The sequence below is a fragment of the Scaptodrosophila lebanonensis genome, unplaced genomic scaffold (genome assembly GCF_003285725.1).
Source record: "Scaptodrosophila lebanonensis strain 11010-0011.00,11010-0021.00 unplaced genomic scaffold, SlebRS2 tig00001415-arrow-pilon, whole genome shotgun sequence".
In the NCBI taxonomy this organism is placed as follows: domain Eukaryota; kingdom Metazoa; phylum Arthropoda; class Insecta; order Diptera; family Drosophilidae; genus Scaptodrosophila; species Scaptodrosophila lebanonensis.
Window position 1 is genome coordinate 12855723 of NW_022060742.1, and position 144179 is coordinate 12999901.

A 144179-nucleotide genomic window follows, 5' to 3' on the forward strand; every position below is an offset into this window, starting at 1 on the left:
ACAATTTAAGTCCATTAAAAATTGTTTTTCCATAATTTTTTATAAAGTTTGTTCAACAAAAAAGGAAAAAAAATAACGAAAAATTTAAATGGTAAAAAATTTTATATCAAATCGAATGCTTCGTCGCTGCAGCAACGCTTCACGATGGTCGCTCGTTAAAAATCAATCCCCCAGCGACCTATGTAGATATGTGGGGGTTACAGCACGAATTGTGCAATGGAAGGGTTAACTTTTTTGTGTTGGCCAGGGGAGGATGCTGTTGCCTGGCCTAGCCTGGCCTGGCCATGGAGCTCAGCGTGTTGTTGCGAAGGTGTCGCGGACTATGCTGCCGCGGTCAATATGTGAGGCTATAAGTCTATATAAGCGCCGTCGGAGCCGCAACAGCCACGATGGCCATATCTTTCGCATCGATATATCTGTGTATGCTATATGTTTATGTGTGTGTGTGTGTGCTCGAACGTTGTTGTGAATATATGGGAATTTGTTTTGTCATATCGTTTGCCCAGCCGAGACTTTTCTGTCTTTTTTCTTCAAGGTGTGCGCTACATTTTCGAGGCATGTGGCTTAAATGCAAGACTTGTGACAATGTTTATGAATAAAAAAAGATACTTAAATGTTAATTTTTTTATTTAATTTAATTGTTATTTAAGAATGTTGACACTTGCAGCTTTTTTTCGTAATGACAATTCTATGACAATTCTGCATTTTATTGTTGTTGTATTTAAATATTTGTACAGCTAGGACTTTTTATTTAGCGACTTCTGCTTTTGGTTTTCAATAAATATTGACTCAGACCTTAATCAGTTGAAAAGTATTTTGGTTAATTTGGTTATTATTGCGTTTATTCATATTTTTCCTGATTGATTAATCAATTTCAGAATAAAACAACAGCCAAGTACCTCTCGATTCAGAAGGCCTACAATTTCGATCCGCAAATTTGGCGATATGTGTTTTCAATCGTGTTTTCAAAAAGAAAGCTCCAAATTTTCCTTTGTATATTAAAGCTTATTAGCAGGGCTATAATTAAAAGTATTAGAGCAGGAAATATAAGCGTTGAAGAGATTTTATGAAATAGTTTTTTTTTATGGATATTCGTATGTACAAATTATTGCATTGGTATTAATACTATAGACTTTAGAACATTAACTATTGAATCACCTAGGTAAATTTTTGTTGCTTAAATAATATTTTTTTGATGGATATTCGTACGTACTAATTATTGCATTGGTATTAATAGACTTTAGAACATTAATTATTGAATCACCTACGTTAATTTTTTGTTGCTCAAATAATATTTTTTTGATGGATATTCGTACTTGGAACATTAATTATTACTTAGGTTAATTTTTTGTTGCATAAATAATTTTCTTCACGAAGAGGCTTATATACAACTTATTCTGCTTTTACGCGGTAGATTGGTTCCTAAAATATATGTGTAAAAAAAAACCGTGTAAAAAAAAAGACATTGATCGTAAGCAAAATAAATCGTGCTAAATGGAATAAAGTCGTCTAACCATATATACAATTTTTCATTTTCAAATCGTGTTAAATCAAAACCGTACTAAAAAGGACCGAGTAAAAACAGAATTAGGTGTAATTAATATGAGTGGTAAAATGTAAGTTTATTTTGACTTAGGATTGAAAATATGTGCAAGCAGCTGCTTTCTCAGTACGGACAGCCTATAGGCACTGAATTGCAGAGTTCAGCCATTTGGCTTTTCTTTTCTCTTTTGGGCGGGATACCACAAACTGAAGCGCACTGAAGCGCAACATCAACGCGTACCAAACGACATATCCAATCTACGCTGTAACTATGCATATGTGTGTATGTTTGTGTCTGTGTATATATCCAAAAAGTGTCCAATGTAACGCCACAACAAAGAACGTTAATTGACGCCAAAATGCTGCAAAAAAAGGAAACAACGAAAAAAAAGGAATAAGAAAAAAGCTGACCGTTGCGCGTGGAAAAAGAATTTGTCCATTTCGGACACATAAACGAGTGACTATATGTGTATGTGTAGGATGTGTCTGCGTGTGGGTATATGTGGCAGCGATACGCCGCGATATATTGGCGTGCGATATCTTGGTTGAAAAATTTAAATGCGGCCCGACCCTGCACTCAAGTGTCTCTATTAACCCAACAAGCGCTATGAGAGGTCACTTGAAACGCCCTGTGTGTGTGTGGTTTCATATACATGTGTGTGTGTATATGTGTGTGTGTGTGTGTGGGTGGGCGTTTGGGCTTTTGCATGTTGCACTGAATCAGCACACGTGATTAATGGCCTTTAATTATGTCAAAGCGCGACGGCAATGCGGCCGACCAAGACTTGGGCGTCACAGCGCCTAGACGTATGCAACGGCATGCCAGTTAACCGTTTGACATTAAAAAATTGACACCGTTTTGGGGTGAAAATGTCGACGTTCCTAGCTGACAACTGTCTGGGTCCCGGCTGGGCACGTAAGCGAGTTGAAGTTGTCGTTGTCTTTCGGGTCGCTGCCTCCACAAACACACAGCTCCCCGCCTCACACACACAAATAAAATTTAAGCACACATATGTATAAAGCGAGTCGTGCTGTTTGTCTAGGCTCTGGCCAGGATGTGTACTAGTACGTATGTATGTATGTATGTATGTATGTGTGTATGTATATGTGTGTATTGTGGGTGGTCGTACATTTGTTACAAGCTCTGATTGTGTGTGGGCGTTTGTCTCGCTTGTCGCTTTTAATGAAAGCGTCATAAATTATGTTGCAGTTGACGAAAGCAACAGCAGCAACTCGACTTCAGGTCTGTGGGAGGTCAGTATATGTCATGATGTTTGTATGGTCATTGCATATGGGTAACATATGCCTCGTTCAATTGTTAAAAGGTTGGTATGACGCGAAAAGGATTCAACAAAAACAAAATATTAGCAAGATTCGAAATAAATTTCGGGCGCATGTAATAAATAAGAGCAGCGATTTTAAAGGCAGGTTCTGCAATACTAAAAGTTTTGATATATTTTTAGCTTTAACCGTATACGAAATCCACCTTCGAATTGAAATTATAAATTGCACTGATTTTTAAGTAATTCTATGCTAGTATTTCATTTCAATTGCAATTGAAAAGCTCTTTCGAACATGTTTAGAGTTGTTCTGCACCTCAAAGATATGTCAACGCTTCTACAATTGACGGAGCTGATAACTTTTTTGAGCCAATCCGACTACAAGTGACTGTTTACTTACAGTTCTTTATATCGTTGATAAAAAGTTGTAATCTTTAAGAACTTTCATTTCATTTTAATAGAGATATAAAGAAATACTGATTAAACAACAAAATAAATACTTGATTTATTATAATAACTCTCCCATTACTACAAGCTTATAGAAAAGTTTTTAAGTTATTTCTTAATAGTGGTTTTTAATTTAAATTAAAAGTTTAATTTTTAGTTAATTTTACACGCGCTAATTTCTCTGTCGAATAAAGATAATATATTTTAAATGAATTAAAAATTATTTAAATTAAATGCAAAGACTAAAAAGCAAAAGTTTCATCAGCTGATTGCAAAATTTAATTTTGTTTTTATAAATCATATTTTTCTTATTTGTTAAAGGACTTAACTTATCATTGAGATAATGTGCTCTTAATTTCAACAGAGGTGGATGGACGACTGGTATGGGGAAAAGTTTTCTTCGACCTCACACCCTCATACATACTTTGGAAAACACTGATGCAACATTTTTAATGTGGAAACACAAAAATTCAAATAAACAGACGGACATATTCTGGATTAAGCACGCGGCTGAAATATTTGATCAGCTGTTATGAATGGTTTCGATATAAATAGATTTATGAAGAAGAGAAGAGAGCTGAACTTTATGGTTGCAATCTAAACGCTTTTAATAAATGTTATAAAAATGTAGAAATATTAATTTTATTAGAATTTGTTTCGCTTCAGTTTAAGAATTAAACCCCATTTAATTAATAGACTTATTGTAAGGAAAATTGCATTTGTTTAAGCCTTTAGAGAGTCCAAAAGGAGGGAATAAATTATTTTGTTTTATTTATAGCGCTATTATAGAGTTATGTTTTACTATCATCGCTTAGTTTTCACATGGAATTCTACATACTACTCGTATATTGTTCTTAAATTTGAGGGTTAAAGGCCCTGGTGATTTTTATCATGCTTTTTGTGCTTTGATGCTAATTTGTGTGTATTTAACGGACGTGCTTAAATTGTTTACATTTTACGTAGCTTATGTTTTTGAAAAGATCGCAATTTAAAGATTTCGTGTTGATGTTGTTTCCAGCTCATTAAAGGTAGAAATACACATTTGTATTGTGCTACTTTAAATTTATTTTCAAAAGAACAGCACTCTATTTATTGAGATTTAAAACAATATATAAATCAAATAGCATATATAAACTGTAAAGAATAAAATCAAAACTGTGTCTCTGCCATTAGCACTCAACATTTGCAACCAATTGTAGTGATTATCATAGCTTTTTAATATAGTTCCATTAATTTCCATCGCCGCGTTCCAAAGGTTGTGCGATTTTTTTTTATGGTTTTTTTTTAAATAATGCGTAACAATTTTTCTTGCTAATACTTGTTATCGTTAGCTGCGCACATCACTGAAATTAAACTGCGTGGCAACATAATTTTTAATAAAATGTATTCACATGGATTTTTTTATTATCTGTGTGTGACATTTAAACGTCTTATCTGTTGCTTAGATGAAAACTAACTGCTGTCTTTTCTGGCCCTGCCACACGAATCTAAATGCAGCATTTCTCTGTTTGTTCTTCATACACATTTCCATCTGAACACACTCTTTTTTGTGTGTTTCAATTGTTGATAAGCTACAGAACCAGTTGATATTTTTTCCCATTAGAGTTAGCTGAGTTTAGCTGAGTCGTGTGCCACAAAGCTTCTTTGTTATGCTTGTTTGTTTGGGTCACAGGTGTATTTTTCTTTCACTAATTGTCCAACTACAGTACAGAAGCTAGTTTCTTTACCTGAAATGCTTTCGCTTGAGGTTTTGATATGATTTCCACATTTTAACATTCACAAGTTTTGTTTTTAATATTTATTAATTTTTAAACTTTAAAGACAGTTATGTCAAATTACATTACACTTTGTTTTAAACGTTGTAAACTAATAATATATTATGTTAACTTATTATAATTTGTGTATTTTATTTTATAATACTCATAGACGTTCTACTTTCTGTCTGATTCTTATTCTTTTGGTATTAAGCATTTCCGTTATTTTGTGATTTTAACCACCTTACCACTCGTTATGCTTCGTCTATCAGCAAATTTGGCAATCTTGCTAAAATAATGTTTATAAAGTAATCTTCTCATTTAACAAACTAATTTGTTAAATATTTCTCCACCATGTCCTGTGGTTTACAACAAAACTTTAATCCTCTATGGACATGGGCCGTAAAAAAATCTTTCATTATAAACAATTAAACAATTTTGTCATCTATGGGCTACATTTTCGACTCACACATTATAAAGCTGCTGGAGAAGAAACTTAAGCAGACAGAGAGAAGCATTGGAAGTCGACTTGGATTTGTTGTTACTTACACTTTTCAGTGTAAATAAAAAATAAAATAAAATAAAAATAAAATACAATGAAGCAAGATATGATAAAAGTTTAAAGTAAGCCTCAGATTCACAAACAAACATCAACAAAGTTTTTTTTTTTAATTAATTTGGTAAACACCTAACAATAGCTTTCATATCCAAAAATAGTGTTTATTTAAGCAAAATTAGTTGCTTAATATTTTTTAAAATACAAGCATGTCCATATTTTTCTAGCTTGTTCTTAAATAATTCTTAAAAAGTAATAATAAGTGTTATTAAATATTCTCGGATGGCAATGAGGAAGCCCGCGGGCAGTTTTTATACTCTGTACATGAAATGTACAAGAGTATATTAGGTTTGCGGGAGCTGAAAAATGTAACAGGCAGAAGGAGGCGTGGCAGACCCCACAAAGTATATATATTCTTGATCAGCATGACGAGACGAGTCGATCTAGCCCTGTCTGTCTGTCTGTCCGTCTGTCCGTCCGTATGAACACCTGGATCTCAGAGACTATAAGAGATAGAGACACCAAATTTTGCACGAAGATGCGTTATGTGTGTATTCTATACGAGTTTGTTTTATTTTTTTGATTTTCCCCCCCACTTCCCCCCTATGGGGGTTTTCCCGATTTTCCATTCGTATAATCGCCTATATCTCGGAGACTATAAGACCTAGGAACACCAAATTTTAGTCCCAGATGCCTTATGTGAATACGCAGAAAATGTATATTTTGGAATTCCCCTCCCTCCCCCCTCTACCCCGCAAATCGTAACTCCCGTAATTCTTGGAATTTCGAACTAAAATTTTGGAAATACCCCCAGTTAGTTATTATGTATCCGTATGCCAAATTTCATTATGATAGACCGATTTACCAAGAAGTTATAGCCATAAATATATTTGCTGATGCAGCGCTGCTGCAGCGCTGCTCTAGCGCTGCCCGCGGCTGTTGTTGATGTTGCTGTTTGGTTGACTGCGAAAATGCTTACACAGACACGAATTGATGCGCATAGGCATACATACACTCACACAGACGCAATTGCTATGTAAATGTGCAATTATACACTCTTTACGTGAGTTCGAATACCGAGAGATGTAAAATCGATCAAATTTTTTTTTTTATTTTCTTAATTTTTTTTATTTTCTATAATTATTGTAAACATATGTACAGAGTATTTCAAAGTCGGGACACCCGACTTTAGCTTTTTTACTTGTTTTGGATAGAGATCGACACACTTCCACTAACTAGCGCAAACGTATTGAAGAGTTTCGGTATCAAATTTTTAAAGGTGTTTTGTTTCTTATGAGGAAAAAAAATGTACCGACTACAAAATTGGCATCAATGCATGCGGGTTTATACATAAATCATAATAACTACCATCTGTGCTCTGTTAATTGGCTGTTTCTTAAGGAGAAGAGAATAAAATGATAATAAAGTTGAGATAATGTCACATCCAAAGGGTGGTGCCTAATCTACATATTTAGTTGAGCCGGCGTTATCCTGCCCATCTATCTGTGAGACCTCATCTGCCCAAAAAAATAAAGACAAAAAAAGACAAAATAACATGACTGACTTGCTTTGAAATTACTTTCAGTAACTCGTAGCTTTTCAAACCTATATCGACCTATATCGCACAAAATTAATGAACAAATTACTCTTCAATTTACGTTTTCTTAAAATCGTGGGAAAACCAAACCATTGAGCGAACTAAATTCTTTTGATTTGAAGCAAAAAGTGTGGCAAGGCCATCATCAAACGTGATTAACAAAAGGTTCGAACTGCTCCGAACTACTATAAAAATGTCTCATTTGGGCCAGAACGGCGGTTGCGTGTTAGCCATGTGCGGCAAGGACTGCGTATCTATAGCCACAGATCATCGCTTTGGCATTCGGGCGGAAACCATTTCGACAGACTTTAAGAAGGTGTTCCAAATGAATCCGCAGGTGCTGCTAGGGATGACCGGCTTACAGGCGAATATAATAACGGTACGTGATCACATGATTTTCCGCAAGAATATGTACGAATTGGGCGAGAGTCGCGACATAGCCCCCAAACCATTTACGGCTATTCTATCGAACTTCCTCTACGAGCATCGCTTTGGGCCGTACTACGTGGAGCCGATTGTGGCCGGGCTGGACCCCATTACGTCGGAGCCGTACGTTTGCCGCTTGGACCATTACGGTTGTTGCAACAAATGCGATGACTTTGCCGTATCCGGCACTTGTTTCGAACAGCTGTACGGAATATGCGAAAGCCTTTGGAGTCCGAATATGGACCAAAACGAATTGTTTAATGTCACTGCTCACGCCATTGTAAGCGCCTGTAATCGGGATGCCATGAGCGGTTTTGGTGCCACAATCTACGTCATGGATAAGGACAAGCTTGTCGAGCGTACGCTGAAGATGCGTATGGACTAAGTGAACACTAGAAAGCCCATTTAGTTAGCTTATTTGTTACGTTAATAACAATATATTTTTGATTTCATGAAATCACAAAACAATAAATACACTAATGGCCCTCGAGTGAGTAAGTTGGCGAACCTCTCGCATCTGTTGATTTGAGTAAACTAAAGTCCTCTATGGACCTGGCCTAAGATCGTTGAGGAAGGTGGTAAATCAATTCATCTATGTTTTATGTTTGATATAATGGTAAAAAGAAAATCGTTTCTGCAAATTATAACGTTTATTTAAAAAAACTACTAAAATATATTTGCTGTTGCAGGTATTCATTTCTCTAGTGACATTCTAGTTTTAATTAAAATAAATTTGACAAGACTTCCAGCTAGCCTTGCTTCATAGTGGCAATTGGTAAGCCAAGAGATATTTTCCACTAAAAAAAGAAAATTAAGGCGTATCTAAAACATTGTACATATTTATGGAGTTTTTCAATTGATAGCTCGTTTAATAGCTATTATATCCTGCTGCACTCGTGTTTCTTCGTTTGCCTTAAATGTAACATTTCAATAAAAAAGTTACAAATTTGTTGAAGTTTCAGGCTAAGAAAGGAACATGCACACATCAAGTGAAGAAAGAGGGACTGCAACAACAAATCAAATAATTATAAAAGTTAGGCAACAAACCAAAGGATACAAGAGGCAGGCACGACAAACTTTCCTCAAAGGTGCAGTGCAGGATAAGTTTTGCGCCAGCTAAGAAAAATTCATTTAGGCACATTTAGCGATGGAAACATCAAACTAGAAAACATTCATACGCTTACGAGTATGACTAAAAAAAGAGAAAATAAAATGCTAGTCAAAATATTTTCAGCGCACTGACTGGAGAGTTTAAAGCCATAACGATACTCCAGTGCCTAGGAATTATGCCGCCTTGGCATATTTATGCTGCGATTTAAGCGCACAAATCAGTTTTAGGCAAAATGTTATGCAGCCCCAGTCCCAGCACCAGTCCCAGTCCCAGCCTTAGAGGCGACGGCGGCGGTGGCGGCGTCAAAACTTTTTTGCCAACGCTGCAGGCCAAAACTTTCGCCTCCGCCAACGCCTCCGTCGCCGGCATCTCGGTCGGGGCAGGCTCTGGCTTCCTGTCTGCCTTTGTGCCAATTCAAGTTACAGAACTCCAGCGAGGCGTGCAAAATACGTTGCAGCTTGTGCCGTCGCCCGTTTTCGGTGTAGGCCTTGAAGCGCTTTGATGGATTTGCAGCAAAGTGCTCGAAATGAAAACGCAGCGAGCCGCGGCCACAATTCACAACCCGTTGCCACAATTCACAACCCGTTGCCTTCTTGTCCGGGGCGTAAAAGTTTGCGCCCTTAAAGCTGTTGCGCCTTTTGTAGCCCTCGGTCTATGCGAGTGGTAAAGGGGCTTTCTATGTCTGTTCAACGCATTTTGTAATGCTTGTGTATTACATTATAATGAATTTTTCTTTACAGAATTGAAATGCTAAATGAAATCAAAGAAATATCGATTATTTTAATGAACCGTTTTTAATTCAGGAGTTTATTACTATATTATATAAGAAAAATGCTTTAAATTATTCCCTAAAATAAATAAATTTAAGCTTTGGTTTACAATTAAGCAGTACAAATTTTCTTAGGCTGATTAACTGCTTAAATATAAAAATAATATTAAACTTAATCCATGAAAACAATTGTTTAATGATTCTTTAGGCAAACGTTAGTTGGTTTGTACACCTCGAATGTTTACTTTTTTATTTATTTATTTATTTATTTATTTATGTCAACATACATTGACTGTCGACACAGGAGGAAAATATATATAAATTAAAAAAAGCTAGAAAAGCCTAATAAGCCTAAATCTAATCAAATTACAATAATATCTAATTAATATCTATGTTGAAATGATTTTTTTTTCAAAGAGATTTAAGGAAATAAATGTTTTAAATGTATTAACTAAGTGCATTGTTGTTGAAGAGCTACGGCAAACAAACAGGTTTAAAAACTTGAATTAAACTACTTGTTGTTCCTCTTTTCAATTTTTATTGCAAATATGAAACCAATCTCTTAAAGCTTAATTTGGGTATTAAAATGTAGTCCACTAATATTGTTTTGTGAGCTGTTCAATTTTTAGTTCAGTTAGGTCGCAATACGTGTTATTCGTTTAGTTATCCAAAGGGTTTCTGTTTTTGCAGTCAGTTAGAAGAAGAGTCGCTGAATGGGCAATTATTTTGTTCATAATATGTTTAACTATTTTTAAAAAGAATCAATAAATAGTTCTTTTTGCTTATTTTTTAACTGAATAATTAAATAAGAACTAATAAGAAATAAAAAAAGTTTTTCCATGTCATTGCAGATAATCTGGAACATAATCTTGACGCTTCTATATTTGTAAAGCTTTGTTCTTTTAATTTCTAAGTAGTGATCTAAGTATTTTTACTTGCTTCCTATATGATTGTGCTACAGATCTTATTAATCTTATTACAGATATTATTAAATCTGACTCAGGCAATAAAAAAAAAACTTCTCTTAAACTTATGGTTATTTATTGTAGTCACAAAGTAATTTGTATAGAAACCTATCGTGTTAATTTAGAAAAGGAAGACAAATTAATGTTGACAGGACCAATGCGACCTTCAGTATTTTAATTCAAGAAACGGTAATATTAAATTAACTTATGCTGGTGATTTGAAATAAAGTAAAGTGCATAAGTATTGAAAAGTATTTAAAATGTTAGCTTGTATCCAATCGATTTATACTTGCAGCACTTTATCAAGCATTATACACCGATTTACATCAATATATTCAATTACTCAAGAAAGTGTTCGCACACACACACACACACACACACAAAATTTCAGTTTCTTTATGAAAATCCAAATGCAAAACTCGATGATTGCCTCGCCGTGGAGCGACGTGAGTGTCTCCAAGGACTTTATTATGCCAAGGATTGCGCTTTCTAGCGCTTAAAAATGCTTTCCTTGTATGCCAAGCCAACAGGAATCAAATCAAATAAAATATTCATTTTGATCTTTGAACTGTGCATAAATATGTGCTCTACCCCAATCCAAGCCCAATACCACAGATATCTACATATACATAAGTATGTATATAAAGATGTGGTTTGGCAAGCTCGCATCGTTGCCGGCACTTCATCATCATTGTCGACAACGTCGTTGTACTCGTCCTCGTCCTCATCGCCAATATCCTTGTAAGCAAGTGCAACAACAATAGCAAAATTCTGTCGAGAGATAGAAAAATGGTTTCCCGTCCATTTCTTTATTCTTTTTTTTGATCGAAGTGAATTGAAAAATTGATATGAATAGCTGCGGGTTTTGGTTCATGATTGCAGCTCAGATTAAGTTGACTTTGGTGTGAGGATTGAGTTTTGATATTATATTCTATATGTATGTAGTTAATTACATAGATATATAGTACTGTACTCTATATTTATGATGAGTGATCGAAGTGATAATATTTTTAGAATTTTTATTATATTTTTGCAAGTTTTATTATTTATTTATCTGTTTAGTATCATTTGATTCCCATACATATATATAGTTTGTATAAATGTATTTATATAGGTATATATATAAAGTATTCTAATTATACCCTGTACCCAAAGGGTCAAAGGGTATACTAGTTTAGTGCGAATGTATGTAACACACAGAAGGAGGCGTAGCAGACCCGAAAAAGTATATATATTATTGATGACAAGACGAGTCGTCTGTCCGGCCGTCTGTCTGTATGAGCGCATTTTTTATTTATATTAATTTTATTTTTCAGAAATTTCGCAATTTAATTCTCGATTTGCCTTCACTTACGTATTTGGAATGAGAATCGCAGAGAAGGGCCGCCACAATATTTGTATTTAATTTAATTTATCAGAAATTTCACAATTTAAATCTTGATTTGTCTTCGTTTAGGTACTTAATATGAGAATCGCAGAGGGCGGCCAAAAATTTTTTAATTAAATGTTATTTATCAAAAATTCGATAATGTAAATCTGTGAAAAAACAAGGATTTATGTTTATTTTAAATCATATATATAATAATTTCTAGCTGTTTGTCAGCTGTGTGTGTTTTTATTTATTTATTTTGTGTTATGTTGAATCGTGCTAAATGGAATAAAGCCTTTTAACCATATATACAATTTGTAATTTTCAAACCATGTAAAATCAAAACCGTGTAAAAAAGACCGTGTAAAACCAGAATCAGGTGTATATTTGTACTTTACGTTCAGTTTGTATATTCTATTCAATATACGTCAACCGTTCTGTTAAGGCCAATGTTGTAGGCCCATTTGATTTGTAGGATTTAAAATCCCAAAAGGAATGTATAAGTAAGTATATTTGTTGTAGTATTATATTCAAAGTTTTATGTTAAAATTAACTTTTATTAAATTTGTGTCTTTAAGCTTTTAGTTGCTGTTTTAAAATTGTTCTTTATGTCGATTCTTTTATTCCTATTATTTTTGAATGGTTAAAGATGCTCTCTTTTGAACTTTTTGTTGCTGTGCATAAAACTTAATTTTAAGCCTAATGCAATCCACTCACAATTGCTTTACCAGATTACTTCACAGAAAAAAAAGGAGAGAAGAAAATTTCAACATCTGAGCAACCACAAGCAAGAAAGAGGAAAATGCCGTCAGCCATTTGAAAAAATTACAGCTTATTGCCGACATTTACTTGCTCCGTATTGGCCAGGTCGACGACAGTCGGTCGACAATCTGCCATCCATGTTAGCTATAAATATCAAAAAAGGATAATGCATTTTTTTCTCCCTCTGCTTTGGCTGCTATGACATTGGATTTGTCTTTGTTATCAGCTTAAATGTGCTGCATATGCTTTCGAGTTCTTGTAGCCGAGGGCGCAGCTTTTTTATGCCAGATCGAAGAAGTAAGTAAATTGTTTCCCACTGCATTATATTTGGAGTAACGATGCTACAAATTAGCAGCAAACTTCTGCCTTCTTAGACAACATTTTGAGGAAGAAATACAAAAAAAAAAAAACACATGGCAAGGGATTCTCTAATTTAGTGCAAACACGTGTGTCTCCTGACAGTTTTCTAATGCGCCGCTCTACAAACATAAGCAGGTTTAAGCCTTAATTGAAAATAAACATAAAACATATGCGAAAATGTAAAGAAAACAGTTTTGCCATCATGTTGTAGTTGAGAGGTAAACAGGTACATACTATAACTGAGGCTGTTTCTATTAGTGGGGCTCAAGTTTTTGATGTCAGCAAGTGAGGGAGCGGTTGAGGCATTGGGGTGGCACACTCACTCAGCTTACGTTTTTAAAATTTCAATCCCATCTAAATGTTTTATAAGTCGCTTAATTTTTGATCATTATTCACAATTAAACTGAATATTTGTAAACTGACTCGGCATTGTTTTACAATCAGCTTAATGTTTGTTCATTGCAGATTAAGCGAAGGCTGGACGCTGGAATTATAAGCCATATAGTTTTCTTCTTAAATTAAATTATAAAAAAAATAATATAAGTGATTTAGTATTTCAGTTTTAAATTAAAATGTGGTTTTGAGCAAATCTAAAACATTTTTGAAACAGATTAATCTGGTTATTCAACGTCAATTGGGATTTATTAGACTATAGAAGGGTTAACAAAGTACAAAATAATAAAAAAAAAAATATGTAAATTCATGTTTTTAAAGAATTTCTCAACACTGAGCATGACCATTTTTATATTCCTATGATTTTCATGAATTTAGCAGTTATTGTTGTTGCTAAAAAAAACTCTGTTTTGTTTTAAGTCTTTCAAGTCGAAGTCTTTCATTGCTCTTTCAATAATGTTTTAACTATTTGTAGTGAGTCACCCTAACTAACAACTAATTTGCCCATGGAAGTGAGCATTTTAATTGGCAGCTTTAGAGAAAATCACAGCAATACCACAACACAAAATTGGGCTTGTAACAAACTAAAATGAGATCTAAAATTGTTTTAAAATACGAATGGGAAAACAAGAAGATTTATTGCCATCACAAAAACTAAATAGGAAAGCTGCAGCTAAAACCTCCAACCGGGCCAACATAATCAACTAATTCAATAAGCCAGCAACAATTTGGTTTGGTCAACAGGAGGGGAAACTTGTTTATAGCCAAATGCCGCAAAGTAACATGAAACACTGTGATTTATGCCTAGCGAGTGTGAAATACAACACAACATTTCCTGTACATTGTCGCAATGCTGGTGGGGACTGTGAGGATTGTGTATGTGCGTGTATGTATGTGTCTATACTCTGTATACTATGTATATCCTTGTAGCAACAACTTAATGCGCAAAAACAAACAAGAGTAAGTAATACAACAATGAGACGATGGACAGTAGAAAAATTGTTTGACCAAATGCAATGCTTAAACAAACAGCTCAAGATATTTTTTGTTTTCTGTATTTTTGTTGTTACTGGCGCTGGAAGCAAAAATTGTTTAGCATGTCGTTTGCTATTCAAACAATTTGCATATCCTTTTAGTGCAACGAGCGTGCTTAAGAAAGCAAGAGCAACAACAACAACAACAACAACAACAGCAACTATAGCATAGGCAGCGGGCATACCAACACGACACTCAACCGAAATCCAATGTCAGCTTAAGAATTTGCGGCAGCCAACAGGAAGGGAAACTAAATAAAAAAAAGAAGGAAATAGAATTTTATTTAACACGTGCACGTTGGATAGGAAGCAGCTTTAAGTAATGCAAAGGACGAGGACAAAGCCAAAGTGTCGAACGTATTGAAGTGAAAAGTGAATAGAGTCGTGCGAAGGCCAGTTGGCCTCTGGGCTCAATCCAACGAAGTCCATCCACTGGCTGGTTAGCTGGCTGGGTGGCTTGGCAGCCATAATATTTATGCGCAGACGTTGCTCAATAAGCTGCTCAAGGATTTATTAGCCAAATGGACAGATTTGACTGGCTGTGTGTGTGTGTGTGTGTGTGCGAGGTCTAAGAGTATATACGAGTACATACATATGGGCTGTGGCATATGTGAAGGCTGCTTTTTTCTTCAATTTAAGCGGCATGTGCAATGTGTCGCACCAGAAAGGCACTGAAAAAAAGGCAATCGCAGCTTATTTTCCAGTTCCATGTCTTTGAGGAAATTGAAAAAGTTATAAAATACAATAAGAAGGCACTTAACTTAATCAAGTGAGTTCGAATGACGTCATGAAACAGATTATTTTCATGCGTTGAAAATAAATGTTTAATAAATAAATGTAGTATACTAATTCATATTTGTTTTTGCCAAGCTCTATATTTACCAATGTGGTCTTAAATTTATAGTTTATTCGTTTATTTGTTTTAAGCATTGCTTATTTCATATCTTAAGTCAAATGACTTTTTACTTGATAAGTTTTTTGCTAGCGAATGTTTTCCACCATAATATATAAAAGTAATTATTTAAAATTAAATTTACTTTATTTTAATTGCATAGTCTTGTCAATTCTCACAAGTCATACATACTTGTAGTGAGATTTCATTTGAAGGCAAAACTCTTGGTTAGTCGATTGAATAATGGAAAAGGAAGTGAATTAATGCCTTTTGGAGCAATCAGTCCATAGAAAAAGTAATTATACAAGTTGGGACATCTAACTAGTCATGGGAGTATAAGAAAGGAATGTATTCAATGCAAGAACGGTGCAAGTATTTGTAAAACCTGGTGTGAAAATAATTATCTATAAATGCATACAGATATTTGGAAAATGCTAAGACGATATTTTTAAAAGCTTTGACAGTCCGAGTCCGGTTTCTACTTTTCAAAATTTTCTATAGCCAAATTTAACTCTCTTCAATTAAATTCTATGTGTTACACAATTTTTCTATAACGTTACAAATTTAAATTCACATAGGATTCTAAGCAGTTTAATAACTTAGTAAATTCTAAGCGCAATTCCTCGACATTGCCACCTGTTTTGGATTGAAAGACTAAGTGCTAAAACGGATTCTGCAATTGCTAAATTATTCTAAATTTTTTTCAGTCCATTGCAACAATCATTCCTCAAAAATTCCGATATATTTTACTAACCAATAAAAGATTAAGATTTATGTGAAAATTATTATCTTTTTCGTTTACTTACAGAGCGAGGAAAGAAAATGTGCCGATGTGGTTTTTGTTGTTAAAATTAAAACTGATCTTAAATCGAACTGCTAGATTGAGAATAGAAGGATGTGAATGGTGATGGTAAGTAGCACTTTCAAATTTAAAGATAGGCTACGATTATTATTTTATACGCGAGTACTAAAGTTGGCATATTTAATTTATTTTAACAATTAGGGCAAACTAATTGAATAATAATTTTTAACTTTTTTTATGTTTAATTAATTAATTCATTTATTATTAGTTCCTAGTGCGACAAGAAAGATTCTTATAAATGAATGCACTAGTCACAAAAATTATTATTTAAGCCTGCGATTTTGTAGAGCCGTGCGTGTTCATCATCCATTGGCCACAGCACTATTGAGTAATAATTCATCGACATCGTTTTCAACATCAGGTGATTGTATTAGATGTAAAGTATTGCAGTGTTGAACACTGCAGATTGATTTAAGCATGTGTGTAAAAATTAAATGTATTTTTATTGTTTCCCGGTAATATTTTTTACGTGTTTTTTTTATACTATTTCTATTAACTATAACTTGTTGAATGAACAAAAAACACGTTTGAAGCATAATAATACTTGATTGTTATAAAAAATAATTGAATAACATTTCCGAATCAGTAGAGCTTCCAACCATGTACTCGTATATATAAAAAATTTATAGAATATATAGAAAATGTAAATTTTGTTCAGTGCAATCGTTTTAACGCCACATTAGACATTTCATTGTTTGAAACGCAACCAATAACACATATTGAATGGTGCAGTACAGCTCATGGCCATATAAAGCCCGCCATGGCATCTGCATTGCCAGCGTATTGATGAATGTTTTGAAAATGTTTGCATTGAATGGCAATTTTTCAAGATTTACAACTTAAATCGCCATAGGAGCGTAAGCTGAGCAGTTAACCAGCAGCCAACAATGGCTAAGCACAATGACTTGAATAGACCAGGCTTTAAAGGGTTAAGGCAGCAGCTGCACAAGTTCAACAATGAATGGCCACATGCCGCTGGTCCTGTATGTTTGTCTAATGGAGCTTAAATGGCCGTTGCTCTGACCCCTGAACTTTTTCTTCTGCCCTTCTTTTTTTTTTTGCCATGCGCTGAAACAACTTTTCTAAGTTCAACAAAGTGAAAACAAATGCATTGTGTGCCAGGATTCAGGGTCTGCCAATTTGTGTTTTGGGGCTTAGCACAATAAAAAACTCTCTTTTTGCACCTTTTTGTCGATTTGGGGGCTAGCTCGTGAGTGAATTTGTGACTGTAATTGATAAAAGTTTGATGGGCTTAAGGCTATTCCAGCGATTCGTTTATCGATAACCAGACCTATTGTAGGCTGTAATTGAAATTGTGATTGATATTGAAAATGCCATTTATTTACACAAAGACTCGTTCTGTCAATCAGCAGCAAAATGTCAACAATTTAAAAATCTATAAATACCCAAACGAAAAAAATTCAAAATTTGTTATTGACATTTTATAGCTTCCTCAATATGCCAAAAATGTGCGCCAATATGCCACATCAATAGTCAAGCTCAAAAGTCACACTCATTGACTGGCGCATAAATCAAACAAATGCTGTCAAAATTATAGCGTTTGGAAAAAAATTGCGACTGCAACAAAAAAAAAACAACTGGAATCGTATTTAAAATTCGCAAACTGTCACACAACGTAACAATAAACAGGACAGAAGTCACAAACATTTCAATTGCCAATATATTGAATATTAATTCGTATTTTGTATCTATTTGACGGCATTTTAATTCAATTTTTGCAATTTGTGCAAAAATATGCAAATAGCGCACGAGAAATATGAAAAATTTAATGCGAACTGACATTGATGGATTTGCAATGCCATGTCTGGCTACGGCTGGTTGTGTTCCGAGTATGTACGACCTGCTCGATAGACACTCGGATCGCAATATAAATTTTAAAATTTTTGGTTTATGAGGTGGAATTTGTTGTATGTGTTTTTTTATTGCAGACCTCAAGTGACTTTTTCAGATTGAAATCGTATATAGTATATATTTTTACAGTTTTGTGGGGTCGTGCAATGAATATCAATATATTTTCAAGTCGAATTATTTTCAAACAGGTGGAGTGTACTCAAATAAATTCCACATCTTATTAATAACCATTCAGATTTCAGTTTTTCTCCATCTGCTGGTCATTAGAAGGGCATCTTTCTCAGAAACTAAGATCTGAAGCAGAAGAAGTGCATTTCTTGCTACTTGACTGTAAAAACATATCATTTGATGTAGAACTTATCTTTTTTAAATTCAAAAATGCTTTCACTTGTGTATGCATTTTTTAATATTAATTATAATATCGTATTTTTTTAAATATTATCTGCTAAAATAATATACGGTTTTACCATCTTAAAAATCCAGATGTGGTTTATGTTTTTTCCTGATCGGTCCTGCATTTTTTGATGGCGAAATCTTTGAAAACTTCTTGCAGTTATTAAATTATTGAGTGAATATTTTGCATTTATTAAAAATATACTTTGCATATATCATATAAAATAGTTTTCGAAATTGCTCGAAAATTTGTGAATAGCTTATAAACTTGCCAGTAGTATGAGTACTGAAAATATTCAATATCAGGGAGCTCTGATTTCGAACGTTATAGGCAAGTGTGTGTTTATTAGAAAATTGGTTTGAAAACTCAACAGACATCAAAATTGAAAATGTTTTTTCTGTTTCTAAATTTTATTTGAAGGCTTTAATATTAGGAAACGAGCTAATCGCAAAAATCCAAGCAAATTTATATGTCAACATAACTTTTGAACATTTGAGAATTTTCAATCATGCAGCTATCGAATTCTGATAAGGTATTTAGTATGTAGCCTAATATTCCTTCATTTTTATGTCATTATTAAATACTTTACATATATAGGGTTATATATAATAAATAGTCTGCGTACTGTTTGTCAGTCCTATGACTAAACTCGAAAAGTTTTGCATTTTTTGCGCATAAGAAAAATAGCCTAAATAAGTTTCGGGTGCATTTGAGGTTTGAGGATCCACGATTAGCAGTAGTTGACTCATTTCGTTCTGGTGAGCCGATCAAGTGTAGGAAGAACAGCAGATCTGCATCAGCATTATAATCGTCTTGGTATAATCCAGCTGTACTCACTATGAGACTCTAAAATTCAAGAAATTAAAGTGGTGTTCTGCGCCGGCAGATATAGGCGCTATGCTATGGTTACATTTTGATCAAATCTGTTAAGTCTATAATGAAATAAATACCAAAAACTTCAGGTCGAAATCTTTAGCAAATATAAATACTCCAATTATTGTTGCACTCTTTTTTGAGCAACTTTATTGCATATTCGGCCTGCTGCTACATTAATAACATGAGATATAAATTTGAATAGATTTAAATAATACCATTGAAACATTGAAAGTGCTATTAAATGTGGACAGAGGTAAGTTTGTTTGTTTGGTCTCTCGGCCAACTGCTATTTAGCCAACTTTGGGCAACATGGCGAAAATACCTGGCTTTAGATTATTGACATCCTGGACCGTGAATTCGCCAGTAATATGATCGTTAATGATCAAATTGCGCTTCTTGCTGGCATCGAGGTGATAGGCGGCGAAATTTACTTCGAAGTCTATCTCCGGCAACATGGCTGTGGTTGGATCCTCGGGATACCAGAATTTGGTGATGGCATACGATCCCTGAAATTTACGCAAATGTATTCGGCGGAATTTGTATTTACCCTAAAACGGGGGTCAAGTAGAAGTGGATTGCTAAGACGGACACGGACAGAGACAATTCATTAGCAGCACTTACCTTGGGAATTGGACAGGACTCGATAATGTTGCCATATTCCTTGATGAAGGTGTACACGAAGCGACCCACCGGCGATTTTGTGCTATAATTCAGGATCCGACACAGATTCAGTGTTATATTAAATGTGCTCGTATAGAACGGATCCAGTTTGTTGATAATACGCGTATCAAAGTGCAGATCTACATCAGACACGTCCTGGTGAACATCTAGAGTAAAATTCAGGTGGGGATCTGCGTGATCGTAGGTTAGTTTGTGAGATAGAAATTTCTCATCGCTCCATAGTTTCATATCTTTAATCTTAGGACGCATCATTTTCTAAAAAGATAAAATTTCGTTGAATTGAGGTGTCGATTAAACAGATATCATAAATTATTACCTCTGCCAGAGCGCCATGACTGTATAATATTGCCAAAAGTATTTGCGCCAAGTACAATAGTGTGTAGACCGACATCTTGTTCACTCAGACTCTGTAATGTTCAGTTTATCGGGATGGCTATTTATAGTGTACGGAAAATTCAGTGAAATTGCCTAAATAATTTTGTGTGATTTTTATCAAAAAACTATATTTGCAATAATGTGCTCGAAGTTGTAAACATGACAGTTATGTGACTTAATTTACCATGCAGCCTAAGATGCTTTCCGATATTTTCAGTTTAAAATTCCATTTTGCCGATTCCACGATTTTGCGCTCCAATGATGCCCGACGAAATAATGTGGACTGGCCTAAGCGCTTTTTAATGCCGAAACATTTGGCTTAGTCATGCTGACTCGGAGCTATCGCACATTATAACTAGTTTATTGTTTTTAGCAAATCACGCAGTTCATAATTGTGCGAAGATGCGTAAAGTGCTAGCTAAAATTTGTAACGCCTTAATATTGGGCTTGTTAGTGGGTCTTCCCTCATCATTGGCCTGGGTGAGTAGACTTCATAAATAATATTTCAATTAAAATAGTTGGAAAATTTGTACAAAAAATTGTCTGTAATCCTATTATTATACCCCTTAACCAAAGAGTACTAGAAAGTCTAAACAAATAGGTGTGATGCTAAATAATAAAATATTATATTCTACAAACTTGGTATACTATATAGAAGTAAAGTTTTATCAAAATCGGTGCATTTGTTATTACCATATATGTATCTGATGAATGTAAATGATTCGAAAGAAAAGTTTTAGTGAAAGAACTTTTTGGGAGAGAGGGAAAGGTATAGAAAGAGGGCTGGCGCGACTTCATTGGTATAAGTATGTACATATCTATTTATTGATTGATTTTGTTATTTAAGTTATCTGGACTAGTTTTTGAATTTATAAGGAAACAGTAACGAAATATTTAATTTCTAAAGTAAAATTAATTAATAAATCGAAATATTAAAAAATTATTAAAAACTACAAAGTTCGATATTAAATCAAATTTATATATGGGTGAGAGCCGATATTGTTATTTAAAAAAAATGTATATGCTATGTATACGAGTAATATATTTTTTTGCATTTCCATTTTTTATTTAAAGCACACTACAGTTTCGTGAAATCAAAGCTTTTAAATATAAACAAGCCAAATAAATATCGTAGTCCATTTCCACGAAATACCATAATTACCGATTAATTCAACTATATATTATTTTATATTATTATATTCCTCTCTTTCAATACGAAATGGAAAAATTGAGTGGTTTTATAGTTGTTTGATTAATTTCCTTTCATTATAGCGCTCTTTCAAAATCATATTTACACGCTTCGACTATGAAGCCAATGCGAATTATTTGGATGTCAAAATTCAAATACAAAACGACAGCGAGACTTCATTGAACATTGTGGCCAATACTTATGAAAATGTGGACGATGTATATTTAACTGCGGCTGTGGCGATTGAAAACGATGAAGGGAACTTGTCGGAATTGCTGAATCGTACCGTTAACCTATGTAAAATGCTTAAACAACGAAATGCGGAGCCGCTAATACGTATCATATACGAGGATTTGCTGAATCATGGAAATATATTCAAAGAGTGTCCCATACAAAAGGGTTCCTATTCGGTGCACGAATATCGTCTTGATGAGGAGTTGCTGCCCAGTTATTTGCCAGAAACCGATTTCGTCGTCTCCATACGTTTAAAAACATCGAAGAATGTGATGCTATTTAGTGGCAAGCTCTATGGCCGTATTGATAAGTCGAAGGGGTTTAACAATCTGAAAATGTTTAGTCTGGGCTAGTATGATATCTGGTATAAAGCACTGTTGAATGTTTTGTCCCGTACGAGTGTTAAATATTCAATAAAGTTCATCACACCACACTTGTCTCCGATGCGGCACGAGTCGCAAATTATAGTCATCGTGCAATATGCGGGCAATGACGGGCATGTGTGTACCCTTGTCTGATTTTGGTATGCAAAGTGTCTTTTGTCGCCTCGCTGGCTCGCTGGCTCACCTCCTCGCCTCCTCGCCTCCTCGTATTACCCCATCACATCATCAGCATCAGCGTCAGCATCGCCACCACCATCATTATCATTATCACTATCGTCATCATCATGATTATCATCGTTAGAGTGTTGGCATTGCCAACGTCACGTGTTTGCCTGCTCGACTGCGAAATTCGCATGTTTACCGATGGTGACAAGCTGTCTGCAGACATCGAATTGATGGCGCTGATAATGCCCCAGCCTGGCAACGAAGACGTTGATGCACGGACGAAACAGGCGACAATGATTTAGAGAGATTTTAGTGCGCTTGTCTGCCTTAGGCTTGCGCAAATCATAGAGCTGCACTATAATTCAACTCTTAAGTTAGGTCTAAAGCGTAAAGAACACAAAAAAAAAAAAAAAAAAAAAATTAAAGACACAGGACCCATACAAACAATGTTATATGATTTTGCCAGTATATTATCGCATGTCAGCAGTACAGAATTTAGCTATGGTCACAAATGCAAATAATTAGCACCCAAAACTAAAAACTAAAAAGGCTTTGAATAGGTAATCGCAAAGTACTTTGTTGTAGCAGAAACTTTTAATTGAGAGTAAATTTCTTATTAGTTTTAATTGAATTAACAACATATTCAAACATTCTTGGATTTGGAACATACAGATTTGCGGGCAAATTACTTGCCCATCTGAACATAGTAATTGAAATCGAATTCGTGTAACTTACGTGTATGCCTTGTAAAATACTTGTATATTTTCAAGGTATGCCACTTTCTACAAATTTGTATATAAACGAAAAAATGCATCTACAACATAAACGTGCATTCTAGTGGGTTAAGGAGAATATTATAAATCATGACGACCAACAATAGATGTAAATAACTGGAATGTATATTTTTGAAAAAGGTGCATTTCTACATTAATCACGCTTTAAGTTCTTCTATATTTTGATACTTAATATCCATCAATTTATTGATTAATACCTTCACGATATAACATTTTTTGAAGTTCAATTCTTCAAAGAGTTTAAACCCTTACTAGGTCATAACGGATCTACATTTATTTTTATGTAATAGCGTTTTGCAGAAGCGTTAAGCATAACAGTGAATATTTAATCAAAAATATTCCAACGCATTTTAAATAAAAATGTTCAAAAGAAAAAAATTCGTACTTTTTATCTGGAATTTGATTGCAGCTTCTATTTTGAATTAGCAATCACAGAGTATTATTTTCAAATATATTGTATTGGATTTTTAAAGATTTCGAAGAACTCGTACCAATTAACAATCACGATTAAGTTATGTGCACTTTCAATTCCTTATCTTTTGGGGAAAAACTTTGATATTTTGAGTCATTTTTGATGACTTGCAGAATTGTGAACTCAATTGTTAATCAAGCCACGCGACACAGTCTGCGATGCAAAAACTTTATGAACTCACTAAAGACAATAAAAATGTTATTTACTCTTTCCTTTTTTCTTTCTCTTCTCCTCCATTAAAAAACAAACAACAGTAAAGATTTTGATAGCGACTTGCACTAGGCACACTTGAAGAAGGCCCTCTAAAACCATTTTACTGCTCCTACTACAAGTGCTTTGTGTGTTTGTATAATTAAGGATGCACTGCACATCGTTCAGCAGAAAGTCGTTGACAGCGAAGTCATTGTGTGAGTCAGAGGCTTAGTGACAGTCGAAAAACAAGTGGAATAAGGTGTCTATGGCACAGCGAAGGTTCAAATACACTGTTTACAGGACTTGGACAAGAAAACTGTTAGTTAATGATGACAACAACAATTAATAAAGGTAAGTACACCTTATTTGCTAGAGTGGCGATTCAAGATGTAAACCACCAAAAAATTATTATTAATTGAGAAAAATAAACAGAAAATTCATTAATTTAATGGAAATTTGTTTAATGGACATTTTGGAAATGGTTGATTTAAATTTGGTGACTGACAACATAGAAGAGAAAGCGTTCTGAATAAAATATCTATCTAATATGAGATAATACTACTGTCAAAAAGAGATTGAATTTAGGCGCAATCTGAGTGAGTTCGTTTCTGAGTAGACGCTTGAATCATGATTTAAGAGAAGGTCAAAGTTTTCATAAAATTTAATAATTGTCCCACATAGTACAGCTCTTAAATAAAGATTCAGGATTTACAAAAAAGTATATGATATCGAATTAGTTAGTGATTAGATTAGATTAATACTTTCACATTGAGTTAAAAAAAATAATAGTAAGCGTTTTAAGTGAATTTGGGCGGCAGAGTTTGTTGTAAGATTAATTTTAAATTAAATTAATAGTTATTATAAGACTGGATTGTCTGGTAGTGGGGTTTGCTGTATAAATGACCCATTTAGTAATGATTTGGAAACTATTCTCATCGGGCTAATCAAAATATGATTAAATAAAATAGTAGAAAGAACAGAAAGGTAGGAAGTTGCAGGGAGCGGAACTCAAGGCGATTAATTAGAATGCAATCATGGATTCATCGCATATTATCTGAAATAAAAAAACTGAAAGTAAGAAGCGTAACTTTCTAACTAAGTATTATTTATTTTTGCGAAATTCCTATTCAATTTGCAAGTCCCTTAACACACAGAGTGTTTTAATCCATATAAGTAGTACCAAACAGAATTTGTGGCATATAAAAAGCGCTGAGGACGGCTATAAATCTTTCGGGCCCCCACATAGAAAAGTGCAATAACTTAAGAGTTGTCTTCGAAAAGTGCGATGTTGGCGGCGGCATCTTTGAATTTTATAACCCCACTACACAATATAGAAGCATACATATATCTATGTATGTATATATATATATATATATATATATATATATGTACTACTTATAATAATGTCAGCTCTCTGGTGTTAATTGTTGCAAATTCACGTCAGTGTCAATCCGTTTGCTTGTTTGACTTGAATAATGGGCGGGCGGCATTGGAGCGGTCGCGTTTGTTCTTCCACGGCTAAATATCTACCTCTATTTGTCTTTTGTTATTGAATCTGCCACTGGGGGCTGCTTAAATGTGTGTTCGCGTGTATGTGTGTGTGTGTACCTTTTTAAAGGCCTATAAAAAGCGCTTCACGTTTTTTCGCACGATTCACGTTCACCTGTTCAGCGTTGAACGTTTCAGTGTCCTTCCGTCACAACGGCTGGCAACGAAATTTATGCAATTTTCGTTTCGCTTGAATTGTCCAAATGAAATTTGTTATATAAAAATGTTAATTTTTCTCTTTTTTCATTGTTGGTTGTTGGTTGCTCGCTGTCATTCGTTCTTTGCATCGAAGTTTATCTGTTTGTGTTGTCTCTTTATTCTCTTTTTTTTGTTTTGTGCACATATCGCACGCATTTCAATTATCGACATTTCAGTGACTTTTATTGAATTTATTTGGCTGGCCCAGCAACGACACGTTTACTTGTTTCGCATACGTTTGGTTTTTATTTCAATTTTTTTTTTTGTATATAAAAAGCAACACCTTCAACTTGTTGAAGAAGAAAAAAAACAACACTTAACGACATATGTCGCGATTGCTGTTAATTTAATGTAATTGATTTTGTTTTAAAAGGGCATCAATTATTATTGTCACAGAGCTTGTGGGTCTTTGGTGCGTGAGTCTCAGCGAAAAATAAACAGTAAATAGTTGTTAGTATGGGTTAGAGGGCTGTATGAAAGCATTCAGAAGCGAAAATTAACGAAATTTGTTTGAGTTTGAATGCAAGAATGTCTACCTGGCGGTTGAATTATCAATTTATTGATAAATTATTCACTATTTGTTTAGTGCAAATCATTCGCTGGGCTTTTTGCCTTGGAAATGCATGCAGCCACGCAGGCCTCTAGTACGAACATAATTTACACATGAGTCGTTGTTTTAAGGCAGCCTTGGAGCCTTCAGTGGCATTGGCTGAATATCTGAATCTAGCTTTATATTTATATAAAATAGTTACGTAAATATGTACGCAATAAAGCTCTGCATGTGTAGATATTAAATAATATGAATCAATACATATTTAACCCATGAAATTTAATTTGCTTTAATGTTCATTATATTCATTCCCTTTATCAGATTTCAAGCCCCAAGTTTATTAAACAATGCTCTATTATCGAAACGAATGAGCACAGTTCGGGCTTAATGAATGAGTAAAAAAGAAAACAGTAGATGGTATCAATACAAAATATATATTAGAGTTCTGCATGACTAAATCTGTAAATAATGTAAATAGCAATGAACATAGATTCAACTAAAGTTACGTATTGCGCAGTATTTATTCAAATTGAAGATTTAAAAGTATTTTACAATGAATATGTAAATATGCATTTGTGTATATCACCATAAGTCAATAAAAAGGATTGCGTTCACCGTTCATTTGGACTAGCTGGAAGTTCTGCAGAGAGTCGTGGCGAGTCGGAATTATATAAACATAGGCATATTATAAATACAGGTTCACATTTCACATTCATACAGGTTCACATTCATTTTAAGAACCTTAATAAAGGCAAGACAATGTACAGGAGGTTAGTTAAAATTCTTAAGAAGTGTTAAATTAAACTCTTTCAAATAATGTTCCTATTTGGTTCGTAATCCATTGTTAAAAGCTGACTTTAAGTTGTAATTTCCATTTGTCTGTGTCTAACGGGGGTTTTTTTTTATTCAAATAGTTGTAAGCAACTATGAATTCCTTTCCAAGCTGGTGTCAATTCTGAGTTGGCGTAAGCTGCAGCCTTTTTGTATATATATATATTTTTTTTTAAATTATCCAATGTTTATTTTGGGGACCTCAGTAATCGTTACAATGTATTCAGCACCAGTCGCGGCCCAGTCGTTTTTGTTGGGATTCATTTTGTTGAGTACCTTGATCTGTTGGTCGTTAACAATTAGGAAACCATCTTTAGTGGATACGGTACCCAGGATATTTTCTTGGTCGAAATCGGACTGCAATATGTAAGCCATATAGTTCACATCAATGAAAGGATCGTTGACAGCGACCACAGAGTCGCCTCTTTCAATGGCAGCACGCAAAACTAGGCGACCGATGCGACCAAATCCGTTAATACCGATTTTAGTTCCGGAAGCTGTTGGCTCTTGTTGTAGTTGTGTTGCCCTTTTTTTTCTGTTCAATTCGTTCGCAGGCAACGGACTATTTTCCTGAGCTGCTGAAAAGAAAATATTTCTAATTGTTAAAAGTTATTATTATTTTGAAATATGAAAATAAATGATTTTACCCTTCTTAATAAGTGATCGATGATCCTTTTTGATTAGTATTATTAATCAGCTGATTATTGTTCAAAAGTTATGGAACGAATTAGTTAACCTTTCAACCTTGTTCTCTTTGATTTGAAGTATATGATTTTTTAATAAATAGCTTAGTAGAAAGAGGTTGCGAAGAAAAGAAAAAGTTATTCGTTTTCCATTATTTGCACTTCAAAGAGTTTTAGTTTCCTACTTAAACCGATTACATATCAGGCAGCCAACGTGTTAAGCAGTTACTCAATCGATAAGCCCAAACTGCTTGCAATTTTTTAATGTTACGTATGATAAATACAATTATGAAATATTCAAAGTATATAGTACCTCAAGACTCAAAGAAAAATTGTCAGTAATGGTTGTTTCTATTCAAAACCATTTCAAATATCCATGACTTCGCTCCACATGCAGAGCACTAACTTGTAGGAATAAAGCATTTATTAATGTAAAAACTACATTAAAAACTTTACGAAAAACAGATTACAATATTTGCCGAGCACTCAATGTCCTTTGGTGCCAAGTCAATACGCGTAATATATAAGTAAGTACATATGTACAAAATATCTTTTGAAATGTACACAGCCAGATGGCACTCCATGTCACTTCCTCCCCAGTATGCTCCACAACTGGCGGAATTAGCTCTCAGTTGGCAACGCCTACGAGTGCAAATATTGAGGAAAGTCAAGCAGGCAGGCAGGCAGGCAGACAAAACTTATGCCTGACTGTCTAAGACTCAGAGACTCTCGCCTTCAGCCCCAAGAACGAAGTTGTGAAGGAAGGGAAAGCCTTTTGATTGTGAAGCGACCCGCTCCAAAACACTTGGCAGACAACATTTCATCAAAATTTCTACTTGCTCAAATTTTTCTCACAACCCACTCTGACTCTTGACTCTTGTTATTTTTGGCAATTTGTTTGTTTGCCAATTGTCTGCCGTTATGCTTATCCTTTTTGTGCCTGGACCCGATTTAATAAGATTTCATTTCTCCGGCTTTCTCTCTTCAAGTAAAATTAACATAATTTTCATAAGTAGATTTTTATAGTTGAATGCACCTCGCTCGAAGCACTTCAGAAACTTTAAATACAATTGGGTGAAAACTTTTTGATGCCATTGAACCCGAACGGACACTAAACGTGCAATCGAAACGCGTGCACAATGATAAGGCATCTAAAATTGTATCTATAAAAGACTCTCGGAACACACGAGTATTACAGCCCTGCCCATAGCAAATGCCAATTCTTTTTGGTGTTTTGCCGACGGTCATTTGCAATTTCGTTTGCCTCTCAATTGTGTGACAAAAATTATTATGCCAGTTTCATGCTTCGATTGCAGATGGGAAGAAAATAATACAAAAAAACCAAAAAAAAAAAAAAAAAAAAAAAAAAAAAAAAAAAAAATGAAGGGAAGCGAAGAATATGCAAATAAGAAATGCTTCGCTAACCCACAGAACCAGCAAACAGCTCAGTGCTATTTTCGAGGTTAAGGTCTTCAAATGCGATTCATTCCAATCAAAATGTATGTAGCGTCGCTGAGGTAACGCTACAGAATAATTCAGTTACATACTCGAATTAGAAATTCTACTTGTAGATTGACCGTAAGAGAATTATGATATAATCATAAAAAGTGCTTATAAATTCTTATATACACTTTGCTTCACACAGTTCAATGAACTAAAATGGGAATATTTTGTAATTAGAATTTGATTTATTTTCCAATATAACTATGCCCTGGTAGCTATCATAAATCCAATTTGAAGGTATTTCAAAATGTTATTTCTTATTTTTCCATATCTTTTTCATTTACGTGTCGTATTTATTTTTAAGCCCACTCCCTCATTTCCTATGCTATCCCAGTAGCCAACACTTCATTCGTTTTCTTAATTTCTTTCGATTCTTTACCGTTGCCCCAATCTACAGGGTACACAATTAGCATATCTAACCCACTTTTTAAATATACATATACTTGTATGTGTATTTTCTTTTTCATATTATTTGTCTAAATTCAAAATTATTGCAAATTGTTTAGCATTGATCCGGGTATTTGGGTTTTTTGTTTGTCGTTGGTTCGTTTCGGTTCCTATTTTTTCGATCTACTTTGTTTATTTTTGGGTATTCCACAAAGAACTTTATTTATTTGCCATTTATATACGGATTTTTGGTAAAGTTTTTTTTAGATTGTAATTCTTTATTTTTGCTTCGACACGGTTCTGAGTCATCAAAATGTATGTACATTATGTGGATCACAATGCAAATGATTGCGTTGCTTTGTCAAAAGAATAAAGTAGAAGGAAAATATTTAATTATAGCAGACTGGAGGAACTACAAAAACCTATCCTTACATCAGAATTACTGTTGAAGCAGAGATCGATAATTTATGATAGGAATAAACGGTAGTAAAAAAGTACTTAAATTTAACAATTATTTCAGTGTTATATAAGAAAATAGATTTTAAATCTACACCAAAACTTTATATTTAATTTCCTTCAGATCTAATATAACAAATATCATTTATTTGAATTTTATAAGTAAAATAGATTCTAAATGTACACAAAAGTTAAAAATTAAGTTCCTTTAGATCTAATATAACAAATATCAAAGAATACTAATCGAGTACAGACTACCTCCACTTTTAGGCAGCTCTTACAAACTTCTAACTATCTCTAGTAGTGGACAGCTTGCAACCGAATCAACGGACAGTATGAACTGGTCTAGTCTTAATGTTTTACAAATGAAAACAAATCGTTTATCTCAATGTACTGCTATCATAAAAATAATCATCTCCAATCATTTTCAGAGAACTTAGCCGAGTGTAAAAAAATACATCATCTGCGTTGCAAAGTATATACGATTTTAAAAAATCTTTCTGTTGAAATGCAATAAATCATTGATTTGTTTATTTTTGTTTGTATTTCCATTAATCGCAACGGAGGTTTTGGATAAATTTAGGTACTATTTCGACCGCAACTTCCGCAATTACGAACATTACTCATCACTTTAAAATGATCCTTAATTGAAATTTAAATTTAATGAGAGTTTAATGAATGCTACATTTTTATTCTTTCTGGTGATTGCTTTGAAAATAAATACTTAAATATTTCAAAAATAACATACATAACAGAAATATTCGCAATAGCATTTTTAATAACAAGGCTTTTCTTTTCAATTTCTTTACTTACTGCATGCGAATTTAAATGATAGCAGAGTATTTATGGCCCATCCTTTTTCATTTATGTTTAAAGTTGATTTACTCACATGAGTAATTTTAAAGCCAATTCCACAATTTAAACGGCCAGTAGCCACAAGCCATTTCGCACCATTGCATACCATAAAATGTGCATAAAAATCGCTCGTTTCTCAAAATTTATTTGTTCCTGCACGCAAATTGCCAGCTTCCATGCCATACAAGTCTGCCAGAGACCGACACCGGCACAGAACCTATTGCAATTGCTACACATTTTTACATAAATTTACGCTATGCCAACAGTCTAAACTCAAACTAAAACCCAGGCCCGATCCCAATCCCAATCCCAGTCCCAATTCCAAGTCCCTCCGGCCCACTGTGCATCAGCACCTTAATAATATGCAGGCCGTTAGCATTTTTTGTGCGCCTTCGCCGTCGTTTTATGAGTTTTAATGCCAAAGCGACGCTCAGCTCCTTTGGGTCGCCTCCGTTGTCCTTCATCTGCATGTTGCCTTGTCTACCTTTTGAGCAATTTTTTAAGCCGGAAATCCACTTTCAATTGTTTGTGCTTAAGGATGAGTTGGGGGCCCGATGCGTCGCAGCAGTCGCTGCCTGGAGGTTTACATATTGCTCATTTCGATGGGAGGAGCTCCCTCGCCTTATTGCCGCTGTCTGTTGAAGTGTAAACATTTTCACAGTAGGTGTAAATAAAACCTTGTTGAATGCCGCCGGCCAACGTTCTCAGCATTTGACGGAAGTCAGCGAAAATGTCTCCTATGGGGGTTTCGTTTGCGTTTATTTTGATTGTTTTGCTGATTGTTTGTCTTTTGTATGAGCGAAGCGCGCTTCTTTGGTTTTGCATTTTTGTCAACAAATTACATTTTATTAATATAAATAATTGGGAAAATGTGCACAGAATTGTTAAAAAGGAAATAGAAAATAACTTTTTTCGTTCAATGCTCAAGGGGAAAAACGATGGCTATGAGAATTAAATGAAGTTCATAGCTAAAAGCATTGTCAACACTTCAAAAAATACTCAAATAAGTTAATTCAGTCTTAACTACAGATGCTCAGTATTAAACATAGTGATCAGACACTATTTTTATTAAAGATGGGCAGACTAGGTTAAAAAGATGATATACGTGTTAGGAATATTGATTTCCTATTTTCTTCTTTGGAATTCCGAATAATTTCGATTAATCGCAGAAGTGATTTTTTTTTTAGATTCTTGATATCTTTGACAAAAAACCATTTTGTTGTATTGTTAAGGATGCTTGGAGACCTCAAAAAGTTGTTTATTTATTTACTTTACTAAGGTTACAAAATAAGCTCTTATAAGAACAACAAAAATCCACCCAAATTTCCAATTATATCTAATGATCCCTCTGACATGTTGGCGGAATTTTAGTTGCTATCCGGTTATGCCCATACTATATTTATACCCATACTATACCTATAAAGAAATCCAACACAGAAAACCAACAGAAATCTGGTAGAGCTTACAGATGAGGTTCTGGGAATCATTTCGATTTGAAATACTGATTCAAAACTATAATAATAGGGAAAACAATCCACCCTTGTCGCTTTTACAGTTCTTTAAATTAAATTAACTTTGTTGTACCAATTATTTTTATGGCAGCTATATTACATAGTTTTTCGACTTTGATTAAATTTTAGATAATTGTAAGACACTATACAAAACTCATTCAATTAGTTCACTATATTACTATAAGCAAGAAATTTTTAGTAAGGTTGATACTTGCACCGATCGGCAGCTATATAAAATAATGTGGATATACTTGTATATATATATGGATTAGACAATTCTACATACAAAGTTGAATGTCTCTAGCTGTTTGGGTTGAAAATTTCCCGTTGCTCATACTTTCTATAAGTTGGGGTCTGCCACGCCTCCTTCTGCCTTCTCCTGCTACACACATTTGGTATTTAGAGTTTAACTTTTTAACACTTCGGGTGCAGGTTATAAAAAACCTGATGTTATCTATTTAAGTCAGGATGCTTTTGTCTTGTGGAAGCATGAAATATTATTTTTTGTATGACTGTATGGCTTCAACTATATTAAGCGATTATTTGTAAGCACATTGTTTATGCTTTTGCTCTAAGAACTCAACGAACTTTGCTTAAAACCAATCACCCAAAATTTTCAACACACATAATGGCCAGTACATACGAGTATAGATAATTGCCCATAATGAGCGACAGCTTAGCCTCGCACACAACAATTTAGTTTAATCACATTACAATAACAATAACAACAACAGCAACAACAAAAGCAAAGACAATGACAGCAATTTGTTTAAAGTATTGCGATTAAAACGAAAATGTTGTTGTTTATTTTTAAGAGATATTTGCACGCCACACATTGTTGGTCGGTTGAAGAGCTCATTAAGTTTGATAAATAAAAGTGGTCGCTCGGTTGGGCAACGGATGTCGGTTGTCCCTATATTCATGCATATATTTGGTTCACACTCGTATATATGTAAATATGAGAGCACGCTGTTGGTGTGCAAGTGTTTATACATTAATGGAAACAACTCAATAACTTCAAATAAATGAATAAAAACTTGCAATGGAAAATGGTTGGAAATCGATCAAATCCGTTAACACTGTGATTATAATTTTTGCAAATGGTGCTTTAGTTTCTGCATTTCTTTAGCTTTCATTTCATATGTTTGTACCATAGGAACATTTAATAAATAAATAAAAATAAATGTTTGTAAATTCAATAAATATTGCTTATGAATTTATGTATAACTTTTATAAATTTTTAGATCGGTGTGATAGTCCTTTCTTATTCCTTTTTTTGGGGTTCGTTCAATTTGATTTTATAGAATTTCTTGGCTCTGCTATTACTATGTATTTTAGATACTAGATGCCAATTTTTTTCTGCTGCAATATTTATTTATATCTTAAAATGTTATTCACATAGGTTGTGATTTTTTTTAACAACTAAAAACATGATTATTTCCCATTGTGCGGTACTTGCTTTTAAGCACACTGCATTTAACGTGTGTTGGCAGCAGGAAAGGAGTTAACTGGCATGGCCGGGAGGAAAGCATCCCCATGTGTGGTGTCTATTTAATTACAATTGTCGCCGCAATCGGAATCTGTGTCCGTGTTGCGTTCAGCACACACCCTGCCACTCATTTGGTCATCTCATTTGGGGGCCGGACACCAGAAATGCGGCAATTAACACGCAGCTGTGGGCTTTGCACGCAGGACATGGCTGTTGTGTCCGTAGCGGGCCAGGCTCTGGCTCAGGTCCATGTCCAGGCCCAGGGCTTTATCAATGTGGCCGCACATTTTGCGCGATTATTTTTATGCTCAATTATTGTTAAATATTTTACAAAATGTATGGGATATTTACGCAACGTTCGGCGCTTGCAAAATCGCAATGTCCTCGCCATCGATGTCATGAGCTACGTGCATGTCCCTAATGAGATTGCAATTATTTGGTCATAAATTTTTATTATATACTCGTATATCGACTTTAAAGTTCATGCACTTTTATGGCACATTTTTAATGCTAAACTTTTGTAATCCTCGAAAATGTATACACAATTGCTCATTGATGGCATTTAATTTGAAATTATTTTTTAATGAATTGTCCGGCAAGTGAATTGCTAATTTATCGTGGACGAAATGTATCCAATCTAATTAATGTTGATATTTAATGAATTTTTAGTGCTTAAAAACATCGAAGCGTTTATCAAATTGTGTGTTTTAATTGGAAATGTTAAATTACATGTACATTTTTCATGAACAATTTTGCTGCTTACAGTGCATTTAATGGCTACAACAAACTGTTTTCTACTTACTTTTTATAAATGTTTGTTTGTTTTAAAACTCAATGAAGTACAGAAAAGTCAACATTAAGGAGTAAATCTTCTGCCAATGCGAGGATATGAGACAATTTATGGAAAAAATGAGTGAAAAATTAATAAAAGGGGCAAATCAACCATCCGATTTCCCACCTCACCGTAACAATTATTGAAATTTTTAATTAAAATATAGCAATTTGAAGTTTTCCTTTGTATTATCTTATAATCTTGTTGGCTTAAATAAAATACTATTGTTTTTAAAAAATTAAATTTTAACTAAAATGTATTTAAAATACAGGAATTTAAAGTCTTCCTACTGTTAGGACTCTTTATGAATGCCTAAGTAAACAAACAATGAACATTTTAAGTCTTGACATTTTAATATCTTATGATGATCATTAATTTTTTGGCAAATTTTGTATTTTGTATTTATTGTTTAATTAGTTATTTTTGAAGTCTTGGGTACTACTTAACTCAGTGAATAAATTGCACTTTTTGTACGTCTTGGCTTTTTAAATACTCAAACATTTTTATTTTCAAAGAATTATTGAGATTCAGATCTGTGCTTTTTTTCCTGGGGGCGTCAAGCAATCGAAGGGATAGAGAATTAGATTGTGGCATGTTTGCAACATGATCAAGATCTTTCAGACATACATATATAATGAAAGGCTTACTGCACTAACAGAATTGAAATGAAATGAACAATTTGAAATAAATATAAAACAAAATACGAAAAAAAGAATCCTTGGGCCAACAAAATCTAGCTCATGTCTAACAATGAGACGCTGTTGGGATATTTAAAATAAACCACACTAAGCTTTGAGCTAACAACTGTCAAAAACAAAACCTTTCACAATAATGCTAGTGAGAAGTTCGCTGTAATTAAAATCTTGCTTATAACTTTAAATAAATATGAAAACAATAGCAGTGTGACCGCACCAGCATGGAAACTTTACATTTTTCGACTGACACCAAACCGCAAGAGGAAGCTGAAAAGTTGGGTTTTTTGCAGCAAGTGACCTCAGTTTATAGTAGCATGAAGACCTCAATAGTTCGGCAACAAGCACTCACAATGAGTTCCAGAAGTCAAGCAAAAGAAAAGGGAACACAATTTAAAAACCAAAACAAGAGGCTAACGCAAAACTACAATAGAAAGTGTGCGCTGCTGACAATGTGGCCAAGAACAAACAGCATAGTGAAGCGAAGTATGACATGACTGCACAGCATACAAAGGACATGGCAGGAACATCCGCAAGTCGGAAGTGCAGCACGATGTTCGGGCTGAGGCTGAGGCTAAGGCTGAGGCAATCAAATGGAAGCAAAAAGTTGTGCTTTAAGAATTTGCACTTCAAATGCAATTGTTTTTTAAATCACGCAGCATACTTTTAGGCCGTAGTGTGAAATAACAAAAATACTTTGAAGCGAGAAGCGAGGCATCAAGCAACGAGCACGTTGCCTACTGGCAGGCGTAGCAGCATTGCGCAAATATTGAACAACATTGGCTGCGAATATTGAAATACTTGCAACCGGCATTGTCTGTGCCTCCGACACATGCTTCCCCAACACCCCTCCCGACCAGGGCTTGGCCACATTATTTGTCTTTGGTTTGGTGCCAACACACACACACACACACACACATGGACGCACACTATTTTTATAGCCTGTACCCAAAGGGTGAAAGGCTATACTAGTTTTGTGCGCATGTATGTAACACACAGAAGGAGGCGTGGCAGACCCCACAAAGTATATATATTCTTGATCAGGATGAGAAGCCGAGTCGATATAGCCTTGTCCGTCCGTCCGTCTGTCCGTCTGTCCGTCTGTCCGTCTGTCCGTCTGTCCGTATGAACGCAAGGATCTCAGAAAGTATAAGAGCTAGAATAACCAAACTTGGTTTCCATATTCTCCTAAGACCGAGAAAGTACGAGTTTGAGTTTTTTTTCGATGCACCCCCCCACTCCCCCGCAATTCATGTTTTTTCTTATAACTTCCGTAATTCTCGGAATTTTGAAATCAATTTTGGTAGGTACATCCAGTTAGTACTAATGTGTCCGTGTGCCAAATTTCATCATGATAGGTCAATTCTGAAGAAAGTTATAGCCATAAGTAAAATCGCTGCTCATGCGCTGCCTGCAGCTCTGTCGGCAGCGCTGCCCGCAGCTGTTGTTGTTGTTGCTGCTTTGGTTCAACTTTGTGCTGCATACATACACGCATATAAACACGCATAGGTACGTGATGTAAATGTATGCTGTTAAAACTAAACATAAACATATATTCTAATTTAATTTAATTAATTAATTCATTAATTTTTTTTAATAATTTAATTTTTTTTTTAATTTTTTTTTTTTTTAATTTTTCTTTTTTTGTGGAGAGTACAGGCTATTTTACTGTCGGGCTTGCTCGACTGTAGCGTTCTATCTTGTTATTGTCTGTGCCCCTTTCTTGCGCACTGCACAGTGGTTGCAATTATCAATAGCTTGAACATAAGAAATTTATGCAGAAAATTGAGAATTGTTCTGGAATTACGAAATGTAAAAAATCCGAAAATTTGTTACCCTAACAATCATTTCAATTAATAATTAATAATTACTGATGATTACAATTATTACAATAGTGATATCGTTTTTTTTTATTTGTGAATTTTAGTTAAATAATTACCTGTGATTTTTTTGTTTTGTTAAAAAATAGTTAAATGGCTGTAATCATAAACATTCTCCCGAGACTAATCATTAATATTCAATCTTAAGTCACAAATGTTAATTACATGCGGAATGCGCCCATTGCATTGCATTGTGAAAAATGAAACAAGTAAAAAAGCTAAAGTCGGGTGTCCCGACATTGAAATACTCTGTACATATGTTTACTAATTTAAAAAATTTACTAGAAAAAAAAAGAAAATTTTAAAAAATTTAATCGATTTTACCATTCTCGGTATTCGAACTCACGTAAAGGGTGTATAATTGCACATTTACATAGCAATTGCGTCTGTGTGAGTGTATGTATGTTCATGCGCGTCTATTTGTGTCTGTGTAAGCATTTTCGCAGTCAACCAAACAGCAACATCAACAACAGCCGCGGGCAGCGCTTGAGCAGCGCTTGAGCAGCGCTGCAGCAGCGCTGCATCAGCAAATATATTTATGGCTATAACTTCTTGTTAAATCGGTCTATCATAATGAAATTTGGCATACGGACACATAATAACCAACTGGGGGTATTTCCAAAATTAGTTAGTTCGAAATTCCAAGAATTACGGGAGTTAGAGAAAATCGCATTTGCGGGGGAGAGGGGGGAGGGAGGGAAATTCCAAAATATACATTTTCTGCGTATTCACACAAGGCACCTTCGACTAAAATTTGGTGTTCCTAGGTCTTATGGTCTCTGAGATATAGGCGATTATACGAATGGAAAATCGGAAAAACCCCCATAGAGGGGAAGTGGGGGGGAAAATCAAAAAAATAAAACAAACTCGTATAGAATACACACATAACGCATCTTTGTGCAAAATTTTGTGTCTCTATCTCTTATAGTCTCTGAGATCCAGGTGTTCATACGGACGGAGAGACGGACAGACAGACAGACAGGGCTAGATCGACTCGTCTTGTCACGCTGATCAAGAATATATATACTTTGTGGGGTCTGCCACGCCTCCTTCTGCCTGTTACATTTTTCAGCTCCCGCAAACCTAATATACTCTTGTACATTTCATGTACAGAGTATAAAAATAAATCGTTTAAAATATTGTAAAAATAAAAAATATTGTTAAATAAACTTCAATAAGGTATACAACAATATAGAATCCCACTTTTCATTGCAAAATTTATATTTGATTTATGATGCAACTGATCACCTCTCAAAAAAAAACAATTTTTGTTTCACTTTTGAAATGAAAGAAGGAGGTGTTGCTACAATCGAGCAAGATCGATAATGTTGTACCCTGTAACCCAAAAAATGTAAACTGATAAATGCGCATAAGAAGAGAACAAAGATAAAGAAGAAGATTGATCTGCTAATTCAGTTGGTGGGTGTAGTTCTCGAGTAAAATTGTTTTTCCGAGACGATTAACAAATTTCTATGAAATTTCAAATCAAGTATGATAATGGTTTAAAAATTAGTATATAATATAGCTTTTGAAAATTTTGACAGTATTGAAAAATTGTGGACCTGAATAGGCATGGAACATCATTAATCCATATAATCCATAATAAAATAATACATACATATAAAGTAAACTCATGTTGGCTAGGAATTTTGAGGGTCTAAGTGCCTACGAACTTTGGAAAATGTCAATTCAGCCGGATTCTACATTTATGCGTTCATTTATGTCTACATTGAATTGTCTTGTCATGCTAATAAATAATATATCTATGGGTTCGCACTAACCCTATTCTAAATACAGGGTATACAAATGACTACCTCGGAATCCAATTGTAGTAACTTAAATATTTTTTTAGAAAATTAGGTATGTTAAAAAAATCTTGTTGGTGAAATGGTTTAAAATGTTTTCGCCGCTGAGAAACTATTTTGGCCCACTGTTCTTCATTGGCTTTGGTTTGTTTGTGCAAACGCTGGCAGCATTTTGTTTGCAACTGCATTTTAAGCATCGCCAAAGTCAAAAAATTTATTGCAATCACGCACAGGATTTGTCGCTTTGGCTTTTGCGGTGGGCGCAGCAAAACAAAAAACAAAGTGCAGAAAAAGTAAAGGGGGGAAAAAAAGAAACATTGGCCACAATTTTTGCCAAAAACCGCAAAATGTTGCAGCAGGCAAATCCAAACTTTACGTCCATTAAATTTCCAGCTGATTGTTGAGCATTTATTAATGGTAGTGGCTGTGTCGGCCGCTCCATCAAAGTAAAATGTTTTAATTGCGGCACGCTGGCAAATTAAAAGCAATAACAACAAGAACAGTGCCAGCGACAACAACATTATCTACACAGCAAAATATTATAGACTGTTAATTAAAATATTATAATACTATATAAGGATGAAAGGATTCCAAAAAGATTTGGAAAATAATTTTTTTTTGTCCTAAAAATATACAATTTAGCTAGAATCAAATTTTGAAAACTAAACGATAGGCTCATAGGAATAAATTAAAATTAAATCGATTGCAATTTGTTGATTGTTTGGTTTTTTTCTCAGTGTACTGCTTTTGCCGCCGCAGTTGTTGGTCATTACAAATTATTGGCAGGCTTGAAAAGGCAATGCGCCAAAAGCAAAAACTGAAAATTAATTTTGAATTCTGGGGCTGTTTGTGGCAATTAATTTAACACTCGGTTTTGCCGTATTTGCGGTTAACCCACAGTAGCCCTGCGCCATGTTCTTTCTTCTGTTTCATGTTTATGACTCCAATTGTACGTTGCATTGCCAGTTGCGCGATTCTGGTCGGGCAATACCGATTTTAATAAATGGCATTTGGCGTAGTAGTTGAGGTTGCCGCACAAAAAATTAAATTAATGAAAATGTTCACTGTGAGTAATTCGTAGGCATTAATTGTTTGTTAAATATGATGTATTCTTATATATAAATTGTAGAAATGAATAGTCCATAAGTGTACAAAAATTTAAAGAATAAATAGGTGGCTTTAAAAGTAATGATTTCTTTAAGTTTTATTGAGATTAATCGCAAAAAAGATGTGACCAGAGCTTTTTAAACATTGCATGGCCTCTGGATATTTATGTAAACAAACTTTCCCATTATTATAATGAAGAAATTTTTAAGCATGTAGGATGCTACAGTAGTCAAATGAATGTTTGTTAATTAACTAAAAGTGTTTTTATGATAACTTCAAAAACAAAGTATTTATTGAAAGGTCGGTGGGCAACTGCTATGACAGCAAAGATTTAGTCGGCTGATCCGGTTGGTATTGAATAATAATATCCGTGCAGGGATAATAGCAGATATTCTGCCTCTAACTTGAAATAATTGCCTAATGGAATGTTATGACCCCGCTCATATCAGAAGTGCAAATAATAAGATGTACTGGGTAATCAAAAAATAACAAATACATCAATAATTCGTAGTCAATAAATCGAAAACTATTAATAAAATCCGAAGGATCTCCCCAGAAGATCCCTTGTGTAAAATATCGAATTTCATAAAATACATTTCATTTGTCATATTTAATTCATATATAGTATTATAAAATATATATATTATATAGTATTGACAAATAGTTTAAAGCAGATCTACAAGAGATTTTTTTTTAATTCCCACTTTATTCAATCGGCCATAGGTAAGGAAAAAAGGAATAACAAATAATTATAAACTGTAACAATGGCATGAAACTTCAATTCCTCAGATTGAAAAAATCTTGATTTCAGGATCTTCCTAAGCAACTGAAAATAATAGTTAAACTAAAATGCGAATTTAAAAATCTAGTAAATATATTTTGGACTTACCACCATTAAGCAATGCACACTCTTCGTCACTCACAATAGTCAGTGCTAGAGGAAACCAAAGAAATAAGTTAGAAATTTTCAAATGTTAAAACTAAAACCGACTTACGTTGACTAAAAAGCGCCTCTTGGATGCAAGATAGAAAAACAAAGGTGTTATAGGAATTGAGCACTTGGCATTTGGTGCCGTCCGAGGAATTAATTATGGTGCCAACAGGACTACATGCAGCTTCCAGTCCTCTATCGATACATTGTACAAAGGCGCCCAACAAGCCCGAGACAGGACTCGGTGGTGCCATTATGGCTTCAGCGCCCGGCATAATGGAATGCCCGAAAACACAGAACAGACCAACAAAGAATGCCAATTTGTACATTTTGATTAAATAATAACTTGCGAATGATATCTGCTGCCTAGATGCTCTGGTCTTTTATATGAAAAATGTTTTTTTTTTTTTTTGGATCAAACATTTTTAAGTAAAACAATATTTTGTTTGTAGACAAGTGTTTGCTTCAGGTTTTTTCTTTTACACAAATTAAAATGTAAATTTAAATAACAGATGCAACGCTATTGTTATAATCAATTGAGACATTTCTATCTTTTACCTTTTTTATGAACCATGTATTTATTTATGCATTATTTGAGCAAGTGGATGCAAATGTCATTGGCATTTGACAATGTCACAATTTTTGGAAACGTTATAAAATTTTGAGCTGATTATCTTGTCATATAAAATTGATTTAACAATTTCGATCATATTGGTTTTTCCTAAAAGACGAAAAGGCGATTGCTTTAATTAAATGCACTTTTAGCACTTTATTTGCCTTCCTGGTGTGTTAATACATAAATTAAAATAAATATCTGAAATACATTCCCACAAATGTGCATGTATTATTATTTATATAATAGGCAATGCTATAGCCTGTACCCAAAGGATAAATGAGTCTACTAGGGGAGAGGCGTGAAGGATATCATAAAATATATATTCTTGATCAGTATAGTAGCAAGGATCTCAAGAAGTATTAAAACTACAAACTGCCTCTGTTTCACTGCCACAGCTCTCGTAATTGTTTACTTTGGTGGATTAATCGTATACGTCCTCTTCTCAAAACTCATTGTGAGTAATCAACTGTTGTGTCTGCATTAATGGTTGATGTTGTATAATCAACAGATAAGTTTTGATCAAAAATAATGAAAAGTTAACAATAAATTATGAACTCTAGCTTAATTAAACTACGTTGCTGCACAAAATGAGAGATAATCATGCATTTTGTAAATAAACCCTTTTTTCTTACTGCAATACACTCTCGCAAATTATTTAATTTACGTAATTGCCGAAATATATCTACTTAACTTTATAATAATTGAAAAATCCGCTTAACGATGGGGCTCAAAAAAAAAAAAAAAACAACCGAACAACAACAAAAACGAAAAGAAACAAGAAATTTATAAACTCGACGTAAACGCCAAAAGCAAAAAGAAGACGCATAAGAAATCGCGGAGGAGGGAACATAAATCCATTGAAAGCGACACAACAGACGGCGATGAGCGTCGCGATAGGACGCCAAAGTTTTCTTTAACAACATTTGTAGCCAACGTCTGTCTGCCGGAGGCCAGGCAGTGAGCTGCGGGCCAAAAGGCGCAGAAGGAAAAAAATTACTCACACACTCGAGCAGGGACTTGAGAGTGGAGAGTAGCGTTGGACAACAGTTGCTCGGCCATTGGTTGCTATCTTATCGTGATTTTTCACGTCCAACGCAGCGAACGGCTTTCCCTTCTTCATTTTCTCCACCTTCTCCATCTGCTCCTGCAAGTTTTTCTTGGCGGCAGTTTCTTTTGCTAATGAAAACGCAGGCAAAGCGCACAAGGAAATGAAGTGGAAAGGCAGTGCGCTTGATTAGGCGACGTCTGCTATATTGGACGTGGGCGTGCCACGCCCACTCAGAAGAGTTCAGCTCAGTTTAGTTCAGGCCAACCACAACGTCGTCTGACATCTAGTCTGATATATGGCTGGACATGCATGAAAATCGGTTTTTGTGTTGCACATTGCACAATGTCCTGACAAAGTTGCCCCATTTCTCGTCCCTTTCGCATGCCTTGCGGTCAGTTTTCTTGCAGACTAAGATGCCAGTTGAGGGACACTAATGCGCCTAACGGTCATTCGAGCATGCCGGCCCCGGCGGGCATGCACGCCGACGTGTTGACTTCGGGCAGCGGCGTCTGCAAAAGTTGCAGCTTGTGGGTGGAACCCTACAGAAGCCCTCTTATCTGTGACGTCGCACGCCACCCTGTGATTATGAAAGTGGCTTTTCATTGTTTCTTTTCTTTTCTTTTTTTTTCCTGAAATGGAGCTTTACAGCTTAAGGGCCTTCGAAATTTAAAAAAGGTGATTTTTTAAAGAAAACATCCGAGAGCAATTAGTCTGCAAGATTTCTTGGCTAAGTGATGCGAAGAAAAACTGCAAGCGGATAAGGCTGAATAAAAGACATTTTTCAAATAGGTACACAAATTGTTCAGTCTTGGTTATATAAATTTTTTAATATTTTCCTAAGATGTCCTCTGATACTATAGCGTTATTATTATTATTATTGAGTTGAGAAATTTTAGAAATTCTTAAATCAACCGGAAGTTTTGACTATAAGCAGATAATAAACTAGTGATATAGCTCCAAAATTAAAATCGGTTTTGAATAATGGAAACCAAGTTCAAGGAGGCTATACCTAATGCCTCGATGTTTCTGAAAAGTTTTGACAATAAGTAAATAATAAACTAGTGAAATGAAAATCGGTTTTGAATAACTGAAATCAAATTCAAGGAAGGTATTTTTAATGCCGCGTTTCTGAAAATTTAAAATTAATGCATAGATTTGTTAACAAATTTATGGTAAAAGTTCTATACTGCAATAAATATAATAATTAATAATTTATATTATAATAAAAAGGCTCATTTTTTATAAATTAATATTTTAAAGAAAGAACAAAGCGAAGCAGTATAGCATGTGCTTATTTTTGAATTAAAATCCAAGGATTTTATAAATAGTTGTATTAAGTATATAACAAATACAATAATTTGTTTTTTATGAAAACAAAGGCTGTAAAAGAATAATTTTTAGTTCAAGTAATTTTAAATATACATGAATTTCGTTACTCATTGATTAAAAATGAAATAAAGAAAATAATTTCGTCGCGAAATTTGAAAACCATTTATGACTAATGAAGACTCGGTGCGTTCCACTATTGCTATATGGATTGAAAGCTGAGCACTTTTGTAAATTTAATATAATTTTATTTCAGAAGTATGGCGAAGTATATAGAAAGAAATGCAATAATAAAAAATAAACACGGAAATATGTATAATTTTTTAACCCACCGCCAAGTAACCAATCAAGTTCAAGCTACATAAAATGACAGTTTTATGAAACTAGTCAAGCTTTAGTAAAAAAAGCCACAAATAAAACAAACTAGCGTATCGAAGCAACTGTTTGGCTCAACCAGTTGTCAATTTCCAAAACCGATACCAGAATTAAATACTTGGCAACAGTGTTGCAACTTTGCCACCAAGTAAGTATTAATCGGCTATAGCTTTAGCAACAACAACAACAACACCGGCAGGCAAGACAACAACAAAATTTGCACATTTGATTGCCAGAAACCGAATTTTATTTCCTCACCAAAAAGCGGCAAGAAACTAAAACATGAAAACTGAACTGCGCAAGTGCGGCGGTGTTTGGTGTGTTTTGGCCAACGTCGAAGCCGATGACGAAATGGAAGCGGTGCCACAAACAGTTCTCTGGCTTATACTCGTAGTTGGCCCACTGCGTGGCAAGTTGGCTTGAAAATTGCGAAACGTAAACGAAATCAAGTTTTCCGCACGCTGCCGCAACGAAAGCGAGAAATATGAAAATTGTAAAATGTTTTTCACGCGTTTTGCCGTTCAGCGTTTGCCGCCACGAGTTTTCATTCACAGTTTGTTAGCGCTTGTCGTGCGCAAAAGTTTAAATAATACTGCTGAACGGATCATTAAGAAAATATTCAAACACCTTTAGTTTTGCGTACAATGCGGGCATTCGAATTGTGGATTGTGTGTTTAGTTTCCATGTTGCATGTGGCAAAAAGTGATTTACAATTTTTGACAGAGCCGCGTAAGTGCTACAGACACACATATACGTACGGATATAATAAAGATAATACTATACCTATTCCCCATAAATCGTACAATCAGCAAAAAGTTGAATGAATTTCTTATATACATATGTGGGACATCAGTTAAAAGTATTCATAATGGTTTGAAATAATCTTAAAATTCAATAATGTACTATTTAGATTGTACTAATAATTCATGTTTAGTTAACAATCGTTTTTAACAAATTTTAAAGAAAATAAAACAATAGATCTGTGTAAATTGAACAACAATGGGTACTTCTCTGTCCCGATTTCAAGCAAAATGACGTCAATTAAAAGGAGTATTGATATTAACTTTATTTACAGTGTATAAATGTAATCTGAAATTGCATCTTAGTGGCTAATATTTGTGTATAAATAATAGAATAGCGCCTAATAATGTTAAGTGAATAGAACTTAAATTCGGATTTCAATCGATTCTTATTGCAAATCAGTTTGGAGAACAATTAATAAGTTCGTCAGCATCCAGCTGAGAGCATTTAGCCACCTTTTGCTTTAGTGAGGCAAACCAGTGAGGTACTCTAATCTATTTCTGGTTAGTGGTTCGTTGCATTTCCCGCATCTGTTGTTTGTTGTGCTCCCCAGCTTTTAGAAATGCAGGGCTACCAAACAAAACCCCCTGAGTAGACCTGTTGAGTCCTCTTTTCTTTGGTATGTCCAGAGAGAGAATGGGAGAGTTTATTGTCTCCATTCTTTTATATGGTGCGGATGATCTCACCGCTGAACAGCCTTCGTGCTCCCAGACGCTATAGAGAGCTCTTTGGAAGGTTAGTGTGTTCTCAGCGTTAGCTTATCTTCTAGCAGGACATGCCATGAGCAGATGATGGATGTCTGTAATGATTTTAAAGCTGCCAAGCTGTTCACAAACATGTTGATGCGTAGTTTCGCAATTAGTTTCCGCATGGAGTATTAATATATGGGGCAAATATACAATGTGATAACGACTTTGATAGATGGATCTGTTACCCATATGTATTTAATATATCCACAAATATATATCAAAAACTTGTTAAATGAATAGCAAAAAAATCACAAATGTTGAGCTGTCAGTCTGTTTATTATATTAAAAGTAATCCATTGAGCTGCACAGATATCAATTTCCGCCTAATTATTTGAAACTTTTATAAAACATTTTATAACTAATTGATATTGGTAATCGAAAAAGATTTCAGCTTTGTATAAAATCCTTTGTATATTGAATTGTACTCAAAACTTTCCATATTCATAATTTGTTAACAACTTTTACCACAAGGAGAGTAGAAAATATTTCATTTTTGTACAACATCTATGGAAGTATAAGCCAATATATTATCATGAAATTGCACTTTTAGTCAATTAAATTTGTTTGCTTAAAAATCGTTATTGGGAATCATTTTGGTTGTGGCTCTTGGCACTTTGTAACTAACTCACTTTAGTTTGTTTTTTGTCAATTCTTGCACCACTAAACCGGATTTGTTTCTCTGCATTTTTTTCGTATGTGTTTGACATTTTTCTGAACTCAGCTCAACTTAAAACCAAAATTCTACTCAACCGCAGCAGATTACATCAAAGAATGTAAAATAGCCGATAAGAATTTTGTCAACTGTTCCACGCAAAGCATACAACAGTTATTCGACAAGTTGAACGATGGTGAGTGGTAATGGCGGCATTGTTCAGTTATGGGACATAAAATCTCATGAAAATCGAATGTTACCTGCAGGCATACCCGGCTTGACGACTATTAAGAGCTTTGATCCATTTTATTTGAATCGCATTAGGATAACGCAAGGCAACAGCAATGCAATCAACCTGAAAGTTGAACTGGCCAATGTGAAAATAATTGGATTTGGCCACACGAACGTCATCGAAAGTCAGTAAGTATTGGAATTATGAAAAGGAATTTGACTGGTAACTACTTGTGTTTTGTATTCTCTCGCATTCCATTCATTTGTCAGAGTTTTCAAAAAGGATTATAGTTGGAAAACCACATTTATGTTGCCTGTGATGAAGCTGCAAGGCGATTACAGTTTATTTGGGCGCATATTGCTCATACCGCTTAATGGGCGTGGCCAAGTATTTCTAGATGCAGGTATGTAACCTTTGAACTCTAAATATGTGGGTAACCCAATTAATCTATTGCACAGAAAATATGACTGTGACGATGCATACAAAGACGCGCCTATATTCCAAGGGTGGTTATACCTTTTATAATGTCACCAATTGTCGCGTAGATTTTAAAATTGATGGCCTAAAATCGTATTTCTCCAATCTTTTCAACGGAAATAAGCAGCTTGGTAAGTATAGTACTTTGCTCACAAATTGGTTATTACTCATACTAAGTAATGTCATTCGTTTCTTTTAGAGGATAGTACCAATAAGTTCTTCAATGATAACTGGCGCATGTTGGCCGATGCCCTCTACACTGTCATCACACAAACCATTGAGGATATTTTATTGGATGTACTGAAGAAGATTTTCCATTTCATTCCGGCGAACTTTTTCGTTAGCGACATACCAACGCCTGAACAGCTTTATGGCAAATCAAAACCGAAGTGAAATTCAAAAAAATTGCAGAAATTGTAGTTAGCACGAAAATTTCAAGCATTTGGGAAATAAAATGAGCATACAATTTGTCAATATAATTGAATATTTGAGAGAGTATTGAGTATTGTCAAAGGTCTAGATGAAATATTTTTGAATTATGTATTACAATTAAATGTAAAATTAAAAAAATGTTTCTAGAAATTATGCCAACACTCATAATATTTTTAATAGTGTACAAGGAATTAAATATTTGTTGTGAAGTTTGTGGCGTTGGCAATTGAAGTTTGTTGGCTGTCCATATTTTATAGTTGGGCAGATCGATATCTAGGTTATTAATGGTACCCAGCATATATGGAGTATAAAATACTGACTGCATTGAAATCAAACATTAAATATGAATAACATGTGATGCTCTTAAGCTAACTAACCTTTTTAAACATTTAATACCTGTAAATACTTCAAGACGCTGTCAAACAGCTTCGGCATCGACAGGCTGGTTATTAAGGAGATCTTCAAATACAATGGAGTTCGCGGACATACCGTTTAACAGCCAATATTTAGGCGAAGGTAGAAGGAACACTTTGTCTGACAAAGTCCAGGCTCATCCGTAATCGGCACTCCTAGCTCGGTGGACAATGTGGTGGATCAAATGATTAGCAGCAAAGAAGCAGGAATATCCATTTATACAAAAACCTTGTTGAAAAGCTGAAAAATATTATGGAAATATTAATTTGAAATTTTATTTTAATTCAATAAAAATTTGTAGACACAAATTACGTAATGGTAAATGAGTTGAGCATGAATATCCATTTATACAAAAACCTTATTGAAAAGCTGAAAAATATTATGGAAATATTATCTTGAAATTTTATTTAAATTCAGCCAAATTTTGTAGATGCAAATTACGTAATAGTAAATAAAAAGAAAGTTCATTTTAATTACGCGCATAAACTAATTTATTATATTATTAAAACCAAATAATTAAAATCATTATTTATCTGAAAAAATATGACTACCATTGAGTCATTAGAACTTGAAGGCTATTAACTGCCTTTTTTAAAAGAGAGAACAAATCTAGCTTGTCCATATTTTCAATTACTTCTTACTTCATATATTATCCAAGAATAGAAATGATAACACTCTCCAAAATAAATTTATTTAATCTACTCGGTTTGAATCGAATGCTCCTTTTTTCCTTTTTAAAACCATTTATAATTAAATTTTTAAACCTTTCGCTATTGGTTATAGTCAAGTCCAGTATTTTTCTAAAAGTGTATAAATTTGATAACTTTTTGAAACTATAACATGTTTAGTGTTTTATTGATAATCTTTCGAGTTAAAAGTTAAACACTTTGTTTGATACAACATATAATTGTAATAATAATAAAAAGATTGCTCGTTACAACTTAAAAAATTGTTTTAAAGAATATAAATTAATTTCGATTCGAAAGCAATTTCTAAACGGTTCATTCAATTGACTAACAAAAGATATCAAATCCTTTCAAATTCACAAAAGCGTAATTTAAGTTGTTAACTAACCAAAAAATTAAAACACTGCTAGTGCTCTAAACATGTAATTTGACACTTTCCTTCAAGGTTTGTCCCTTATGTTTGCACCTTTTTTGGAAAATCAAAAACTTTTCAACCTTATCTGCCCATCTAGGCAATGCGGTAGACAGAAGCGGTCCCAAAATATTATAAAGTTCTAAAACAATGAACACAACATTAAAAATAATTATCTTTGGCTAGCCATCAACGGCAAGACCAAACCCCTGGAATTGGCACCTTGCCCACACGCCCCTCAAAATCTACGCATAACGTGGCAAAATCTCTGGCATAGATCTTTCCAATTTCTTGGCTGGCACATAAAAATATGCGCATGTTAATTTAAATCGAGTGCGAGAGCAAATAAGAGGTATGTGGGGAGGAGAAAGGACGAAGCAACGTTGCAAATAAAAGCGCAACCGGTTTTTGGTCAGCACCAGAGCAAATATTAATCCACAAAAAGGAATTGTCACAAATTGTGTGATGTTGCCCAAGGGGGGATATGGAAGGGGTTTGGGTTTGGGGTTGGATTGGGTTGGGTTGGGTCTTACCTAGGGTTGGCTAGATTATCAACAGAGGTGGTTGGTTGGGCAAACAACAGCTGCAACGGCAGAGGCAGCAACAAAAGGACTCTGGCATTGTCCTTTTCGGCATTGTCCTTTTTGTTGCTGTTGTTGGTCAAACGCTGATTGTTTCAAATCGCAGCAGCCAACGAGCGAAAGTTTACCTTTTTGGGAATTAATTTGCCAAATAAATGCTGACAAAATGCAGGCAACGGCAACCGAACGGCAACCGAGCGAGCGGGTAAGAAAAAGGGGCCGTCTGACTAACTGGGCACAGCTCTATGAATGTGGCTGTCTGACTGGCTGTTCCTAACATGGCACGGCATTGAAGTTGTATGCCAACTAATAGGATTTTGATGATAGTTGCTTGTGCCGGCGTTTTTTGTTTCTTTTTTTTTTTTTGTTTTTGTTTTTCAAGCTGACCCTCTGGCAACCAACGCCGCATGCCATAATCAATTTTTTGGCTTTTTGGACGCAGCAGCAGCAGCAACAACAACAACAATGGCAAGAACCGCAATGCCGCCTTCAGTTGCAGATGAGTGTACTTTTTGACCCATGAAATGAGTTTTGGCATGTGTGTTGCGGATGGTGAGACGGTGGAAGAGTAAAGAGATAACTGCGCCAAATTAAATTACCAACACACTCAATGGGAAAACCCTGAGCTGCGGCAAAGCCAAAGCTGCAAACGCATTTGATATTCATGGCTTTTTCAATTCAACATCGCCACTCTCTCCTCCATATATTGGTGTGTGTGTGTCTGTGTGCGGCTTGAATTTGTGGCGGCATTATAATTAATTTCCCTGGCCCAAATATGTAAATTTTATTGCAGCCAAAAACAAAACAAGACAAAAACTGCTTACCGCTTTATTTCTTCGTCTAAATGTTACGTATACGCACTGTATGCTCACAAATTACACAACCATCTAAGCCGCTTATAGTGATATGAAAAAGTAGTCAAAAATAATGTCTACTATGCCACAACTTGACAGTTTTCCAGCTTAGAACTTAATATTCATAAGTCACTCAGTTAGTAGTGCAGTGTATGCATTTTTGTTATACCCTGCAATCATGGTTCATACGAGTATATTGAAAGTTAGAGGCTAAATCAAAATATGCGTATTATATTGGAGTGCCATAGATCGTCACTGCAATTTAAATTGACATTTAAGTAATGTATGAATTCACTGGAACATTGACTCTGAACCATGCGCGCATAATCTATTCTATTCTATTAAGCTTAAGCTGATAACATAGTTATGTTAAGACTGTAATTCTACGCTAGCTAAAGTTTAATAGAAATTAATAAAGTCAGTGCCACTGTAAACCCCAACAAGATCAGAACTATTTATTGTCTCATCAATATATTGCTTGTACTAATTTTTAGCTTAAAATTGTTGGAAATTATTAATATTACAGATCAATTAGTCCTTTCTTGTGGCAAAAACCTTTATTTTATTTCACTTCGTAAAAAATATTAAATTAAAAAAATATTTTATTTTGGTTTCAATTCGAAATTTTTAGATAATTTCGGTAAATAATATGCTTTTATAGTGCTTGCAAGAAAATAACAAAGTGTGTAGCTAATGAGGCCAATATATCCTGTTGTTCTCAGCTTACAGTAAAAATCGGGTTTTAAAATATAGTTCAAATTTGAAAACTATATTAATACCTAATGTGTTAATGGTTTAAACTATGTTAACTGGGAAAAAATTGGAAGCATGTTAGCAATTTAGTAGAAATGAATAATAATAACAATAAGTTATGTGCTGCGGACTTTTTTGTCAGGAAACAAGGAACAAATTGATATACAGACAATTTGTTATTAAATACATTAAAAACATTACTCCGATTATTTAAAGATAGCAGTAACATCGCCCTGAAGGCTTCATAATGTGAAGTTTTCAGTTTTTTAGCATTCAGGTTCGATATTTGTTATATCATTCAGTTCATTTTTTTCTCCATTACACATTCACGAACATTTCTAAAATATAGGATACTCGCGTTGTCGACTATAAAGTGCTATCCTCTTTTGTTTACATACATAATAATTTCCACATGTGACGCAGTTCATCAGCAACTTTTTCGCCTTCGTTATGCTGACTAACTTTTGATTTGCTCAGTTTTTTGCTGTGCCATTTTATTTTGTCCTTTTCGCATTGTTTGTTGTTTCTGCAGTTACGCGACTTTTCACTTCTACTCGAAATGAATTTCATATCTCGTTGTGCATTTTTTCTCACACGCAGTTAGTTGGATTTTGGTGAGGAACTTTCCATAGATTAGCCGAAATTTTTGTTGTTTCATTTTTGGTGAGTAATTAAATGCTGCCTAGCCGCAAAAAGTTGGTTGTGGCGCATTGCATACTTTTGGGCTTATTTAATTAGCGTCAGCAAGAGGCTCAGCAAAAAATTAATAAAAAACTGCAAGCTTTTAAGCTGCTAATTAATGGTCAGCGGTTTTGCGTAGGTATTTAATTAAATGTTGCAGCAATACAGCGATAAATATTGCACTTCTTAAATACTTACAATACTTGAGGCATACTAAGTCATAACTTATAGGATTGAAAAATGGCAACGGTTGAATCACAGATTCTATATACGATTCTTAGTGAAGAAACTGCATAAAAAAGTATATTAAATACTATTACTTTGCTTGTGAAGATAATGTCAAGACTAGTTAGCAATGTGTTTCAAGATTTGCAACCATTTAAAATTCAAATATTCATTCAAAGATATCAAGTTAATGCGTTTTATAATGTTAGATATAGCTATTTCACTGGTATAATTGGGCTATAATTTATACAATACATGACTTATCATGCTGCAAATATAGCACAATTTATTGATGGTTGTGCATAATTACCGATAACATTAATAGTGCTTTATTATTAGTGATTGATTAAATAAACCACATATAAGCCACACCTTTTACATTACTTGAAAATCAATAGCAGTTGGTCAGGACGATCTCCAAGTCCAGTGTTCTATAGCTTTTGTTTGTCAATTTAATTTTCTCATATCACGGTCCATTTCAGAAATATTAGGAGAACTTTAATAAAATTTTGCTGAATGTATACACATATTTAGAAATTCCAATCTCTAACCGCAAAATTTATGTTATCACGAAAGTTTCAAGCAACGTCTCAAAAGTTTGCCTTAAATCATGTATTCTTGCAAAAATGGCTTCTAAGTGAAACTATTTAAGAAAAGGGTATACCTGATGGAAGCGCAACCCGAGAAGTGATGGTATGTTTGCGAATTGTACAGGAACAACAGCAAATGCAAGCACTGACTAAGAAAACCTATTAGGTGGGTGTTACATAAAACCGTCAAGCCAAAGCAACTAAAACTATAAATTTCAATGGAGAGAAACCAAAGTTTAGAATAAACACACAAACAGTTTAAGTTTCCGCAAGTGCACGCACACATGCACACATGCATACACACATACATATATAAATGAAGCAGACAAAATGTGTTGCATATTTACAGGCAAACAAGCCAAGTCATCAACGCCAGTCTTCACCTAGACACATGTATGCATGCATGACTGTGAGTATCATCATTTTGAAACCTTGGCAAATAATTTGAAAAATCAACACTGACATTCAAACCTTGCCTCAAGACGACAATTTGCGCCCAAAAGTAGACTGTAAATTGCGCCAAAGTTTATGTTGCGCTTACGACGAAACTACCTCGCTGCTGCGCATCATCTTGTTGCTGTTGTTGCTGTTGTTAGCCTTGAAATTGACGCAAAAGTCAGATTTTGAAAACACACTTTTGCCATTTTCGAAAATCACACTTACGGCTTGTTGTCCTTGTTGTTGCCATTGCCATTGCCATTTTGTATTTTGTTGCTACTTGAGCACTGAAGTAGATGAAAGGCTTTGCCTGTGTAACAAACAGTCTGAGGTCTGAGCATTGAGTGTTGTTTATTTTTGCAGCGTGTGCAGCTTTTCATTTCTGTTCTCCTCCTTTTTTATATATTTATTTTTGTTGTTGCTCAAGTATATTTGCCAATTGAAATGCTAGACAAAGTATCTATAGAATTGTGTGGGTGTTGTTGACTGTGTATGCTCAGATAGTCGCCACATACTTGTAGTAGTGTAGACGAGGTGGTTAAATTTTGACTGGGTTTATCGGTTTATATTGTGGCTTTAAAGTGTGACTATTTTCATAGTTTAATTTTTAAAGCGTACTTGAAACTATTTTTTACATTTGTCCATAGGATATATGTATGGGATTGCATTTTAATCGATGTAACTATACAAAAAATAAATTATTTACATTATTTTCAAATTACTATAGAATATAGTTGAAACTCAAAAATATGAGTTGCAGTTCCAGGATATTGCTGAAAGTATTCTTTAATTGGACGCCCTTAGCATTCAATTTAGGAACTAGTCTATTCCAATGTAAATTCCCAGGCCCGTCTTGCTTAAATACAAGTATATACGTATATTGGAATAAAATTAAGCCAGACCAATTTTTCCAACTTGATCAAACTTATGCTCTTTCCTTTCCAACAAAAATTTTATATTTTTTTTTAGTTTTTTATTTTATATTATTATTATTATGTTTCTGAATCGGCCTGCAGATTTGGCCAAAACATGACAGTTTAGCATTTTTATATCTTGACTCACTCTTGACGAATTTTTTAAAACTGCAAGTAATTATATACTCTGGAACAAACACACATTGTGACCCGATCTTTATCCTGACAGTTTGAAAACCGATAGTGGAATTGAAATCATTAAGATATATATATTAAGAATAATGTAGCTTTAAAATAATTTCGCTTACTTTCAATATTTCAATTGAAAAAATGAAAATTTCAATAGCATTTAAAAATTATTTAATATCCATTAGGGGTTGGTGAAAAATTCCATGAATTTTATTACATTTTCATTGCCTGCCTCGATGGCTGGCTGTCCAAAAACTTTTGTTCGATTGAAGGTGAAGTTTTTTTTTTTTTTGTTTGTCTCGCCGATTGCAAAGCTTTGGATTTGGATGGGAAAACTGCTTAACGGCATCCCTCCCTATTATTTTTGGGGGGCGGAGCTGCTCTATGAATTCACATTGATTGCGTTCAATTAAAATTCAGTTATGCACCGGCGGCGTTCGGCAGAATATTTTAATTAATTTTCACGCGCTCAGCAGAAATTTTGTCGATGCCAAAAGTAAATTTTGTGCGTGTCGTATTGCTGACGATGTTGTAGTTGTTTCTGTCGTTGTTGGTGTTGTTATTACAGGACTTTTCGTTTGGGACTTATGCGCATTTGGATTGAGTGGGCAGTTTCCAGTGCACTGCTGTCTGTTAACATTTTGCTGCGAAGCACTCTTTTGTCATCGACTTTAAATACTTGTATGTATGAGAATTTATTGGGAAGTCAGCAATTTATTTTAATTATTTCATTTCAAACTACTTTTCTGTTGAAATGCAGTTTTAATTATGGATTACATAGAGTGATATTTTTTGCTATTTTATTGGGGGGCAATGTTTTTAATGTGCATCGTTTGCCGACAAGCCGATTAAATACTATGTTTGGCAAATCATGAAAATAGTCCAAGCATATACTTAGGTGCGCAAATGGTGGACATTTTAATACAAATAGAAATATTCACAGAGAAACATAAATCCGCCATGAAAGCGAAAATAATCTGCAAAATTATTTTTATTATGTTTCTTTGTGTTTCTTATCGTTATATTTTAGGCACTGAAATGAATTAGGAGAATTTTTGAAAAATATAAAAAATAAAAATGGAAAGAATAAGCTAGGATAAGGATTGTTGCATGCAATTAGGCAAAAATTGTGAGTTTTTACAATTATAATGAACGTTACTCGATTTTCTTTAGCTTTTTATTACTACTTTTAATTGTGGAGTTCAGAAATGTGTCTTCTTTTCTTTTCTTCAGGAAATCTTTATAAGAATGTTTATGTTCATTGCTTCTCGGAGCTATTTTAAATAAATATTGTGCGAAATAATTCAAAATGTTGTAATTTGGATATTCTTAAGCTTTCATTGTAACGTTGCAAAAGCTATCGTTATTGACCATTTTTATTGCATTCAAATGTCCTGTCATCCTTGAATTGCTATGCAAATGCAATTAAATGTATTTGCCATTGCTCGGAGTAAGAAAGACAAAGGCATATTTATTTAGTCTTTACAGCACTTCCATATCTGACACTGGGTGCATAAAAATAAATTTAGAAATCCCAACAATAAAGTCGAAATGCAATAAATCGGCAAAATCAGTGTGACAGGATGAAACAATTTAAGCGTGTTGCCTGCAACATGGAAGGGCAGGATAAGCCAGTGGCGTGCTCGTTTTGAGGTGCCAGCGATGCGAGTCTTGTAACAATGCAGTAATGCACACGAACACATACACACACACACACACACACAAGCACACACACTCATACACGGTCACATGGCTGAGCTCAGGCTACTGTGGGGGTCACAGGTGGCGGATAGTGAACGGCCTGTGCAAACAGGCCAGCTGCAAATAACCAATAAGCAGTCCCCGACCAAGAGCAGCAAGGATGGAAAGTGCGTCTAAACGTGGGAGTAGCAGTGGCAAGACTGCAGACCCTAAAGAAGAACCGGCATACCAAGCCGAAATACCCACGAGCACACCAAATGGAGAAGCGGAAAAGCGGGTCCGAGGACCCATCAGGATCGACCCCAGTAAGATCCTGATTATGGTATACTGGGCAAACATGCAACACCTTGAACAGACGATATTAGGCTGGTGGGTGAGGTATTCTGTTACCAATATGGGCTGGAGTGGAATCTGGTCCAGACGGCTTTCAGGCTAATGCGTCACCTGCCCCCGTCCCGTTAAAACCTGGCAAGCCTCGTAGAACGCTCTTGTAATCGTCCCGTTAAGTTGGGGTGTAGGGTCAGTTAAGGTTATCCTTCTGTCTAGCTCCCGGTCTGGCTCTGAACACATGCACTCATAAGGTCTTGTGTCAACCCTCGCATGGCCTCCCTGCATTGCAAAGATAACCATGGGACCAAATAAGGGTAACTACACAACGAATACAAGATAACGGCTACGAGTTGGGACCCAACAGCTCAAAAATGGAAAAAACAACAACAACAACACTGGCGGAAGTACAGATAGGCTCTAGCCCTCAGGCCGGCGCAAAGAGCGCAAAAGAGGCACTAACGGGAAGCCCGGGGCAAAACCCGTTCCAAAAAGCATCGAGGCTACCACGCTCCCCAGTACAAACCCTGCAGGTGCGGAGTATGGAAAGATCACGGTCATCTCCTCCTGAACTAGAGAGCGAACCAATGCTAGTCCAGGTTCCGAAACAAGGGAGAGACCCTCTCACGAAGTTGGGGGAGAAAATCGGCGAGCTCAACGAAATGTTTGGTGGTGGGAGAAGGTCTATCCACCAACCAATGCGCGACCTGGTGGCGGTGATAACATCACTATACCAACAAATAGCTAGGGCCAAGGAGCCGCAGGCAGAGAAATCCGTGCGTACAAATGATAGGGGCACGCAGACTGCCCGACAGCAAGAGGTACGCGGCACACCAAAAAGGCTAAGAGAAGAGGTAGAGAGACCTAGAAGAACACCTCCAAAAAAGACGAAAACTAACAGACAGGAGAACCAGGATAACACAGATGCAAGCATGCCGAAAAGAACACCGAAGCCAAAAACCGACAAAGCAAGCGGACCGAGTCAAGAGATGGAAAAGGCACCAACACAAGGAGGAAGCAGCCAGGCAACCAGCAAGTGGATACAAGTATCAAAAAAGCGAAGGAGACCGCCTAGGCCTGATGTCATGATTAACAAGCCGACGGAGAAACTGTCATTCGCAGATATTCTCAGGAAGGTAAAAAACGCCCCTGAATTGAAAACAGTCGGAGAAGAGGTCCATGCCGTACGGAAGACGCAAAAAGGAGAGCTGCTGCTCGAATTTAAGAGAGCAACCGATGTGACCACCGGACAACAACAGGAGCACATCAAAAGCATACTGCCCACTGAGGTCGAGGTCAGAATGCTTACACAAGAAGCCACGTTCGAGCTAAGGTACCTCGATGAAGTGACTACGGAGGACGAAATACTCACCGCATGGAGGAACCAGATAGGTGACATACATGGCGAGGCCATCAAAGTAATCAGGGATGCTCCTGGTGGCACTAGGACGGCCATAATCGTCATACCGGAGAAACAGGCAAAAGAGGCAGAAGAGTTAGGCAAACTGCGAGTTGGATGGACAGTCTGCAGACTACTCAAAAGGTCTACACCGACAAGATGCTACAAATGCCTTGACTTCGGGCATATGGCAAGAAACTGTAGAAGTCTCAAAGACTGGTCGAAGCACTGCTTCAAGTGCGGGGGACTTGACCACCTAGCCAAAGCGTGCCAAGGAGACCCACACTGCCTACTATGCAGAAACGACCCAAATGCCGACGCCAGGCATGTCACAGGAGGGCCTAAATGCCCCCACTATATATCAGCCCGCAGGAAGGTCCTGAATAAACACAAATGAGGGTCCTTCAATTGAACTTAAACCACTGCGAGGCTGCCCAGGAGCTTCTAAAACAGATAGTGCGCGAGCAAAAAATCGACCTAGCAATCCTCAGCGAACACTACAGAGCGGATGACTCACAACGATGGACCACTAGCGGATGCAATAAAGCATCAATATGGACATGCGGCAAGTATCCACTTGAGAAGACGCACAGCGGCGAGGAAGGATACGTAAAAAGCACAGTGAACGGAATAACATACTACAGCTGTTACTACCCCCCCAGCATGCCGCTAGAGACGTACAGACATGCACTTGATAAGCTCGTCAAAGACGCGGAAGAAGTAAAGCCCATAGTTATCGCAGGCGACTTCAATGCATGGGCAGTCGAGTGGGGCTCAAATCGCACGAACCTCAGGGGAGAATACCTTCTTGAAGCGTTTGCAACCCTGGATGTAGCACTGCTCAACTGCGGTGAAAAGGACACTTTCTCCAGAGGGGGGAGAAGCTCAAAGATCGACATAACTTTCATCAGTTCTGCCCTACTACCCTCAGCGGAATGGCACGTATCGGATGAATACACGCACAGTGACCACCAGGCAATAATATTTGAGATCCACAGACGACCCACGAGACGGAACCCAACAAATGGCATCCGACCCAATCCAGGATGGAGAGACACCACCTTCGACAAAGAGGCATTCAAACTGTCGATGGGTGAGTGTCACCTAATGGGTAGTGCGAGCAACAAAGCGACCATCCTGATGCGTTGCATTGCTGATGCCTGTAACGCGTCTATGGCCAAGAAAGGCCAACAGGCTAGAAGACAACCCGTCTACTGGTGGAACAGACAGATTGCCGACCTCCGCAAGAAATGCATACGCGCACGTCGAATATGCCAGAGAGCTAGAGGTCGCGAAAACTTTGTCGAACTTCAAGAAGAGTATAAGGCTGCGAGAGCCACCTTAAAAAAAGCTATCACCCAAAGCAAAAGGAACTGCTACAGAGAGATGTGCGATGACGTTGAGAATAACCCATGGGGCACAGGGTACAAGCTGGTAATGAAAAAGCTAAGCAGCTTCCGTCCACCAGTCACAACATGCGCTACGAAGCTCAAGGCAATTGTGGAGGGACTCTTCCCCCAGAGGGCAGAAATTACATACTCAGTGGCAAGCTGTGAGGCCACAGAAAACATCCCAGGTGTCACTCTTGAAGAATTAGAGGCGGCGAGCAGAGGACTAAAACTAAAGAAAGCACCTGGAGTGGATGGAGTCCCAAACATTGCCCTCAGGACGGCTATCGAACACGAAGCTGAACTATTCAGAGAGACCTTCGACGCATGCATTAAGGAGAGGAAATTCCCCCGGATCTGGAAGAAGCAAAGACTGGTGCTAATCCCAAAAGGAAATAGCGCCCAGGACGCTTCAGGCTACCGGCCGCTCTGCATGATTGACACTGCCGGCAAACTACTGGAAAAAATAATTAGCAGAAGACTGGACGAAGCACTGGAAGGAGATGGCCTCTCAGACCGACAATATGGCTTCCGCAAAGCCCGCTCCACAGTAGATGCGATAGCAGCAGTTATACACACAGCGAAAGACGCCATTAAAGGAGTGCGGTGGCTCGAGGGAGAAAAAGAGTACTGCGCCATTATCACGCTGGACGTGAAAAATGCCTTTAACTCAGCAGACTGGGATGTCATTCTTGCAGCACTTGATGGGAAAAATGTACCAAAGTACCTAGTAGAGATCATTAGGGACTACCTTAACGACAGAGTGCTCCTGTACGACACAGACGAAGGCAGAAAGCATTATGCCGTGACAGCGGGTGTACCACAGGGATCAGTGTTAGGCCCAATACTATGGAACATAATGTATGATGGCATACTTAGGCTGGAACTGCCCAAGAGGGCAGAAATCACTGGGTTCGCGGACGATATAGCAATAGTAGTGACGGGAAAACACCTTGACATACTGACAAGAATGTGTAACAAAACTGTAGCAATAGCTAGGAGCTGGATAGCAAGCATAGGACTCAAACTAGCTGACCACAAGACAGAGGTGCTACTTGTAAGCAGCAGGAAAAAAGTAGAGTTCATAACAATAGAAGTAGGGAATGAACAGATCACCTCAAAAGCAGCAATCAAGTACCTGGGAGTCATGATAGACAACAGACTCAACTACAAGGAGCACCTCAAATATGTTGGAGGACGGTGTGCTGGAGTAAGCAATGCCCTAGCACGAATAATGCCCAACCTTGGTGGACCGAGGCAAGACAGAAGGTTACTATTGATGAATGTAGTCACATCAGTAGCCCTATACGCAGCGCCCATCTGGTCTGAAGCAATGGCTAAAACTTCATATAAGAAGCACCTGCTCTCAGCCTACCGAAGGTGTGCCCTTAGGGTATCTTTCTCGTTCCGTACTGTATCAACGGAAGCAGCAATAGTAATCGCAGGAATGCCACCGCTAGAGCTGCTGGCAGAGGCAGAAAAGCAGAGGTACCTTGGCAGAAGAACCGGCGTAACATACTCCCGGAGGCTAAGTGATGAGGCGATGGCAACATGGCAACACCGCTGGGACACATCCACCAAAGGAAGATGGACACACAAGCTGTTAGGAAACATAAAGGAGTGGATCGAAAGGAGACATGGGCAGGTCAACTACTATTTGGCCCAGCTGCTAACAGGACATGGCTGTTTTCGCGCATACCTGCACAAATACAAGCATGACAACAACAACACTTGCCCGGAATGTGCAAGTTGCATAGAAGATGTAGAACACGTGTTCTTCCACTGTTCGCGATACGACCGCCAGCGGAACCACCTAGAAAGGGTAGTAGGGGCGCAGGTTACACATAGTACGGTAGTAAACCTGATGCTGGCATCCATCGAAAACTGGACCCATGTGTGCGACTTCGCCAGAGAAGTCATAAAGCTACAAAGGATGGCAGAAAAAGAAAGAGCTGCAACCCTAGAGATCAGCACTCGCTGAATCACCACCCCCTGAAGTCATGCTTGACGGCGGTACCGGGGGGAACACATGGTCTGGAGGATACGGATAAGGATGGGGGTTTAGTACGTAGGCGCGAGCAAGCCAAAGAGTAAGTCTTGTCTCACATGCGAATCGTGCATATTGGTAGCTCGGGCTACCAATATCTTTCGAAGATTACCCAGCCTTTAGCTCGTATAGCTATAAAAAAAAAAAAAAAAAAAAAAAAAAAAAAAAAAAAAAAAAAAACACTCATACACGGACGCAGAGACACGTGAGCACACAGCTGCCGTTTACACAGTTTGCAGGCGACATGGTCGTAGATTTTGCAAAAAGGATTTAAGCAAACGAACCGAAAACTGTACATGAGACGACGATGAACGACGACAATGGCGACATTTTCTATTGCCATAGCTATATGTATGTGTATGTGTGTGTGTGCATGTGCGTGTGTATATTTGTGTGAGTCTGTAGGTAAGTATGTGTGTCTTGCTGCCATTACTTTGGTGTTTGCATGTCTGTGTAATTGATTTTATCGGTCATGTTAATTTTGATTAAATATGCAAATCGACGATACAAATTCTCATTTGCCATGCATTCGCTCACTCGCCCACAACACACATGTACACACACACACACCCACACACACACATGCACTCAAATCCACACACAAGTTTACATTGAGACTGCAGTGATACTCAAACACTCAGACACGTGCAATGTGCGCCCTAATACACTGATCAAAATCTACAAACGTCATTTATAAATAAATAAACTAAACTAAATAAAGTTAGCTTAGTTTCATCACTTTAACTTTATATTTTAAGCCTTTTATTCATGAGAATCGGCCTCAGTGCAGAGAATTTCAACTCCTGAAATGCAAAATCTGTTCCTATTTTCAAATATAATAAATTTATTTTATCCAGCTTGAGGTATCTCTAAATCGGGACCTCTGTATGTAGGAACGTATCTGTTGGGCATGCAAGGATACTCCGTTTCCACCCTGGACTTTCGACTCACCCAGATTATCGTATACCAAGATTAGCCTTCGAAAAATGTTAGAAAGAGCTAGAAATTATATTCTACAACACATCTACGACTTTCTAGACAACATTAGATTGAGAATTATTTTAAGCCATACGCATATTTAAAAACAAATAAACTTCAGCATGTGACAAATATAAATACTTAAACATTTACCATCATTTATCTTTGCTTAAGAAAAAATAAACATATCTACCTTTGTCATCATTTATATTTACTAAAGAAACACATGTTTTATTTTTAGTTTTGAAGCTCAACTTTCTCAGTAAATATTTAAAATATACCAATATTTGTCTAAAAAACCAATATTTGTCTAAAACGCTATTCCTTTGTTAAATGAAAAAATTTAAAAAAAGGAAGCAATCCTTAATTTTTTTAAATTGAATTTTTTGATGTGTTTATTTTTTGAGTGTAGGGCCCCGGCCCAGAAAGTAGATTACCTGTGCTGAATTATGCGCCCGTGGGATGCCTCGCTCGTATTGACAGTTATTATGTAACGGTATTATCTCGTTATTTATGCAGCAGATGACAAATGCAATTTGTTGTTTGCACGCACGCAGCCAGGCAGGAAGGCAGGCAGGCAGCGAGGCAGGGAGCTCAGCAACCAGAAAGTGGCAGCCAGTAGTAGTAGTACTATGCAGGACACTGAATGCCTGATTTGACTGCCAGAGCAAAAATGAATGCAAGGACATGATAATTTCCAATCATTTGAATAATCTGCCGGTCTCGCTGCTCTTGCCGCACACTGTGGAAATATTAGCTTAAGAAAATGTCTAACGAGCGCTACGTGCTGCGGCATTCGAAAATGTGGATGTGGCTGCGTGGGGGTGGGCGTGGGCGTGGGCATGGGTAGTTTGGGTTGGGCATTGGCCCTGGTTGTGGCTTAGGGATTGGGTATGCGGTCTATTAACTGCAGAATGCGGCAATAGGCTGCGGTTGACCATTTGACTTTCGTGCGGTATGGGAAAGCGCATTGTAGGCTCAAAACTGCAAGATTTTATGCAAATGCTTATAAAGGGTGTTTTCTTCGTTGTATTGGCAACAATATGTAAGACTCGAGGCATAACTGCATAATAAAATTTTTCCAATCAGCAGAGCCAGCACAGTCATATGGTATTTAATGAAGTCGTATAATAGGTCGATTTTAATCCATCCGATTGATCTAAAATCCCCGACTAATAGAAGACTGCTGCGCACTTTTTATACTCCGACCGTATAAACACCTGGATCTCAGAGACTATAAGAGCTAGAGACACCAAAATTTGCCCTAAGATGTCTTATGTGTGTACGCTGTGCAGGATTGTTTTTTTTTGCGTTTCCCCCACTCCCCCGTTAATGGGGTTTTCCGTATTACCGTTCGTATAATTACTTAAATCTCAACTATAGGACCTAGGAACGACCTAGGAACACAACATTTTAGTCCAAGACTATTCGCCCAATTATTGGCTCTACAAAGTCTAAAGTATATCGTTGTGAAGTCGAACGGATATAATAAACTGATATTTTAATTCATACTATACTTTTTTACAGTTGTTTGAATATAATGGTGATAAATTAATTAAAGAAGCTGTTTTAGCTCATTTTGATTCGATTGTAAGTAAAAATGTTGTGGTTGTACACATTTCTTAACGAAAATATGTCCAAATTCGAGTATGTGCCATATTTAATTGATGTTTTGAAATACTTTCTGGTGATAATTTGTATTTATAGTGCCGTGGCTATTCACCCAGAAGTGCTTTAAGTAGGAGGAGAACTCATAAGTTCAATTGTTTATGCATTTGTAGCTGAAATTGCTAGATGGTGGTCAACGATACTAAGTATTGTTGAATTTTTTTATTTCAGTATACAAGTATGTTACCTTTATCTAATCTCCTTTCCTAATCACTTGTTTAAAGTGGAGCACACTGCTGTTTCTTTACTTATAAAGGTATGTGCTCATACATACACGTATACCTATATGCATTGAATCAAACAACCAATTTTCTAAAGCAAATCGAATTTTGAGAGTGAAGGCTTTGACGAAATCAAATCTAAACGAAAATAATATATTTGGCATACGGTTTTTTTTTTTACTTACTGGCTCGAGAATATTGTATTTCACGCAATACGCAAGGAACTTACAACGGAGTAAGTATGTACATAAAATATTAAAATCGATTATATATTGTCTCACAAGAATGACACAGAAGATATTTCTTCTTCTTATTTCTTGAACTGATTACTAGATTAAAATTTTCCTCAATTTATTGAGTGTTTTCTAAAGTAATAAATTGAAACGGAGTACACTAACATAGCGTGAACACTTAATTGCAAGTAAAAAAATAAATTAAAATTCACTTAAATTTGTGGTTAATTCAAATTAACCTAGTATATATTATATTAATATCAATTATATTCAACAAATTTTAAAAAATGATTTATTTTTAATAAATTTAAGTCTAACATCTGATACAAAGGGAACAAATGCAACGGTATTTGCTTCAGCCAAACAACAGGATATTTGTTATCAACCGAACACAAGCATTGGTATGTTAGCCTAGGAAGCTGGTATCAATGGGTGTTGAAACGTTGGAGAAAATTATTCTCCTTATGACTTTTTCTTAATGTTAACTTTTCTTCCTATATTATTATTAAATTATGGGAAAATTTTATGAAATATTTATTTTTTTTTCGACACAAGGATTGCGGGTAATTTTTTCATTTTTAAACTGCCAGTATTTTGCATTAATGGGAAAATCGTAGGCCAGTCAAAAATTGTTTTGTAAAAGAAGGTGAAATCAGTATTTCGAATCATCAGTGTTGTCAAATCAAATTTGGCAACACTTTTTCTTTGATTTCTACACCATCTTATTTTTCAACACTTATGTTCGATGTCAAATGCCGTGAGGGCAGAATTCGATTCATTTCATTTTCAGCTTACAGCTCTGACTGTTCGGTTGTCTGAAATTTGTTCTTTATGCAATTTTATACTACAATTGCATTTTTGCTTTCTGTTTTATTTTTAACATTTTTTCTGGGCAATACTCTTTTGGTTTTATTTTGAATGTTTTTCTTTTTGTGTGCACCAAATCTTGAATGTTTTCATTTTTACGAATGCCTGATTATGTCTTCCTGTTCCTGTTGATAGTGGGTTTTCTCTCTATGCAATACTCTTTTGGCTTCGCAAGTCTTGAATGTTTTCATTTTTACGAATGCTTGATTATTTACATTGAGCGGCAGAATTATGATTTTATTTCATGAACATCTATGCACCCTATAATGTCCTTAGCCGCATCGGAGTCTTTATTTTTTCATTGTTTTTTTTTTTTACTTTGATTTTTACGAATGTCTTATTATTAATTTTGTTTTTGTTTGCATTTTGTCATCCTGTTCCTGTTGATAGTGGTTTTCTCTCTATGCAATACTCTTTTGGCTTCGCAAGTCTTGAATGTTTTCATTTTTACGAATGCTTGATTATTTACATTGAGCGGCAGAATTATGATTTTGTTTCATGAACATCTATGCACCCTATAATGTCCTTAGCCGCATCGGAGTCCTTATTTTTTCATTTTTTTTTTTTTTTTTACTTTGATTTTTACGAATGTCTTATTATTAATTTTGTTTTTGTTTGCAGTTTGTCTTCCTGTTCCTGTTGATAGTGGGTTTTCTCTCTACGCAATACTCTTTTGGCCTCGCAAGTCTTGAATGTCTTGAATGTTTTCATTTTTACGGATGCTTGATTATTTAAATTGCCTGTACGTCTGCATAACGCTTTCCTTTCATGGGCAAATGTATTTTTCCGAAAAGGTAGAAGTCGCACGGTGCCATATAAGGTGAATACGGTGAGTGGTTAATGGTTAAAATGTGATTTTTGGTCAAATAATCGGTCACAAGCGTCGATCGATGAGAGCAATTTTTAATCGTCAGTCAATTTGTGCGGAACAAACTGTGCACACTCCTTTCGTAAGCCCAAATGTTCGGTCAAAATGCGATAAATCGATGTTTTGGAGATGTTCAATTTCATTTCCACCAATTTCAATGATGATTTCGGCTGATTTTTGATGAATTCACGCACAGTTTCGATGGATGATCGATTTTCGGTGATCAAGAATTTTGATTGGCACACATGTTGATCGTCATTTATGTCCTCACGACCACTTTGAAAACGTTGAAACCACTCGTGCACTCTGCTACGGGATAGGCAATCATCGCTATAATCTTGTTCCATCAATTGAAACGTTTCGGTAAAAGTTTTACCAATTTTAAAACAAAATTTAATGTTGGCTCTTTGTTCGAAGCTCATTTTCGCACCGATAACACAAACATACTGACACTTAAAACGCAATCTTCCAATCGATGAAATGTCATGAAATTCTCACTGGACAATCGATAAAGATAGCATATTCTAACGCACCAGTCGACATATAGATAGCGCCACCAGGGGGCGCTAGATTCAAAAAGTCCTATTTACTTTGGAACGCACCTTGTATTGAAAATTTGTAAGCATCTGTTGTTAAGTAGAAGGTTTTTATCTATTTATCTAAATATAACTTTACTAACTGGATTTATTTTTACAACAATTCGTTGGCATCCCCTTTAGAAGTCTCCCGCTCAGTCAAGTTATGAAATTTTATACAAAACAAAATTATCAATTACAAAAGATGAGTAGTAACTGTGTCTGCATTAGTAGTTTTAATTACTGGGCTACAGAGAAGTCGTGTTTTGATTTATGATTTATTTATGAAATAACTTTTGAACTTTTGAATACAAATGATTCACAGAATAGCCCAAATGTACTGTAAAAATCTTAGATTTTGGCGATGTAAAAGATTTTATTTTTCAGTTATATTATACGAGTATTTACATTATATATTTTTAGCAATTAGTTCTAATTTTTTAGTGCAATAGCACTGCTAAGTAATAAAATATTTCACAATAAAAAGTTTGGAACATAATATTGCAGCGTTCTTCTTAGAAATCTAATCAATATGAAAACAAGTAGAGAAGCTAAAGTCGGGTGTACCGCCTTTGAAATATTTTGTACATATGTGTAGAATAATTATAGAAATTAAAAAAATTGTAGTATAAAAAGTGTATTTAATATTTTACGAAATAAATGAAGTAATTATATTTATTCATAATCTACAAATCGAATCATCGCACAAATAATTGCAATTTTACAATTCACTTAGTGTTGGCAACGAACAAATACTGCTGTGATTTTAAAAAAGTCTCCAACTAAACTTTATTTTTGCGAATGCTAAAATACGCATTCGTCATTAAATTTTGAGGAACTGAGCGTTATGTAACTCATTTCAAGTGAATGGATGAAATAGGAATAGTCGTGAGGTAAATCTAATTGCCATTGTCAGTGTAAAGGGTCTGACAAATGATGCCAGGGCTCGGTGCTTGGCTTCTATTCAAAATCGCCATTTCACAGAGAGGTCCTTTACACCACGCAGCTGCAAAATGTTGCAATTGTTGCCCTAAGGTATTCAGCTAAACGCCATCATATAGCTGATGGACAGGGAGACAAACATATAGACAGGCAGTCGGCAGGCAGGCAGGCAAACAGGCAGGAAGACCAGTCCTGGCAATACCGTTGATTCGACTGTAAAAGGCAGCCAGCAATGAAAGCCCACGGCTGTGTGTATATGTACTCGTATGTATGTGTGTGTGTGTGTGTGTGTGTGGATGTGGATATGTGTGAATGGTGTCATTAAACGATTTTTCATTGCAAGCTGCCGCAGGTGAAATTTTCCATGCTCTGCCCATTCTCAGCCGTGGTTGCTTCCACGCTTTTTGTTTGCTCGCCCCACAGGCACAAATTTGACTCCTGACGGTCTGTGACCTTTTGCAAATGCTACATGTAAATGATTTTATACTTCAGAGATATGCACTTTAAATTATTTCAATAGGAAACATTGCGTATTTTTTTCTTTAAGCCGGAAATTGAAATTCAAGCTAAATGCATGAGCTGCGTGTGCGGAAATTATTATTTCTTTATCAATAAACTTGCACACCTATTTTTTTCTACACCAAGCTCTTGTGTGAATTCTGTTGCCTTCGACTCAAACTCGTCTTGATCTCTTTTATGAATGTTGATGCATTGTCCCTTTACCTGAAGGTAGCCAACAATGTCTGTACTCTCTAATGATTCCAGCCTCCACCTGTGCGTTCATCTAGAAATGTCTGTGTGCATTGATTATGCAATCAGAACACGTAGTTTATAATCAATTGTTCGTGCGAATATTGAAAGAATTTGATGTCAAGTTGCACTAAAAATATTCACTGGACCTTTGTGGGAGGGGAATGTGCTTGTATTGAAGTGGTTCTTAATTAAAATTTTGATATTCATCATAAAAATTCCAATAAGATTGCAGAATAAGTATTAAGGCATGCCTAAAGCATTCATTTGTTAACAGTTAATTTAGAAAATGTTCGATGCATCTTCCATTGCAAGAAAAATCGACTTATAGATAAGAAAATGTTTCCAAATTCCAATCAAAGTTCAATTATAGTTTAAATTTAAATCACACCATTTAAGTAGGGGTCAGAATAAAAGTACTGTTTTGAAAATGTTTCCAAATTCCAATCAAAGTTCAATTATAGTCTAGTTTTAAGTCACACCAATCAAGCAGAAATAAATTAAGTAGGGGTCAGAATAAAAGTGCTGTCCAGTCCACTTGATAAATTGCATTAGTCTTAAAATCAAGTGTCAGCTGGCGCCGTTTTGTCAACAGTGACTAAGGCCATAAAAAATAAAACACCACATAAAGGAATTATTGTTGGCCGACACCTATTACTTCTTAGAAAAACAACGTGAATTTAGGTTCTAGAGTGTCTTAAATGGTCGAAAAACACATAGCCTAGTGCTGAATTAACGATCATTGATTCCTTATCTTTCCAAGAAATCAAAAAGAAAAACATGAAACATTAAAAAAAAAAATGTTATCGTTGGGTCAACGCAACCTGCAACTTCAGACGGATGGGGGCAAGCAAAAGACCGAAATTTTATGTGGCAATCTATGTGTATGAGTGTGTGAATTTCGTTTAGTCAAGGCAAATATCAATAGCAATTGATTAGAAATATTTTTTATGGCATTTAATGCCAGTCTCGTGGTACCTGCAGCGATAAAAGTTTACCTGTGGCTTATCGCCGTCAAAGTTGTCGCCGTGTTTCACACGATGAGTCGGTATATTGAGTTGTGGTGGTGTGGTGGTGCGGTGGTTGTTGCTTTCCACTCATACACAGGAAAAAGGGGTATCAATATACACATACCCGTATGCACATATACACGAGTATATAAATGTCCGTACGAATGTTCACACACATAGTATATCTGTATTTTCTTTGACTTCAAGTCAAGATAAGATATAAAATTCTCCGTCGACAAAAACGAAGACTTTTCACCACGTCTACATTTAATCCTAAATGGGTTGCATTATAGGGTTATATAAATAATGTCAACACATTTTTGGTCAGTGTATGAACGGAAATAGACATAACTGCACCTAAATTTGATTACACATCGAATATGGGTTAATGGTTGTAAGCTAAAGCGTTATTCGGAACGTGCACACAATTGTGAAACCTTTAACTTCGACGTGTAACTAAACACACTTATATGGATTGATACGATAGCCACGTTTATGGATGCATTTAGAACTTACCTCATAGCCACCTAGATGTGGTAACTCTGCTAATTTACTATGAAATGAGGTTCGATCGAGCCAACTAGGCTTAGGCAACTATTCGGAAATGCGAATGCCTTTACTGCCACAAAATTCAAAAGAGAACGTGCAAAATTTCTTAATTTAATATTCTGGAGATTTTTCCAATTGTGTTCAGGTTCAGATAATTTTATTTTAACATATGATAGATCAACCAAAAATAAAGAGAAGCCACAAAGTGTCGTGGCAAATCCATAAAATGTTACGCCATTTTATTATATTGATAACGACGTTTTGTTTTCATCACTACTAACTGAATATTATACCTCTACAGGCTAATAACATAAAGATTGCAGGGGCTACACCACATAGCTGTAATAGAAGTAACTGCTTTAAATAATGCACTCTGGAAATAATTTGGTTATTGAAACATATATGGTTATTACGATGATTATGTTAATTTGCTGAACTTTTAGTTATTGGTATAAGGAATACAAAGTGCAAGTTCGGGTAATAGTTATATGGCGGGTTATGCTGATGAATTGCAGAAAGTTTGATCGGGTTTTAATGCCTGCCTGTAAATAAGTAGATTTCAAAGCAACTTTCCTGTATAGTGATTTTTTTCAACTCAGCATAATATACAACAAAGAATACAAATTAAAGTGTCAAATAAATTATCTAACTCTAAACAGACTCATACTAGAACTGAGAAAAGAACTTTAAGAATCATTTAAATCATTTAATGCAAATTAAATTCCTATTTGTAGCCTCAAATGCTTTATTTGGACTTTATTATTATTATTCCAAATATTTTTTAACACGTAAAATACTTTGTTTCAAATAGAAATTAAAAATACTTTATGCAATTATTTTTAAATTGGATTCCTATTTTTCAGTTTTCTCTCAATGCAATTCATTTGGAATTCATAATATTTGATTATCCCATGAAGGCAGTGTCTAACTGTTGCTACCTTCTTGAATTTGTAGCTCATGCGATTGGCATTTATCAAAGGTGCTGTCTATATCTTATCTCTGGTGCTTGCTGGTAAGTGCCGCAGTAGAAGCCTGATACCGAACACAATCAGCTCAATAGCAAATAAGTAAATACCAACATACACAATACATATACATACGTACGTTTTCGAATACATATAGTAACTATAAATGTTAGTACATACATACATATAGTACCTATGGAGGTGGTGCATATAAATAAGGTCGTCTATATACATACATAGATATAGAGAACACTTTGTTTTTCGGCGTCCTTATCAATAACTCCGACGAATATTTACACCTTCTGTTTACACATTGTCATCCACAAATATCAAGTGTTCGTGTAGCTTATGGAAGCAACAACTTGGATTGCTTATGTCACAAATCATAAATTGCGTTTTCTTTAGTTTATTGCTACTGTTCGAAGAGCATGCTGTTCGATTTTTTGGCGGAAATTTTTAGCCTTCTATGCAGGCCATATTCGTCATCAGTTTGTCATATCTAGTATGTATGTATGTATGTATGTATGTATGTATGTAGGAACGAGTTTGTGACACGCTGCTGTCGATGTTGTTGTTGTTGTTGTGTTCCGTATCGATAACAACGTCCAATCCAAATCCACGTATCTACCCAGAAACGCACACCATCGCACACAAGTGCACACACCTAAGTGTGATATTGCTCGTGTTCAAAGTAAAGTAAATAAAAAATCGTTGCAGATAAGGCGTATCATATAAAAAGCAATATCTATGAAAATATGTCATTATTTCGTTATTGAACTCCAAGGTGTGTGCAGTGCAGTGTTAAGTGCTCCTTTCCATAGTTGTCCATATAATAGGAATTGTCAAAGTTAATAATTCCTGTCTTGAACTGAACCTTAAGTTATTTGGGTTATAAAATTTGTAAAAGCCCAACAGCAATGCACTACTCGTACGTTAATAAGTTGAAGTGAAAATTTAAAACAAAAATGTGTCGCGCAACCATATTTGATCAGCAGTTGTGAATTGGCAAGTAGAATAGCAGGCTTATCACATGTGCCATTTAACCAAGTGTGAGATTCTTCTATTCTACTTTCGACAAACACAAGCGTACACCTTTGAGAACATCAGAAAACTGAACGTCAGAAACTGAACTGGAAACTGAGCATTTATGTATATAGTTAGTGGTTACACACATACATATATACATGCATACCTACATATATATAGATATGTATGTGAAAGGTACTGTATGTTATGTAAATATATCGTAAAATATTTATCTCTTCGCGACATGCCTCTCGTATCAGTCAAATGTCTGAGAAGTGGTTGGTCTGAGTCATGTCAGCAATAGAAATGGTGAGTATTCCAAAAAATAGGGCTTGGTATGCAGTCTGTGTCTGTTTGGCCGATGCGGCTTGAATATATCATTCAATAAAGATATATTCGAGCAAGTCCGATTGGAAGTTCTTTAAATTTGCATAACAAGAATTGCATAAACAGGGATCGTTGTATGTTTTGCAGCAGAGTTTGGATAAGAAATATAAGCCCTTCCTTATTTCCATAAAATAATAATTGATTGATCCAATTTGTCATCATTGTCTTCTTGTCTGCCCATGACCAATGGGTCTGCCTGTATGAGAGACGTATAAGAGTATAAGTATAGAACTCGTATAAGAGAAACGCCACTAAGATTGATATAAAGGTTCGACTGATTTTTTATTAACTTCTTCAAATTTAAAATTTGAAATTTCAATTGTTATTGTTATATAGACAGAGAGAGTAGTCCAGTCCGAATTAGGGTATATAATATATGTACGTCTAATCAGTGATCGCAAATTTTTCAACTTGTATAGTAGAAATAAGTAATCCACTGTATTCATATCATTTAGATGGTATCATAAAAAATCTAATTCACATGATTGCTTTTTATTCTATTGATTATCATTTAAATATTGGAAGCCTTTGACGCCTAAGGTTTCTAAGCAACTTCAACAGAAAACTTTCTATTGTTCAGATTAGTGTATTCTAACTTTTATAATGTTGTTTGGCCATCGTTAGGAGCTTAGAACCATTATATTAATATTCCTCTCGAATTGATAATGGGATCCAGCTGTTCGGTATTGGACGGATATCTTCTTGCTAACACAAAGGTGCTTTCATATCTGTTTTTCTGAGACAGCAGCAATAATCTATTGACGGCTTCTGACTTCGTTAATATTTCCTATAGAACAGATTATTATTATTCGGAGGGATCCTATTTATCCCACTAGTCAATTTTTTTAATAAAACAATAAAAGAACAAAATCAACTTTAAAATTAAATCTTTATAAATAATAACTAATCTTAAAAGAAGAGTTTTGTTTTTAGATGTCAATAAAATCAGTTCTAGCCCTGTCTGTCTGTCTGTCTGTCTGTCTGCCTGCCAGTCTGTTCGTCCGTATCTCAGAGACTATAAGAGCTAGAGACACCAAATTTTAAACGAAGATGTATTATGTGTGTACGCTGAGCAATATTGTTCTAATTTTTTGATTTTCCCCCCACTTCCTTGATAATAGGGCATTTCCGTATTACTGTTCGTATAACCCTTTATATCTCGAAAGCTATAAGACCTAGGAACACCATATTTTAGTCCAAGATGAACAATGTGAACACGCAGAAAATTTGTATTTTTGAATTTCCCTCTCTCCCCCCCCTTTCAAGATAGCAATTTTTGTAATGTTTGTTTCGCTTATATTTTGTATATATAGTAAATAAAAAATCTACCCGATTGGCCTGTTTTTTTCTACAAACAAACGGTCTGCAACCAAAGAAAACGAAAATGTAGCGGCTCATATTTTTCAAACATTAAAAACTATTTAGGGAGGAGAATATCCTATTTTATTTGTTAAAGACAGCAACGAATGTAGCTAAAAATTAATAATACTATGTTGTATTTCTTGCTTCGTCAAATAGCTGAGGTTAAAATGTACAGGAAGATATAAGCAGGTTTATATAAGACTTAAGTAGCTCAATCAACCTTATGTCGCAAGTAAAAAGAAAGATAAGAAAAATTGAGGCACCAATAGCTATTATTTATTTTATTGATCAGCTTATAAGTGTTTGATAAGATAAGTGCATTTTAAGTATTTATTACCAGTGTTTGTTTTAGATCTTTTACTAAATGTCAGACAATTACGTAAGACCTATTTTGATGGAAAATTATACGTGTACAGCTACTATGTACAGCTACAACTACTTGTACATAAGTGTATATATAGTATTATTAAAAAATTATTTAAAAAAAAGTATTGTTGCTTAGGGACTAGGGGCGTTCAAAAACCAAGTTCGGTTGCTGAGGGCTCAGCCGATTCCAAAATCCAGGTGTTCATCGTGATGAATGGACAGAGGGACTGACGGAGGTCGGATACACCTTCCCTATTTCCAAAAAGTATACTTGTTTTGTATTGAATATTTTTTATTCAAGTTCATTTTTTAATTTAATCAGTATACTGTTTTACCCTTTGTGTACATGGTATTCAAAATAAATAATTCATTTTCTTTCAAATGAAAATAAGTAAATAATGAGTAAGCATTCGGAGCCAAGTTTACTTGGCTAATTATGCAATAATACTCCATGCATTTTAGATAATCCCGCAAACAAATAATATAAAGTGATGTTTTGTATGCAATGTCATTTATTTTATAATTTTTTTTTAATTCAAGACGACAATCATTTAAATCAAGGATACAAAAACAATTCATCGAAAATATATAAAAACATATTTGCAAAGCTGCTGGCGCAGCTTAAATTTAAAGGTGGGAGAAAGCCGCAGATTGCACAAGAAGGTTGTCTTTCTTAATCTTCCCGCAGCATATTTAATTAAGCTGCTGTTCATCATACGGCCGGTTCCATTAGTGCTTTAAACTGGACCTGAAATAGTTCATAGATAGTTGGTAGTAAGATTTAATAGTTGAGTATCGTGTAGTTACTTACTGTCAACAACATCTGCGCAGCCTGATATGATATTGATGACGCAGTCTTCCACCATATCTGGAATTGCGTTCAGCAGACCAGCCAAATCAGTTACCAAAGTACTACAATCCGTTAAGGAGGTAACAACACAACCGGCAATTTCACCTGCGATTGTCCCCAAATTGGCCAACAAATCGGTCAGGCCAGCTAATGATGTTTTTGGGATGAGATCTCCTGTGGCACTCGATTGGCCAATCACGCAAAGGAGACCCAGAACGAATACTAGCTTGTACATTTTGATAAAATTATATCTTGCGAATGATACTCTGTTGCCTAAAAAGGCTGCCCTTTTATACCAAATTTTGTTCTCCCAAGGCATTTGTGTCTATTTGCGCCAGATAAATAATTTATAAACAATATTTGTTTAAAAAAATAAAAATGCAAGTCAGATGACAGCCTGCAAGTCTTAGAGCGGGGAAGGTAAAATTAGTTAAGCTTCGAAGTGACATACATATGGATGAATAGTCTATTTGCTTAATAATATATTATTTAAATGAATGTTCGTTGAGCAGCTTTTGCATTTTGGAAGGAATTTGATCGTTTATATTTTTCATGTCTGCTAAGAAATTATGAATTTAATGAATGATGATATTTTTAACTGTTCGTACTTAAAAATAAGTATGCATACCAGAATACAAGTTCAAGGTTTTATTTTGAGCATTGAATTGTTATGTTCACATGTGTCGCACATTTATCCGAGGAGATAATTGTTTAAAATGTGTCTGCGGACAGTTTCTAGAAAAGCTCTATTATAAACCATTTATTGTTTCTTTTATTTTTTCTTCATTGAATCTTATATTAATATCGCTTCCTATCCAATTCTTGATAGTTTTCAAATATTTTAGGTATTCAAACACAGCAATGTTATTCCTTTCTGTTACAGAACTTAAAAATCGTAGCAGTAGAGATACAATTGCACATAAAATTGGATTTTTTTTTAACTCTCTAATGAAATTAAAAGCTTACAGTTTAATGCGAGGTACTTTTTTCATCTGTTAATTTAGTTTTGCTAGATCGAAAAATTACTTTCTATATCCGTGTAATTTATTTGTCTACATAAATAAGATTTCTGCTTTAATCGTTCAACTGTCTCGCTTCTCTCACTAAGTATCAGTCAACATAATGAAAATGCAATTAATTCTTTGCCAGCAATTTCTTTTCGCTCCTCCCCAAAGCTCAAAGCTGATGCGACCATCGCTGTTGCAATATTATGACTCCTGCTGTTTTTCCTGACATTCCGTGCTGGTGGCAGCTGGTGGGGAAAAATTGAGAAGGAAATGTTTATTGTAGAAATTTTCTATGATGGCGGAGCAATGACTGCAATGTGCATGGGGCGTATCTGCGAGGCTGTTGCTGCCCAGCCATTCGCATTAAATGAGGAAACCAATTATTCGCGCTTATAAAGATTTACCGCCACTTGCACATACGGTTAGACAGAAATATATGTATATGTGACTCCCCTTTTGATTCCGCCCGTACTCATACCAGCCTTGCCCTTGTTTTATTTCGATCCACTGGGTGCACGTCCGTTACGCGGCTATCTGTCTATAGATGCGTTGATTGTAGCTGACAATTTATTGGATGGTCTTAGACAAAGATACGAGAAGCGCTCCGGAGATACCCTAGTACTAAAGGCTTTCAAGTTCCCCTTATTGTATTAAGTTTTTATTGTAACATCACAAAATGCGAACAAAAACACATTAACAAGAGTAATGTTTGTATTAAAAGACATTTTTTGAAAAATCCCAACTATAAGCAATATTTTATTTTTTTTAATTTTGCCAGATAAGAGAAAACTCAACTTTTTTTCATAATTTCCAACAATTAATAAATAAGAAAAAAAAAATTTGGTATTATGCTATATTTATTTATTTCGTAAACATTCACCTGACAACTTGTGAATATTGAGAAAATGTCTCGCTTTCTTTAAATATATTTAATGAGATATTGTTTTGTTGTTGATAAAATTGATTGCTAACGGGAGCACTTTTTTTTACTATATCGTACTATATATTTATAAGTATAGCTTAGCTATAAAACGTTATTTATATGTTTCCACATTAGTTCTAAGATTTTGAAATGGTAGAATAATGTTTCATTTTTAAGTCTTAGAAAGTTTTTGACCTTCAGGCCTAACTAGAAATAATATGTGGATTTTTACAACTATTTTGGAATATTCTTAAAGTAGATTAGGAGAGATTTGGAGATAAATTTTCTAGAAGCTACTATATTTTCAGATGAGGAGGAAGTTTTCCTATGAATTTTTGTTTGAAATTGTTTATATCTCATTACGATTTTGAACTATATTGGTAAACTTTACTTATAGTAAGTTCAACAATGCTTTCATGTTGTCCTTATTATAGGCTTTAACGATACAAAAATAAGGCGCACAGAAAACATATTTAGTGTGGAGACGCAGCCCAATCCCTTGGTTAACATAACTTGTCATTTGTGTTGGGATTCCCCCTTGGAGTTGCAAAGAGAAGAAAAATCTCAGCGAAATTTTCGCTAAAATTAGCTTTCATTTTCTCATCAAAAACCACTTGAATGAGGCGCAAACGACAAGGGCTGGCGACCAGCGGCTAGCAGTTGTTGGCTGTCCTTCTCTTGTCGTTAAGGGACACAGCCGCAGCAATTACAGACGGTAATGTCCATTGTCCTCACGGCTCTAGCATATTTACGCAGACAGCTACTGGAAGCCGTGTCTGTGTTCCCTTTCATGCAACCCGACAACGTTGCCGTTTGGTTTCTTGACTTGGCTTAAAGCCCTTTTGCTTGTATTGCGCATTTTTTGGCCTTTGGTCTGGCACCTTGGGCAGCTGCACTTCTTGAAACCGAAAGCGCATTGATGCTAAAAAGAAGCGTTAAATTAAAACGTAAATACTACTTAGCTGACTATAAAGCAAGTGGTTGAGCGGCCCTCAGTCGTTGCTTTCAAGCAGCCTGTAATCAGTTGGTAATTAAGCGCTCCGGCAGCCCTCACTGTTGCCGATGGCTGTGGCTGTGGGTTGGTGAGCAAAAATGAGCGAAGTACCTTGAAATTGCTTAATTTTGTTAATGTAATTAGTGTAGGGAGGGAAGATATGGAAGCAGAATCGAATAGCTATTTTGGTTTAAGGACATTTGGAACAATGAGCTCGGCAGAAACAGAACAGAACAAATGTTTTTATTGAAGATCGTTTTTATTGTCTTTTTATTCTATTTAAGTTCTTCAAATATTTTTTAAAAAGGCATACAATTTTTTATTTTACAGAAACATTTTAAAATTGTTATTTTAATTACTTATTACTCGTAGTCACAATAATTTGGTCGAAACAATAGCTCAAAAAATGCCGAATAGTTAGTAAAATTCAGGAAATAAATTGCATGTCGAACAACTTTTAATTAAAATGTTGTTTTTGCTATATATTTTCTACGGCCAATAGAACACCTCAGCAGCCTCAATCACTGAGCGGAAAAGGATTTGGAGAAACTGTTCCAAAATCTTCGAAAAAAGATCACACAAAAATAAATTATTAATAAACAACAGAAACTTTTTTAAATTCGTTTGAAACTTATTCGGGCGATTATTTTGGTTTTATTTTCTGTACAAAACATGAATTATTTAGGAGACATTAAAAGCCAAAGTCAGCCTGACTGAACAAACTGTGAGTAAATGGTTCGTCTACCAATGTCGATTCATATTCATTTCATTGGACTTTTATCTTCCGCCAAGTTGCTGGCTAACAAAGTTCGTTCTAAACTATAAATAAGTTTCTAAACATTCATTTTGACACTTTTCTGGGGGGAGGGCGAAAAAATGAAAAGAAAAACTACAGTTACACCACAATTTCGCCCTCTGTTGTTGTTGCCAACATGGCGCAATGCATTTTTCCACGAAATTTTCCTCGAAAATTGCAAGCGTTGCCTGCACGATGTGCAAAAAATTCTAAACTGCAATAAATTCATCAAATGTGCAATGGAACATGCTGTAATGTCACACCCACTATACCCTACACACAGCTACACACACCATCACACAGCCTGCAGGGCGACCCTGTGGGCCCCCCATCTGCATACTCCATTATACGAATATATGCTCTGAAAATCGGGTGATACTTCGCAGGCAAATGTGCAATAAATTGTAAATGCCTGTGTACGAGTGTGTGGGGTAGGGGATTGGTGTGTGTTCTATGTTGTATGGTGTGGTGGCTTGCTAGCGAACAATTTGCGACGCGCCAACGAGCAGCTGGAAAACTTGTCCCCTGCACGCCTGTCAAGTTCTATAAGAGTTCGTTGTTATCGTCGCTGAATGGTTTAGAAAAATGACGCGCATGTTTTAGAGTTTCGAAAACGAAAAAAATGCTTGCAATTTAACGGTTTGGTGCTTGAAATTGTTAGCGGCCCCTTAAAATGGATTAAATAAATCAATGTTGTTGACGAAACTAAATAAGCCATTTGCAATATTGAGAATTGTCCTTTTTGTTCGTTTTTAGAACAGTGTAGGGTAACTTTAAACCAAGCTCCTGTGCTGCCATAGTGCAAGTCAACAAAATTGTCCTCAAATAATTTCTTAATTTCTTCATAGTTTTACGGTGATATGGCAAAGCCTACTTGCTTCATACTTCTACGAGCACTATTATTTAGCCAAGGCTTATATTGCAGTTTGAATTGGATCGCAGACATTTTTTATTGTTGCACAATGTACAATAACACGGTTTTTTCCCATTAAAATAACATGGTCGAATCATTAATTTGCCATTAATCCACCACTTACGAACACCTCATATGTGGTTGAGATTTATGTGTGCTTAAGTTTATATTTTTAAAATTAATGCCCCCCAAGAGGACGAGGAAACAACCAAAAATGGAAACAACATCGAGATAAAAGTACAAAAAGTGATGCACAACCAATAAAACGGCTAGCCAGTGCCCGTTTTAAAAACAGACTCGTAAAAAATTGGCAGTCAAAATGCGAATGCTTCTCCTCCGATGGCACCGCCCAACTCCTCTGGCGGGTCAGTTGCCACGATTAATTTTACGCTCCACTGTGTCAAGCTGTCGGAACAGGAATGAAATACACTTGCCAAACGGAAGAGCCAGCTTCTACTTTCCAACACATTTCGTATTTTATTTTCAAGTGTATTTGCATATTTGTCTGTGCTGTCATAAATACTATACTTGGCTTGCCTTTTATATGTCGAGAATGTGCAATTCGAGAGGTTTCAGATCAAATCTGATAGAGGCATCCTCTAACAAACATTCAATATGAAAGTTTAGATTGATCGATTGATGCTTAGAAATATAGTCAAAATAATCCTATAGTGTTTTTCAAAATATATTTATGGCATAGTATAACGTAAAATATATACAAGTATATAGGCCTGAAACAAAACAGCAATCGACTGTATGAGTCTTCCAAGACCAGCCAACACCAACAAAGCACTTCCAGGCAATGATCGGTTGTTTCTCTCAAAAAGACTAAATATTTCGCGATTATAAGTGGCTTTGTAAAAACCATAATTGCTATAAAAGTATCTTTTTCCTTAAATTTTCTTAGTTAAAGCAACACAATTATTTGGAATGTTGACTAAAAGCTTCTGCAAAATTATAACGGAATCGAAACTTTGACGAAGATAGCTTTACAAGACGTATGTTTCCATTGATGATCAAAAACTAATATAAACTGATTATGTGGGGATTTTTTTACCCTTCAAAAGAAGATGCAAAGAAAAAAATTTACATAATTAGTGGGATTTGTCACTTTCTGTACCATACAACCAATGGTTTGTCTTTGGCACCAAAGAGACAAAATTAACACAATTTCTCTAGCAGGTAGTTACTTACCAAAGAGACAAAATTAACACAATTTCTCTAGCAGGTAGTTACTTGTAAATGGGGAGAATGATGAGAAATTCTTAGTTTTCTAGTTATATCTGGGTTTTAATGATTGTTTTAATTGTAATAAAGAAGTTGTAAAACAAAGCTTCTACTATACATTAAAAACCCTTTACACCAAACGTTTTCAAATACTTGTAATATTATAATAGCTTATATGCGATTTATATGCTTAAATAGCTATAAGTAGTTAAACAACAACAGTTGCCATGTATGTATTTATTTCATTCCCAAGAATCTACAAATTGTTTATAATAATTTCGTAAATTATAACTTTTTATAACCTCAATTAATGCCACATAAATTAAATAATATTGAAGTGAAGTTGTGAAATATTTAAGGGGACATTGCAAAAATGGTTAGCTTTTAAAATCAGCCATTTATTCCATGCTTCCAAAGTTAAAGCTAAAGTCGGCAACACTGTCGACCATACGTAGCCCAATTTGCATTTTCATTGCATCCGAAATTTGAGTGCACATTCACACTCACACACACATCCAGTTGCTGGCTACCGCAAGTGGCCAAAACTCGTTGCCCATGTACGTGTGAAAATAGGCGCCGAGGCCTAGGGTTGCATGCAGGCTCCCAATTGTACCCCCTGCCAGAATAAAAATGGATTTAATAGCTAAATTACACGCACCCAAGTGCCGATGTGTATGTGCGTGTGCGTGTGTGTGTGTGTGTGTGTGTGAGGGATTTTCTTCTGCGTTAGGCAACTTTGGTCGGTTGCAAAGCCACGACCAACCTCACCCGCTCATATTTTTCGGGTGCCGTACCTTTCTGGCCAGGCCATTCCCAAAGTTTGGCGCGCTTGGCTGATTGCCTTGTGCGTGAGTGTGTGTGAGTGTATGTGTGTGTGTGTGTGAGTGTGGGGTAATGTGAGTGGACCTGCATATGCAGCAAAAATTTTAAGCGTAAAGGCTACAAAAAAGTCATCCGGCAAGTATTCCATTGTGGGTTCTGCTGGCGCTTCTGATTTTTAATTGTGTTAAATGAAAGCCATATAATAATTACATAATTGAACGCACACGCCATGGGTCACAATAAGTGTGTACTTTTTTTTTATTTGCTGTCAAATTAACCGGAAATTTGTGAAAGTAAACATAAATGAGTTAACAATTGCTTACTCAACAATACTGTTTGCCAAAGTGAGGGGCAATTTTTGGCGAAATTAAAAATAATTTAAAATTAAACCTAATAATGTTATAGACGTTCGATTAACATTCTAACAAGTTTTATGAAAATTTCTCTATTATAATTAAACAAAATGAAAATATGGAAGAAGATTATTGGAATTCAGATGTTAATTATGAAAACATTTTCATTCATTTGTTAAACACCATGATATATCTATTGAAGAAAAGTTGCATAATACAATATTCTGATATCTTAAAATGCCATCGCAATCAGAAAATACATTTTCTGGAAATGTCTACACTTTAGATGACAAGCTATTTATAGAACTTCATTTAAAGATTTATATGTCGAATTAAGAAAAAAAAACATATATATTATGAGACTAAAAAGTCTGAAAATGTTCCTTTCATCAGTAATTTTCTTATATGTTTTAAAACAGAGCTGAAGTGGCCTAGAATCATGGCAATAGACACCACAATATTAGCAAGGATCCTGATACGATAAACTTTGAATATATGTGGCAAAGTAAAGAAATCGAAAAATGTATTCTGTTGTTCTGCAGCGAACAATTATTATCAAATTATTGCAAAAAAAGAAGAGTTTTCTTTTGTGTTTTAAGGTTATCCTGTATTAATTATTTAAATTTCATATTATTATTAAAAAAAAAATAAGATTTTTCTTTTGTGTTTTAAGGTTTGGTATTAATTATTAAAATTTCAAATTATTTCCAAAAAATAATTTTTTTTTTTTGTGTTTTAAGGTTATCCTGTATTAATTATTTAAATTTCAAATTATTGCAAAAAAATAAGATTTTTCTTTTGTGTTTTAAGGTTCGGTATTAATTTTTGAAAATTTCAAATTATTGCAAAGAAATAAGATTTTTCTTTTGTGTTTTTAGGTTATCAAAAAATCACTAACTAATACATACTAATTCACAATCCATAATCATTCACAATGGCTTATTCACCAACATACCGGTACAGTACTTACCACCTTTCCAACCAAATAGGTTGCTGCCACACTGGCGCATTGGCGCATTTTAATCTCAGACTGAAACCACAGACACAGATGCTGTGTCTGCAATGGGGAAGGAGCGGGCAGAGACAGCAACACTCTGACAATTAATATTTAAATTTATTAGCCACCTATGAACCGAGTGTGTGCATTATCAGCAGACATGGACGAAGTTGGTGACAATGCACGTGGCTTCGAGGTGGTTCGAGGTTCAGTGTGGAGCGAAAGCGCAAAAGTATAGCCGACAACTGCACGATGTGGCCCTGAGGGAAATATTTCAACGGGCGACTGGTTGACTGCCTGACTGGCCATCCAACTGCGCTTAATTATTTGCATATGATTAGACTTAATGGTCGACTGACTGACTCAGTGAGTGAGGCTGAGGGGGTAATCACACAACCAGTCGACCAGTTGACCAGTCAAGCAACCAAACGGGCCACGTCGACGTCGCAGCAGTGTAATTGTTAATGATGATTAGATTCAATTTAAGGCATCATTAGTTAGCTGACGCCACAGTTACGGCCACGGCTATTGTCTGCACCCTCATTTGTGTGTATAGGGTGGTTCCTTTAAATTTATGCCAACACCGCAGTCAGTAGCATTGGTCAGTATGTGTGCTTATGTGTGTGTGTGTATGTGTATGTGAACGCTTGCCCCAAGTGGCCAACGTGCCGTCAAATTGCAACGTGACCCGAGGCTCTGCCGCTGCAAGTTTGAGGTTAATTTCGCAAAATTGTCGAGTCAACGGCTCGGGCTGTTTGAATAGTTCAAAGTGCATGCAAATGCGAGGCATTGTGTGGTTTTACTTTTGCCGGAAGCCACCTCCAGCACTTTGGTCATCTTTTAGTCTATTGTGTGTGCAACTTTAATCACTCTGAGAGCATAGTGTTGGCGGGATGGGGGGTGGGAACTTGAGTTGAAAAAAAGTTAGCTCGCCCTACTAATTGATGTGTGCTTGAGCTGGTAGTGGAATTGATTGGTAAGTCATCTAGCAATCAGTTTTCATACGACATGTAGAAGAAATAACAAATACAGTGAAAACTCTTTTGGCCGGACACTCATAGTCGGCCAATTTTTGTCCGTTTAAGGTTATACTTAAATACTTTAAACACCGATCGAATGTTTTAGAAAAAGTGTCCGCCAAAAAGAGTGTCCGGATAAAAGAGGTGTCCATTAACGGAGTTTCCACAGAATTGTTTGCAATTTCACAGTTAATTAATAGAAGCTCTGTGGAATTAGGCACAACCATTTTCTTTTTGAATTACATTGGACAGAATGAAAAGAAAGAAACACTCTTCTTATATAAAGGTTAATACGAAAAATTCAACAAGTATACATACTGAACTACTGCTGTTATTTGCTTAGCTATTACATAACAATAATCATAAATAATCCTGACATATTTATCAATTAAATCAACAAATAACTATTTAGCCTTTATTCTCAGCTCCATCTCTTCGTCGCTAGAAATTATTCAAAAACCTACCGAATCAAGTCTTTCAATAAAAATTTATAAATTTTTAAATATTTTATTGATCTATTATTACACAAACTTTTTTAATTGATCATTTTTATAATATTGCCAGGAAATAAGTGTGAATACCCCATCTGCAAAGCATTTTATTTATTTATGAATTAACTTATCCTAGCGTTACAAATCCCAGATTACTTTTAAGTTAAAACGGCATTACGTATTTATTTCTTGTTTAATTCAGTGTAATTTAATTTAATTACAATTTTTTGACGACTGAACATTACAATTGTTAGTATTGATTTGTTTCTTTTTCTTCTTCTTTTCCTTAGATTTAATTATTATTATTAAATTCTATAGGTAATGCGGCAGAGCGTTCGACAAGGGAACAACGCATATAGAAAATGCCTTTCCGAGCTTGCTTTATTTATTCGTATACAGACTAAGTTCTTTATTTTATTATTTTTCACCATCTTGTACTCTTGAAGGTCTCACTCGATTTCTTCCAGCGATTGAACAACGAAAGCAAAGCTTTACAAATACATATATATTAAAAATACATAAATATATATAAACGTTTATATATACACGAATAAGTATCTTAGAACGCCAAACATTTGCCCAAATTTTCTTTGTATTCCCTCTCAGATAAAAAAATAGAATATACAAGAAAGGCAAATGCTTCAAAATACGCATTTGTATTTGGCGAATTTATTTCATTTGCATTTAAAATGAAAATCAAACCAGCATAAAAATATAAAAGACATCGAGTTGATATACCAAAATTTATTTGGACATCATTAAAAATGCTACATTTCAATGAACGTGAATATTGTGAGTAAGTGGAGGACAGCAGGAGCAGGAGCAGGAGAGGAAACAGTAGTGGCGGTTGTTGTCGTGGTGGAGAAAGTGATGACAGCCTCAATCTCGTTTTGCTTGATATGCACAAATGTCAAAGTGATTACAAAGGCGGTGAGCACGCATCCCAAGTCCCAGTTCAAGCGCCCAATGTGTTTATCGTTTTGTCACATGCCTCAATGCATCAGACCAAAAATAAAAAAGGACAACTCCCAGGCCATAGTGCCACACTTGGCTGTGAGTGTGACAACGCCCATTCAGTCGCTTACACGCCCATTGAGTCGAAGTGAATGACAAGGACGACGACAACAACAACGACAACGACGACGATGAAGATGAAGACGAGGACGAAGACGACGTCTTGGCGTCGCAGGTGCGCTTATTGCCGCTCGGTTGCACTTTGTTTGTGGGGGCAAGCTGAAAATCTCGGTAGTAGATCAAAGCTGCTTCTCAATTGCTTTTCATGTTGTCTTCACTCTGCATATACGAGTACACATTGGATTTGGAAGAGCGCTCGGCCACAAATGAAAAGCAACGTTTTAATATTTTCGCCCTCTGAAATCCTTTTTGAGCGCATTTCATGCTTAACAATTTCCGGTCACATTTGTGACAAGTGCCAGGGCATGTCTCTGGTCCTGCTCATATGCAGTTGTAAGTAATTTGCAAGTGGTTGGCATTCAAGTTTCTGCGGTGATTCTGATTCTGCGCCATTCTGAACAGGCTAGAAGTTTTAGTTTGCTTAGGAAGACTTAAAGCAATTAGATGCAGAAATTCGGACATTATTATTTGAGGCCTTTAAGTGGAATCTTTGTAAAACTAGCAACTAACCACGGAGAATTTGTTGAATTCGGCACTACATATATCTCTACTTTGTTCACACACTGGTACTTAGTTTTACTTTTAATTTCAGGATCTTTCTAAGAAGTTTTTTTTAAATAATACTATATCGTTGCAAGCGCGTGGTTCAATATTTGTACTTTTCGAACTTGTTGAATTTTATGTTCAGAAAAAGTGATTATATGTAACTGAAATTAATTGTTATAATTTAACGTAAAATAATACTTGTAAAATAGATTTAGCGGCCAGGAATAATTGTGTCCAAAAAGTTAAAATAAAATGTAAAACTATAATTATACTGTTATTATTTACAACAACTTAAATTAAACTAATAGATAAATACAAATACAGCTTAAACTAGGAGTTTAGTCTTATTTTATTTTATTTATACTGTATATAAATCTATTGGCAAGATGAGCGGGGTGTGACCTCTTCAGCCTCCTTCTTAGTAATCTTCTTCCTATTCTAGATAGATATGCCCTTTCTATTGTTATTTGAAGAATATTCTAAAGTTTTCTTTTCTAAGCACTTGTTATAAGGTTTTCTCCATACGTGTACATACATCAATGCCCTATGAATAAGTAAATAACTAATGCCCGTTAGCTACTTCGGCTCCAAAGTACTTATCAACACCAAGGCAATCGTCGATTGGTGTCATTTTCCAATGCAATTAATCTGGCACTGCACCATTGTGCACTTTAAAACTTGAAAATTTAAATGTCCCCAAACCACCAACTGCTATGTGCGCCATTTTTGTGAACGCCCCTAAAAGTATGCACCGGCAAATGTTACAGCTGGCGGAAAAAAAATGAAAGAAACTTCGTTTCACAGGTCGGGCAGACACGTTCGTCTGCCATAGAACACTTTGAACTTTTTAAATTTTTAATGAATCAAAAATGTTTTCACACTTTGGCACACCTTTTTGCACAACCAGTTGCACATACACATATGTACATAGATCGAGAACTACATACCCATACATGTGTAGATATGTACATACGAGTATGTGTGTTGTCTGCTGCCCGGTTTTAACGGAGTTGATTTCCATTTGTTGCAGTTGTAGCAGAAGAAAAAATGGCAGTAGTTCATCAACAGTTTAGACTTGGCTCTTATGCACATACAATCCTACAAACAAACACACACATACACACAGCTGCTAGATGTAATTGAACTTAATTCGATTTGAAGCGAGACACGTTTTTTGACAGCTGCTCAACTTCTCAAAGCTGTCCCAAAGTCTAACAGAGTCGGCTTAATTTGTGCAGTAAGTGAAATTTTAAAGTCCGACGTATCGAAAAACGAAAACGAAAGAAGTTCTCTGTGAATACAAATATAGCCCATTAAAGACTTTACTTGCATACTGTATAATAACATATATTATTTATTGTTACCTTAAAAGAGCACATAAGTTGTTTAGCTAGTACTCTAAAGATACAATTATTTTGATTATGCCACTGCTTAGTTGTTGTAACAACTCACATTATTTATTCTTGATCAGCATGACAAGTCGCATTAGACATATGTATGCAATTGTCTATTAAAGAAATTGATAAATATTAGGAGTTTAGCTCTTTTATTAAAATATACTTTAATATTTTGTGATTAATTTAGCAGTGCAAGTATTTTAGCTAAATGAAAATCTGTTCAAAAAAAAAAAGATAAAAAAATAAGAACATAGTGCTGCTCACAATGGCCATCTTGCTCATGGCGCACACATCAATTACTTCTGCTCTTACCGCATTGACTGAAATTGTTATTTTATTTTGATTTTGATTTCCTCATTCTTGCCTCGTTCCAAACGAAAATTATATTTTGTGTAAGCGCGTGGCAGCAACCACAAGTAGTTGGGCGCACCTTCGGAGTAAGGACTCGTTGAGGTCAGTACATTTTTATTATTTTTCCACATACTCGTAAATACGTGAAGTGCGGCTCTCAAGTGCAGCAGCAACTTGTGCACTACATACAATACAAAAATTTTCCATTTGCTATGAAAACCACTTGAAAAGCCAGTAGAAAAACATATAGAAAAGTGCACCCTAAGGCTAGCTGCGGTCATAACAAGTTCATTTTTCTGCCAGTCAGCCACACAATTGCAGGGCAGGCCGTTGCTATAAATATATATATATATATATATATATACGGGTATATATTGTATACTCGTGTACAGCATAAGTATGGCAACATGTGATATATGATTTGATTTCTCAATTACGAAAAGTTGATTGCCTTTTTCAGTTGATAGATTGTGCCTTAATTTTAATTGGTTAGCAGAAACGAACCGCACATTTGGGAGTTTGCATTCGTTATTTTAGAGAAAAGAAACCTCCACGTTATAGACATGTTTATGTTAATTTAAATTTAAGTTTGTTTCTTTTAAAGAAAAAATACTTGATATGCTCAGCTGAAGTATATCACACAGTATATCACGGAAAAGCCATTCCCTTCACCTTGCCACGTAAATAGTTGCCAATACATCGACGTAAGTCGTCGCAAGTATACAATAACCATAAATCTTTGCTGCTGCACTTAACGTAAGGCAAAATGCATATAATTTTCATTTAAATACCTATAAAATTGGCATATGTTGTAGCTTCCAGCCAGTGTGCTTCTCCGTCCTTTTTCTTTAGTTTTTCGTTTTTGTGTCTGCTCACAATTTTGGAGCATTGTCGTCGTCGTCGTCATCGTCATCGACGAGGTTGTTACTTGCGCGCCAGGCAGCCAGAGCAATATTTTTGCATTTGACAACATTTTCAAGAGCGTTGTTAATTTCATGCCTGAGTGGTTAGTATTTTCACAGACTTATAAATATCGCTATAGGTGTAGACAAACTGCTTGGGAACAAAGTGGAAAATGTATTTGCTGTTCAGCAAGATACTTTGAGAAGCATATTTGCACTGAATGCGATCAGAAATACTTGTGGCAAGTTAAGATAAGGATTTAAATGAATGTCTTGCTTAATTTCGAACAGATATGCAATCACAGTTGCGCATAATTTTGCATATTGAATCAGTTTTTACTTTTCCTAAAGTCCTCTTCATAATTTTAGCCAAAACTTTTGTAATCACTTCCACACCTAACCAAAGTTATGCGGCAAGTAGATAATAAGTAAGCGTGCTTAAATAAAAAACTTTCCCATGTCCCGCCCCCACTTCATTATTCAGTTACAGTTAAGGCAGCAAGCAAATTGTGGCAGCACCGATTTGCCCAACGCTAATTGCAATAAATTTGCGTTAATAAACTGAAACTGAAGCAAATTGCCAGCAGCGTCGTCCGAAAGTGGCGGCAATTCGAGGGCTCTGAGGCAGCAGCTGTTTTAATTTCACGGAACTAAATTTTCATTTGGTTGGCGGAAACTTTTTCAAAAACAATTTGCGCTCATAATTAAAAAACAAATTGCATTTAGATTAAATAATCTTCAGATATTATGTTACACGTTGTGGTTGTTTTTTCAATGTTGAAAAGCAAGTACGTACATAAGGGACTATAGAAATTTAAGAAATATGGAGCTCTTTGATGTAATTAGTAACTAATATAGGAATTGTTTACACATTAGAATTATGTGAGATATATACACTTGAAAAAGGAATGATAAAAAATACGAAAGTTCCTCATCATTTAGTGGATTCTTATTTGATATTACTGTAAATTATTTTTTATATAATATTAAAAAAATATTATTTCTCCTTCTTTTCAAATTATTAGACTTAAAGGCGGTATAGAGTATATAAGTTAGTCAGCATTTAAGTGCAAATTTTTTTAATTTTTCTTCAAGATTGTGGAAATTTCCTTTTGCATGAATGAGAGATGTTGTTCCTTTTCTCTCAGGCGTGCAGTTCCACTTACAAATGACATGTCTAACATAATAAAACAACGCTAAAAACAATGTAATGAAATAATTTTCACCGCTTGAAATGATAACAATAAATCAAGCAGACACTGCTGGCAACGGCGACATTAACAACAATAGCATTAGCAACAACAACAACTACAGCAGCCACAGCAGCAACCAACAGCGCCGCGAGTCGGGAATTACTTGAAAATGTTCATGGCAGCTTTTTCCTATGTAGTAGAGTATGTTGAGCGAGTTGTTGTGGGCGGGAGTTAGAGATGAGCTTAGACTATTATTTTAAGTAATGGCAGATTTATATGATACTCGTATTTGGTAATTCGGATCGAAAGAAAATTATGTTTATGTAGATAACAGGAGACAACCTAAACCCCTGTCACAATCACAGTTTTCTGGAAAAATAAAAATGAATTGAAGTGCGAGAATTTGAAGGCCTAGAATGCTTAAAAAAATATGATAGTTTCAGCTTCAATGTACAGTACAAGTATCTTCTAGTTAATATATAAAATTGAACTACTTTGCTTTAGCTTTAATTATCCGTTGAAAAAACTTGTCTATAAACTTCAACTGTTACTAATATTAAAGTGCTAATAATAAACTGTTACTAAATTCATAATAGACCTAACTTTGTTCAACTTCCAATATAAAATAAAATTTTAATTTACACAAAGGTTTTTTTTTTATTTCTATTTAAGGTTTAAAAATAAAAATTTAAAAATAATTGAGGTCTTTTAAAAAATGATGGAGCCTGATATTTTGTTGAACTAAGTCTTTGTTTGTCAATACAAAATGTCATGATTGTGGCAACAAAATAATTTATTTTATGAATTCGTTATTTATGAATTTTACATCTGTAATGATGAAATAATTTAGCTAGTTTGTTTGATTTCTAAACGATTTTCTTTATGTTATTTATTTATGTTCTATTTAAATAAAGGCCATCTCTAGCAAATGAATGTAACCGAAGGCTTGTCTGCGTATGCCACCAGCTGTCTGGGGTTAGCCTGTCACATGTTTCTGTTTGTTATAGAGCCAAAAAGCAATTTGTTATGGACTAAAATGCATTTGCTGTGCAATTTAACGCCTTTTGATTTCCACAATTGCAGTGCTAAGCCGACATCGATGTGCTACACACCTGCCCCCAACACTAATTGCCTGGCCTTTCAGCATTCATTAAGCGGCCACTCACAATGCCAAACACGTTGGGAGGTTGCACATTTTGTAAAAGTCTTTGCCGTTTATTGCAAAACTTTTCTTTGGAAAAAAAAACTTTGCACATAAAACAGCAAGCAAGCAGTAGCCGCCTGCAAAGCAAGTCGCACAAAGCCACATTTAAGACCAGCCCAACCATTTATATTGTTGTCCAAACTCATTTGGCCATGTTAATTCATTAATACGGCGCTCTCGCCTTGACCCCAAGACCATCCACTGTCTTAACAACGTCGCTAATTGCCATTTTTATGCCGTTTTACAGTTCGCACTGTGAAAGAAACCCCAGCAAAGTGCACAGAATAAAAAGTTAAATTACAATATTACGTATACGCTGCGTAGGCCGCCATAGAAAACTAATTCTCCGGCGTATTGCTTCCGCAATTAGGCGCATTCCTTTGTGCTTTCATACCAATCCCCATACTAACTCTCCATTTATTTCATGCGGCACTATCGGTACATTTGTTGAGCGTCGACTCAATGCACTATGGGCGAAAACCATAATAATATTTTATTATTGTAGAATTTTTTGAAATTCTGCCTTGAATCATTGAAATGAAAATAATATTGATATATAGATATATATGTAAATTCATAGATGAACAACTAAATTTCAATATCAAATTCCATTTAAATGTAAGTACTTTTCTGGATTTCCCAACATATGCAGAACGTTTTTTTGTGATGATAAATGATATGTAATTAATATATTCTCAGGTTTTTATTCTTAATCAATTATTTGTATGTTATTACATAATCTATGAATTTAGAATATAAAATTGGCAAAATTAGCATAACATTTAATGATTGTCCAAGCTATGACAGATCTTAAATAAAGATTAAGAAGTTACAAAAATAATATTAAGAAATAATAATAATAATAAAAAATAAATAAATAAAAATATGTAAGAATTCGAAGTATCGTTAATTCAATCATTGAAATTAATGGAAATTAATGAAATAAAAAAACTACGAATATGCTTTCCACGATTTTAAAATGCTCCAAAATAGGATCCAGAATTCTATACAGTAAAAGAAAGCATTGTAACTTTTAAGTTAAATTCACTCCCATTTTCGTTTTTTAATTAAGAAAACAAATCTGTTGCTGGATATTGTAAAAAGTTTGCAAAAATATGTTTTTTTTTCTCACAGTTGTTAAAGCTTTTAGCGCCACTGTGCTTCGCTTGATATTTTGCTGATTTTAGCGCTTTTGTAATTGGAAAATCGCAGCGTATATAGAATGAAATCAATCAAGTGTGGAAACATTCAGAAAGCGACCAGAGACAGTCAGTTCGGTTAGACAGTGGGGTTGTGCATCGCATTGGTATGCTCGACACCATCCTGACTGGCTGTTGAAATTAAGAAAAAAGTTAACTTTTTCCTTTTCTTTATATTCAGAGCTATGGGTTGATTTCTTTGCTGCCGACTCCCCATTCGGTTTTTTTTGTTTTAGTTGAACAGACAGCGGCGTTGCTGGCGTTAAATTAATTTAGCTGCTTTGTTCTCGCGTTGTTTCAGAGCTCATTCGCCCACATTTCCTTCGCACATATCTCTCCCCCTCAGAATCAGCCACCTACACACCCCACACACACATACACACACACACATTTAAAAGTCTTTTGTATGCATTTTTGGAGCTATGTTATAAATATTAATGAACCCGTTCATCCAACATTGTAATTTATTTTGCATAGTTTAAGTCGTTATTGAGCTGAAAACTTGCAGTATCTGCAGTATTCTAGCGTTAATTGTTGAAAATGGGAAAACGTGAATGCCGGTCGTAATTAGTGTTGAAAGTATATTTATTTATTGGCATGAAGTGAATTTATAACTTGTATTGTAAGAGAAGAACCATTAAATGCAACTATCACTACGATATTCTTGCAGCAGCAATGATGAATAGTTGAGATGTCATTCAAATGGCACTTTAGTAATTAGATCTAGACAAAGGCTTGTTGTTTAATGGCTTTTTCATTATTGATGATAATAAGGGAAATTGGCTATAACACTACTGTTTTCTATTACAAAAAGAAACCAATTTGAACAAAGAATAGAACAAATTGTAAGAATTGCAATAGCTCCAGTCTCTCTAGACAGCTGATGAGATGCTCATCTTAATGCATTAATGCCTTTTACTCGTATAAATATATTTATGTAAATAAATGTAAAGAAAGGCTAAAGGAACTAACTTTAAATAATGAATGAATTTGAATATATCCTTTGGCTATTTTGTGGACAATTTTGACAGAGTCGTTATGAAGTTAGTTTCTAGAATCCGGTATATGGTTTCAAGTAGGCCGGTAGATCTTCCTCATCACTGGAGTCATGACAGAAATCATAAAGCGAACTGTGGCAGTCTTTAGCGGATTTCAGGTTAAAAGGTGTGAAGAAAACTAAATATAGAATGTATCGCTCCACCCTTACAATAAAATATACAAAATGTGTCCTCATATATATTTTCTCATTTAAGCAGAATAGAGTTTTATATTTATTCGATTTTTGAACGTTGAATATAGGTGAGTTTAAGCTTTTATATACTTCAAATAAAAATAGTGTTCTGCCATATACAATATTTGAGACTAACTCTTTAATGGATACTTGGAAAATATAAGCAAGGGGTGTGCAAATTGTGTGCATGTTTGGCTGCGGCTTAAGTGTTGCTGATCAAGAATGCATGTAGATCCCCTGCAATACTTTTTTAATTGCACATGCACATACATATAAACGTAGTATTAAGAAAGGGACAAGGACGTGAGGTATCATTCCTGATATAAGCGCTGTTGTAAGTTTCTTTGCGGCGGCGGCATATGCAACATTTGTAGACAATCTGCTGGAAAATTTTCTGAAAATTGAAAGCAAATGTGAAAACATTCCCCGCAGTTTTTTTTACTGCTACAAATGTACTTTCTTCATTAGTTCCAACTTTTTCCTTAAAACGAGTTGTTTGCCACTATATTTTCAACTGTTTCTAAAGTATGTATTTTTTCAAAAAAAAAGTAATTCTTTATAAGAAATAAATAGGTTTTATTTATTATCTCTAACTTCATGTAGTAAAGTTTTTGTTGAACCTCTTGTGTTTTTAAATATATTAAAATAAATTGAATTTAGGCTCAAAATATCAAAATAAAATCAATTCACAAAATTTGTAGTTCACGAGCTGATTTATGTCATTTGACTATTGTTTACTTAAAAACTTATTTTGAGTTTTACTTTTAGGACGTACTAAAGTAACTAGTTCCCGGAGCTAATAGTGAGAACGTGCTAGTTGAAACGGAACTGTTGCTACTTTTAATAAAACATATGCGACACACACATACTTGTACATTCACATGGGGAGCCGCATTGCTTGCCAATAATTCTTGCACTATCTTGAGAGGCCATTGAAGAAGTGTAGACAAAGCCGCAGTCGCAGCCCTTGCGGTTGAGTTATGTGTAGCAAGGGCAAAGAAAAGGGAGTGAGCCACACACACACATACACTCAGAGACATACAACCAAAAGATATGTATGAACTTGTGTTTGTGTCCGCAAAGTACACACAAATTTGCCAAAATGTGCAAACGACACAAAACATTTTAGGGGCATGCTTTTAGGCTAACTGGCTGGAATGGCGACGGGGTGGTGCACGAAAAAACATTTTGCGGCCAACATTAAGTTGAGCGCACACAACAGTTATAACAACAAAAACAGTACTAGACAGCACAGGGCATATGGACAATAAAATAAAATAAAATAACTTGACTAAAATGCTACAAGCAAATTGTATTACAACAATGGAAAGCGATTGCGGTGAAAAGTACAATAAAATGTCGCTAAATTAGACATGAAGACAACCGCAGGAGCAGTTTGGGGGCTTTTCTTTTTTCGGTCGGAAATTGCGAGTGTAAAGTGCATGGAAAATGTGGGTTGCCATAACAGTTGGCTGAGTATTTGGACCTATGGTCGTTTTAAGTACGCAGACACGTTTATTCAGTAGCAATGGTTATAATTAAGATATCTAACAAAAGACAAGACTCAGTTCTTTCAGTTTTCAATATTTATGATTGGGCGTTTGTAAAGGTGGTCCTGACTGAAATGAATAGGCACTATACAATTAAGAAATAATAGAATGTAATGAAGGAAATGAAATTTTTACAGTCCATTGTTAAAGAGAAATACTTATAGGAAGTTAAAATATAATGTCTTATACTTATAAATATTTATGCTGCTTGCAGCTGAGTTTTTATAAATGTGTTCATTATTATTTTTATTCATGTGTGTGAGATCATGTTGCTTTGTTAGTCGAAGTCTTCAAAAAGTGGTTGGAAGTGTGGCTTGAAACTTAAATGAGCCTAAGATGAAATAATTTATTTTGCTGCGAAATCGGCCTGCAGATTTGGCCATAAAACTACAGCATAAGATTTTTTAAAATTGCCAGTAATCTTTTAAACAATGCTTTATGCTACCATCACCTCGATTCGAAACAGGTCATATACTCAGGAACAAACTCACATTGTGGGATTCCTGTTGGCTCGTTGAGCTATGTCAGGCCCCAAAAATTACCTAATGACATTAAAAACGTTCATAATATTAGATTTACTTAGAAATAGCTGACTCTAAAATAGCAGCTAATTATTAATCACTAGTTTTTGTCTCACTTCTATACTATTAGATATATTTAAGTCATGTAGATGGTTAAAAAATAACAACGACTGTAAATCTATTAGAGTCTATGAGACTTATAGTTATAATAACAAGGATTATAAAAGCCTCGATCTGTTGCCATAAGACGTTTCCTAATTTTCCCATCAACGCAACTCAGTTTATACGTTACATTTAAAGACGATAGTAATTGTCTACGCCACACCTTCATTTTAAATGATGCCAAAGGAGAAGCAACCTCTTAACGGCCAAACTATTCTGACATAACTTTCAATTAAGTTCAATGCAACAGATGAGCTGAAGAGGTACGAAGCGAACGGAGCCTTCAAGCTACCGGAAAATAAATGCCAAAGTCACGTGCGCCATTAGGAAAACAATTTAGCGTAGACAATTTTGACAAAAGTAATATGCAATAATAAAAAACAATGAACAACCCTCACAGTAGTCGGTGATAGGCCTGGGATGAGGGTCGAGCAAGCAACCCTTTTGATGGTGTCCAACGGAAATTCATTTCAAAATTATACGATTATCGTGACATTAAGGCGAAGCTGAGAAGAAAAAAATATATACATAAATAAAAAACTCACGCAAGCTTCTTAGAATGTTATCAAAGTGGCATTGGTCGTGCTTTGTCTGGCACACCGCCACCAACAATGAGAACAACAATAACTAAGGTAATAGCAGAAGCAACAAAACGAGGAAGATGACGCCGGGATAGAGACCATAAGACGACATGGAACTTCCCCGCACTTCCTGTCGACTTTGCACACTTTGTGTGAAATAATTGCTAGGAATTTTCACGCGTATTTCCTTTTCCGCATTGCCATCGACATCGTCCCCACTTTACTCTATATTTCTATGTGCACTCCCCTTAACTGCCCTATACTCCAGTACACTTCAGTTGTTGATGGCGCTTCCTTACCGGCATACCGCGACGGCATTACACTAAAATTGCACAGCAATTTTCAGCTCACCTGCGCGCAAAGCATTTCCACAGTTCGCTCGTTGCGATTTTAACAATTTTATTAAATTGAATTTATATCATTTACACGCTTGTCGACTTCAAGTCTGACGAGGACAAGCACGAATATCCAGGACTGCCACTCCATTGCCAGTTCCATGTACGTTTTAATTTCGCGCCTCCATTTAATGTGGCAGGCACTTGCCAGGCTAGAATTCCTTTCAGGTACTCGTAGGCAGAATATCAGACTGTCTAGGCACAAGCAGGAGCTTTGGCAATTTTTGCTTTCATGATTATTGATGCGGGTGAAATTTAATTGGTCGGCTTGTGCAAATTGTATCATTTGTCTGGGGTGGATGTGAGATAGAGAGAGAGAGACGTTTATGCCGTTGACTGTGCAGCTCGACGTTCGCCTCTGGCTTGTTAACGTGTTGAATTGCTGCTTTTCCCGCCGCCTGCTGCTTATTAGATAATATTTTTGCTGGCTAACGAGTTGAAGTGGGCCTTAAGCACACATATTAGACTACTTCATGGGCATGTCGAATTGCGAAAGTTGTGACTACTTTAGCTCGCAATTGTTAGCTAGTTTGGAAGGGATATAATAAATGTTAATGAATAGATTTATCTATCTTAGTGGTAGAATAATATGAGGACTTGGAAAAGTAAGTAAGAGTTTGTTAAAAGTATCCCCCTACTCTGTAAAAAATTATTGTTATTGTACGAATACTAATACTGTTTGTGTGATAAAATTCGATGCAACTTTTGTCGCTACGTTTTAATTAATTAAACAAGTTTATGGTGATTATTGTGATTTAAGAAAAGTCGTAATGACTTGACTGACAAAGAAAATGTTTGTCAAAATTCGTGAAAAAATCAGCTCAAATCTTCAGTAATACAAATGGCATCAAGCAATTCAAAATTGACAATTCAACGTATTTTATTAGAGCAATTGGGTCTGCGAACGGTGTGTTCTTGCTTTGTTCGGCACAAGTTCGTTGATAACCAAAAACTGTTTGGCATTTCAAAAAACAATTGCATTTATTCTAACAACCACTCCCTATAAACGCCTGTTTTTTGAAAAGCGCTTGAACCATAATTTTAATGCAGATGCTTCGAAAACTCTTCTAAAATGTTTCTTGATCGGGTAAGGCATTATATTGAGTCGAAATGTGGTTATTTTAAAAAACTCTTTGCCGAAATTATCAGCTATTTGCTCTTTCTTTTACTTACGTTTCCACATTTTAATTATTATAATACTGTATATCAAGATATATTTATAGGAGTGATCTTTTCTATATGATATATACCTAATTCCGTTTTTACACGGTAGATTGGTTCCAGAAACAACCGCGGAAAAAAAAGAAATTGATCAATCATATGCAAAAATAGGTGATTGGTTCCTTATCTCTAACAAGTATATAAGCAAAATAAAATCGTGTAAAAAAAAGAAAGTGTAAAAACAGAATTAAGTGTACTTCTACAGTGAACTTTTTTAGATTGTATTTCCAATATAATATATATATCCCAATATTTCAAAATACTAAAATTGATCTTCGTTCCTTTGGCAGCTTTTTAATGAGGCCATATATGGTTTCTTCTCAGTGCAGTTGCTCTACATAGGGATAAGCCAAGTCTACATATGAAGCGATCTTAGCTGTTGAGGTTTAAAAGTTCTCGGTGTTCATATGGATGGATAGAGACATCTAAATCGACCCGTATATATGTATACATATATAACTATAACATAGCGTCTACCACTGTAATAGACATTTTGCATCTTGTTGTCGTAGACTCTAGAATCTATAGGACCATTTAACCCTTTAGGGATAGTATATTTAAAATAAATTCATTAATTGCTGCTACAAAATTTCCTATTATTCGTAAATAATTGTTGAATTATATTGTGGTTTCCACTAGAGATTTAAGTTATTTGTTTGCAACAAAACGATACAATTGCGTACTTTCAGAAAAAGATTTCAAACTATTTATAAAATACGAGTACATGACAATATTAATAGGAGCTTGAACCTTTTACGAAATGGCATGCATGTCTACAACAAACTTGTTTGAATTTGTTTAAATAAAGAAAAACTTTTCTTATTTCGCGCACAGTGTAAAAGGAGTAAAAGAAAATATAAGTGCACACGCACAATAACAACAATAACAACAACAACAATAATAGCCAAACAAATAAGTGAAGAAGAACTTCGACGCCGATACAATTTCGTAAAATGTCGAAAACTGTGATTGCATGGAGGTCTGCCATTCCCCCTCTCCCCTCCTGACGGCTTCTCTAGAGAAGCCATGCAGCACTTACCGCGCGCAGCCAGCGTCGTTTTCGCTGTTGCTTTTGCTGCTTCTGCTTCTGCCGACGTCGAACAACTTTGAGTCAAATGTAAATACTTTTCGTTTTCGGGCAAATATTATCACAATTCCACCCGGCTGGCATTACCATTTGCAGTGCAAGAGATGCTAAATAAACCGATGGTAGAGACAACGGGCGGCCCGACGCCGCAACTCCCAACCAGCAAAAATATCTGCAATCGCAATCAGCGACCGGCTGTGCGCAAAGATCTGACAAAGTGCCGCATAATCCACAAGCACCGGCAATGTACAAATTGTCGATGCAAAGTAAAATGCAGGCAAATGCCAAAATATTTTCTCAGTTTCAAAAAGAAGACTTATAAATCATTCTGTTGTATCGTACTGTTATTCTCAAATGATATCCTTAATATTAATCTGAATTTTTTGAAATAGTGACTCTTGGATATTGCAAATAATAAAGCAATTTCATTGGAGATGCCAAAAAGTTAATTATAGTAATGGAAAAAGAGTAAATACAAAGAACTAGAATATATGGAAACGCTGTCTAGCACTCATAACGAACAGAACGGATTAACAGATGCAAATGTTTTAAAGAAAAGCATGGAAATATGAAAAATCAATTATAAACCTAATAAAATATAAATGAATATGTATAAAAGAAATTCTGGACTATAGTTTTTAACTACATTTAATAAAAGCAAATTAAAGTATTTAAAAAAAAATTAATACATAAAACCAGACTTGTACAAAACAGAAAAAAGAATAGATTTTAAAGTATTAAAGCAAAGAAGAAAATATTTAAGGAATGTTTGAATAAAAATAACTATTTTTTTAAATTCTCTCAAGACTGAAGAAGTGCCATCCAAAGGATCTCCCCACAAGATCCCTTGTATAAAATATATAATATATATCATAAAATTTAATTTCATTTTTCATGTAAATCATTGTAAATATTGTATATACATAGATGTAAGTGCGTCCTATAGATGCTTACTATAGACAACTTTTGTATTCCCTAACTTTCAACTAGCTTAAACTGCCATATTGGTAGTAGAAAACTAGTTTAATAAATTGTATATATGTAATTAAAAAAAAAAGAAAAAGAAAAAAAAGTCTCTCGTTTTTACTAATTTTGAAAAATCTTCTTTTTTTCATCAAATATAAGCGTAGTATTGTTATTAAAATCTCTGACAATTTCCAAAAACAACATGTTTCAGGGATTTGTGTTTTTTCCTATCTTGCAAGTGTCAATAAATTTTTTTCAGATCCAATCGAATACGCGTCAACTTCCAACAAAGCAAACGATCATTTTCGATTGGTTTGGAAATTGGCAGCTGTTTTTTTTTATAAACCAGATTTGTAAAAAACATAAAGAATGGTTTTTAAAGTATTAAAGCCAAGAAAAAAATATTTCAGGAATGTTTGAATAAAAAAAACTATTTTTTAGACTCGCTCGTATTTACAAAGTTTGAAGAATCAACTATTTTTTTTCAGCAAATATTAGCGAAGCATTGTGCTTAAAATCTCCGACAATCCCCAAAAATTAACAAATACGATATTGCAAGTATAAAGCATGACAAAATACAAAATTTATCTCCATAAAAGGAAAACATCATTTTTGAATGGGTTGAAAATTGGCAGCTGGTTATATTTTTAAGCATGCCCCCAAAAGCATGCTTCACTAATTTCTATGCGCGATTAGCTGCCGCCTTAACACCCAAAAGTGCGGCACGCATAAAAATTCATGGCATTGCTCTGTCGCAACATTGCGTATACGCCGCATGTGGCATGAGGCTGATGAGGCTGCTTCAAAGTGCTATGTGATAAACTTCAAGTGCCCACAGTGGCAACAACAAGCCAAATTGACAACGACAACGGGAACAACAACAGAAGCAACAACAATGCAACCAATGACCACATGGCCGGCGATTGGCAAGGGCAGTGGATCTTTGTGGAGTCGGGGACGGGAGGCATGGAGGCCAATGACTAGGAACAAGACTGTCCGACAACGTTTGTGCTGCAACGCGGTGCTGCTGATGGCAGTGGTTGTCGTTCACATCGATTACAAGCGAAGGGGTTTACGGTTTTAGTTGTCTCTCTCTGTGTGTGTGTGTGTTTGTGTGTGTGTATGTGTGCGTGTGTGTATGTGTGCGTGTGTGTGGGATGCTGCCATATTGCGCCTGTCACTGGCAACGTAACGCCATATTAATCTGGTTAATGATGAAACTGAATCAGCGTTTTAAACGACCCACTGCACAATGAAGTGGCCATCGAGCATCGGCAATGGCGCTGTCTCTGAAACTCTCTGCCTTATGTCGCATAAATGGTTGAGCCTGCAAATAAATTAGCTGCGGGTTTTTCCGCTCGGTCATTGCCCATAAAGTTGACGCAGCTTTTTTTCGTTGTTGTTTCTGTTGCCCTGTTTTTGCTTATTTGCCGTTGCTGTGGACTGAACTTTAATGCAACTTTATCTGGTTAGTTGGCCTATTATGGAGCTTCGCAGTTTTTGGTTGCATATTTTATGGCTTCATTGGCTTCGGGCTGGCTGCTAAATGCCGCATAAAGCAAATTCAGCGACCAAGCGGTTGCATTTTTTCGGCGCTGAACTTTACTCAAAATGTTACCACCATAATATGGAAAATGTGTGCTTAGTTTGCATTTGTTTGTGATATGCCAAAACGTCCTGTATGTCGAACTTTTACGGCTTAAGCTCCGGTGATTGAAGTTGTTGGACACAAAGATATTACTAGGCTGCAATTTTTAGGAAAACACACTGCCACAGCTGAATAGTAAGATAAGATATTGGAGAGTATTATGTAATAGACTTCAGATGTTTAATAAAATACTACAAATAAAGAATTTTTGTAGGTACTTATAACCTACAAGCAAATGCTCGCTATACCAACTAGGAAGATAGAAGGCCGAAGAGAAATAATATTGATAACCAGTAGGCATGTTGGTCTTATGAAAATGATTAGTTTGGCAAGAAAGAGACATAAGATTTATGTTAAATATACCAGATTGCTGCCCACAACCAACAACAGTAATAAAATAAAGTTATAAAAAAATACACCTCATTACAGTATTGTTTTTGCAGACCATGAACATTAACAGCACTTTTTAGTAAGGAGATTTTTATTTTAAATACGTTTCTCATTGCATTTTAAGCATTTTTAAAATGCATCTACTTAACATAAACTTTGAGTTTGGTTTCTTTGTGTCCAATTGCTTTGGCTTATTGTTTATTTTATTTATAATTTATAATACTCTGAACTATTTCGAATGCAATCAGTAAATACAAAACAAAACATTTTGAATCTATGGAAATTCTGCAAAGCTGTTAAGATTATGAAACTATAACTTACATTTTTGCTGCTTGAATTTGCTTATAAGTAATAAATTAGTATCAAATTGAATTGAATTAGGCTTTATACAACGTACAGTTGTAAAAGAGTCGATTTTGTCTCCAATAGACCCTTTTTGCAGTATCGTCTTTTGAGATTTTACTGAAATGTAAGATATTAACTTAAAAATGTTCTGATTGCGATAAGCAAGTAATAAGGAAATTTGTCATAAATAAAGAAATGTACGAGCCTCATCTTTATTTTTTGTAAATAATTAAATAAGACTAAACTCCTAGATAAATCTGCATTTGTATTTTTCTATAAGTTTAATTTAAGTTGTTGTAAATAATAACAGTATAATAAAAGTTTTACATTTATATAAAAAAAAATCATTCTTGGCTCCCAAAATGTCCTGTAGAACAGGGACTTTTTTGGCAAAGCCTGCTTTATTCTTTTAAGACTACACTAAAAGTTAAGAAAATAACTTTGTAAAATGTTTTTATGCTGATGATAAAGTAATTCGCACATTTGTCATTTCCCTACGTATTCATTTAAATTGACCCGATTGTTAGGATTACGGTTTCAAGTTGTCCTGAGAGTAGTAAGTCCATATGTTATTTGGGTTGTATCGCTTGCATGGTTTTGTTAATTCACAACAAAACGCTGACAAGTCAACAACTTTTAAAACTCGTATCTTGCCCGCATTCATTTGCTGCAAACTGACGCAAAATGTGGCTCGGCAAATTAATGAGCACAACAACACGGCACTGGTGACAGCAACGACAGCACTAACAACAATAACAACAAGAAGAACATTGGAGCAAATAGTCGAGTCGCGTGCGCACGTGGAACATGGAAGCGGAAAAGTTTTGCTCAAGTGCCGACGCTTGCCACATGCATGCAACGCATTTCAACGGATGAGAATAATGACGATGAATTCGTTGATTTGAATTGTGATTAAAATTCAGCGTATAATTTTGGCACGCCTTGGATGGCAGGCGGCGCAAGTTGATGTTGATGTTGGTGGCATGTGCTGCGCCCAAGTGTTGGGAACGCAAGCGCGCCACGAACTTTTGCCTCGCTTCACACTTTGTCTTCTGGGATGGGGAAAATGCTGAAAAATGACGGGAAAAAAGCGCTGGAAGTTGAAGAAAAATTGCAAACCGCAACTCGTGTCGACTTGCGCGCCGACTTGGCTCCGGCTCCCATTTTGATGTTAGAATAATGAAGAGGCAAAACTTTTGCGCAAGGCATGTAATTTTTCGGTGTGACAGCCGGCCGACTGCAATCCGGCCCCCCACCAACGTCCATTCTGGCTGCTAGCACCATCTTCAGTTAGTTGGGGTGTGGAGACCGGAAACGGAAGTTGTCATTCGTTTTGTGAATTTGTTAAAAGTTACTTTCAAGACATTTAAAGAAAAAAAAAAAAATACACAGAATTGCATAAAAAAAACTTTTGTTGCAGTTCGTTGTTGTCGCGAAATGAGAAATATCAGTATATGCTAGTAGGCCCAGTAAATCTATATATCTTTTAATAAAACTGATTAATTGGCATTGGCCTATATTGCTGAATTAATAGATGTTCCAATATTCAATCGTAAATGCCAAATGAAAAATTAAATATTTAAGAATTTTTTATGGAAATGCTGTTCCCAAAAATATGCAAAGCACGTAGAAAATAGAGACTGTGAGCGACACTGATAGCCTGACTTCTGCTTTGGAAATGTATGTTTATTTTATGGAAGCGATATCGATTAATGCACAACTCTTTCAGCTTCTGTAACAAATGATTAAACAAATGTTTTCATTTTTTTTTTACTCCCAGACAAAATTTGCAGGAATTGAGTGTTGAAAGATTTGTGAAAATTAGTGTAGATAGAACGATGATTCGTACGATCAACCACTGCTATTCTATTTCTGAGCTCTATGGTGGTGAAGGCTTGTGTGGTTTTATTAATATAATCTGAAATTTACTCTGAAACCTTTTAAGAATTTCAATCGTTCGAAATACAATATATATGTATACTGTTTTCTAAAGGCTTGGGTGTTTTTTTTTTTATAATCTGAAATTTACTCTGAAACCTTTTAAGATTTTCAATCGTTTCAAACTCGAAGTATTAAAAAAAAGTAAGCACAAAATTCTATAAAAAAGGAAACTGTATTAAGTTGGGAAGTGTTCAGAATAATTTTTGTTCCGTTTGTTACTTTACTATATTTGAAATAACAATTTAAATTTTAACAAGAAAAAACTAACTTCGGACCTAATGCATATAGTGAATACTTTTTTTTTTATCATTGAAAGCGGCATTATGTTTCGAGGATGATTCCGAAGTAAAAGCAGCCTGTGAAGGCATTAAATTTTTAGCTATTTGGACTAAATGATGTATGTTTAAGGTAGCCTTAAAAAAAATAAAGATGAATAAATAACCTCCTCCTTTTTTTTAGTCCGTTAAAAACCACTTGACTTGCTGGTGGTCGAAGCAGAAAATAGTATTTGAAATTATTTTTACTACACTATTCCAACAAAATGTTGGAGAATGTATATTTTTCTATTGTTTTTTATTTTTTAAGTGAAGAATGTATAATCATCCGAATCTCCATAGTTATAATATTGCAATTGAAATAAATGTATATACATAGATATGCATGTGTATGCTGTCTGAGCTTTTTCTAAAACCTGATGCTGGAGCTTAGCGCTGTGCTTCATTTCCAGACTAAAGCTGTCCATTGTCGGCCCAACTTGCCTGTTCGCCTTCATTAGCAGCATAAATCACAGCAACTGAAGCGGCAGCAGCAGCAGCAGTAGCAGTAGCAGGAGCAGGAGCCGGAGCAGCCGCGTTATAAATGCGAACAATGACACAATTGATTGGCCAATTATGGGCGCTTTAGGGTGATTATGACGTTACGTTCCGTTAGCCACCGCCGGGGTCCACAGTGCAACGCGTGTCTAGGCCGACGACGCATTGGCCACAGGCTGGCTGGTTTTGTTGCTGTTGTTGGCCTCGGGCCCAGACTGGACGAACGCCTGCCCTGTCACGCCTCGCTAATTTTACACAATTAAATGCGTGAAATTCGTTTGAATAATTGAGCAATTTTTTGTATATGGACGTATATGTGGGGCTACGATTGGTTTGCCGAAATGTTGATTTAAACGCCCTAAAGCTTTAACATAACAGTTCAATGCTTAAAATAAAATAAAACCTTGAACTTGTATTCTCATATGCATTCTTATTTTTAAATTCATTTAAATTTAAATTCATAATTTCTTAGCTGAAAAGACGAAAAAACAAACGATCAAATGTCTTCCAGATGTCAAAAAGCTGCTCAGTCAATGGAAGTACAAAGAATATTAAATTAAATATTATATTATTAAACAAATAGACTATTCATCCATATGTTTGTCACTTCGAAGCTTAACAAATTTTGCCTTCCCCTTGCCTGCTCTAAGACTTCCAAGTCTGTCATTTGACTTGCATTTTATTTTTTTAAACAAATATTGTTTATAAATTATTTATCTGGCGCAAATAGACACAAATGCCTTGGGAGAACAAAATTTGGTATAAAAGGGCAGCCTTTTTAGGCAACAGAGTATCATTCGCAAGATATAATTTTATCAAAATGTACAAGCTAGTATTCGTTCTGGGTCTCCTTTGCGTGATTGGCCAATCGAGTGCCACAGGAGATCTCATCCCAAAAACATCATTAGCTGGCCTGACCGATTTGTTGGCCAATTTGGGGACAATCGCAGGTGAAATTGCCGGTTGTGTTGTTACCTCCTTAACGGATTGTAGTACTTTGGTAACTGATTTGGCTGGTCTGCTGAACGCAATTCCAGATATGGTGGAAGACTGCGTCATCAATATCATATCAGGCTGCGCAGATGTTGTTGACAGTAAGTAACTACACGATACTCAACTATTAAATCTTACTACCAACTATCTATGAATTATTTCAGGTCCAGTTTAAAGCACTAATGGAACCGGCCGTATGATGAACAGCAGCTTAATTAAATATGCTGCGGGAAGATTAAGAAAGACAACCTTCTTGTGCAATCTGCGGCTTTCTCCCACCTTTAAATTTAAGCTGTGCCAGCAGCTTTGCAAATATGTTTTTATATATTTTCGATGAATTGTTCATTTTGTCCTTGATTGAAATGACAATTGTCGATTTTAATGAAAATAAATAATAAAATAAATGACAATGCATACTAAATAACACTTTGTACTCATTTTTACTCAAAAATTTCAGGATTTTAAATATCTTATTAGGACTAGGAGGGACATTTTTCGAACGACCGATAAAAGACAAATTTGTTTTTTTTTTGTTTAGCCCCTCCATTCTGCCACTATGAGCGATTTTCCATTGCTCCCGTAATTCTTGGAGATTCGATTGGTATTCAGCATTTACATCTAATTAGTGATTATGCTCAAGTAAATGAATTCTATTAAAATTGTAAAACGCTATATATAAAACTATATATTTTATCAATTTTAAAACATTTTTTTTTTATATTGGGGACAATTACTACGAAGCAAGACCAATTGAACGAATTGGTGAATTTCTTCTAATAGGCTTTCTCGGCTAAGCACATTTCTACAATTGCCATTTCTCCTATTATAAGCTGTAGGGCTGTAAAAAAATGTAAATGTTGCGTAAATATTAAAGAAGAAATTGACCGTACAAAAATGCCAATTCATTCGAGATAAAAAAGCGTAAATAATGTCAAATAGGCGTTAAATTACTGCAACAATTGCTCACTGGCAATGTAATTTTCAGTTGCAACAAGCACAGTGGTCGACATATATCTTTGTCGTGCATAAAAGATTTACTTGTAAAGCAATGCTCTTTCACATTTATGCATTTACTGATTCACTGTCATACTTCCCCCCACTTTTCAAACATAGCTTGAGTAGAGTGTACGTATTTTTAAGAGGCATATAATTTAAACAAAATTCTCATTGCGGACTGACTCTAAATAATATTACTATTAAAAGAAAAAGTATTTATATATTTATTGAGATTTATGAACTATTTATTTTATTATTATTATTATTATTATTATTATTATTATTATTATTATATTTATTTACTGAATTTAGATTTACTTGTTATTTCATTTCATTTTCTGCTGTGATCCAATGCCTTTTTTAAGATTTTTAAAAGCAGTTCCCGACCAAATTTATTTTTTGTACTTGCTGCTTATTTTGAATTTATTTTAAATATAATATGGACTTGAATAATTGGATTTTCAATGTTATATAGATTGGTTATTTATAAGATTCTTTTTAAGTTCAATTTTATGTGTTAGCAGTTTTTATCCATTTTTTAGCAACAAATTTTTAAAGTACAGCAAACAAATTGCAATTCTAACTGTGTCTAAATAATCATCAATCCTCTTCCTTTCTAAGGCGGCCGTCTCTCATTTGTCAATTGATTGTCTTAGGATACACAAATATATCCTATCTATAATTCTCTGTCAATATAGCTAAAAAATGTGTGATCATTCATAAGAAGTTAGCTCACATTTCACATAATATCATATTCAATAGTTTATCCTCCTACTGAAAGTACTTGAAAGTAGTTATATTCCAACAACTGCATTGCATCCAACAAAATTGTAGATATTTTATAAAATAGCTGTGCAATAAAATCGCAATTTGTATTTTTTCTCAATCTTTTTCATTCTCTAACTTGTTCGATTTCTTATTATAAATGCAACTAATGAAGAGTTTTTTGCTTTTTGTTCGCAATTGTGATTTGCCCGTTTAGTTCAATGCACGTGAAAAGTTTTTAATAGCAGTTGCACGAAAATATTTCCATGATTTATTAATGGTAAGCAAATGCAATTTACCATACTTTGACACATTGCGATAAGTAGGAAAAAAAAGGAGGCGTCGTGGAAGAAAATAAAATCATCAAAAACGTGGCTGGCACATTGACAGTTGCAATTCGAAAAGTTTTGGGGCCCCAGCCCCATTGAACGAATTTTTGAGTCACGGCTGCAGCTGAAACTTCACTTCGATCATATCGTGCGGCAATTAGCATTTTGTGGCGATGTTGCACAATAATTGAACGAGCTAGCCGTGGTGTGACAGCTCAGGGTCCAGCGGGTGGTCTGGGTCCTGGTTACGAAGAACCGCAGAAAAAAACGGTTCATCAGGGGTTTTTTTTTTTGTTGCGGCAAAGCCCACAGCAGCAGCCGCCGAGGAAGGGGGACGAAGGCGTATGGGGAAGTGATAGAGAGAAAGAGAGAGCATGTGAAAAAAATTATTTGATTATCCTGCGGCCATGCGCTGTCACAATTTTGCAGACTACCCACAGAGTGTGGCAGGAGCGGCTGTGGCTGTGACTGCGACGCTGGACTTGCTTGTCCTGCCGGCTGCAGCATGAAAACTGCCACATCAGCGAAAGTCTGTTAACTTCCGGTTTATGGTTGCAGCAGCTTATGGAGTCATTTCCGCTTCTTTCTTCGGCACCGTCATTCATACTCGTCCAACCAGCCAGCTGGCGGCGACTGCGGGTCGTGCGCTCCTGCAGACCATTCTATTAAATCATCATTTCATTTTGCTCTCGTCTCGTCTCGCCTCGCCTCGCTTCGCCTCCTTTACTTTTATATTTTCCTCCGTACGCTATAGTCCTTCCTTCCTCGTTGCAGATAGCCTGTGCCACGGTAATTTTTTCCAAGTGCTTCCTTAGATTTATAATTAAGATTTGGTTAGCAGCAATTGCGGCTGCTTGAATTTATGTGGCTAGGCACCTAGTAGCGCTGCGAACATTTTCCAGCCATTTATCATGCTTTTGGAGGTAGTGCATGGAAATTCTACGTACATGGGCAGCTTGTGAAAGCCTTGACTGTGTGCAATTTAATTACGCTAAAAGCTTGTCAGCTGCATGCAGCTACAAGCAGCAAGATATACAAGAATATAGCACAAAAAGTGCCAATTTACTGCCGATGAACAAAATCAAAAACCAACATAAAATCGAAGCCCACCATAAGTAGATTCATAGCTGAGATTAGAAAATGTATCCCCATATTTATAATCGTACTTGCAGAGGAAAATAAAATTTAAAATATTTGGGAAGATAAATATTTTTTTTAATAATGAAAACAATTTTAATTATTACTTTGCTGTTCCTAAAATTTCATTAATAAAAGATTTCATTGATTTATTTAATTTTTGTTTAATAGACTTAAAACTGGGAATTGGTCTACACTAATGGCGATAATAAGTACGACAACAAAACTTACCAAATAAGGAATGTAACAAAACTACAATAAATAACAAATTAAAGATTTTCATAATGCTTTCTCTATTATTTTACAGTAGTTGATTAAAAATTCGACAAAATGTTTAAATTGTTATCAAAAAAAAGAATAGCATAAAGCTTCAAATCTTAGTTTTAATTGATAATTTTAATTTATATCTATTTAAAAAATACAAATTTTAACTTTTGACTTTTATGACTAAGGTCGAAGTGCTTTTGGGAATGACCTTTTTAAATATGAAGAATATTTAACCGAATGATCAACACTTACTTTAGTAAGTTAATTGACTTCTTCAAGACATTTGAATAATTTTATGTTTGGAATTCTTCGAATAATAAAATGCATCAGCTACTTCAGATGAATGAAATACAAGTAATATAAAATATATAAGAACATATTTATATTTGCTAATTTTTCATGAATTTCTAATAAAATAGTTTGTTAAATAAATATTGCAAAAATTATGCTTAGTAACCTAAGTTTATAATTAGTATTTCGATTAATTACACCTAAAATTCTTATATTTATATAAATATATTTTTAATTTCAAACAAACTAGATAATAATACGGTAGTATAAAAACGATTCTTCTAAGTACTGAGAACACACGCAGTTGAAACCCACATATGTACACGTATACATTCATTATTTCAATCTAAAGTTCGTAATTAGTGAGAGCTTCAATTTTATGACAACACAGGCACAATTAAAATCATATATGTGTTATGGAATTACAAATGTACAAGTCAATAATGGAGCTAATGAGCCATGATTGGGCATAATGAGTGGGCCCAATTGGGATTATACTTAAAGCTAGAAACACATTTGTTAACGTGTTAACATTTTATTTTGAAAAAGAGTAAAGAAACTGACCGTGCTGTTGCAAAAGCAAAATGTGCAGGAAGACAACAATTACATTTTTAATAATAATATTGTTAAGCTGTGCACACCGTGCTTCCAGTGGGCGTAAGGTAATGTTTTTTAAAATTAAATTAACTTTCAATTTTCAATTATTTTGTGCAGGCTTTCAGTTCCTATTACTTTCGCAAGGTCGTAGTCGATTTCAACCATAAATATGTATCGCATTATGCAGTCGATATAAACCCTGATCATACCTCTTTAAATATAGCACTGAGTGTAATTCGAGACCTTAATGTTGATATGTGGCTCCGCATAACTGTTTCACAGCGAGGGGCAAAGAACACATATAAACGACTTTTCTTTTACGACATGAATTTATGCAACGTGGTTGGCAAGAGCAAGGATTTCAATATAATGCAACTTTGGATACAGAACGTTTTCAAATATGGGGATATGCCCTTGACATGTCTCTTTCGAAAGGTACAAGTATTATATAACACCATTTGAAGACAAATTATTTAATTTCGATTAATCTTGCAGAGTAATTATTCGTGGAGCAACTTGCGTGTCGATAAGGACAGCATACCCCCGTTTATAATGTCAGGCCGCTTTCGGATCGATCCGTTTTTCTATTTGAAGGACTGGGATAACGAGGTGGCCTTTAACTCTTCAGTATTTGTGGATATTAAAATGAAGTAAAGTTTTATTTTAAAAAGAGTTTATAATAAGTTCCACACTAATCGTTAAATATGACACACAAGCAAAGTTTATTTATTCAGACTCAATCGTTTTTTTTTTGTTTGTAAAAAAAATCAAAACATAGTTTGATTAAAATATAAATTGTTGAAAATCTTTGAAAACTGTTTGATGCCGTTCATACGAACAGCAAAATGCCGTAAAATAAAAGTAAAGAGTGTATATTTAAAGCTTATATGTCCCTTATATAACAAGAAATTGCAGTCAAAAGTGAAATATATATTTAAACAGGGTTTTATTTGGAACTAATAGCTATCAGATGATTTACTTGTATGTACATAGAATGCGTTTATAGGCTTGCTTTTCTAACTAAATGTATATATTCATGAAATGCTAATATTGATTCGAAGCTCCTAATAAGAGTATATAATGTGAGCTGAAGACTGATTATAAATATTGGTTTAATATTCTATCTATAATCTATATAATTGTTTAAACTAAATAGTTGAATGATTGATGAAAGTATGCACATTGATTTTCATTAAAGTGATTGTATTATTAAAAATGGGAATTGTAACTTAGTTCGAACGATGAGCACCAGTCTTTTAATGCCCTAACAACGTCCGGCATCCAATTTGTCGCATTAAAACCAATTGCAAATAAATCATTCAGCGCTTCAAATCGCTGCAAATCTGTGCTGCACACCAACGTACACAATTTTTCACTTCGAATCGTGCAAAATCGTGGCACGTGCAATTCGCATAAATAAATTAATGAATCCACACCGCGATGGCGCTCTCCGGCAGTGGACACGTGCCGCATGTCACACACCAAGTGGAGCTCGATTCGATGGACACTGCCAAAGAGGAAAGTGCAGCAGCAGTTGCTGCGATTTATGCGACTCGCAGACTAAGCGCAAAATAATTTAAACACTGACAATAACAGTTTGCCAAAGTATTTTTCTCAACAAGTATACTCCAATCGCAAACGCACACGCACACACACACACACACACACACAGACACCCACTCACCACAGACTTTGGCAGTCAGTCAGCACTCGACACGTTCGCGCGCGCTGCAAAGTATGCTTTGTTTTTTTTTTCTTTACTGCTTTCCTCTGCTATCATTGCACTTCCGATGTAGAAATGATGGGAAAGCGCAATTTCTTGTACTTACTATTTTGTCTTCGATCTCAATGCATTGGCAACGCGCCTGCTGAAACAATAAAACAGCGGGGTGTTGTGCACGCTTAAGGAAATTGCCATCATTATGGCTGTCAACGCTGTCGTCCTTTGTGCTAAATAACGTTTAATGTTTGTTTGGCGTGAAATTGATTTACAAATGCAGCGGATGTACTTGAGTTTGCAATGAGAAATGCTGCTTGGTTAGCCGCAAGGCACAATAGCGTTCATTTATTGTAAGTTTTCGGATATGTGCCCATAACAAGCTCAATTAGATGCCTCAGTGGGCCTTCAACTAATTAAACAAGGCTTACATGACTTTCATTCATTAGCCAGACAAGTCATCCTGCCTGCCATTTATTCATTCAGTCAGTCAGTCAGTCAGTTAGTGGGTCTGTGCGTCAACTGAAATGGCCGCAGGTGCTGCTACTAATGATGACCTGATGATGGCTGTTGATTAAGTCAATGCTATAATTATACCAGCGGGAATTGCTGGCAAATCAATGGCAAAAATGTGAGATGATGGTGCCCCGTGGCTTTGCGACACCCGGTGTGTGCCCCAAAGACAACGAAAGGCGGCAATTAGGGAAGCGATGAAGTTAAAAGGCACACACGCCACCCAGCGGAGGAGTAACAAAAGATTGAAAAGGAAGCACACAAGACGGCAAGTCAGATGCAGTTAAAGCAACATTAACAGCAGCTCCTTTTGCTGCATGCGACAGCTGTGCTCTGATGATGGCGGTAGAGGAGAGCCCGGAGGATGGCTGAGGCAAGGACGATATCGTGCTTGTCGAGGACATTGCAGCTAAATTGAATGTTCAATTTTTTATGGCAAGTTGCTGGGTCTGTGCAGCTGCGTGTGTCTACCCCATCGATAATCAACGCCATGCCGTGCAACATGTTGCAACCTTGTACAGGATATTATTATTTCTCATGAAATTGTTAGCATCATCCGCTGCAGACATAGCACTCGCAGTGGAAGGCGAAAAATGCATTGGCTTGACTTGCGAAGAAAAAATAATAAAATAAAAACAGTAATGATTACATTTACGGTGCGTGATTGCAGGAAGTGTCAACAGCACATCGATTACGAGTATGTTTGAGCAAGCGGACGTTTCCTTTTTTGTTTTGTGGATATCAAGAGTGTTGAGTAAATCGACAGCTGCCTTTGAAGAAATTAATGTGAGAAATTATGCGGGCCATAATCTGCAAAGTATTGTGCTTTTAAATAAAATCTTAAAGGAAAAATGAAAATGTGAACATTCTTGCTCTGCTGCGCTGCATTTATATAAAAAGTTTAACCTCCATAATTATTATTAATTAATTTGCCGAAGTTTAATTTAATTTTTCTTTGTATTTACACGGCTTCCAAATCGAATAGTTCTAGATGTCTGTTCCGCGTGATATACAGGTATTAATACTTTTATTCGTACTGCAAAATTTTAGAATTTTATCCAGCAAATTAGTATTAAATATATGGTCTAAATCTACAAAACCGCGGATAGTTTGTGCAGAGAATTGACTGGAACGCCTGCATGCATATTTGAAACACAACACAGGTATACAATAGAAGTAATACTATGCATAGTATTTAAATCATGCAGTTTGTAAGAAGTCGTAAACACAAGAGAATTTCTAAATTTCAATTTCAAAAATTTTTAAGTCTGTAAATTAAAATTTCTACTGAGTTGTATTTCTATAATACCCTATTCATTTGTTAAAGAAGAAATATATACTCAAAAAATGTATAACATACAGGCAGGTAGTTCAAAAGTAACTAAAAAATAATGAACAAATTTTTATTACATCAAACAAACTCAATACATACAAGTATTAAGCTTTACATTAGCATATCAATCACAAATCGACTTACAAATTCCTCAGATGAGCTATTCCATTTACCAAAAAAATAATAAAGATCAAAACGACAATAGCCAGGAACTACAAATGATGGTCGATTCATCTGTTCCAAGGTCCAACCATGTATGTAGTAATGCCTAGCTTTTATCGGGCAAGTCAATACAAAGTTTCCACTTTTCATTAAACTAGAATACCAACGGTTGAAAACACCAGAATTACGCGTATTTAACAATGAGCAAATGTTAAACTTAAAATGATAAATCGGCTGATAGTTGGTAGTGTTCTCAATTCGACGTGCAATATGCATTCGCAGTTGGTAGCCCGATCCTAGGGTTCTTCTATTATACGAGTCCACGTAAAGCGACTGATTGCGCACACTTGCTGTGATTTTGAAGAAATATTTCTGGTTGTAACTAGCTTCTGCTGATAAAATAGCTATGTTTGAGATCTATAAACATGGGCACAAAATTTATGCAAGACTTAGAAAAATTATTGTATTCTTACAGCATCCAAGGACACCACCAGCGAAAGCAAAATATATGTAGCCGTATACATTCGGAATGTTTTATTGTCTTAACAACGTCACGCTAAATAATGGCTTAAACGGGAAATAAAAACTACTCGTAGTTATGGTACAAACTCATATAATAGTTGCCCTATTACTGTTTATCAAAATACGGATAATTATGTGTAATTATAATAATATATCGTAGCATTTTTATACCCTGTACATGTAGGGTGAAAAGGGTATATTTGGTTTGTGCAAACAGACAGAAGGAAGCATCTCCAACTCCATACAGTATATATATACTTGTATTCTGAATCAGCATGATAAATCTAGCTAGACATGTTCGCCCGTCCGTCTGTCTGGATGAACGCCTGGATTACGGAAATGGCTGAGCCTACATAAACCAAACTTGGCATGCAGACGCTTCTAGTCCCTATACAAGTCTGTACAAATTTATTTTACTTTTTTGAATTTTTCCCTTCCCCCGCTACAGAATTTCGTCAATACTGTCCACATTTCAAAAGCTACCCTAACCAAACTTTGTACACAGAATATATATACAATTCTCTACTTTTGTTTCAAATTACAAATTTATAAATCGGTATATTCTAAGAAAAGTTATTAGCGAATACATTTCACTCCCATACTACGGCCACAAGCTGCAGCATCAGGGTCGCCCTTCTTCTTCCTTTTGCTTCTGCTAGAGGCACATATACCTCAGTGTCGGAAGTTTGTGTGCGTACAGGGTATTGCACTGTCGGGCTTGCTCGACTGTAGTGTTCTCTCTTGTTTAAATTATTTTTGTGAAATCAACAAAACCGTGTTCAACGTAATTATGGTTGTGTGAAGCTATTGATGTTTACTCAAAACAAATTTATGAAGTTGTTATGCAATTTTGTATACAATTTCGTGCAGATGTATTCAAGCGTATAAGCAGTAGGCTTATTATTTTCCCATATTATCAGCATTACTTGTATGTCATTCTTTTGTATGTTCTGCTTGTTTTGATCTTTTGTTTACAGATATTTAGATAAACAACTAATTTTTTGAAAACTTTTATTGCATTTCATTACCAATATAAAATTAGTTTCGATAATTTAAATTAATGCATCAACCACTAGATAACTTACGAAGTCGTCCTTTTTGTTTTTCAATTTCATGAAAAAATGATGAAAAACCCGATAATAGCCCGGAGTTATGAAAGACGGCATGTTGGCTTTCTCTATGGTCCAGCCATGGATATAATAATATTTCGAATTCATGGGGCAGTTCTTCATAAAATTTCCGCTTTTCATGAGGGTGGCATACCAACGCTTAAATACGCCTGTACTTAACGTATTCAAAGTATTGCAAATGTTAAAAGTAAATTTAAAAACTGGCTGAAAGGCGCTGGAGTTTCCTATACGTCGGGCATATTCCAAGCGCACATGATAGCCCGTATTTATAACCACTTTGTTGAATGAGTCAACGAATAGCGATTCATTACGCACATATGCTGTCATATTGTAGTAATATTTTTCACTATAACTGGCTTCAGCTGACACTATGCTTACGGTTGAGCCCTAAACAAATATTAAATTAATGGTTTTTGATTTTAAAGTTTATATTATCGCTCTACTTACAGCGTTTGATGGTGCCACCAGTAAAAATAAAAAATATATACTATTATACATCCGTACTGTTATGATACTCAAGTCACTTGCACGATTAGTTAGAAAGCAAAATTAGAATAAGTATCTGTATTTTAAATTGCAGAGCAGTAGGTACGGAAAACCAGTAATTTGCAAGGTCCATTAGGCATGTTTAAAAAAAATTGTCCGAAGAACGGAAATGACTTATTGGTTTATCTTTATTATTAAAATTATATAGATATAATTATTGTATAAAAGCGGCTTTGGAAAACGTATTAGCATTTACTGAAGCGTTATTTTGCGCTCCTAACATTACTAAGTAATCGAAAAAGTGCATGCTTTATATTTTATATTAAGACATCCACCATAAACCGACTTACAAAATCCTCATTTTTGCTCTTCCACTTTCCAAAGAAATGATATAGTTCCACACGATAATAGCCTGGCGACAAAAACATTGGACGACTCGCCTGCTCCAATGTCCACCCATGTATATAGTAATATTTAGCTTTTATTGGACAGCTTGGAACAAAATTACCAGTCTTCATAAGACTAGAATACCAACGCTTAAAAACTCCCGAATTGGCTGCATTCAATATATTGCAGACGTTGAAGATGAATTTGAAAACCGATTGAAATCTAGTGCTGACACGACGTTGAAATTCCATGCGCATTTGATACCCCGGTCCAAAAGGTCTTCTATTAAAAGAATCCATATACAAGGAATAATTTCGCACTTCGATTGTGATGTTGTAAAAATAATTGGGGTTGTAATTAACTTCTGCTGATAATATCCTTATTGTTGAAGACTGCAGTTAAACAACGAATTAAAAACATTGATCGAACCGATACGTGTAGGCCCACAGCTTACAGCTTCCAAATGTGCCACAAGGCAGCAAAATAAATAAATACAAGTAACTAAATACATCGGAAATACTTGAATAGAGTCGTTCCAGTAAGTAATGAGCTTCAAAAATGATGTATGGAATTTTGAATTTTCACCAAAAATCATTCAAGCTTAAAATGTTTCGATTAACTGAAAATATTCGAGTATAATATCAATTACAATCTGGAAAAATTCCGCTTTGTTTTAAATTACTGGTTGTTTTTCATAACGAGCATACAAATGTACCGAATATTTTCAGTTATTCGAGGGCATACCTACTTATTGATATAAATATATACAATATAAGTACGTCATAATTAGTGTGCTATATACGTTTAGGTATATCGCCTATGTACTTGTGCATGCGTAGGGCGTACGTGATAAAACACATTGTTTAATTCATAAAATTTTCAAATTTGTTTAATCGAATATGTTTGCTAAGGCTGTAATTAACTAAAAATTTCATTTTTATAAGATATTGAGTTATTTTATCAAATGACTGTTAAATGGATTCAACTCGTACATTCTATTAATTTTCATGCAATTAAGTAAATGTTAGAAAAAATTATTTAAAAATTACATTAGTCTAAAATAAATTATTTATGAAACAGTAGCAATTTCTTACCCGTTCTGGGCATTTGAAAAACTTACAGCAAACGGAAAAATATATAAATTGGCAACACTGTTGTAACTACTCACAACTAGAGAGCGCCACTCAGAATTGGAAATGTTAGAAAAAGGTAATAAAAAACACATTAGTTTAAGTTAAATTACTTTCTTATAAAACTGCAGCATTTATTTTTCCCTGTTCTCTTCTTCTTAAAAAACTTTAGAGCGGGCGGAACAATATCTAAATTGGCAGCATTGTTGCACTGTTGTTACAACTAGAGGGCGCCACTCTCAATTTTACAAAGTTAAAAAGTAGATACACTGCGCGTCATCAGGTTAGCGCCCCCCAACGTATTTATTTGTTATTGGTCATAACTCTTTTTCATTTGCTTGAAACTTCGTATTATTTTTGTGTGTTTACGATACAGTTATGTGCTCTCCCTGAGAAAAAAATGAAGCCCGACAGAAGAACCGTTATATGATTTTGTTGATTTGTTTTATTTTCGACGAAAAAGCTTGCACTTATTTTGCGTCATCAGATTAGCGCCCCCAAATACAATTTTAGTTATCTCGCTTAATTTGGCACGTACGGACACCAAATTTTTGGTGTTGCTTAATTGATTTGTTCGTTTTAATTGAGGCTCAGTATGGGAAAAAGAACAGTCTTATCAGCTGAGGAAAAATCAAAAATTGAAGCTTACTCTGAGTCTGGGCTATCAATACATAAAATTTCAGAAAAAATAGGAAGACATAGAAAAACGATTTCCAGTTTCCTTCGAAATAAAAAGGGTTATGGAAATAACTTCAAAGGCGGCAAGAAAAAAGTAGTTTCACAAGCAGACAGAAGAGCCATACTACGAGAAGCCTCAAACTCGCACGACTCTTCCGCCCATATAAGAGAAAAAACTGGTGTTAAGGCGAGCTTATCAACGGTCCAAAGAGTTATAAAGGGAGCTTCACACTTACAAAGACAAAAAATGAAAAAGAAACCCCCACTTAATAAGGTGCGAAAAGAAATGCGCTTAAATTTTGCTCGCGCGCACATGTCGTGGACTTCTGAGTGGCGCTACGTGGTCTTTTCAGACGAAAAGAAATTTAATTTGGAAGGGCCCGATGGCTATAATTATTATTTCCACGATCTCCGTAAGGATGAGCATCATTTGGACCGCCTCCATAGCCGAGTGGGGGGTGTGATGGTGTGGGGTGCCGTATCCTACTATGGCACGTGCGAACTGCAGTTTTTAACGCCACGGATGAATGCGGAAAACTACACCAGCGTTCTAAAAACTGCGTTTCCCTACATTAAGAATATTTTTGGAAATCTGGTATGGCGGTTCCAGCACGATAATCCTCCAATCCACACAGCCCGGATCGTAAAAACGTGGATTCAAAGCCAAAAAGTAGATATCCTTGAGTGGCCACCATACTCGCTTGATCTAAATATCATCGAGAACGTCTGGGGATGGTTGGCTAGAAAAGTGTACGAGTCCGGAAAGCAATATAAAACAAAGGAGGAGTTAATCGAAGGCATAAAACACGCTTGGTCCACCATTTCCTTAAATAACATTGGAAAACTGTATGATTCAATACCCAATCGAATCTATGAAGTTATTGTTAACAAAGGCAGGACTACACACTATTAATTTTGCTTAAAAATATTTAAAGAATAAAATAAATACATTATGACAAACTTTTATCGCTCAAAAATTGAAAAAAAATGAATTTAGTGTAGGGGGCGCTATCCTGATGACCAAATTTAAGCCACGCTCTTTTTGTATACTTTAATAAAAAAATTTAAAAAAACCTTTTGCAAAATGTTACAGGTGCTGTTGCTGTTTTTTCTTAAAAAGGATAGATAAAAGTTTAATGAATAAAAATTATAAGACTCTATTTCATATGGCTTATAAAATATTCAACATTAAGTGAGAACACAAAGGGGGGCGCTAACCTGATGACGCGCAGTGTATAAGGAAACTGTTATACACGCGACAACTTATGACTAATATTCACTAATTAGCAATTGCCAAAAATATATGCAACACATAAAATATAAATCATAGTTTAAATATACGGGTGCGTTTGCATTGAACATGTAAGGTTTAAAATATAAATAAATCAAATGCAGTTTTTGTTCCGCCTTTAGGTATACACTGTCATACAAGTTTATGTAAATGTACGAATAAAACTAATAGGAATTAAACAATCAAACAAACACTTACACATGTGTACATATTTATGTACAAAAGATCAGTTGATTTGCATTTATATATGTATGTATGTATGTACATATGTATATACATACACACTTGTAATTTATTGCAGTTAAGCATTAAGCACTTCATAAAACACATTCACAGCACTTGAAAAAAAACAACAAAAATCTGCACACACACCCAGGCAGCAGCACGAAAAACTCATTTTCTTATACAACGACGAATGTAGGCATATTAATGTACTATTTAAATACAGAATTAAAACATTTATTAATTTTTTACGAAGCCAAAGACGCAGGCATTGCAACGCGGCGCAACAGTTCAAACAAAACTAAAAATTATCTTCGTTGTTGCACAAACGCACTCTCTCGTGAATGTTGCTCTCTTTTAAGAAGAGAGTGACAGCAAAGAAATAAAAGACAAAGCAAAGGAAGGCGAATTTCTATTCAACAGTTAATAAGCATGGTTGTAGGCAAGCTAACAATAAGGGTTTAATATACGATATTCACATTAATATTTCTTGATAAAATAAATTAAAAAGATAAACAAAAACAGTACATTTTTATACATACAAAAGAATCTTAAAAACTTAACTAGTTTTGCCGAAATTAATATTCAATCAATTTGATGAATTTGCTCATATTTTACTCTTAATTAAATGAACAACAATTAATTAATAAACATCACAATAATATTTTTGAAAATAAATAAAATATTGTAATTTCTAAAAACACAAATTTAATGTGAGATAATTTTCATGAAATCCTCTTTGCTATGATCCTTGCTACGCCCATGCCAATTGCGCTGATCTACAGCTATGATTTTTGATTCTTTTCTTTCACTTTTGCATTCTTACAGAGAGCACAGCTGCATGCCAAGGCTTAGTTTTGCGCCATTTCTTGAGCGCGTCGCGTTACTTTTCGTTGGCGTTGGTGAAAATTATTAAATAAAGCTTCAGTTAAACATAAAGTATTAGCGATATTATGCACAACTTGTATATATTTAGTTGTGTATATAAATGCAAATAAAATATGTGAAAAATGAAAGTTTAATAGTGTTTTCCTTTGTTAGACGCCGGTGTGCTTCGCGATCGTGACGTAAATATGTATGTTTGTATCTGCTGCTTAAATTCGTCTTAGAGGAGAGCAACACTTACGAGAGAGTGTTTGTGTGCAGCAACAAATACGTCCGTATGTATGTATGTATGTATGTACGTAGGTTATAGTTTTGTTGCCAACCGTTGAGCCGCGTCGTGTCACGTGTTTTTTTGTTCTTTCTTTCGTTGTTTTGTTTTGTGTTTCTTCACATGTGCGTGATGATTTGCGGCGCCGCAAATTTTTTTTTTAAAGTGATTTTAGTGTCTTGCATTTTTCATCATTTTGGAATAAAGAGGATCAGAATTTATTTTCATATAAATATGTACATATGTATGTAAGTGCGTAGTTCGTTTTATATTTTAACTAAATTTTAATTCTGTTGATTTGTTAAATTATTGTTCTAGCATAGCTGTATGTGCATACATATGTATGTATGTATGTACGAGTATATTGTATGAATGTTGTGCGTAATCGTTTATTCGTTTTCGTTAGCGCATGCTTTCTCTTTCTTCAATTCGGTACGTTTGAACAGACTTAACGTCGCCGTAACAAAAAATAAAGAGAAACGTAACTGGAAAAAAACTACATTTAATTTACGTCCCGTTTTGTCGTTTTGTGGCGGCTTTCTTGCAAACGTACATACATACATACATACATACATATAACAGTTGTCTTACATGTTCACTTTTTATACCCTGTACAAGGGTATACTAGTTTTGTGCGAATGTATGTAACACCCAGAAGCCGGCGTGGCGGACCCCACAAAGTATATATATTCTTGATCAGGATGACAAGCCGAGTCGATATAGCCATGTCCGTCTGTCCGGCTTGGTATTGGACGGTTTTCAAAATATAAAATTTTCACATTAAACAATATTTACAATCAAGCAGTTAGGGGTAACTAAGTATACGTAAGAAAAAAGCTAAAGTTAAAATATGAAAAACACTTACATATGTTTACACTAGTATGTATAGATTATAAGCAATATAATGAAATAATATTAATAATAACATCATTCTTCGTTTGCAAAGTTTGTAAAGCGAAGGCCAAAAATGATTTTTTGTTTAATTGTTTCATCAAATCTACTCGTATATTCAATTTTAGCTTTTGATACATTTATTAAGAATTATTCGAGCGTTGTTTAATGCTGTTGTATTTTATGTAATAGCCATGGTGTAAGTAAACCGATTTACGAATTCCTCATTTTTGCTTTTCCACTTTCCAAAGAAACTATATAGTTCCACACTATAAAAGCCGGGTGTTAAAAACATTGGACGAATTGCAGGATCGAATTTCCAACCACGTATATAGTAATGTTGAGCTTTTATCGGACAGCTCGGAAGTAAATTCCCTGTTTTCATGAGACTGGAATACCAACGCTTTATAACACCTGTACTTGGAGAATCCAATATATTGCAAAGGTTAAATATGAATTTAAAAACCGTTTCAAATCTAGATGTATTTGTGATACGACGTTGAAATTCCATACGTAACTGATATCCCTTTCCAAGTTCTCTTATATTAAAAGTGTCCAAGTAAACCGAATTATTTCTCACTTCAACTGTGATGTTGTCAAAATATTTCGGGCTATATTTAACTTCGCCTGATAACATCCTTATTGTTGAAGACTGCAGTTAAACAATAAATTATAAATTTAGAGCAACCGATATTTGTAGACACCTAACTTACCGCTTCAATTATTGTCCCCAGAAGAGATAGAAAATAAATATTTAAATACATCGGGAATACTTTACGAGTGGCGCTTCACAAAACAATGAGTTAACAAAAATTACACATATTGTATAAATGTTGAATCGAGTTCAGCCTAAAAGTCATTCATGCTTCGCTTTGAAGCTATTAACAATAATCGATAACAAAAAAGTATTTTTAATTCTAAAATTAAAAAAAATAATAATAATATCAATTAAAAATGTTGCTTTAGTCTTTTGAAGTATATAATTGGTTTGTTTTCAAAAGCGAGCACGAAAATTTACATGTAATTGTTTAAAAATATGCATTTGAATTCCATTCTCCATTTTTTTTTTCTGAGCCTAGTTTAAGAACTGTATTTTATGTAATAGCCAAAGTGAAAGTAAACCAATTTGCTATGTCCTCATTTTTGCTTTTCCACTTTCCAAAGAAACTATATAGTTCCACACTATAATAGCCGGGTGTTAAAAACATTGGACGAATTGCAGGATCGAATTTCCAACCACGTATATAGTAATGTTGAGCTTTTATCGGACAGCTCGAAAGAAAATTCCCTGTTTTCATGAGACTGGAATACCAACGCTTCATAACACCTGCACTTGGAGAATCCAATACATTGCAAAGGTTAAATATGAATTTAAAAACCGTTTCAAATCTAGAAGTATCTGTGATACGACGTTGAAATTCCATACGCAACTGATATCCCTTTCCAAGTTCTCTTTTATTAAAAGTGTCCAAGTAAACAGAATTATTTCTCACTTCAACTGTGATGTTGTCAAAATATTTCGGGCTATATTTAACTTCGCTTGATAACATCCTTATAGTTGAAGACTGCAGTTAAACAATAAATTACAAATTTAGAGCAACCGATATTTGTAGACACTTAGCTTACCGCTTCAATTATTGTCACCAGAAGAGATAGAAAATAAATATTTAAATACATCGGGAATACTTTACGAGTGGCGCTTCACAAAACAATGAGTTAACAAAAATTATGCATATTGTATAAATGTTGAGTCGAATTCAGCTTTGAAGCTATTAGCAATAATCGATAACAAAAAAAAAAAAAAGGATTTTTAATTCTAAAATTATCAAAATATAATAATAATATCAATTAAAAAATGTTGCATTAGTCTTTTGAAGTATATAAGTATATATGAAGTATATAGTTGGTTTGTTTTCAAAAGCGAGCAGGAAAATTTACATGTAATTGTTTAAAAATATGCATTTGAATTCTTGTGCAAAAGTTGTCAGATGTTGGTTCATAGTTAATTCATCAGCTCTGCTTCTATTTGAAATGTAATTACATGATCCTCCGTCTTGGACTTGTATTTGCCATAATAGGTACGGGCAATGCATCGATATTCGGCAGGTTGAAGAAACCTGTGCGTCACTGCCATTTGCCAATTGTGGAGATAATAGTGTCCGACCTCAACGGGACAGTTTTGCATAAAATTTCCATTCTTTAACATTGTCTTGAACCAATACTTTATGATGCTTTCCTTCAGGCTACCCACTGTATTGCAAATATCGAATTTGTTACTAAAAATTGTTTGAAATAATTTAGCATTGGCCAAACGCATTTGATATTCGAGATGGGCCATGTAGCCACGACGCAAGGGTCTAATAATATACATATCCATGTTCACGGTATTATTCTTAATCGTTATACTGAAATTATGAAAGTGTTTTGGACTGAATGTGGCATTAATTGACTTGAACACGACATGGCGCTCCTAAAAATGAGAGCAAATAATCGGTACATTACAATAATTGACGTTGACAGACTTACCGCTTGATTAGTACAGAAGTTCGACATTACGAATAAAAATAGAGCAATTATTTTAAGACAATAAATGCGCAATTTTAACATTTTGACACCGGCAATTGCAAAATGGTAATGTTATGAAAAACTAATTGTGAATGCAGAAAACAAGAATTGAAATACCACAAGTAATTAGATGGATGATTGCGAAGTGGAAGCATCCATTGAAACGATCAAGGATAAGAAAAGCTTTAATATGTTAAATCGTTAAGTTAATAACGATACTCGTTAATCGAATGGCTCAAACAATTTGCACAATACTAATATTATATATAGGGTTATATACATATATATTGTTGTGTGATTCTTATAATCATTGACGTTAGTGCTTCCATATATCTTGTAATTTTATGCCTACCTCTACACCAAGATTGTTTTTTCTCTGTACCTGAAAGGTATACAAAGCCGAGGTAAATATGCAGTCATACACGACTTACAGCATTTCAAAACTCTAATGGTGTGTATTCGAATTTTGTTTACTGTTTTCTATTTTCTATGATTTTATATTTTTCAATTTTTATACATGTACTATATATATGTATATTCCACACATTTCAAATAAAACAAATATTAATAGACTAGAAAGATGTAATGCTTATCTGTTCATCCACATGTAGTCTCTATGTCAGCTTGGTAAGCAATGATTATGTAATTTTTTAGCTTTTGTTGGTTTTATTGAGATTAGATACATCTTGCATTGAATTGTGAAGTATTTACGTAATGCAATTATATAGAAAAATTAGTCAGATGTTAATTCATCAGCTCTGCTTCTATTTGAAATGTGATTACATGATCCTCCGTCTTGGACTTGTATTTGCCATAATAGGTACGGGCAATGCATCGATATTCTGCGGGATGAAGGAACTTGTGCGCAATCGTACTTCCCATTGTCCAGTTGCGGATATAATAGTGCCCGGCCTCCATGGGACAGTTTGGCATAATGTTCCCGTATTGCATCATTATCTTGAACCAATGCTTTATTATGCTATCCTTCATGCTACCCAACGTGTTACAAAAATCGAATTTGTTGCTAAACATGGTTTGAAAGGATTTCGCATTGGCCAAACGCATTTGATAATCCAAGTGGGCCATGTAGCCACGCCGCAAGGGTCTAATTAAATACATATCCATGTTCATCGTATTATTCTCAATACTTATAGTGAAATTATGAAAGTGTTTTGGGCTGAAGGTAGCATTAATATACTTGAACTGGGCATGGCGCTCCTTAAAATAAAATAAATAATAAATTAATTGCAATAATTATCCTTGTTTGGCTTACCGCTTGATTAGCACAAAACTTCAACATTATGAATAAAAATAGAACAATTATTTTAAGACAATAAATGCGCAATTTAAACATTTTGACACCAGCAATTGCAAAGTGGTAATGCTATGAAAAACTAGTTGTGAATGCCGAAAACAAGAATTGATATCCCACAATTAGATGGATGATTGCGAAGTGGAAGCATCAATTGAAACGATCATGCATATATATAAGTATAAATAGTTTAGTTAATAACGACACTCGTTAACTTAATGGCTCCAATAATTTCCACTACACAAATATTGTGATAAGTCAAAGTCAGGTTAAATGAGTAATATATGTTTTTTTTTTTTTTTGCTATTTATATCATACTATATATGTCTCTTTTCATTCTTTCATTAGAAACCTCTCGATACTATAAAAATATACTTTTTTGTTTTAATGAAAATCTGAAAATCTCTGATCATGTACGGCTGTAATTCATGGTACAGTTTTTCGTACTACCGATTTTAACTTACTCCACAGGTGCTCAATTCTAATCCTTAAACAGAAGTGCTTTTCAATTTATTTTAATCTAGCAAGCTTTTCTAAAGATTTAAAAAATGTGGTAATATAGCATAAGCAGATGTCTCCTTTCCACAACGTCAAACTCAATAAAAGTTTATTATCGAAGATTGGAAACGATAAACGACCCTTTCTGTTTTATAATAATTATCTCACACATATAGTATTTTGTGAATTATATTGGATATCAGAAAACAGGTTACTAATACATTTTAAATGTGAGCGTTTGGGCCCTTCCTTCTAGCTTTTATTCACTTTAGTCCAGTACTGCTTCAACCGTACACTCCAACAGTGATTGAAGTTTAGTTTTCCTGTACTTGCCATAGAACATGGTGGCTCCAATGCGATAGTCTCCCACCTGAAAAAATGTTGGCACCAAATTCCCATCCAATGTCCAATTATGTAGATAGTAGTATCCCTTTGGAACAGGGCAGCTGGTACTGAAGTTCCCAAACTTGATCATATTCAAAAGCCAACGGCCATAAATAGATTCATGTGCGGTTTTCATAACGTTACAAAAATTTAAATCATGCTGGAATGCAGTATGATAAGGGTTCTCTTTGGCTAGACGAAAATCAAACTTAAGATGCGCCTTCACTCCAATTTGTAGCGCTCGGACTAGGAAAAAGTCTATGCTCACTTTGCTATTAATAATTTGTAAGGAAAAATTGGAAATTGTATCGGTATTGAATTTGCAATCTCCGCTCTTGAAGCTCATTTTGCTGTACTGGGAAAAACGACATTTCTTACAATTGGATTAAAACTGTGTAAAATACTTACAGCTGTTATATTTTTAGACCCTCGGAATGCCATTGCCAGAAATAATAAAGTGAAGATATAGTAGCCGATCATCGTGCTTATTGACATTTTGCTCGCAGCACAAATAAATCGAATTCAAGTGTAAAATAAACCTGTTCCGATTGCTTTCGTTACGGTCATTAAATTGATGATTGTCGGGCCAGCACAAAATCTATTTCCTCTTCACTCCACATTACTATATGATGATATATATATCATATATACCAGTATGAACTTATGCCATATGGCAGTTATAAATATACAATCTAAATGAAATTAAGCCAAACACTTTCCATTGAAATGTATAATACCTATAATGTAAATAGCATATTTTACAGGTATGATTTGCCGATTTTGCATTACTTTCTTTACCTCTTCGATATTGGATTTTTATACCATGTACCCAAAGGGTACAAGGGTATATTAGTTTTGTGCGAGTGTACATGGAACACACAGAAGGAGGCGTGGCAGACCCCACAAAGTATATATATTCTTGATCAACATGACAAGCCGAGTCGATATTGCCATGTCCGTCTGTCTGTATGAACGCAAGGATCTCAGAAAGTATAAGAGCTAGAATAACCAAACTTGGTGTACAGATTCTCCTGAGCCCGAGAAAGGACGAGTTTGTTAATTTTTCCCGATGCTCCCCCCCACTCCCCTCGTATTCACGATTTTCCATGACTCCCGTAATTCTTGGAATTTTGAACTAAAATTGGTAGACACATCCAGTTAGTGATTATATATCCGTATGATGATTAGAAAGATAGTTATAGCCATATAACCAGGCTCAATGCACACATACATACATACATATGTACAAGTACACCAACACGAAAACACACGATTCTGATGTAAATGTATGTATGCATTTAATTAATTAATAACATTTTATTAATAATTTTTTTTGGTGGGCTGGTACAGGATATTTAAGAGTTGAGCGTGCTCGACTTTAGCATTCCTTTCTTGTTAAAGTTTATTTATAACATAACATAAGCTAGGATTTGAACCGAACGTTTTGTAAATAATCAATATATACATACATATGTATTTCGGAAATCTCTTCGTTGCTAAAATACGTTATTTATTTATTATTATTTTTGTAGCCTGTACCCAAAGGGTGAAAGGCTATACTAGTTTTGTGCACATGTATGTATGTAACACACAGAAGGAGGCGTGGCAGACCCCACAAAGTATATATATTATTGATCAGGATGACAAGACGAGTCGATATAGCCGTCTGTCCGTCTGCATGAGCGCAAGGATCTCAGAAGGTACAACAGCTAGAATGACCAAACTTGGTATCCAGATTCCCCTGAGCCCTATGCAGGTGAAGTTTGTTTTTTTATTTTGATACACCCCCCCGCTCCCCCGCTATTCGTGCTTTTTTATAACTTCCGTAATTCTTGGAATTTTGAAATCAATTTTGGTAGTTACATCCAGTTAATTAAATTTTTTAATAAATTATTTTGATACCCTGTACCCGTAGGGTAATAAAGTATGTAACATGCAGAAGGAAGCATCTCCGACTATAAAAGCTAGAATAACCAAAGTTGGCATTTAGATTCTCCTAGGTCCGAGAAAGGACGAGTTTATTTTATTTTTTGGAATTTCGCCCCCCTTCCCCCGCTACAGAATTTCGTCAATAGCGTCCACATTTCAAATGCTATCTAATTATATATAATTATCTACCGTTGTTTAAAATCCAATCGAATTCGGTAAATTTTAAGAAAAGTTATTCGCGAAACAAATTCTCTCCAGTGCAACCCCCCCAAACTGCAGCAACAAGTTCGCTCTTCTTCCTCTTTTTGCTGCTGCTATGGGCGCATATACCTCAGTGTCGGAAGTTTACCTGGGTACAGGGTATTTCACTGTCGGGCTTGCTCGACTGGAACGTTCTTTCTTGTTTTTTTAAATATTTTTTCCTTATTTGTGGAGAGTACAGGCTATTTTGCTGTCGGGGCTTGCTCGACTGTAGCGTTCTCTTTTGTTTATTATTATTTTATATAACCACATTTTGAGATTTTAGGACAATGTAACATCAAGCAGGCAGCTTATCACAGTGTTGTTATCATATTTTTTATAATTGCCGTAAAAAAATGTTGCTTCAATGTGATAGTCCCCGAAACGCAGAAAAGATGGTACCAAGTCATCCGAAACAGTCACGTTGCGAAAGTAGTAGTAGCCTTGTGGTATTGGACAAATGAGAGAAATGTTTCCCGCTTTAGCCAAGGTCCCGATCAATCGATGATACACGGATCTACCTATATTCATGCGAGAAAACATATCACAATAACTTATCTGGTGGGTGAGTATGACAGTAAAGGGTGAAGAGCTAAATCTTCGATGTTCCAGCATTATTTGCATTTTAATCCCATTTGAAAGCGGATGTAGGAGAATTAGGTCACCCATCACCTTATTTTTTCCATCAATTTTTATAGACACATTAGAGAAAATATTGGGGTCCGTTTTACAAGCAATGCCTTTCAACAAAACTTTGCCAAGCTAGTTAAAGAAAACACTATTTGTATAAACTCACAACCTATTATATTAAAAATGTACTTACGGATGTGTAATAAGACAATGCAATTAAAGCAATACACAATTTTATGAATTTTCTATCCATTGTACTGGAACAAACCGAAGCAAAAGCTCAAATAAAAGGCAACCTTTTGAAAAGCGTGCTTAGTCCCCCTTAGGCAAAGTTTTGAGAGTACACATTTAGTGCTGGTTGGCTGATTGATATAGTTTTTGAGCAATATAAAATCAATTTTCTTATCTGTATCACTTAAAATGCTAAAAATAAATAATAAAAAAATTTACCTAATCTAAAGAAGCTGACAAAAAGCTGCTGTTAGAAAATCTTTAATAATTTTAGCTTCGGTCTAATGGTCAGCACTCTTCCAAAAACACATTGCTGAGAAAAAACCCATGCTATTGTGCAACAGAAATAAATTCAGGGACACCCTATTAAAGGATTAAAGATAAACTATCGCGATGAAACTTGACTGTCATTTTAAAAAATATTTCCAAAAAGTTACCAAAAATATCTAATCCCTTGAGATTCAAGGGTGCATTGAAATCAAAACATTTCCCCTTCTTTCGGATTATAAATAATAACAAAATTTCAATCAAATTAAATAAATTTGCCTTACTGTTTACAGTTATTTAATGCTTAAATGGCCAATATAATATATATCCAACAATTTTCTGCATGACTAAACAAAGTGATATCCAACGATTATATGGTCAAAAAAAAAACGAGTGCTAATATACCCCAATGGAGGATGTATCGAACCAGAAAATTGGAATTGTTTTGCATATATCGCCAATATGGGATCTTAAGAAAAAAAATGTTAGAATTAAAATTAATTTGTAGATTTCCTTTCTTGCTCATATTTCGATTTTGCGCTATAGCCATAGTATGGCATTACTTACATCCATCAGGAGTTTCCGCCTGGATCATAAAGGTCTGCCAGATTCGGCATAAGTCGAATTTCCGTTTTGGGTCCAACACCAAGATATTTTATTATTTCCTGTCACTAGATATCTTTGTTGATTTTCCAGTATTGTAAGTTCGCTTAAAGATTCTGGGAATGTCGGTGTGTTAACTAGCCCTTATCCTTAGCAGAATGAGTCAAGACGAGTTTATTTTTTATTTATTTAATAATTTATCTATTTATGTATTTATTTAATTATTTAATTAATTAATTATTTATTTATTTATTTATTTATTTATTTATTTATTTACTTATTTATGTATCACAACCCTAACCGAAGGTATAGCCATAATTGATATCTCTGCCCATGCTCAAGGAAGTTCCTTTATTTGAACAGAACAGCTTCCATATTAATTTGTGCAATGTTGATACATATATTGTGGTTATTAATCCAATATTGCTTCGACAGTACAGAGCAGCAAAGTATTGTCCTTATGTTGTTTTTTATTGCCATAGTAAAAAGATCCATCGATTCGATAATCGCCTATTTGTAGAAACGAAGGCACCAACTTACTATCAAGCGCCCAGTCATGAAGATAGTAATTTCCTGTGCCTATAGGACAACTGGTTGCAAAGTTTCCCACCTTTAACATGCTCGTAAAGAATCGGCCGTACATGGAATCTCGTGCACCTTTAAGCATTGCGCAATAGTTGAAATCATGGTGAAAGAGGTTCCGATAAGGTTGCGCCTTTCCTAATCGAAAATTGAAAACCACGTGCCCTTTTAGACCCATTCTTAGCGGGCGAACTAACAACATGTCCATGGTCAACTGATTTTTATACCCTGTACCCAAAGGGTACAAGGGTATATTAGTTTTGTGCGAGTGCACATGGAACACACAGAAGGAGGCTTGGTAGACCCCACAAAGTATATATATTCTTGATCAGCATGACAAGCCGAGTCGATATAGCCATGTCCGTCTGTCCGTCTGTCCGTCTGTCCGTCTGTCTGTCTGTCTGTCTGTATGAACGCAAGGATCTCCGAAAGTATAAGAGCTAGAATAACCAAACTTGGTATACAGATTCTCCTGAGACCGAGAAAGGACGAGTTTGTTCATTTTTTCTGATCCACCCCCCCACTCCCCCCCTATTAACGATTTTCTATAACTCCCGTAATTCTTGGAATTTTGAACTGAAATTTGGTAGACACATCCAGTTAGTAATTGTATATCCGTATACCAAGTTTCATTATGATAGAATGATTGGAAAGAAAGTTATAGCCATATAACCAGGCCCAATGCACACATACATACATATGTACAGTACACAAACACGCATAAGGCACGATTCTGATGTAAATGTAAATGTATCTATGCATGCATGGAATATTTAGTTAATTAATTAAATTAATTTAGTTAATTAATTAAATTAAATTAATTAATTAAATTAAATTAATTAATTTAATTAAATTAATTAAATTACTTTTTTGTGGGGTGGTACAGGGTATTTAAGAGTTGAGCCTGCTCGACTTTAGCATTCCTTTCTTGTTATTGATGTGCAAGGAAAAGTTGCTGAAAATATCAGTGTTATAATTGCAGTCACCGCTTTTAAAAAGAATTCCGCTTTTCTAATAAAATAAAATACAATTGTGGATGATTAAGGCAGTCACGACAATCCTCTACTTGTAAATTACTAACCACATTGTTTTTCATTGGTCCTGTTAAGGTAAAACTTAAATATAACAATAGAATAGTCTTTTTGAACATTCGGCACGATTATGATGTGCACTCTGCGAAAATAAACAAATACCAAAAGCAATGATTCAATAAAAGTAATAGTACGGGCGTCGACTGTTCCGCTTAAATATTTGTAATGGTTGATTGAACACTAAGTATGTACTTTGTTTGCAGTTGTATACCCTATACACAAATGGTAAAGTGCTACTATGAATTCAGGCAGGTTTTGTAATAACCAAAAGGCGGTGTTGCATACTCTACAAAGTATGTCAAGTCAAGTCGGCTTAGACATGTTTGTGCGGCCATTTTTATGAATGCCAGTACCTCTAAAAGTAAAATACCAAAATGGAAATATATTTGGGTTCTCTTAAGTCCGGGATAGGAAAATTTACATAACAAATAAGTTGAAATATTTTTTTCAATGTGCAATTATTCTATTCGATTTGCGTCTACTCTATATGATTATTGCATTATACCAATAGTTATACTTGAGGTATGCATTTTCACTATAGACCTTCTTTTATTTTTTGATCGAAATATAATAAATACTATTACAATTTATTTCATCTAAATAGAAAAACTTTCAAATGATTTTGTCTCAATTAAATTCATTCTCAAATGTACTCGGAAGATATGGCGGAAGTGCGATTATGTACATATATTCTTGAGATGTTATAAAGTTTAATAAATTAAAATATTTTTGAACGATGAATTTTTTATTTTCAGTATGAAGAACTCGTCATATATAATATTGATTCCCCATTAATTTATTGTTTGCTTACAAAGCTAAATTTCCAAACAGTGTACACGGTTCATAATGAAATTAATTCTTGACAATTTAAAATGTGATTTTTTTAGAGAGTTTTTTTCAGTATTAATACTCATAATATTGAAAATAACATATTTAGTCAATCATACAGCCAAATATGCGTATTAAAATCAGCTTGGCTTCAATTGAGCATAAACAATTAAATCCACAATGAAGTCCTCAAGCTTCGACCTATGTTTGCCGTAGAAGAAATGCGCCTTGACACGATAATCCCCGGCATACAAATATGTGGGCACCAGTCGCGACTCCAGCCTCCAGTTATGGAGAAAATAGTGACCCTTTGCGACAGGACAATTGTACATAAAGTTGCCATGCTGGAGCATGCTCTGGAACCAGCTCTTAAAAATGTTATTTTTTATTGTGGTCACAACCTCACAGACATCCAAGACATGAGCGAAGACACGCTGATATTTTTTCGATCTACCCAGACTCAATTGGAATTCTATGTGGGCGCGGAAGCCACGTGATAAGGGTTTAATAATATCCAAATCAAGGCATAGTGTGTTATTGACGATGCTTAGTGTGAAGTTGTCGAAAAATTTTTTGTTATATGTGCTCTCGCCAGTCAAAAATGAGACGCTCGACTGCAACATCAATTTTTAAAATAGGTATATTTTTCGAATTACATATATAGGCTTACCGCTTCTAGAAAGCAAAACTCGTAAAGTCCAAAAAACGCAATTATTTGTAAGCAATATGTATGTAGTTTGAACATTTTTACGCAACTGAAAAGTATGTTGAAATGTTTCAGTGATTTTCGATATTGAAGGTGAAATGGCTAAGCGAAATTTAATTGAGGTTCGGAAAAAGATGCATGTGTAAATTTTGCAAATTGCCGGCAATCCAGAATCATTCAATTGCCCAAAAATTATTGATTCGGCACTATATGGTGTAAACCAATAACATATTTGGCTAAAATAGATCTTGTGTTGATTAAAATCTGCAGTCATTTAAAATATTTACAACTGGTTTTGAAAAGTATCTTAGCAATCTGAGTGCTAATATAACCTTTGGCAGAGTCTATACAGGTTGAGTTCTGGTAATAGAAAAGTCGATTATTTCCTAGCTTTGTATTTATTTAATTGGTATACAATTTTTGAAGCGTGAAATAGAAAAAAAAAAAAAAAAATATGAAATAATTTCAAAAAAAGACAAATGTATATTTCTATATAAATCAACAGATATGAATGCAATATGTATTATTAGAATGCTTAGATATAGTAATGCACTTTCACTCTTGATTGTAAAAAATGTATTTACTTCTAAAATAAAAAAATGAACAATTTAGAACCTTTTCATAATTTATTTTTCCAGTTTTTTGGTGAAAGAAATAGCTCGTAGTTCAGATGCAACTTTACGTTAATTAATTACCGCATCTAAGAAACATCTATCGACAAACTCTTCATTTTTGCTTCCCAACTTCCCATAGTAATTATAGAGACTTACTCGATAAGAGCCGGCCACTCGAAACGCTATTCTATCCATGTTGCCCAACTTCCAATTATGCAGGTAATATCGTCCTGGTTTTACGGGACAGCTCATAAGAAAGTTACCCATTTTTACGAGTGACATATACCATCTTTTAAAGAAGGTAAGCTTAGCACTTTTCACCATATGGCACATGTCAATTGAATATTGAAGTATCTCACTAAATTCGTTGGTCCTTTTATCGCGAATTTTTAAGTCCATCTGCGACATAAACCCAGGCACTATGGGCTTTATAATGTACATATCCAAGTCGATTTCAAACTTGCGTACTGTCAGTGTAAAGTTATGGTAATGACTTGGACTAAAAGTACAGTTCCCTGCTATAAAAGTCAGGCTGGCTGCCTATTTAATTAAAAGAGGTTACATAATAATATTTCTTAAAAAGCTGCAATCTTTTAAAGTACTCACAACTGGTTTTAAAAAGTATGTTAGCAATTTGAGTGCTAATATAACCTTTGGCAGAGTAAATATGATTGAATACATTTCACAAATACGGTGTGTTCCATACAGGTTCAGTTCCGGCAATAGAAATAGCATAGTCGATTATTTTCTAGCTTTGTATTTTTTTTGTTTAATTGCTGTACAATTTTTGAAGCGTGACAAATAATTTGAAAAATAACCGATACTATAAGTTCCTATATATTACAACAGTTATCTAAAAAAGTAATTAGCTCAGACTTGAATATTTAGATATAGTAATGCAGTTTCCATCTTAATTGTAAAAAATGTATTTTGTTTCTCAAAGAAAACAAGAAGGAATTGCTAGAATAGAGCAGCCGTACCCAAAAAAATCCTTAAATATTACAAAACTTCAACATTTTTAAATTATTAAAAAAAATTTAATTTATGAAATGAAATTCTAACAGTAATTTATTGACAATGATACATACGAGCGCATACAGACACACTAATTTATGGGTAAATTCCACAAGGAAATAAGGCAAGAACACCATTCGAACTTCGTTATCGTTAGCTCTATTTGTAGTTGAACCCAAAATGAGAACTTTTAAGACTTGTTTTCTTTATATAGGGAATATAGTTAATTTAATCTAATCCTAAATCTAAGTACTGGGTTTGTATGTACAAGTATGTTACAGGCAGAAGGGGCACGACAAATCCCATGTTGATGAGCATCTCGAGTTGAATTATTATAGAGATATGCTTGTCCGTCCATCTGTCCGTCCGTATGAACACCTTTAACTTCTCTTCCATAACAGCTAGGGATACTAAGCTTGGCATGTACAGGGTGCGCCATCTTTTATGTCGGTATGCAAACATTGAATATCCTTGAAAATAAACAACCGATCTTCAAGTGAACTGAGGTTTTCAACACTGGTCTACTCAAGTCAATCGGTTCACTAATGACAAAGTTATTCAATATCTACATACCGACATAAAAGATGGCGCACCCTGTACTTGTATGTATATTTTGAAACATTTATTTGTCTGTATGTTTACTTTTTAGCCAGTTCTACATTTGAAAGCTAGCAATCAATCTATATTTCAACAGCATATTCAATATTCAAGAAATTACAAATTTATGGTAATTACAAAATTGAACTCAAGGTTATGTTTTGTGTTTGTGTATTTTTGTTTTCATGAAAGGGATAAATTAATTAAAATACTAGTCCTTTTACGCCCACATCTCAAGGATGCATTGCTTTAGACACTCGTAGGAACTATTCTCATCGAACTCCTGTATTTCATCCAGACGAACCATCAGCTCCATTTGCTTGTGTGGCGGCATCTGAACGATGTGAGTTTGGAGATGAGTGCATTTGGTTTTCGAATCTTGAATGCCAGCCGATTCGTAGCATTGTTCCAACGTTTGAAACCACAAATCCAGAGGCTGGCTCATGGGGGGCGAATTGACAATTGTCATTAGGCCGACGGCAGTGGCTAAAATAGTACTTTGGTTTGTGGTTGTGGGATCGATGATAGCCATATCCTCGACCAAAAATCGTATACTTTTCGCTGCCTTGATTTAATGTACAAGTTTCAAAATATTTGTTAATTTCTCGAGACTGACGATTTTTGTTTGTAAGTGAACTGAAAGTATTATTTCAGTATCTGGCCTATTATGTTGAATGTAAAGTTGAAGTCAAGGCACACGTGATACGCCGGCAAAATATAAATAAAGTAAAACGTATTAAGCTCTCGAAAAGATTGAGAAATTAGAAGATTGAAGAATAAATCGAATGGATATGCACGAGATAAGTAATTTACTTATATTTTTTAAGCTGAGAAAAATAATTGTTATTGCAATAATTTAAATGAAAATTGTGAAATGCTGACTATCACAATTCTGCTGATTCGTTTTTTGTTTTAATTTTTTAAATAGTCAGGGTAAAAAAATGGTGTTCTATAAACTAGGTATTTATTTAAAAACTCAAAAATATTCGCAATGCACTACGTTCATTTGTTAGTTTATTCCCTGTGCTACGTTTTTTCGTTCGTTAGGTAGGCGTTGTCCTTCGTTCGTTCAGTTAAATCGATGCTTTAGTTAAATCGGTCGGTTGATCACTTGTAGCTATCATCATGGAAGCTAATTAATTTTTTCTTACGTCTTAGAGTTTGAAAATGTTCCACTGATTTTAATCAAAATAAAGATAAAGATCAACAATAATCTATTTGGCCAGAACTAGAAAATCGTCTCTAGTTTGGACAAAACCGACTCAATTTTAAAATTTACAATTGTTTCCCTACCACAACTAATAGAGGAGCAGCTTTTTGGCGTAATGTATATTCACAATCTCCGTTAAAGAGTTCAATTACTAAAAAATTCACATATACATAGTCTTACAATTTCTGTGAATTTCCATGTGACTACTTGAGAATGCTGATTAAGCATAAAGAATCCATTATTACTTGCCCAAATATATGAAAAACTCCAGAATACTGATTCCCCATTCATATCTTGTTTACTTTAAAAGCTATATTTCCGAACAGGGTACACAATTTGTAACGCAATGAGTTCTTGGTAATTTTTAAAATTGTCTTTTACTTTTTTAATGTAGAGTTTTTTTTTTCATTATAAAGCTAATATTGAAAATAACATATTAAGTCAATCGGACAGCCACAATGTGTATTAAATTGTACCTCATTGCATGCATGAGTTGCGGCAATCAGCTTGGGTTCAATTGAGCATAAACAGTTAAATCCACAATGAAGTCCTCAAGCTTCGTCCTATGTTTGCCGTAGAAGAAATGCGCCTTAACACGATAATCCCCGGCATACAAATATGTGGGCACAAGTGGCGACTCCAGCCTCCAGTTATGGAGAAAATAGTGACCCTTTGCGACAGGACAATTGTACATAAAGTTGCTATGCTGGAGCATGCTCAGGAACCAGCTCTTAAAAATGTTATTGTTTATCGTAGAAACAACGCCACACACATCCAAGACATGAGCGAAGACACGCTGATATTTCTTCGATCTGCCCAGACTCAACTGGAAGTCTACGTGTGCACGGATGCCTCGTGATAAGGATTTTTTCAAGTCAAAATCAAGGCACAGTGTGTTATTGACGATGCTTAGTGTGAAGTTGTCGAAAAATTTTTTGTTATATGTGCTCTCGCCAGTCAAAAATGAGACGCTCGACTGCAACATAAATGTTTAAAATAGGTAATTTTTTTGAATAACAAATACAGGCTTACAGCTTCTAGAAAGCAAAACTCGTAGAGTCCAAGAAGCGCAATTATTTTTAGCCAATAAGTATATACTTTGAACATTTTTACACAACTGAAAAGTGTGATAAAATGTTTCAGTGATTTGCGGTATTGAAGGGGAAATGGCTAAGCGAAATTTAATTGATGTTTTGGAAAAACATTAATTTATTCCTGTTATTTATTTCACAAATTATATTATGGTGCAATGGATCTTTTTGTCAAAAAAATTAGCAAAGAATTAGTTTTGATAATGTGTTTATAATTTGTTTTGGATCATTGTTCTGTATTACCTCGAAATGTGTAAAAATTGATAGGGCAGGCCGCCCTCTTTAATCTAGAAACTTATCAATCAGTTCCGCAAAAATGATTGATTCGGCAGTATACGTTATACCTATAGTCAAGCCAAGCAAAAATCAAACAATATGGTATTATTTATTTTAAAAAAATATTATAAAAGTTTGTAACAATTGTAAACAAATTAATATTTATTATTACTTGAGGTTTAGCTTTATACATATGTCGTGAATTTGAAGTAATATATATGTTTAAGTTATTCAATTACCGCATCCAAAAAACACTTATCGACAAATTCTTCATTTTTGCTTCCCAACTTCCCATAGTAATTGTAAGCACTCATACGATAAGAGCCGGGTACTCGAAACGACATTCTTTCCATGATGCTAAACTTCCAATTCTGCAGATAGTATCGTCCTGGTTTTACGGGACAGCTCGCGATAAAGTTCCCCATTTTAACAAATGACATATGCCATCGTTTCAAAAAGCCGAGCTTAGCACTTTCCACCATCTGGCACATGTCGACCGCACGTTGAATTATCATATTATATTCGTTGGTTCTCGTATCGCGAACTTGCAAATCGATCTGCGCCATAATTCCAGACACTAAGGGCTTTATAATGTACATATCCACGTCAATATCAAACTTGCGTACTGTCAGTGTAAAGTTATGGAAGTGGTTTGGATTGAATGTACAATTCCCTGCTAAAAAACTCACGCTAGTAGCCTAGTAAAGTAATACAAATTTATATCATTTCTTTAAAAACTGTAGTCTTTAAAAATACTTACAAGTGTTTCTGAAGGGTATTCCAGCAACTTGAGTGCAAATATAAAATTTACCAGAGAATGTACGACTGAATTCATTTCCGAAATACGCTGTGCTCTATTAAGGTTGAATTCCGACAATTGAAATAGTGGCAGTAGAGACAATAGTAAAATATATTCTAGCTTTGATTTTGATTTTTTTGATTTCAATTTTTTAATTGGTTCAAAATTGTTGTAGTGGGACATAGATAAAAACAATTAAAATATTTAATAATTGTAAAATATAACAGATGTACAAGTTCAAGGAAAATTGTAATTTCCTTAGATTTAAATTTAATTATTTTTTTAATGCTCAGATATACTAATGCACAGTCTCTTCAGAAAAAAGATTCAAGGTCCAAAAGTAACACGAAAAATGGGTGAAAAGAATCGAGAACTTAGGGGTTAACTAGTTTTACAGTTCCAGTGGCTCTGTCTATTCTATGATGTAAATCGGAAAATAGCTGGGCGTCGGACAAATAAAATGTTCATATCAAGTCGGCTTCGTTATTTAATATTATTTTTACAAGGTCTTTCTTTTGTTATATTTATTTTTAAAACAAATTTTTACATTGACAGTTTTCTTTGTGGATGTGTAATTGAATAAAAAAATAAAATGAAATAATGATCGTCATTAATAATAATCTACGATTAATCTGCTGGTTTAATGAGCCATGGATTAACAAAGAATCTTTATAATATAGAGTATACTGTAATGTGCAGTTATATTTTACAGTGTATATGGTAATTAGCAGAAAATCTAATTCTAGCTCTGCTCAATTCAAATTTAAATTTAGTCGTTTGCCGAGCATTGCAGCTGCTATTAAAATGGGATTCGAGCAATTTTCAAAAGCAATCATAGCTATAATTGTTATATTTTTTGCCATTTTTGTGCCAAATTTAATAGCAGTGAGTATTGAATATGATTTCCAGGAGATAGTTATTATTTAAAAAATCTCTATGTTACAGAAAACAATAGACATTTTAAGTCGCGAATGTAAGCACAATCCCAAATATTTCGATTTGTTCAATCTGACGATAAATAACAACACTGTTTTTATGGAAATGCAACCTGCAAAAACCATGGTATCAGATATCAAGACCCGTTTAGAGATCGAAGTCCGATTGAACAATTCAAAGAGCTATCATAGTCTGTTTACCTATGAAGCAGATATTTGTAGTTTGTTAGTGTCCTATCGGAACAACTTATATAAGAAATGGATTCGCAGCGTTCTCAAATATGGGAATATGAAGGATAGTTGCCCCATCCCACCAGTCTACTATTATCTTCGGGGGTATAAGTTGGATGAAAACTTAATACCAAGTTTTCTGTTTCTCGGCGACTATCGCTTCACATATGCAGGATATTTTGGTCGCTACAAAGTGAATAATGAGCGATGGTATTTAAACTGTATTTTCATTATAAGGCTTTCATAATTTGAAATGCAATTTTTGTAAAAAAATTGATGCTGAAATAAATTTGTTATCGATGTAAGTAAATAACTTACAAATAAATAATTATTTTCAAGGACCATTTCTTTATTCTACTTGTAATATTTTTCTTTCAATTAATTTGCCTCAAGCTCTCTCTAACACCCATATACTTGTATGTATTTTTAATTACTGGGTGTCCGGTGTCGAATACTAGTTATAATATAATAATTTTATAGGAAAGACTGCAATGATATAAATAACCACTTCTAATCAGCATCTTTTATTAAAAAATTTAACAATTTCCTATACATTTTCCGTTTCTAAATAATCAATTACCACTTTCTGAAAAAATACGTGTTTAAAGTCACCATATGATAAAGGAATACTTTAATGATTGGCAAATGTTGACAATATTTCTTTAAACCACATTTTCATGCTTGACCCGTGATTCTAGTAGCAATTATTAGATGTAACAGACAAAATGTAAAGAATTCAATTTATTATGTTGTTAGAAAAAAACTAATTATTATAGTCTACTTTACTGACTTATATTTGCTTTTATAATTCTTTCTTTTTTTATTCACTTGAATGCAAAACCATTTTCTTAAGATTCCAACTTCTTTTTGTGCACACAGAGAAAAAATAAAAAGTTTCATATTTAAAACTATTTATATTTTGGTCTTTAAATTAATTTAATTTTACTTCTTGCTAAAGTATTTTTATATTAATTTAAGCTAATAAATAATAATTAAGAGATCCATATACACACAATTAATATTACATAACGATGTTAGTCCAGTAGAATCCAAATCAAAATCAAGCGAATTTATTAAATAATTTATAACAGTTAAAAGTAACCAAAAACGCAAACATTGAAGCTATTAAATTTTGGGAGCATGAGGGCAACCGAGCTTGAGATTTAGCGTCTCTGACAGGGTTGTAGCAGCTCTTTGAATTCCTAAATCTTATATTTTTTTTAAAGATTAATTTATGTATAATTTCAAATTAAATGAAATATAAGTTTTGATATATTTTAAGGTTGTTATTGCTTAACGCAAATTGTGCTTGAATTAAGAAATTACTATTTAAATTATTAATTATTTAATTCGATAAAAAGACGATAAAAAGACAAGTACAAACGATTTCTACGTTGTTGCAATTAAATCATTATTTCCTAGGACGAACTCAACATTCTTAAATATACAACGTTGCTTAAGTGTTTCGGTATTTCCCAAAACGTTTTATTTATAAATGATTTAAATGCTTTCGACCAGTTCTCGGCTTTAAGTTGTATGCTTACGCAGAAACAAAGGGACGCCCCTACAAGTATGCAGCACTTGCAGAAGCCGGCATCCAACCATTCAGGCAGTCAGTCAGTCAGTCAGTCAGCCATTGTTCGTCATACCGTGCTCATCGCTCATCCGAAATGCAGTCAACGTGTCTATGTTTACGTAACGTACTTCGTATTTATGTACTATACGAGTACATGAACACGAACCAACTGCAGAAAACAATTGCACGTAATTCTGCTTACGCCGTAGCTTTTGCAACAATGCAAGGCAAAAAATGCCGACGTATTTGTTAGGTTCTCCTTTTTTCGTGCGGTTGCGGTAGTCTGGCAACCGGACAGATGGACGGGTAGACTTGGGGATAGACATAGGGGGACAGATAGAGATAGACAGAGAGAGAGAGAGAGAGAGATCGACAGAACGACCTATGCGCTTAATCAGACCGGCGACCGTCGAAACTAAGGCGCCATTTTCATTTCTAGTTGTTGTCTAGTGTTGGCCAAATAAATGTCTTGCCTGCCAGTCCTTTTTTTGTTGTCTTTATTGTCTTTGCCTGCTCTGTACTTTAACGCAATACCAGCTGCCTGCATATTGCATTTATTTACATAGGCCTCGTCTGGCTGGCTGGCTGGCTGGCTGACTGACTTTTGATTTTAAGCTCTTTACTCCTAACTCAATTCCCTTTTGACTTTGCTGCAGCGTTGGCTGCGGCTCGAGCTGAATCTGTCATGCTGCCAGGTACTTATGTACGAGCATTCCTCGATCCCCTATGTATTTGCACAAGTATTTACCTGCCCTCTCGTATGTGCTGCTGAGTAAATAGGCACGAGAACAGGTTGCAGATTGCAAACCGAAGCTGGCACGGACCGGGCCAACTACAATTGTGTGACATTACTCTTCCAGTTTCGATTAAGTTTATGGGCAGAAATTAAATGTATACCATACACATTAAAGCTTAAAGTAACTGAGCTATTGAGGATTTAAAGGACAGCCGTTTAAAAATCCGTTCTTATAGTTTGTCGCCGATTTAAAGGACAGCAGTTTAAACATCCTTTTTTATACTCAGGCCGAGTGTGGTTATATTTCATTCACGAAAAATACCAAAAAATAATATTTACGATTAAAGCAAAGTTTATAGAAGTACGGTTGTATAAGGATCATTAAATTGTTTGGACCAACGGATAATAAATCCTAGTAAACCGTTAGTCTTATTAAGAGTAATATAGATGTTAAAATGGAAGTTCCATGTATAATCAAAAAGATCCCCAAGATCATCGACTGTCGATATAAGTTGCAATGCCGCATTAGCCATCGAATAGGTTAATTAATAGATCATTGTTACTATATTGATCCAATTGGTGTCTCTTAAGAAAAATATCATATTGAATTAAGATGATTCCTATTATTTGAACTTTTTTTCAATTGATGAATTCGACCTGAAATGTAGACTGACATTTATGGATTTCTAATCGTCATACTCAGTCGCCAAGTTCACTTACACTTCATTACAAAAAAAACAAGAGAGAACGCTACAGTCGAGCAAGCTCGACAGTGTAATACCCTGTACCCAGGTAAACTTCCGTCACTGAGTTATATGCGCCCATAGCAGCAGCAAAAAGAGGAAGAAGAAGAGCGAACTTGTTGCTGCAGTTTGGGGGGGTTGTACTGGCGAGAATTTGTTTTGCTTAAAATTCTCTTAAAATTGACCGAATTGAATAAAATGAACAACGGTAGACAATTATATATAAGTTATTTGTGCAAAGTTTGGTTTAGGTAGC

The 144179-nt window shown here is 35.0% G+C and overlaps 10 protein-coding genes across 10 annotated transcripts; 4 read left to right on the top strand and 6 right to left on the bottom strand.

Moving 5' to 3' along the window:
• The first annotated feature begins 7236 nt into the window (after positions 1-7236).
• Positions 7237-8100, top strand: LOC115632926 (proteasome subunit beta type-3-like). The gene has a single exon (XM_030530219.1). The coding sequence runs from the start codon at positions 7370-7372 to the stop codon at positions 7985-7987; it is 618 nt and encodes a 205-aa protein (XP_030386079.1). The 5' UTR covers positions 7237-7369; the 3' UTR covers positions 7988-8100.
• Positions 8101-19379: 11279 nt separating this feature from the next.
• Positions 19380-20423, bottom strand: LOC115632910. Its single transcript, XM_030530200.1, has 3 exons — positions 20259-20423; positions 19883-20197; positions 19380-19767 (listed from the first exon to the last, which is right to left on the bottom strand). Exons 1-3 carry the CDS (start codon positions 20331-20333, stop codon positions 19552-19554), a joined length of 606 nt encoding a protein of 201 aa, XP_030386060.1. The 5' UTR covers positions 20334-20423; the 3' UTR covers positions 19380-19551.
• A 296-nt stretch (positions 20424-20719) lies between these two features.
• On the top strand, positions 20720-22093 carry LOC115632838. The gene is made up of 2 exons (XM_030530094.1): positions 20720-20797; positions 21590-22093. Exons 1-2 carry the CDS (start codon positions 20720-20722, stop codon positions 22091-22093), a joined length of 582 nt encoding a protein of 193 aa, XP_030385954.1.
• Positions 22094-27050: 4957 nt separating this feature from the next.
• Positions 27051-41333, bottom strand: LOC115632839 (glyceraldehyde-3-phosphate dehydrogenase GAPCP1, chloroplastic-like). Its single transcript, XM_030530095.1, has 3 exons — positions 41069-41333; positions 40963-41007; positions 27051-27451 (listed from the first exon to the last, which is right to left on the bottom strand). The coding sequence occupies exons 1-3, from the start codon at positions 41331-41333 to the stop codon at positions 27051-27053; spliced, it is 711 nt and encodes a 236-aa protein (XP_030385955.1).
• A 3318-nt stretch (positions 41334-44651) lies between these two features.
• LOC115632840 (circadian clock-controlled protein) lies at positions 44652-47673 on the top strand. Its single transcript, XM_030530097.1, has 6 exons — positions 44652-44729; positions 46641-46767; positions 46838-46991; positions 47073-47206; positions 47262-47411; positions 47480-47673. Exons 1-6 carry the CDS (start codon positions 44652-44654, stop codon positions 47671-47673), a joined length of 837 nt encoding a protein of 278 aa, XP_030385957.1.
• A 58392-nt stretch (positions 47674-106065) lies between these two features.
• On the top strand, positions 106066-111274 carry LOC115632841. Its single transcript, XM_030530098.1, has 4 exons — positions 106066-106339; positions 110676-110680; positions 110738-111055; positions 111116-111274. The coding sequence occupies exons 1-4, from the start codon at positions 106066-106068 to the stop codon at positions 111272-111274; spliced, it is 756 nt and encodes a 251-aa protein (XP_030385958.1).
• Positions 111275-124237: 12963 nt separating this feature from the next.
• On the bottom strand, positions 124238-124788 carry LOC115632842. The gene is made up of 2 exons (XM_030530099.1): positions 124762-124788; positions 124238-124705 (listed from the first exon to the last, which is right to left on the bottom strand). Exons 1-2 carry the CDS (start codon positions 124786-124788, stop codon positions 124238-124240), a joined length of 495 nt encoding a protein of 164 aa, XP_030385959.1.
• A 756-nt stretch (positions 124789-125544) lies between these two features.
• Positions 125545-125925, bottom strand: LOC115632843. The gene has a single exon (XM_030530100.1). The coding sequence runs from the start codon at positions 125923-125925 to the stop codon at positions 125545-125547; it is 381 nt and encodes a 126-aa protein (XP_030385960.1).
• Positions 125926-131306: 5381 nt separating this feature from the next.
• LOC115632844 lies at positions 131307-132572 on the bottom strand. Its single transcript, XM_030530101.1, has 3 exons — positions 132558-132572; positions 132413-132487; positions 131307-131702 (listed from the first exon to the last, which is right to left on the bottom strand). Exons 1-3 carry the CDS (start codon positions 132570-132572, stop codon positions 131307-131309), a joined length of 486 nt encoding a protein of 161 aa, XP_030385961.1.
• A 963-nt stretch (positions 132573-133535) lies between these two features.
• LOC115632845 lies at positions 133536-134982 on the bottom strand. Its single transcript, XM_030530102.1, has 2 exons — positions 134872-134982; positions 133536-134009 (listed from the first exon to the last, which is right to left on the bottom strand). The coding sequence occupies exons 1-2, from the start codon at positions 134980-134982 to the stop codon at positions 133536-133538; spliced, it is 585 nt and encodes a 194-aa protein (XP_030385962.1).
• Positions 134983-144179: the final 9197 nt, after the last annotated feature.

What these genes read in the sequence shown, in the direction of transcription:
- LOC115632926 (XM_030530219.1), top strand. Translation starts at nt 7,370, where the DNA reads ATGTCTCATTTGGGCCAGAACGGCGGTTGCGTGTTAGCCATGTGCGGC.
- LOC115632844 (XM_030530101.1), bottom strand. An exon ending in GCAACTTTTCCTTGCACATC is followed by an intron (nt 131,703 to 132,412) that starts AATAACAAGAAA and finishes TTGGGTACAGGG; the next exon opens with TATAAAAATCAGTTGACCAT.
- LOC115632841 (XM_030530098.1), top strand. Translation starts at nt 106,066, where the DNA reads ATGTACAAGCTAGTATTCGTTCTGGGTCTCCTTTGCGTGATTGGCCAA. An exon ending in TGACATGTCTCTTTCGAAAG is followed by an intron (nt 111,056 to 111,115) that starts GTACAAGTATTA and finishes TTAATCTTGCAG; the next exon opens with AGTAATTATTCGTGGAGCAA.
- LOC115632845 (XM_030530102.1), bottom strand. Translation starts at nt 134,982, where the DNA reads ATGGGTAACTTTCTTATGAGCTGTCCCGTAAAACCAGGACGATATTAC. An exon ending in GAGTGGCCGGCTCTTATCGA is followed by an intron (nt 134,010 to 134,871) that starts GTAAGTCTCTAT and finishes TTGATGTTGCAG; the next exon opens with TCGAGCGTCTCATTTTTGAC.
- LOC115632839 (XM_030530095.1), bottom strand. Translation starts at nt 41,333, where the DNA reads ATGTACAAATTGGCATTCTTTGTTGGTCTGTTCTGTGTTTTCGGGCAT. An exon ending in AGAGGCGCTTTTTAGTCAAC is followed by an intron (nt 41,008 to 41,068) that starts GTAAGTCGGTTT and finishes GGTTTCCTCTAG; the next exon opens with CACTGACTATTGTGAGTGAC. An exon ending in GTGTGCATTGCTTAATGGTG is followed by an intron (nt 27,452 to 40,962) that starts GTAAGTCCAAAA and finishes TTTTCTTTTCAG; the next exon opens with CAGCTCAGGAAAATAGTCCG.
- LOC115632838 (XM_030530094.1), top strand. Translation starts at nt 20,720, where the DNA reads ATGCGTAAAGTGCTAGCTAAAATTTGTAACGCCTTAATATTGGGCTTG. An exon ending in TTCCCTCATCATTGGCCTGG is followed by an intron (nt 20,798 to 21,589) that starts GTGAGTAGACTT and finishes CTTTCATTATAG; the next exon opens with CGCTCTTTCAAAATCATATT.
- LOC115632842 (XM_030530099.1), bottom strand. Translation starts at nt 124,788, where the DNA reads ATGTCGAACTTCTGTACTAATCAAGCG. An exon ending in ACTTCTGTACTAATCAAGCG is followed by an intron (nt 124,706 to 124,761) that starts GTAAGTCTGTCA and finishes TCTCATTTTTAG; the next exon opens with GAGCGCCATGTCGTGTTCAA.
- LOC115632840 (XM_030530097.1), top strand. Translation starts at nt 44,652, where the DNA reads ATGAAAACTGAACTGCGCAAGTGCGGCGGTGTTTGGTGTGTTTTGGCC. An exon ending in CCGATGACGAAATGGAAGCG is followed by an intron (nt 44,730 to 46,640) that starts GTGCCACAAACA and finishes TTCTGAACTCAG; the next exon opens with CTCAACTTAAAACCAAAATT. An exon ending in CAACGGAAATAAGCAGCTTG is followed by an intron (nt 47,412 to 47,479) that starts GTAAGTATAGTA and finishes CGTTTCTTTTAG; the next exon opens with AGGATAGTACCAATAAGTTC.
- LOC115632843 (XM_030530100.1), bottom strand. Translation starts at nt 125,925, where the DNA reads ATGGATATGTATTTAATTAGACCCTTGCGGCGTGGCTACATGGCCCAC.
- LOC115632910 (XM_030530200.1), bottom strand. Translation starts at nt 20,333, where the DNA reads ATGTCGGTCTACACACTATTGTACTTGGCGCAAATACTTTTGGCAATA. An exon ending in GTCATGGCGCTCTGGCAGAG is followed by an intron (nt 20,198 to 20,258) that starts GTAATAATTTAT and finishes TTATCTTTTTAG; the next exon opens with AAAATGATGCGTCCTAAGAT. An exon ending in AGTCCTGTCCAATTCCCAAG is followed by an intron (nt 19,768 to 19,882) that starts GTAAGTGCTGCT and finishes CGTAAATTTCAG; the next exon opens with GGATCGTATGCCATCACCAA.